General features: G+C 40.1%; 1 protein-coding gene across 5 annotated transcripts; it reads left to right on the forward strand.

Annotated features, from left to right (window-relative positions):
* The first annotated feature begins 46088 nt into the window (after positions 1-46088).
* Positions 46089-118747, forward strand: fbxo38 (F-box protein 38). 5 transcript variants are annotated; one of them, XM_043703760.2, is made up of 22 exons: positions 46089-46172; positions 48904-49072; positions 54974-55107; positions 58328-58491; positions 59908-60073; positions 60197-60334; positions 60535-60672; positions 61659-61752; positions 74933-75063; positions 75305-75475; positions 81218-81360; positions 82027-82216; positions 84516-84629; positions 90550-90732; positions 91721-92485; positions 100866-100966; positions 102451-102553; positions 107984-108150; positions 110630-110775; positions 111100-111203; positions 113137-113250; positions 118076-118747. In XM_043703760.2, the coding sequence occupies exons 2-22, from the start codon at positions 48945-48947 to the stop codon at positions 118252-118254; spliced, it is 3573 nt and encodes a 1190-aa protein (XP_043559695.1). In that variant the 5' UTR covers positions 46089-46172; positions 48904-48944; the 3' UTR covers positions 118255-118747. The 5 variants fall into 5 exon arrangements, with proteins under 5 accessions (XP_043559695.1, XP_043559697.1, XP_043559699.1 ...); XM_043703762.2 differs by having other exon boundaries at positions 113143-113250; XM_043703764.2 differs by having other exon boundaries at positions 90550-90687.
* The last annotated feature ends 3149 nt before the right edge of the window (positions 118748-121896 follow it).

The following is a 121896-nucleotide window of genomic DNA, read 5'->3' on the forward strand; positions in this document are numbered from 1 at the left end:
GGCAAAAAGGGGACATCAGATAGCTTTGCCAAATAGGGTTAAGGGGAATCCAAAGGGATTTTATAAATACACTAGGGACAAAAGAGTAACTAGGGAGAGATTAGGACCCCTCAAAGATTAGCAAGGCAGACTAAGTGTGAAGCCGCAGGAGACGGGGGAGATACTAAACGAGTATTTTGTATTAGTGTTTACTATGGAGAAGGACATGGAAGATATAGAATGTGGGGAAATAGATGGTGACATTTTGAAAAATGTCCAAATTACAGAGGAGTAGGAACTGGATATTTTGAAATGCATAAAAGATTAGATTACTTACAGTGTGGAAACAGGCCCTTCGGCCCAACAAGTCCACAGCGACCCGCCGAAGTGCAACCCACCCATACCCCTACATTTACCCCTTACCTAACACTATAGGCAATTTAGCATGGCCAATTCACCTGACCCGAACATCTTTGGACTGTGGGAGGAAACCGGAGCACCCGGAGGAAACCCACACAGACACGGGGAGAACGTGCAATCTCCACACAGTTAGTCGCCTGAGGCGGGAATTGAACCCAGGTCTCTGGTGCTGTGAGGCAGCAGTGCTAACCACTGTGCCGCCCAAAAGTAGATAAATCCCCAGGATCTGATCAGGTGTATCTTAGAACTCTGTGGGAAGCTAGGGAAGTGATTACTGGGCCACTTGCTGAGATATCTGTATCATGGATAGTCATAGGTGAGGTGCTGGAAGACTGGGGGTTGGCTAATGTAGTGCCATGATTTAAGAAAGGTGGTAAGGAAAAGCCAGGGAATTATAGACCAGTGAGCTTGACATCGATGTTAGGCAAATTGTTGGAGGAATCCTGACAGACAGGATTTACATATATATTTGGAAAGACAAGGATTGATTAGGGATAGTCAACATGGCTTTATGCGTGGGAAATCATGTCTCATGAACTTGATTTTTTTGAAGATGTAACAAAGAGGATTGATGAGGGCAGAGCAGTGGATATGATCTAAATGGATGACAGTAAGGCATTCGACAAGGTTCTTCATGGAAGACTAGTTAGCGAGATTAGATCTCATGGAGTAGAGGGAGAACTAGCCATTTGAATACAGAACTGAGTCAAAGGTAGAAGACAGAGGGTGGTGGTGGTGGAGGGTTGCTTTTCAGACTGGAGACTTGTGACCAGTGGAGTGGCACAAGGATCGGTGCTGGGTCCACTGCTTTTCATTATTTATATAAATGATTTGGATGTGAACATGGGAGATATAGTTAGTAAGTTTGCAGATGACACCAAAATTGGAGGTGTAATGGACAGTGAAGAACATTACCTCAGAGTACAATGGGATCTTGATCAGATCGGCCAATGGGCTGAGGTGTGGTAGATAGAGTTTAATTTAGATAAATGTGAGGTGCTGCATTTTGGAAAAGCAAATCAGAGCAGGACTTATACATTTAATGGTAAGGACCTGGGGAGTGTTACTGAACAATGGAGTGCAGGTTCATAGTTCCTTGAAAGTCAAGTCACAGGTAGATAGGATAGTGAAGAAGACGTTTGATATGCTTTCCTTTATTGGACAGAACATTGAGTATAGGAGTTGGGAAGTCATGTTGCGGCTGTACAGGATGTTGGTTAGACCATTTTTGGAATATTGCATATAATTCTAGTCTCCTTCCTGTCAGAAGGATGTTGTGAAATTTAAAAGGGTTCAGAAAATATTTACACCATGTTTCCAACGTTGGAGGATTTGAGCTATAAGGAGAGTCTGAATAGGCTGAGGCAGTGTTCCCTGGAGAGTCAGAGCCATTATAGAGGTTTATAAAATCATGAGGGGCATGGATAGCAAAAATAGACAAGGTCTTTTCCCTGGGATGGGAGAGTCCAGAACTGGAGGGCAAAAGTATAGTGTGAGAGGGAAAGATATAAAAGGGACCTACGGAGCAATGTTTTCACACAGAGGGTAGTGTGTGTATGGAATGAGCTGCCAGAGGTAGTGGTGGAAGTTAGTACAATTACAATATTTAAATGGCAACTGGATGGGTATATGAGTAGGAAGGTTTTAGCAGGATATGGGCCAAGCGCTGGCAAATGGGCCTAAATTAGGCTTGGATATCTGGTCGGCATGGGCGAGTTAGATCGTGGGGTCTGTTTCCATCCTGTACTTTCTATGACTCTAAAAAGTCCAAGAGTGTTATCAAATAACTTACTGAGAGACCTTTATTAAAATTTGTAACTGAAAACAATTATTTGCTATTTAGCATGTTTAGTTCAGTGTTGTGTAATCAGTTTGTATAAAGTATACAATACATAGTAGAGATTTCTGTACAAACACATACTTTTTGCTTTCAAATGATTCATATTCATATCCTTTAAAGTGAAAGAATTAAATCACTCACTTGATCTCAAAACACATCATCATTCATTTGAGTATGTGTTGCCATCTGTTCCACAGACAGGAGGATAATTCATCGGACATATTGGCAAAGTGCATCTACCACAGGCAGGCTACAAGAGATGGAGAGTTGCACAACTCAATGCTAAGATTCAAATACTGTAAAATCCTTTTCTCAGTATCAAACATCAAATAATGAACTTACTTATTCATTTTCTTCATTAATGCTTCGGGCATATCTGAAATAGACAAAACATACAGAATGTAGTTACATAAATACGTGCTCAACTTAATGGCATTTTGCATTAAAAACAAAACCAACTAATATTCTGGAGAAATAGAACTGAAAGTAAATGAACTAACCAATATGTATTTCTAATGCACTAAAATGTGCTAAGATTAAAAATTTCATTTTGTCAGATGTTTTAAATTGCAAGATGAACAGAAACCGTTACCAAAGAACCTGCATCACCTAAACGGCTGAAGTAGGTAATAGCTTAATAAAACATCACATAAATAAACAAATGTTAAAAGCAAATAGTACTATGCACAATACATAAGTGATTGTTGAAGATGTTTGCATATAAAGTACATTGTTAACAGAAAACCGGAGTGCAGTAAAAGAATTGCCAATTGACTGAATTCTGAAATAAATTGCAAGAGTGAATCTTGACTTTTTTTAACAGAATTGTTTTTAGGTGTTGTATTTGTCTCCTCATTGAGTATTAACATTGCACATAATGATCTATTTATCAAAATATTTATAAGCTTTTTACTTATTTTAAAGTTGATGGTGAAACATTCAGGTGCAAACTTTATTTACCAGCAAAAGTAACAACATGACTCATGGAGTTGCTTAAAATGTTGTGTATCCACCTTGTGGATTTGGAATTCATTATGTAAGCTGTATCAGCGATAGGTAAAGTCACCATAATTCCAGAGGACCATAGGCTGCTCTCTCATTATAGACAAACAACTGGTGGTGAGTTTAACTTGAGGATCACCAAGCCTAAAGAAAAGGACAATGTTGAGATGATAACATCTTCATAGTAGGCTCAGTTGGTAAAGTAACTGCACTCTGTATTGCAAATCAGCCATTCAATAACCTGATTAACTGTTGAAAAACTATCCAATGGAACCATAAATTCCTGGAGTATGCAAATGAGCCTTCCTGAGTAGTCCACACTTTGAAAATGAGCATCTGAGCCCTCTTAGGAGAATTAGTGTGTCTCACCATTTAATATTCTGCTACCCTATCTCTTTCCCTAATTTCTGTGTGCTTGTGTACAGGGACACCATTTTGGAGACCCTCCTCTTGCCTAGTCTAGATTATACTTGGCATCAATATTTGTGCTGGTTATAGTGAGAGGAAGATGAATCACAGTATTTCTCCAGGACACTGACACAGGAACTTCTAAAGTTTCAGTACCTGACATGAAAGAAAGATGCAATGGCCAGCTTCCATTGTAAGGGGACAACAGGAAGGATGTACTTGGTGGTGAAAGTGTGTGCAACATGACATTCACAGTGTGGAGGGTGGGATAGGATCATTAAGATGGAAAGAACGTGAGGTGGGAAATGACTGTGCAGAATGTCAACTGTCAATCACTATGGCAATTTACTTCTCCCTTCTGTCAAAAATCCAATTTTTATCCTGCCTCTTGCTAATTTATTCTATACCTGATATGACTTTGAGCTCATCCATGCAAATTAATAATTCCTGTCAGTAGTTAATTTTACAGTCTTTCAATCTGATTTGTTACAGATGTGGCTGTTTCCTTTGTTCACTCAGGTCTCAGATGCCCTGCGTCCTTTACCTGCTGCTTCTTATACTTACAAAAAATTTGCCATGCAATAAAAAATAAAAAGCTCGATGTTCATGACTAAGTCTAAGGAATGACTGCTTCCCTTAGATGCCATATTACAGTACATTCTGGATCATTTAAAAGGGTTGTATACAGTGCACAGTTCCTATATGTATCACACATATTTAATATCTCCTTTAATTCAGAATAAACACGATTACGAAACATTGTTAGTATATAAAAGAAATGTAGCCCACTGAAGGAAAAGTTCCCACTTCAAGCACAATTTATCCCTCCTGTATGTAATCAACTGTTAAAGTAAAGAAAATGACTTTTTTAAAGAAAATTGGACAGAGCCGATTACTTACCATATTGGGATATAATCATTAGTGCCCTATTCAGCCAAAAATACATTCAGGCAGCTTTTAAAACATGCCTACTAATAAAATTTAGGCCAGAAGATTAAAAAAATACATGTGTGGCCTCCTCCAAAGCCAAAATAAAATGGAGTACTTAGCAGTACATCCAAATGATAATTAAAGCATCACGAGGGTATGAACAGTAGATCATGGGCAGGAGCAGTTTTCTTGCAGTAACCCAGCTGTTCCAATGACCAGAGTTCTGGAGAAGCACAGACTGGAGTTGCTTATTGAGAACATGTGGAATCCTCAGTACAGCACTCCAGGGAAATTGTCTGGGAATTTGATGGGCAATTCCCCTGCAACTGGGACCTTCCAAGAGAAAATTATTTTAAAACTAATGAAAATAATCATGGAAATCATGGAAATTTGTACTTAAATTAAGGTGATCTTTTGAGCAGGTTCTGCTGACAGGTTCTGGTGGTCCAGTTCGAGAAAATAAGTGCAAGTGAGTGGAAATGCAACCCAATATATTTTCAAGATTTAATTTCTTATACATAACCCATCCAGAAAATAAGCATCTTTACTGCCACTTGGAATGATAACAGTCATGCTTCATTTGTCGTAAATTGTTTCTGACTAAATTTATTTTACTCTGCAAATGTAAACCAATTTCAGCAAACAAATCATTTATTTTGTGATCAAACCACATGGCCGTATATTTTGCTAAATCATTATGTTGTTTGCTGCAGGATACTAGGAACATCTTTTAATAGAGAATTGGTACTTTATACAAATGATTTGCTTTCGTGTTCCACATTTCTTAGTTTCCAAGTGTTGAGTAATCATCTGTGCAGAACCGGTGCTTTTTGAACCATTCAGACTCTGTGATTGATTGCTGTATGAGAACTGATAAACATAAATCTTCTTGTCAGTGCAATCATTTGAGGTCAGAACATGTTGATGAAGAATTCAGCAACTAATTTATCTATCACTAAAATAAAATGGGGACTGTTGTTGAAACCAGTAATAAATGACATGGCTTCAGCAATGATCACTGGAGGTAACCTTGCTGTTTTTCTAGATGTTTTAGTATCTAGAATGCCATGACCACAGCATAGTAGCTACATGGTGACTCAAAGGGCAACATGGTGGTTCAGTAATTAGCACTGCTGCCTCACAGTGCCAGGGACCCGGGTTCAATTTCACCCTCGGGTGACTGCATGGAGTTAGCATGTTCTCCCAGTGTCTGCCTGGATTTCTTCCTGGTGCTCAAATTTCTTCCCACAGTCCAAAGATGTGTAGGCAGATTGGCTATGGGTAATGCACGATTACAGGGATAGGGTAGGGAATGGGTCTGAGTGAGATGCTCTTTGGAGGATCAGTGCAGACATGATGGGCTAAATGGTCTGCTTCTGCACTATAAGGTTTCTATGATTTTATATCTCTCTCAGTGCCCCATCTCCACTTCCACCTATTTATTCACTTCTCCCCACACCTCCATCCACCAGTCCTTATTTTGTCTTCAACTCAAATACTAGTTTTCCTAACTACTGACAGTTCTGATGAAGAGTCACCAGACTTGAAACATTAACTTTATTTGCTTCCCACAGATGCTGCCTGATCTACTCAGTTTCTCCAGCAATTCCTTTTTTTTGTTTCAGATTTCCAGTATCCACAGTTCTTTGTTTTATTGTACCTTTTTTGATAACACTGATATGCTTTAGAAACAGCAGTCAGCTCTGAAACCCCTTAATCCTGTTGCACCATGTACAGCTGACCTGTACCACCTCTGCTTTCCTAAAAGACCAGAAATAAGTTTTTTGCTGCAGAAAATACATTCTATAACATATAATTCTGTTCAGTTAAGTGTAAATCTGAAAGTATCTGCCATACTTACCTGGTCTGGCAGTTTTGTGACTCCAAACCCACAGCAATGTGGTTGACTCTCAACTGCCCACTGGGATAGGCAATAAGTGCTGACCTAATCAACAATGTCCTCATCTCATGAATGAATTAAAAATGAGGCACTGCACATGATCTATCAATGTTATTGGAGAAACTGCAACAAGATCACCTACAGATGAACAAAGCTGGAATCAACATTGATGAGAAGGCCAAAACTAACATATATGACAACGTGGAAAGGAATTGAGCACTAGGTGGTGCCTTTTCCTTTGCTGATGACAGGGAATATACTGACTAAGGCTATCAGCAGCAAATGGTGATGATGAGAGAATGGAGTGGACATGAGAGCTTGAGCAGTTCAGTAGTCTCTCTCTGGAGCCAAGGCCATCTTGGCAGACAGAGAACTGACGGAGAAATGGATTTCCCCAACTAAATATGAACTACAGGTTTAATTCAATGTAAATACTCTTTTCTTTCTTTTACCCTAATTTTCCTTCATGCTTTTAAAGACCTGATTATGGTAGAATGTCCCTGCTTCATAATCTTCAGACCTTCTTTGTGCTTAAATCTCACATTACCTTATCAGTACAGAAGGTAGATGTGGCCATACTTACTAATGATAGACTTTTCCCTTACTTGTTGAAAATAAGGGGGATTAAAAAGCTTTACCAAAAAAGTTAATACTATGTGTGCTGGGCTGGGCTCCCATGGTAGCTGTCAATCTACCCATGGATGCTGGCAAACAGTTGTGTACATAGTTGTGCTCCTGCAGCCTCTGGGCAATGAGGGCCTTTGCACCCCATATACCTGCCTGCCACTCCTATGCCCCCCCTATGCTGCTGCAATGAGGTTTTCACCAGTTAATACTCCCAAAATTTTGAAAGCTAACATTGTCACTACGTTGCCAACATCTGAGTGGGTGGGAGGTGCAGGTGGCAGTCTCGCTGGTGCTTCCTCTGAGGCCTTGGTACTCTCGTACCCAGTGGCGTCTGGTGGACGTGGCCTTCTCTACACAGAGATGGTGAACTGGTCCTGCAAGACAAAAAAGAGACAAGGGAAGATGTTGTGTGCGGTAGTGAGAATGGCAGAGCATGTGCCTTGATGGGGGATGGGTGTATTTCACAGAGATAGAGTGAGCCACTTACCCTAGCAGAGCAGTAAAGGTCATTGAACTTCCTGCACCACTGCTATCCCTCTATACCACTGAGGCAGCACTGGTTACCTTGGATTAGGCTGCCAATGTCTGGTGTTTGTGACCTGTTCTGCCTGTCCTCAGGGAAGAGGTTGCTATCCCGTCTAGCAGGATATCCAGTCCCTGTCAAGAATCACGATGCCATCTTCTCTTTCTCCGACAACTTTTGCAATGTGTACATTACTGAATACAGCAGATTTGGAATGCCAGAGGTTGTCTAGATGATATAGCAGCCTTTTTGATATGATATGGAAGCCAGAGATAGAACATAGAACATTACAGTGCAGTACAGAACCTTCAGCCCTCGATGTTGCGCTGCCCTGTGAAACCAATCTGAAGATTATCTAATCTACACTATTCCAGTCTCCTCCACGGCTATTTAAATGCCTGTAAATTTGGAGAGTCTACAACTGTTGCAGGCAGTGTGTTCCATGCCCCTACTACTCTCTGAGTAAAGAAATTACCTCTGACATCTGTCCTATATATCACCCCTCAATTTGAAGCTATGCCCCCTCGTGCTAGCCATTGCCATCCAAGGAAAAAGGCTCTCACTGTCCAATCTATCTAACCCTCTGATTATCTTATGTGTCTCAACTAAGTCACCTCTCAACCTTCCCTCTAATGAAAACAGCCTCAAGTCCCTCAACCATTCCTCGTAAGACCTTCCCTCCATACCAGGCAACATTCTAGTAAATCTCCTCTGAACCCTTTCCAAAGCTTCCACATCCTTCCTATAATGCAGTGACCAGAACTGCATGCAATACTCCAAGTGCTGCCACACCAGAGTTTTGTACAGCTGCATTATGACCTCATGGTTCTGAAACTCGATCCCTCTACCAATAAAAGCTTACACACCATATGCCTTCTTAACAGCCCTATCAACCTGGGTGGCAACTTTGAGGGATCTATGTACATGGACATCAGCATCTCTCTGCTCATCTACACTACAAGAATCTTTCCATTCGCCTAGTACTCTGTGTTCCTGTTACTCCTTCCAAAGGAGTATCTTCTCTGACTCCACGCACAACTTCCCACTACTCTCCTTGATTGGCCCTAATCTTACTCAAGTCATTCTTTTATCCCTTATGTACCTATAGAAAGCTTTAGGGTTTTCCCTGATCCTATCCGCAACAACATCTCATGTCCCCTTTTCGCTCGTCTTAGCTCTCTCTTTAGGTCTTTCCTGGCTACCTTGTAACTCTTAATTGCCCTAACTGAGTCTTCACATCTCATCCTAATATAAGCCTTCTTCTTCCTCTTGACAAGAGATTCAACTTCCTTAGTAAACCATGGCTCCTGCGCTCGACAACTTCCTCCTTGTCTGACAGGTACATACTTATCAAGGACACACAGTAGCTGTTCCTTGAATAAGTCTCACATTTGTATTGTGCCCATCGCCTGCAGTTTGCTTCCCACCTTATGCATCCTAAATCTTATCTAATCGCATCGTAATTTCCTTTCCCCCGGCTGTAGCTCTTGCCCTCTGGTGTATACCTATCCCTTTCCATCGCTAAAGTAAACATAATTGAATTGTGGTCACTATAACCAAAGTGCTCACCTACCTCCAAATCTAACATCTAGCCCAATACTGGATTCATTACCCAGTACCAAATCTAACATGTTGGCCTGTCTACATGTGTCAGAAAACCTTCCTGCACACAATGGACAAAAACTGACCATCTAAAGTACTCGACCTATAGTATCCCCAGTCAATATTTGGGAAGTTGAAGTCCTCCATAACAACTTTCCTGTCACTCTCGGTCCTATTGAGAATCATCTTTGGTATTCTTTTCTCTAAATCTCTGGAACTATTCAGAGACCTATAGAAAACTCTCCTTTCCTGTTTCTAATCTTTGCCCATACTACTTCAGTTGATGAGTCCTCGGAAGTCCTTTCTGCAGCCATAATACTGTCCTTGACTAACAATGTCACACCCCCATCTTATCATTTTCTCTGTTCTTATTAAAACATCTACATCCCGGAACATGCAACGACTATTCCTGTCCCCGCTCTACACATGTCTCTGAAATGGCCACAATATCGAAATCCCAGGTACCAGATATTGGCCTTCGGTGAATATCCAGTGAGTGGTGATTTGTTCCAGGAATGGCATAAGGTAAGATGGGGATGGAATCAGATGTGAGAGATGCTATAAGAGTGGGTATACAGCTAATGAGGCGTGTTTATTCAATTATGGTAAGAAATCGTTTTTGGCCTTGTTGTAAGAATCCAACGAAAGACTCAATACAACTCACCTGTAGCCAAATAGGCTAAGATTTAGCCCAAACATCTTTTTATAGAGTTCAGTGTCAAATGTTATTTACCAAGTTTCAAACACCTTGGGTTGTTTCATTAAGGTAATGACATAAATTTTTAAGGTGCTATTTGTCGACTGCCCCTGGTCGCCAAGCACGAAAATTAATTTTAAAAATCTGATACATAATCCTATTAAGTCATGGTGGCCTGATACCTATGAAACTCAGTCCTGTACATTATTTAAACTCAGCTTCTGTTGGATGCTGTATCTTGTGGGTTTAAACTGAGCAACCAGCTTAAGATAAATCTGTGGCAAGCTTCCTCCCTTGTTTAATGCTTTGTATGTTTCTCCTGGTGAGTGGATGAAAGATTTTATCCATATAAATTTTTTTCATGTTGTTGGAGCTGCAAGTGGAGAGAGTATTCCCATTACATTCCTGACTTGTGCCTTGTAGAAGATGGAAAGGCTTTGGAAAGCCAGGAGATGAGAAAACAAGGCAAATCTTTCCATTCTTGGGAGCTTAAAAAGAAAGAAATTTTCAAATGTGAAATGAAACAATGTTCTTGCTGACTGGAATGTAATACTGAATTAAACAAATTGTTTTCTCTAGTATTCCTTCAGCCTCACGTGATCTAGAATTTTTGCTGAGAGCACAACGGCCATTTTGCAGCTGCCACATGCTTCCAAACTGGCGATTTGATGCAACTTAAGAATCCATCTTAATTACAAATCTAATTGCTAATAATATATGATGACCTTGCTCGTCTAAATCATTGCTAACGATATACAACAAAAACCTCTTAACATCGATATATAAGAATCAAGCTAATTCGTCATCAAGAACCAAGAGAGACAGGAAGGAAATAGATCAGATAATGATGTCCAGATACTTTAACTATAAACTAATTTAAAGTCATTGTTATGTCTTTACAAAAACAAATTTTATTTATGAACCATAATCTATAAATTAAGTATTATAGATTGCATTCATCAAATTGTAATTATTACTCTTAAAATTATGCTAATATGTTAAGATTTTAACATTATATGTGATTATAGCTATTTCTTCTGCAGACTTTAGAAGAAAAACATGGAATGCACATTCTTAAACATGGCACATCGGATTAAGAGAGTGAATTCCAATGGGGCTTCACCCTTGCTTCCAAAAGTGCCTCACGCTCCCAGAAAAAATGACAAACCTTCTTTACTCTGATTTTCCCATGATTTCTACAGTTCTTTGAGCAGAGTTATGGTGGAAGAACAGATCTCCCACATAAATTCAGCCCAAGAATACCAAATGTTAATTTGCTGTTTACCTTTTTCTCAGATATATTTGTAGTATTTTATTCTGTTGATGACTAAAGCCTGAATCTTCCATTGTCTCGAGTGATGAAGTCTGAACTTAAGTGTTTTGCACATTGGGCTCCTCGCAGAGATTCTGATGTGTGCATGTGCACTATAAGGCTCTGGAAGTTTAAATTTCCAACAGGTTCACTTCTGCTGTCAAGGATACTCATGAGAGTCTCCAACACTGACCTCAGTATCAAAGATTTGGGCCAACCACAGAGGACTGACCTCCATACTTACCCAATAAAGATATATCCTGGCCATACCTGGTTTAAATCAGAGATTAACTCAGCTGAGCTTTGTAATGAAACAAAAGATAATACAAAAGATACTAACTTGGGATATGAATGCATGTGGCTATAAGCCTAGTTACAAAGACTAAGGAGTTTCTCAAATGAGGAAAATGCAGGAGAGAGGTTTACTGCTTCAGGGAAGAAATTACAAATTTACAGTCTGGTCAGCTGATGGCAGAGCAATTAAAATCAGGGATGTTTGTGTCACCAGAATTAGTGAAATGCAGCAAACACAAGGGGTTGTGATGCTGGATGAGATTACAGAAATAGGGAGTTTTAAATTCTAATGACCTGAGACATCAAACTGCGTTATCTCCACAGATGCTGCTAGGCTTGCTGAGTTTCTACAACAATTTCTGTTTTTGTTTCAGATTTCTAGCATCATATTAGGGAGGGAGAGTCATAAAGGGTTTTGACAACAAAACAGCATAGATCAATGAGCGCAGGTGTGATGGTGTGTGTTAGGACATAGGCCGAGAGTTTTGGAGGAACAAAAGGTATGAATGAGGGTTTTGTCAAAAGCTGAGCTAGGACAAGGACAGAGTCAAGTGATGTTACATAGATAAAAGTTGGCGGTCTTTGTTGTGGCATGGACATGAGTGGGAAATCATCTCAGAGTCAAATACAGGCCTCAAGTTGCAAATAATCTTGTTCAGCCTCAGACTAAAGTCAAGAATTGGGATAAAACAATAGCCGGGGGAAAATGTTTGTGGCAGGAATTGAAAGTAGTGGCTTAGTGCTTCCACTATTTGGCTGGAGGAAGTTCCCTGACAACCAATAGTGAATGAATAGGAATCAGTCTGACAAGAAAAAACTGGAGAAACTCAGTAGTTCTGGCAATATCCATGGAGTTAACATTTCACATGCCTCTGTGGAGAATGAGTTTCTCCAACACTTTCAGACCTCCAGCATTCATAGTACTTTGACTTTGAATCAGTCTGACAATTTGAAGACTGTAGGTGAGTTTGGAGAGATTGAGATACAGTGGACTTGAGTGTCATCAATGTGCATGTGTAAACTAATTTTTTTTCAGATAAGGGGCATTATATAGATAAGTAATCAGACATTGGTACACAACAATAGAAGATAAAAACATAAAATGTCTCTTTTCACTTCAAGAGAAGGAAGCAATAATTGAATCATGCTAAAACAGATATTAACAGCATTTATCAGTTAAGCTCTTAAATCATTGGCAAGAACTTGATCAATATATGTTGCCCTAAGATCACTGTAGACAAATATATATTAGAACATTGCTCTTAAAGGCTTCACAAAACAGATAATTTTAAAACTGATATAGGAAGGAATTGCAAAGCTAAGATGGGAGATTTCCTTTAGAGTTTAGAAATTTAAAAAATTTACTTATTTATATTTTGAACTGACAGGCTAAAGAGCTATATAACATCAGTGTTCACAGAGGCTGCATAAAACAGCAAGATGCTTTAATGCCCAATTATAGTTACTTTAATTCTCTAAAGATGTGATGTGCTATTGCAAATATACAATTAGTTTTAAAGTATCATGTGGATTGTTATTGGAATTCCAGGTTGAGGTAATTGTTTTTGTCTCAGTGAGATCATATTCAGAGATGACAACATAAATAAAAAATACCAATTAATCCTAATAAAACTGCATATCTAGTCAAAGGGAAAGAAATATTTGTACTGAATGTTAACAAAATTACCAGTTTTAAAGAACAGAATGAAATGTACAATTCTCTGCTGCATGAAGCTTGCCAAGAACAAAAATCAATTACCTCAAGTTACAAACCATCTGGATGCACGTTGAACACAGTCATAGTGCTGAGAAGTAGTGTTTGTTAATTGTAATGACACTAAACTGCCCCTTTGTCACGGTTTGTCATAAAAACAAATTTGTGTTTTTAATTTAAGCAAAAGAGCTTTGATTTTGCTTTGAAAGACTGGGAAAGAATCAGGTCATTGAAATATTTCAAGTGGGAGAGTGAAACCAGTGAGAGCTTAAACCAGCTCCAATCTACCTCGTACTACGCCTCTGAATCACCTTTGGCTTCTTCTCCCTCATCAAGCATATTTAAATATAAATCCACTTATTTTTTGCCTGACTTTGCATTTGCTAAAATTCTGTTCATCTCCATCACCTTAATTGACATGAAAGATCATTCATACTGGGGAGAATCCCGTTGTGGCACTGGCGGTCTCGCCTCCAGACTGAAGAGTCAGCAAAGGTCAAGCAATACCTCTTTCCCAGTAAAGCCAGTCAGGCAGAAGCGAGGCCAGCAGCAGACACTCCCCTTGGAATCAAGCTCTGGCAACTCTTGAGCTCAGTAGCATCAACAGGGAGGCTGTGACCAATACTGGAAGGACAGTTACCAGAGTCTCAAAATCACAGAGCAACCTGGGTCAAAGGGATGTAACGGGGTTCAAGGGTGATAGGTATGGGTGGTGGGGTTGGGGTGGAGTCATGGGCACAATGGGAAATCTAGAGGGTAGCAAAGGCAGGGGGTGGACTCCCACTGAGTGCTTTTTATCAAGAGTCTGTCCCCCTCCCAATGGGAGATGACAGGCTGATTGAATAGTTTTAGCTGCTGTGCATGTTACATGTTGAGTGGTACTCCAGGATTTATCCAAGTGGAAGCAAGATGAGGCCTTTAAGTAATCATTAATTGATCATTAAAACACCACAATTGGCAGTGGAGAAGGAAAGTCGATCCTAGTCCTCCTGTTTGGATCATAATTCTGGCAGAGGCAGGAAGGCAGTCAGGTTTAGGTACACCACCATCTTGCTTAACTGTACGGTCTTTCTGCCCTCAAGCAATCATGACAGTAAAAGGTTCCACTCTATAACCCTATGCTTTGAGAGATTGTTAAGAGGGCAAAATAAATGCTAATTATTGTTGTTGACTCTCCACAAAGACTAATTGACCAGCTGAATATTTTTCAGCATTTTCAGTTGTCATTTTTCATCTTAGCTGAATTGTATTTCCAAAGGATGCAATGTTGAAGGTGTAGGTCACACTTGCAAAGGTTCAAATTATACACATTTCTGAGAAACTCAAATGGAGGTAACAACTTGGCATTTGCTTCTGTTACCATATCATTGCCCTTTCAAAGCTGGGAAGGACAAAACCGATGATCCCGTGGATGTTGTAAATCTGAAATAAAACAGGAAGTTGCAGAGAAACTCAGCAAATCTGGCAGTGTCTGAGGAAAGAGAAAACCAGTTAACGTTTCAAATCCAAAATGATTGCACTTCAAACCTGGTGCACTAAATGAGGATGCTCCAGAAGTACATTGTTGATGATTAACGAGTAGGATCAGAATATTTTACCTATGTTTTAATGTATAGAGAGGTAGAACATCTCTAGAAAGGTGGTTATGTGGGCTGCAAGATCAGTCACTTTGGCTCAAACTGCAACACTTGACCTGAGCTCCCAACTCATCACAATCCCAACTACTTCCTCTAACCAAAAACAAAATAAAAAACAGCAGATGCTATAAATTAGAAACAAGAATAGAAATTGCTCAGCTGGTCTCCAGGTTTTCAGAACTGAAGAAATGTGACTGGACCTGAAACATTAACTCTGCTTTCTCTGCTGCCAGACCTGGTGAGGTTTTCCAGCAATTCCTTTTCTTGTTTCTACATCCTCTAACCATGCCAATCCCAAAACCACACCCTACCCAGAATTGAAACTTCAATCAATCCTAAACTCTTGTCCACTTTCCAGCCACCCTACCGCCTCACCCACCTGGCATCCAACTTCTGTCACCTCACAAGGTTGATGGTTCCAGAATCCTATTTACAGGCACCTGGATAGGCTTTCATTCCTTGCAGCCTTAGAGGATCAGTCAGGTTCTCTGAGTGCACTACACTGCAGCAAAACTTTCTGATCTTCCCTGACAGGATGCCGTCTGCTGCCCCTTGCTATTCAGGAGTATGTCATCTCTGAGACAATCAGTGGTCTCCAGGTTTCTCGATACCTAATTGCTGATTCTCCTCAGCGTTTCTGGGAAACGTGAGATGTCCCATTTCCAGCATGGCAACAGGAGACCCTCCTGCCTGGCTGAGGTTGCAGCCCAGTTTAACAACCCAATTACCTTCAACCTGCCATTCATCATCCTCAGTATGCATTCCATCATGACTAAGCTCCTCATAATTACACTCGAGTCTCAGAGCTTTGCAAATAAGCTTTCTAGCATGGCCCTTGCTTCCCCCCTCAACCAACGAGCATCTATGGTCTTATGACATTGAAGTTCCCTGCATGATTTAGCATTCTTCCTCTGTCACCTAAGAAAGAGTCAGAGGACTACCAACTTCCTCTTTCCCTTGGACAGCCCTGTCTACACTGTTGTCTTTAGCTTGCTGCTGATCAATTGCAGTCATGGCCCATCATGAACAACTCTCCAGAAAAAAGCAGCGTTAGTCACTCCAACTCTGGCAAGCTGAATAACTTGCCTGCTGTGTGCCACTTAGGTGCAGTTGTGAATTTGAAGACACATATTTCTTGCTTGCAGAGCACGTAGTATGAAAGGTGCACTTAATTCTGACAAGATTGTCGTTTAATGAACAAATGCATACATGCGAAAGGGCTTCTCACTACTTCCCATGAAGCCTTCCTTGTCATACAGTCATAGTATAGAACCAGGCCATTTAGCCCATCGAGTCCACACCAATCCTTGAAAGAGCATCCCACCCAGACCTACTCCAACCCTGAATTTCCCATGGCTAATTCACGTAAATGCTCATCCGTGGACACCATGGACAATTTAGCATAACAAATCCACCCAACCTGCACATCTTTGGACTGTGGGAGGAGATCAGAGCACCCGGAGAAAACCCATGCAGACAGAGGGAGAATGTGCAAACTCCACACAGTGACCCAAGAGTGGAATCAAACCTAGGTCCCTGGCACTGTGAGGCAGAAGTACCAATCACTGAGCCACCATGCCACCCCATCAAACCTCCAAATAATTGATCCATAGTTGCACACTGCCATTGAGAAGCTGATTTTAAGCTTCCTTCACAATTAAGTTCCTCCAGGGGATAGCACCCAATAGTCGACCCAATAAATTTTTGTAATATTGATTGAGGGGTAAGTATTGACCACTACACCAGAGATAACCCCTTAGTTATTTTTTTGAAATAGCACCACACACACTTGAAGTGTAAACAGGGTCTCAGATTAACATCTCACTGACAGTTCAGCACTCCCAGGAATGTTAGCTTTGATTTTTCTGTTCAAATTCTGGAGTGAGAATTGAACCTACAACTTTCCAGTTCAAAGGTGAATACTGCCAGTGGAGCCACATGCCTAAAGTATGCTGTTCCATATGTATACCCCTTAGCTAAGATCAATGCACAGCTTGCATCTTCAGTTAGTCATCTCTGTCATATTTTAATCAAATTGATATCACATGGTCAATTATTTTGGGGGTAGGAAATACACTTCAGTCTAAAAATGCAGCACAAAGTTCTGTTGTGCAAATGTCTGTTGCTTTTTAAATTAATTTTAATCCTTGTCATGTTTTTCTGCCATTTTAAAATCTATCTTTGGTTTGCTTATTATATGAATAACATTACAATTAAATGAAATAAATACTGTCACAACCATATCTTGTAGCACAATGCATTAAAATAAACACTCACCTGCGCCCAAACAGCTTACACATAGTTGCATAATGATGAAAAACAATCAATATGGTGGAAACTAAAGCTGTGAGGTTGGATGACTCTCCGAAATAAGGATTTACTATCCTTATTCCTTGTGACAGCATAGATGACAATATCTGTTCTTGTTTAAATAACTGCCTTGCTTTTCTGCCTTGTTGCAGCTTTCAATAATTGCATCTCAGGCTCAAACAATAATGGAAGACTTTCAACTGCCATTCAGATGCTGAAGTGGGAAAATAGTTGATTATCTATTGAAGCACTGCATGAAGACTTCCTCAATAAGATCTGACAGTCCTCAGTGGAGTTTGAATGTGAAACATTTAGCTAGTTCAAATACTGGCTGAGTTGTTCAATAGATCACTACTGAGATTATGATGCAATATTAATGGAATATTTCCTTAAATAGAGACAGTTGATACATGATCTACTATTTCCCTTCTGAGATTTGGTCACTGCAACATCTAGTGGCAAAATCAAGTACTGCAGAACATGTAATAGCACATCAGGAGTACATCCACTCTCTAAACATTAAAAATTTATAAGTTAGCACTTGTCGCAATGCAGTTCGTAAGAAAACACTATTTTGATTCCCCAATTAATTGTGTTTTTTCTACTTTGAAGAGCTGTATTTTAAAATGGAAAATGGCAACTATGGATTTTCAGCTTGAGTTAATTTACTTCAGTGAGCAAAACTAGTTATAAAGGGAATGAAAAAGTCTACATTTTAAGTTTTTTTATATAACACGGTCATTTATCAACTCACCTTATCTTCTGGTATTTAGTTTTTCTAAGTAAATGTTCAGTCTCTACAATCCTTTGATTGGCAGTTTGAGAGAATTAGAATTAGATTACCTACAGTGTGGAAACAGGCCCTTCGGCCCAACAAGTCCACACCGATCCACCAAAGCGTAACCCACCCAGACCCATTCCCCTACATTTACCCGAACATAAATCAGGAATATTGAGCAGGCTATAATAAAAACCACTCTGTTTATTCGATGATTCCAGAAATAATTTCAGCTAAAAGTATTCTATTGTAGTGAAACCTCAGTAAGGGGAGGATTTTCATGAAGTTTTATTTGCAGGTGTTTGGTATTAAATACAAATGATTGCCACATTTAAAAAAGTCAAATGATATTGTGATTTAACATTTCAATCTGTTGATCTGCTGACACACATACATAAGCCGTTCAATGTATTGTCATAGGGATACATGCTAATTAAACAGATTTGCACCTGTAAATTGATAATCTGCATTAAAAAAACTAATAAAAAGTTTGCAACCAGTGAAGAGTGACGAGACCACATTTAAGATATTTTGCAGCCATTTATGCAGTCTGTCTTTAACACAATACATTGCAAAAAATTTGGAGAGGCGATTAGTCAACTTTCAATATAAGAGGTAATTTAACATTGATGAGAGAGTGATTGAATTGAATTAATTAACGCATTAATTGAATCATGTTGAAATACATTTACCATTCCTTTTATTTCTTGCGTTTCAATTTTGCTAATATGTGGTATTCCACAAAACTCCATTTGAAACTCCAAACATAGCAACCTAGATGCATCCAATCTGGTCCAAATGTCTTATACCCAGCCTTTCCAGTATCTAATGTTCTGTCCAGCTGAGGAGAGATAAATTGCTTCTCCTCTTTTCAACCTCCACAGTTGGCCCCATCAAAAGAATATCAAGTTATTTTTAAGGCCATATCTGTTTTTCCAAAAAAAGTGTAATTAACTAATTTTATTTGCACATTAAGAAGCCAATCACAAAGTTTTGAGTGGAAAGAAATATGATGAAGACTTAAAGTCAAGCGTATAGCCTCTGTGAAATCAAATGGGTTCTCACACTGATACAGTGTTAAAAGAGAATACTGTCCACTGTGAAGGAAAAGGGGGTTTAAGGTCCCTTAAGGCCCCTTAACCTGAGACTATGGCTGTTTAATTAATGTCTTTGGCTATCAGCAGTTGTGAAGATTGAGAACTGAAAGGATAACTGCAATGTCCTAAATTTTCTTTTTAATCTGTATCATCCCTCAGCATTTTTTTTCCTTGTGGAGCAATGGATAGGCAGTTCTCAGCCTGTGTTCAATGTTGTATCCTTTGCTTCAGTTCACGCTCTGCAAACAGCTTAATCTTGAAATACCAGTTTTTTTGTGTATTCCATGTCTGAAATAGGTGAGGCTCTATCAGATGTTTCATCATTTAAGCAAACGATTTGGATGAGAATATAAGAGGCATGATTGTAAGTTTGCAGATGACACCAGAATTGGTGATATATTGGAGAGCGAAGAAGACTGTCCAAGAGTAAAATAGGATCTTGATCAACTGTGCCAGCTGAGGAATGGCAGATGGAGTTTAATGTAGATAAATGTGAGTAAGTAAATGTGAGTAAATTTTGGTAAGACAAACCAGGGCAGGACTTACACAGTTAATATTAGGGCCCTGGGATGCATTGTCAAACAGAGACCTAGCAGTGCAGGTACATTGTTCCTTGAAAGTGATGTCACAGGTAGACAGAGTGATGAAAAAGGCATTTGGCATGCTTTGCCTTCGTCTGTCAGAGCACTGAGTACAAGAGTTGGAACGTCATGTTTTGGCTGTACAGGACGTTGGAAAGGCCACATTTGGAGTGCTGCACACAATTCTGATCGCCCTGCTACGGGGAGGATGTTATTAAAATGGAAAGGGTATTGAAAAGATTTACAAAACTGTTACCAAGACTAGACAGTTTAAGTTATAAGGAGTGGCTGGTACTTCTTACCCTGGATCATAGGAGGCGGAGGGATGACCTTATAGAGGTTTATAAAATTATGAGAGGCAGAGATAAGGTGAATAGCCAAAGTCCTTTATCCAGGGTAGGGGAGTCCCCAGAGTAGGAAACTTGGTCAGCATGAACAAGTTAGGCCAAAGATTCTGGGTCTGTGCTGGATGATTATCTCTAATATATGAACACTTTCATGTAGGTGTAAATCAAAATGGGAATTGAGATCCTCTTTGTGCCTCCAATGGGCAGCTTGCTGGTTAGTTTTACTGCCTCTGGATAAAATATTAATTTTATTTCGCCAACTTTTGCCTAATCACTTTGCTTTCCTGAAACTTGGTCACCTGTGTGGTCCAGTGATGACTGTTAACTGATTTATGTCAAAATCGGTTGTCTCTCTTTTAATCCATTTGGGTCCATGGAAGTTCCTGGCATTAGATCAGATGATGGAATTCAAAAATCAATAATACATATTTTATATCATTGTGACACAGCTCCTGATCTATTTTAATCACGCTGTAGTCGAGAGTGCGATGCTGGAAAAGCACAGCAAGTCAGGCAGCATCTGAGGAGCAGGAGAGTTGACGTTGCGGGCATAAGCCTTTCCTAGGATGCTGCCCGACCTGCTGTGCTTTTCCAGCACCACACTCTCGACGCTGATCTCCAGCATCTGCAGTCCTCACTTTCTTCTTCTTCTTGATCACACTGTATCCTGACAATCGTTTTGTTTACAATAGCTTTGGTAAAGTCCTCATCCTTGTTTAAAGGTATTACAAAGTGTTCATTTAATCCCTCAGTGTTGCCTCTGCCTCCAACAGAAGGTTTCCATTTCGATCTCTACTTGGCTTTACAACTCCTTCAACAACTCTTTGACATTATTTAATTTGATTTATTAATGTCACATGTGCTGAGGTACAGTGAAAAGTGTTGTGTTACGTGCTATATACAGGCAGGTTATACTATACGAGTGCATCAGAGTAACAGAACAGATGCAGGATATAGTGTTACAGCTGTGGAGAAAGTGCAGAGATCATTAACATTTAAAAGGTCCAATCAAAAGTCTGATAACAGCGGGGAAGAAGCTGTTCCTGAATCTGTTCATCTGTGTATTCAAACTTGCATATCTTCTGCCCAACAGAAAAGAGGTGGAAGAGAGTATTACCAGGATGGGAGGGGGCTTTGATTATGTTGTCGCTTTCCTGAGGCAGCAGGAAGTACAGACTAAGTCAATGGGTGGAAGGCTGGTTTGCGTGATGTATTGGGCTGTGTTTATAACTCTAGTTTCTTACGGACTTGGGAAGAGCAGTTGACATACCACGCTGTGACGTATGCTGATAGGATGTTTTCTATGATGCATCTATAAAAATTTGTAAGAGTTTTTATGGACATGTCGAACCGCAGGAGGCAGAGGCTATTTACTTATTATAAAGCTCAAGAATGACTAAGAATTTTCTCCCAAAACTATGAGATATATCAACAAAATCAACAAATATCACATCAATGAAAGCCTGCTGATAATTTAACTGATTTCAGATGAAAGTTCATTGAGGGTAGTGACAATGTCATGTATTTTTCTTATTTTTGGGGGAGGTTCAGCAGACAATAAACTTGATTTTTTTTTACTTCAGAAAACCTTGCAATTTGCTCCTTACCGTTTCCAGTGAAGACAAACAGTAAACTATATTTTAATTGGGGAGAGGTGTAGCAATGTGCTGAGAAGGACAGAAATCTTTGTTAAAACCAACTGGGGAGGTGGACAAAAAGGGGCCCAATTCACCCATCTTCAGCAGTTCATAACAACAAACAACAAAACTCAGAATTCTCAAGTTCATGATGGCAATAATCAGCCAGACTCCCCTTTCTGATTACTATTCAGAGATGGATGGGGTATATTAATGTTAAACACAGAAATGTTCATGTTGGTGGTGGTTCTATCCCTTCCCGAAATAGACCACATTCCTAACCTGCAATCTTCTTCCTGACCTCTCCGCCCCCAACCCCACTCCAGCCTATCACCCTCACCTTAACCTCCTTCCACCTATCACATTTCCAACGCTCCTCCCCCAAGTCCCTCCTCCCTACCTTTTATCTTAGCCTGCTTGGCACACTTTCCTCATTCCTGAAGAAGGGCTCATGCCTGAAACGTCGATTCTTCTGCTCCTTGGATGCTGCCTGATCTGCTGCGCTTTTCCAGCAACACATTTTCAGCTCTGATCTCCAGCATCTACAGTCCTCACTTTCTCCTGTATAAATATGGGGAGCTAGTAATAATTAGGATGTGAGATTTATGGAGTGAATGTAGTTAATTGAAATCAAACTGTCACTAAAAGTGGACTGGAGTTGTAGTAGAGGATGATTAAGTCAAGGTGAATATAATGGGACATAATTACCATCTTGTTCTTTGAAAATTTGTCATATAATCAGTAGAACAATGAAATTAAGATATGGAATTAGCTTAATTATTTACCAAAAACAAAATAAGGTATAGTATTAGCACATTGTTACAATACACAGGGCAAACCCCTCTGCTAATTAAAACTAACACCCCAGAAAAGTTTGCCTCAATCTGCTAAAAGTGTGATTGTGTGAAAGAAAACCCCGAGTTCCACTGTTTAAAGAAAAAATAACAATTTTTTTCTAACTCTAACAGTGAACACTAAATAATCTGATCCCAACTCTATTAAAATGCTGCTTCAATAACAGAATTATTGAACATTAATTCAACTTAATCTCTCAAAGTCGACACAATCACTTATGTTGGCTTCTTTCTATTCATCCCTCCAATTGTATTATCTTCTTAATTTTTTCTGCAAGTGTGGTTGTATACAATTTCTTGGTACCCTTATTGATGATGCCTTCTGAGAGATTTCTTTTGAGAGCAAGATGTTTATTTCTTCAGGTGGCAGATGACTCTCCATAATTTTCAAAATGCCCTTCCTTTTTAAATCCCCAACTTCGTACCCTCTCATTGCTCCGATGTTGTCAATACAATTAATTCAAATTTTTGGTATCCTGGACATAATATAAATTAATTGGTCAAATTCAAACCTGGTTGCCTTAACATCAAAACACAACCTCAAGGTGATTATTACATATTATCAATTCTCAGCACTCTCTGCGCCTGTCAGCTAATTACAACACATGTGCTATCCCAATCTCTCAGCTTAGAAAAAGCAAGTCTGCCTTAAAATGACCATACACTCTCTCAACATTGTAACAACTTTTACTACCATTCAGAAGCAAGATAAGAAGCAAAGTGTTTTTGGAACTGGAGGCTGATGATTTGAACATGGATGATGGTTGTTAAGATTGTGAACCGCATGAATAAAATTTATCAAAAAGGTGCTTATGAGATATGGTCAGAATTTGACAAATCTAGAAAGACTGCAGACAGTACTAATGAAGAGTACATAATGGAATTCAGGAGGTTCTTTGCAGAACTGCAGAAATTTCACTTGGAAATTCCCCAATCTAACATTTATGTTAAGACTGTGCCAAGGTATCAAGTATGGACCGACTGCTAGATTTGGGAATTAAAGTTGTAGATAAACATACATAACAGGAACAAATGTCAGAAGTACTAAAAAAAATTCTAGAAATGTATTCTGTTCTGTGGGGTTCTGGTTTTAGATTACCTACAGTGTGGAAACAGGCCCTTCAGCCCAACCAGTACACACCAGCATTCCAAAGAGTAACCCACCCAGACCCATTTCCCTCTGATTAATGCACCTAACACTATTGGCAATTTAGCATGGCCAATTCACCTTTGTGCAGTGTGGGAGGAAACCGGAGCACCCAGAGGAAACCCACACAGAGAAAACGTACAGACTCCACACAGACAATCACCCAAGGCTAGAATCAAACCAAGGACCCTAGTGCTGTGAGGCAGCAGTGCTAACCACTGAGCTACCGTGCCACTCAATCAGTTATTAGCTGATTTTTAAGTGGTTCAAATCACTCCAAGCTCTCTGGTTCTGGACACCACACATATTTAGGGAATGTGAAATGATGAGGCAGTAGACAGGAGTTTCAGGCCAAAAGAATCTCTGTGCTTATTTAAAATACAAAAAGTAAGTATAATACCAGAAAAATAGGTAAATGCAATAAACAAGGAAATTGTCACAATCAATTATACAGAGAAAACAGTACTATTAAATATGCTATTAGCTAGACTAATACTCTTAGAACCTTATTCTACTGAAGTATAGGAAACAACAGTGTTTAATTTCAGAGTCTTTAATCAGACTTCCTATCCTGTCACCACCCGCTTTCCCCTCTCTGCTGGCTAGGTCAGAACGTTAGAGTCTTGGGAGTTTATGCTCACCACACAAAATGTGGCTTTGAAGTGCACCTGGCTGTTGAGGTTCTTGCTGTCAATTCTCTTGGTTCAGGATAGAACCTTGTCTGGAAGCTCTTGTTTGGATAGCTCTCGGATTGTTTCTCTTGGGTCTTGCATCGGAAGCTGCTTGTTGGGGTGGAAGCCTGTGGCGAAGTTGTTCATATAGAAGCTTCTTTTGACAAAGGCACTTGGAGATTGGGACCAGCAGTTATACTGACTCTGAACCCTATTGTCTCCCTTCAAATCTGTAGTTTTCTTTAAGCTTTAGATGTTCTGTTCTGAAGTTAGTTGGCTTTCCAGTGGTTACAGTATGTGTGAATAGGTTTTGATCAAGGTTGAATGTCAAGTATCTCTGTAGGCCCCACACTTTCCTACCTGTCCACCTTCCTTTCCACCTATCCACTCCACCCTCCGCTCTAACCATCACCTTCCCACCTTCATCTATCTATCGCATTCCCAGCTACCTTCTCCCTTGCCTCACCCCCTCCCATTTATCTCTCAGCCCCTTTGCCCCCCACCACAGTATTTTCAATATTGAAAGATTGTCCATAGTTCTGTCCAGTATTTTAGTTGTTGGAGATTTTTGCTTGATCCTACATTCCCAACTACATTCACAGCACATGGGGGCAATCAGTGATGCGGCAGAAAATGGAGGACACAATATTAATAAATTGGTGAGGCTGCCTTGATACAGATTGCAAGCAACTGTACAAAAAGAGAACTGAAATGAGTTGAAATACTTACAGAAGTGCAGTTGATAATTTTTGAGAAGTGAAGAGAATTTTGGATTTACAATAAGAGAATGAACCCAAGAAACAAGAAGATAAATGGTGGACAGTGGAGAATCATGGCTGTGAGAGCTGCTCTTGGTTTTGAGGGTTTTTTCAGCACTCAGCTAGATTTACTCACTTCCTTGGGACAGTAATTGCTGTTTTTAGTTTACAAGTTGTTGCATTGTTTTTGGAACTTTATATATAAAAAAACAAAGATACCTTACAAGGAGGTAAGGAAAGAGAGTTTCAAGAGAGCGACCATCTAGCAAAGTCAGAGTCTGAGAAATTGCATATCACTCAGAGATTGGCTTTTATGAAGCAGCGAATAAGTGTACAGGTCTTTCTGCTATAACGCGCATTTCGTTAATATGAATTCGCTGTAATGCAATTGACAAATTGTGGTACAGTTTTTAAAGTGCAAACTTTTTAAAGTGTGTTGTAATCATGCTGTAACATGATTACACCACCAGCACTTTAAGCGGTGTTTCTAGCTTAGATTGCCTATAGTATGGAAACAGGCCTTTTGGCCCAACAAGTCCACACCAACCCTCCGCAGAGTAACCCACCCAGACCCATTCCCCTACAGTTACCCCTGACTAACGCATCTAACATTATGAGCAATTTAGCATGGCCAATTCACCTGACCTACACATCTTTTGGATTGTGGGAGGAAACCCACACAATCACAGGGAGAATGTACAAACTCCACACAGACAGTTGCCCAAGGTGGTAATCGAGCCCAGGTCCCTGGTGCTATGAGGCAGCAGTGCTAACCACTGAGCCCCAACGTGCAATTTTTCTATGACATGGGATTGCACAAGAATGCAATCATCACTTTATAGAAGATTAGATTAGATTAGATTCCCTACAGTGTGGAAACAGGCCCTTCGGCCCAACAAGTCCACACCGACCCTCCAAAGAGTAACCCACCCAGTCCCATTTCCCTCTGACTAACGCACCTAACACTATGGACAATTTAGTATGGCCAATACACCTTACCTGCACATCTTTGGACTGTGGGAGGAAACCCATGCAGACACAGGGAGAACGTGCAAACTCCACACAGTCACCCGAGGCTGGAATCGAACCCAGGTCCCTGGTGCTGTGAGGCTGCAATGCTAACCATTGCGTCACCATGAACTGACTGTAGATTCAAAGCTGTCAGGATGAGACATTAAACAAGGGCTCTGGAAATCAGGTTTCACGAAAACAACAAACAAGCATTTAAGTTTCATTGCTGATTTAGGAGGTCTGAATAAACAATCAGTGCCTGAAGCTACAGAAGAGAACAACCTTTGATTTTTTTTTAACCTGGTCAGCTCAGTGTTTGATTTTAAAACTTATAAGATTTCTAAATCTTAATCTGTTTTGTTTTTGTAAATCCATAATAGTGAGTAAGGTGAGGGCATTTTTTAATTTTATACTGTGATCTGTCTCTTGAATGTCTTTTAATATTAAGGATAGGTATTAAGTTATCCCAGAGCAGTGTTTTGGAGCAGTAAGACTGTGCTAATGCTGCTTTTTGAACAAAGTGTGTTATGTTTGTTTTTGGTTGGAAGTATTTGATTGAGAATCCTGTAGGATCACATGGATCGGCAGTTAGAGGCAATGTAGAGTGTACAAGAGCAAGGGGGTGTGAAACCAGTTTCAGGAAGGTGGAGACACTGCAGAGACAGTCAGGTAGATGGTTGACCACTAGGAATGGTAGGAGAGGTAGCCAGGTAATGCAGGAGTCTCCTGTGGCTATCCCCATCTCAAACAGGTAGGCCGTTTTGGATAATGTAGCGGGAATGACCTCTCAGGAGAGTGTAATACTGACAGCTAGGTTTCTGGTACCATGACTAATTCTACTGTAATGAGAGGTATGTCAGGTTCCAAGGCGGCTTTCGAGTCTGGGGCACAGATAGTGTTTCTCTGGTCATCAGCGAGACAGCAGGCTGGTATGTTGCCTTCGTGGTGCCAGTTTCAAGGATGTCTTGGAGAGGATGCAAAATATTCTGAAAGGGGAGAGTGACCAGCATGTTGGTACCAATGGCTTAGGTAGGCAATGGAATGAGATTCTGCAGACAGAATATAGGAGACTAGGCAGGACATTAAAAAGTAGGTCCTCAAGGGTGGTAACATCTGGACTACTACTGGTGCCAAATGCTAATGAGAGTAGGAGGATAAGGCTGTGTTGCTGAGGAGCTGGTGCAGAGAGGAAGGATTCACATATTTGGACCATTGGGATCTCTTTGAGGTAGAAATGCCTTCTATAAGAGTTCCACCTGAATTGGAAGGAGACTAATATCCTTGTGGGGAAATTTGGTAGTGCTACTTGGGAGAATTTAAACTAGTAAGGGGGTGCTGCGGGGGGAACCAAAGCGATAGTGAGTAAAGAGAAAAGGCTGAGGCTGATACAGTATGTAAGGGGAGCAAGTTAAATAGTCAAGGCAGGCAAGAGCAAGGTAGAGAATGAGTTAAAACTGATAAATTAAACTGCATTTACTTCAGTGCAAGAAGCCTGACAGCTTATGGCATAGCTGGGACATGGGACTGGAATATCATAGCTATTACAGAAACATGGCTCACAGATGGACAGGACGGGCAGCTTAATCTTCTGGGGCATAGATCCTCTAGGAAGGATCGAAAGGGAAGTGAGAGAGAAGGGGGAGTAGCAGTTTTGGTTAGGGAGAATAGTACAGCTGTATTTAAGGAGGATATTCCTGGGAGATCATCATGTGGTTGGAACTCAAAAATAAGAAAGGAATCATCACCTAGTTGAGATTATATTACAGCCTCCCTCCAGTAGTCAGCGGGAACTTGAGAAGCAGATATGTAAGGAGATTGCAGAAAGCTGCAAGAAAAATAGGGTTGTAATGGTAAAGGATTTTGGAGTCGATAAACTGTGGAGCTGGAAATAGCATAGCAGGTCAAGTAGCATCAGAAGAGCAGGAGAATCGATATTTCGGGCACGATCCTTTCCAGTCCTGATGAAAGATCCTGTCAGAAATGTCAACTCTTCCAATGCTGCTTGACAAGTGTTTTTTCCAGCACCACATTTTATCGACTCTGACTTTCCAGCATGTGCAGTCCTCACTATCACCATGGTAGAGGATTTTAACTTTTCAGACATAGACTGGAGCTATGATAGTTTAAGGGCTTGGATGAGGAGAAATTTTTAAGTCTGTACAAGAAAACTTTCTCATTCAATATGTGTACGTATCTACTAGAGAAGGAGCATTACTTGATCTTCTGTTGGGAAATAAGGCAGGGTAAGTGAATGAGGTACAAGTGGGAGAGCATTTTGGCATAAGTGATGACAATTCTATTAGTTTCAAAATAGTTGTGGAAAAGAATAGAACCGATCAAAAAGTTAAATTTCTAAATTGGAGTAAGGCCAATTTTGATGGTATTAAATGGGAACTTAGACAGAAAAGTTGATGGGAGCGGGGTTATTTGCAGGAATAGGAACTGTCAGGAAGTGGGAGGCATTTAAGAAGGAGAGAACAAGAGTTCAAAGATAGTATGTTCCTGTTAGTGTGAAGGGCAAGACTGGTAGGTGTAGGGAATGCTGGGTGACTGGAGAAATTGAGATTTTGGTCAAGAAAAAGGAGGCATATATCAGGTATAGACGGTTGAGATTGAGTGAATCCTTAGGGTGTAAAGGCAGTACGTTTAAGTACACTTAAGAGAGAAATCAGGAGGGCAAAAAGGGAACATGAAATAGCTTTGGCAAGTAGAGTTAAGGACAATTCAAACTGATCCTACAAGTGCATTAAAGGCAACAGACTAAGTAGGGAGAGAATAGGGCCCCTTAAAGGCCATCTACGTGTGGAACCACAGGAGATGGGTGAGATACTGAATGAATATTTTGCGTCAGTGTTTACTGTGGAGAATTACATGGAAGCTAAGAAACTTAGGGAAATAAATAGTGATGTCTTGAAAAGAGTTCATATTCCAGAAGAGGATGTGCTGGAGGTCTTAAATGTAGATATATCCCCAGGACCTGATGAGGTGTTTCCCAGACCTTCATACAAATCTTTGGAAGAGATTGCTGGGACCTTGCTGAGACATTTGTGTCATCGATAGTCATGGGTGAGGTGCTGGAGGAATGGAAGTTAACTAATGCGGTGCCATTATTTAAGAAGGGTTGTAAGGAAAAGCTAGAGCACTGTAGACCTCTGAGCTTAATGTCAGTGGTGAGTAAGTTGTTGGAGGGGATTCTGAGGGACAGGGGTTACTTGCATTTAGAAAGGCAAGGACTGATTAGGGATGGTTAGCATGGCATTGTGCATGGGAAGTCATGTCTCATAAACTTGATTGAAATTTGAAAGAGATTACAAAGAAGATTGATGAAGGCAGAGCGGTAGACATATGGATTTCAGCAAAATGCTTGACAAGGGTATGATGGCAGACTGTTTAGTAAGAGTAGGTTACATGGAATCAAGGGGGACCTAGCCAGTTGGTTAGCTTGAAGGTAGGAGACAGAGGTTGGAGGTGGAGGGTTGTTTTTTGGTCTGGAGGCCCATGACCAGTGGGGTGCCACAAGGATCAGTGCTGGTCCACTGCTATTTGTAATTTATATAAACGATTTGGCTGAGAAGCTGTAGGTGAAAGCTGTAGGAAGCATGTTTGGTAAGTTTGCAGATGACAGTAAAATAGACGGTGCAGTCGTCAGTGAAGATGATTATCTCAAAATACAATGGGAACTTGATCAGGTGGGTCAATGAGTGGCAGATGGAGTTTAATTTAAATAAATGTGAGGTATTGTATTTTGGTAACACAAACCAGGGCAGAACTTATATAATTAATGGTAAAGACCTGGGAAGCATTGCCAAACTCCATGAAAGTTGAGTCACGCATAGACAGAGTGCTGAAGGAGGCATTTGGCATGCTTGCCTTCATTGGTAATAATATTGAGTATAGGAGTTAGGATATGACATTAAGGTTGTAAATGACATTGGTTAGACTGCTTTTGGAATAGGCTGCATGCAATTCTGGTCTCCCTTGTATAGGAAGGATGTCGTGAAACTTGAGAAGTTGCAGAAAAGATTGACAAGGATGTTGCCAGGACTTGAGGATTTGAACCGTAGGGAGATGCTGAATAGGCTGGGGACTTTTTTCCCTGGAGTGTCAGAGGCTGAGGGGGACATTATAGAGGTTTCTAAAATCACGAGGAGCATGGATAGGGTGATGGGCAAGGTATTTTCCCTTGGGTGGGGGAGTCTAAAACTCAAGGCCATAGATTAGATTACCACAGTGTGGAAACAGGCCATTTGGCCCAACAAGTCCACACCAACCCTCCGAAGAGTAACCTACACCGACCCATTCCCCTACCCTATAATTTACACCTGACTAATGGACCTAACACTATGGGCAATTTAGCATGGCCAATTCATCTAATCTGCACATCTTTGGACTGTGGGAGGAATCCCACGCAGGCATGGGGAGAAGGTTCAAACTCCACACAAACAGTGGCCCAAGGTGGGAATCAAATCCAGGTCCCTGGCGCTGTGAGGCAGCAGTGTTAACCACTGAACCACCGTGTCATAGGTTTAAGGTGAAAGCTTTAAAAAGAACCTGAGGGTTAACTTTTCCACGCAGACAGTGGTGCATGTATGTAACAAGCTGCCAGAGGAAGTGGTGGAGGCAGGTACAATTACAACACTTAAAAGGCATCTAGATGGGTACTTGAATAGGAAAGTTTTAGAGGGATATGGCCAAACACTGGCAAATGGGGCTCGGTCAGATTGGGATGTCTAGTCAGCGCGAATGAGTTGGACTGAAGGACCAAGCCTCATTCCTGAAGAAGGGCTTATGCCCGAAACGTCGATTCTCCTGCTCCTCGGATGCTGCCTGGCCTGCTGCGCCTTTCCAGCACCACACCTTTCAACTCTGGTCTCCAGCATCTGCAGTCCTCACTTTCTCCTCCCTGAAGGGCCTACTTCCATGCTGTATGACTCTGTCTCTATATGCTCAAGGTATAGTCAATCAATGTTTCAGGCATGATTCAGTGTATCATTAAGCCAGTATCTTAAAATATTTTAAACTAAACATGAAATGCAAGATTTGGAGAAAAAGGTTTGAGACAGAAATTAAAGAGAGAGCATTGTATTGGTCATAAGAAGTATCAGTCCAGTGATGAACATGCTGGTGGCAGAGTCTTTCAATTGTGCATTAGATAGTGGATGCACATTTACAGTATGTGGAATAGACTAACACCTGAAATCCTATCTAGACATTGTGAGCAATAGCAATCAGAACAAAGCTCGGTCAGTTTCCAAATTGAGGATGATAAGCATTAGAATCTTTGAAAAGAGTGATTATTCCTTGTAAAGTAGCCAGAATCAATCATTTTATTAAGTCAGAAGTCACGCTATACCAAGTTATAATCAACCAGGTTGGAGACACTGAATACTGCAAAGGCTACGGGCTTGACAACATTCCAGCAATTATACTGAAGACTTGTGTACCAGAACTTGCCACTGCCCTAGCCAAGCTCTTCCAGTAAAATTACAACACTGGTATCTGCTTGACAATGTGGAAAATTGCCCATGTATGTCCTGCACATAAAAAGCAGGACAAATCCAACCCGGGCAATTTCCGTCCCGTCAGTCTACTGTTGATCATCAGTAAAGTGATGGAAGTTGTCATCAACAGTGCTATCAAACAGCACCTCCTCAGCAGTAACCTGCTCAGTGACACCCAGTTTAGGTTCTGCCAGGGCCACTCAGCTCCGGATCTCATCACAGCCTTGGACCAAACATAGACAAGAGAACTGAATTCCAGAGGTGAGGTGAGAGTGACAGTCCTTGACATCAAGGCTGCATTTGAATGAGAAGGCATTCTGGCAAAACTGGAAGCAATGGATTTCAGGGTGCAAAATCTCCAGTGGTTGGAATCATACCTCACAGATAGGAAGATGATTGTGGTTTGTTGGAGATCAGTCATCTCAGCTCCAGGACATCTCTGTATGAGTTCCTCAGAGTAAAGTCCTTGGTTCAACCATCTTCAGCTGTTTCATCAATGATCTTCTCTCTATTATAAGGTCAGAAGTGGGGATGTTCGCCGATGATTGCACAACATTCAGCATCATTCACGACACCTCAGATATTGAAGCAGTCCAAGTTCAAATGCAACAAGATCTGGACAATATCCAAGCTTGGGCTGACAAATGGCAAGTAATATGCGCTTATGCCCGAAACGTCGATTCTCCTTCTCCTTTGATGCTGCCTGACCTGCTGCGCTTTTCCAGCAACATATTTTTAAGCTCCACACACATGCCTGGTTATGACCATCTACAATATGAGACAATTTAACCACTGCCTCTTGACATTCAATGGTGTTACCATCACTGAATCCCCCACTATCAACATTCTGGGAGTTATCATTGACCAGAAACTTAACTGGACTCACCACATAAACACAGTGGCTACAAGAACAGGTCAGAAGCTAGTGGTGAGTAACTCATCTCCTGACTCCTCAAAGCCTGTCCACCATCCACAAGTCACAATGTGTGATGGAATACTCTCCACTTGACTGGATGAGTGCAGCCCCAACAACACTCAAGAAGTTTGACACCATCCAAGACAAAGCAGCCAACTTGATTGGCAGAACATCCAAAAGCATCCACGCCCTCCACCGCTGACGCTCAGTATCAGCAGTGTGTACCAACTGCAGAAGTTCGCCAAACATCTTTGGAGAGCACCTTCCAAACCCACAACCACTTCCATCGAGAAGGACCAGAGCAGCACATAAATGGGAACACCATGACCTTCAAATTCCCCTTCAAGTCACGCACCATCCTGACTAAGAAATATATCGGCGTTCCTTCACTGTTGCTGGGTCAAAATCATGGAATTCCCTCTCTAATGGTATTGTGGATCGATCGACAGCAGGTGGACTACAGCAGTTCAAGAAGGCAGCTCACCACCATCTTCCCAAGGGCAACTAGGGATAGACAATAAATGCTGGCCCAGCCAGCAATGCCCACATCCCACAAAATGAATAATTTTTTTTAAAACACAGGTTTATTTGAAATCACACAAGCTTTCAGAGCGCAGCCCCTTTGTCAGCTGCACCTGACGAAAGGCCAGTGCTCTGAAACCTTGTATGATTTCAAATAAAGCTGTTGGATTATCGCCTGGTGTTGTGTGACTTCTGATTTTGACCACCCCGGTCCAACGCTGGCACCTCCACATCAAGGCAATCATTTTATTAGCACAGATGTAATGTCCAGAGAAATACTATTGTTCGTAAATAGGCCATTAATCAAGAAAGCACAGATTAGACTGGAAAATGACAAAGCTATTTTATAGGGAAAATCTGTGAAGTTTCCATGTACATAATTGGGACACTATTGTATTGCTTTAATGGAACATAATCTCTCCACTAAAGAAATTATTGACATCAGGGGTAGAAATTCAGAATACAAAAAGCCAAGTGTATTAAAGTTACATCGGCAATTTGCTTATTCATCTTCAAAAATGTTCAAATTTTAATAAAGGAAACAGGAATCAGGGATGGGAAGTATGATAAGTAATAGGCATGAGATTTGTTAGAAATATTGAAGGAGTCAAACAGGGCTTATAGTAAGTCTGCCCTTTGCAATGAATTATTGGCTACGCAATTAAAGGTACAGAATAATTACTTTCTGGTTAGCTCAGTCAGCTTGTTCGTAATGCTAAGTGACACCAAAAGTGTGGGTTCAGTTCCTGGATGAGCTGAGGTTACCATGAAGGACTCTCCTCAACCTCTCCCTTCAACTGAGGCATGTATCCCTTCAGTTAAACTATCACCAGTTACCTATCTCTAAATGAGACAGCAGCAGCTCTTTCATTTAATGTCATCTGAAGGGATGAACAGAACAAGGGAATGGGTAATGGATACATTCACAAAGAGTTAATTGGTTTTAAATTGATTGCACAAATATGGGGAGCTAATAACCAATGAATATGAGTTTTATCGAGTGTGTTTAACTGAAATAAAGCTCTTACATAAAAGTATGCACTTGAATTCTGTTGACATCCAGCTATCCTTTGGAGTGTAATAGTTGCTAATGATGAATTGAGAGAAAAGTATGCAAATATGAAAATAATATTATGAATACAGCAGCAGAAAGGCCTTTTAGCATTGGGGTATATGAAAGGAATCATGAAGTAATAGACAAATGCTTCATAAAATGTTGGCAGATCAACAAACACTGGTTTCTTGTCTTCATTAGTGTGGGCTCTACATGCCAAGAATTTGTTGCAGATGCTTGGAGGATATTCATCCATATCGGTTGTATTTGGTAGGAGTTCCATCAGTAATATGATCAATCCCCAGCTTGGAAGGAAAAACAATTAGTTCTAATTTTTTTAGAGCATTTGAATACAAGGTTATCAGGCAGAAAGGCTTTCATTAAAGCCAAAAACTCAAAGAATCTCGTGAGCGTTAAGATATAATGTAAGGCAATTGGAAGCAAGTGTTGATCAGAGAGATATGGTTTACTACAAGAGAGAAATGGACTTAAAAAATGGAGAGCAATCAAAAAGTTATTAGTTAAGATAGAAAATAATTATTGTGCAATGTGCAACCAGACTGTTCAGGTATTCTTCGAGGTTGCTTGGTATGGAATACAAATTTGCAGCTTCTGAAGGAGTTATAGAAAATAATGAGCCAGGCAAGTCTCATACTGAAATGTTACACAGCTATAAGAATCAAACTAATACAACTGACATCAAAATAAAACAAAGAACTGCAGATGCTGACTCATCAGAATGGATAAAGTTCTCGTGAAAAGTCACTGGTCACACAACGTTAATTCTGATTCCTTTCCACAGATGCTGCCAGACTTGCTGAGTTATTACAACTATGTCTGTTTTTGTAACAACAGTACCACCCTTGATTAAAAAGTTGGTTTGGATCTGACAGCACAGAGTGCAATCAATTCAAGGGAGATAGGTTCAAATGGGTGAGGGGAACAGAGAAATTAAGGCAATCGTTGTCATATTGACAGCTCTTAATGAACAAGTGGATTGCAGGCAAAAGGCCAGATGGAAGAGTCCAAATGGAAGGAGATTGTTGGATGTGGATGAAGGGGTTTGTGGGATGGGAAAGAAATGGATATAGAAGTAAAGATGACAGAAGGAAAGTTCAATGCCATGGCATGCCCAAAACACATTGAGGTGGGATATGGAGGTAAAAGACCATGAGTTTTGCTGGGTACAGAACTTGCAGTATCATCAATGGTAGGTCAATAGTAAACACTGGACAAGATATGGGGTTAGGTGAAGGGATGGAGGCAGGCGGAAGGTAAAGGGAGGAAGGTTGCAGAGGGACAAGAGAAACACTGAGTTGATTAAGCTTGTACGCTTTAATGCCTGAAAGGAATGGAAAACGTTTCGCATTAAAACATTGAACGAGCCAGAGAATGAAGTGGAGATGAGGAGGGGGCAGGGCAGTTCTGAGTCAGCGTGAGGTGGAGCTGATGGAGGGAGAAGTCAAGAGTGTGCACATGGTGATGCATAGCACTGAGTGTGGATCTCAGAATGTGGCACAAAGGGCTTCCTAAAGAGCATTATACCTCACGGACCAGTTTTTTAATTAGCATACTAAGTGAGATTTATTGAAAGGAACAATCTATGGTGAATTTCTGCTGTGCATCTAGTAGATGGTACAGACAGCTAATACTCTGCATAGGTGGAGAGATTGAATGTTTGTGAATGTGCCAATCAAGTGGGCTGCTTTCTCCTGGATGCTATTGGAGCCGCATTCATTCAGGCAAGTGAAGCAGTCATACTTTTGACTTTTGCCAAGATTTGGGGAATTAGGTGAATTACTTGCTCCAGAATTCTAGGCCTCAGACTATATTGTATTGATTAAATATATTGACTAGTCGGCTTTGTCAGCTACGTGGAATAGTCTTACTTCCGCAGTCACACCGGCACCACTCCCCACCTTTTCCTCCACTACATTGATGACTGCATCGGCACCACCTTGTGCTCCCACGAGGAGGTTGAACTTCACCAACACATTCCACCCCGACCTTAAATTCACCTGGACCATCTCAGACACCGCCCTACCCTTTCTGGACCTCTGTATCCATCAGCAGTGACCTACTCAACACTGACATTTTCTACAAACTCACCATCTCCCACAGCTACCTGGATTACACCTCCTTCCACTCTACCTCCTGCAAAAATGCTATCCCAATTCCTCCGCCTCCGTCACATCTGCTCCCAGGAGGACCAATCCCACCACAGGACACACCAGATGGCTCCTTCTTTAAAGACAACATATCCCCTCCCACGTGGTTGATGATGCTCTCCAGTACCATCCACATCCTGCACCTCTGCCTTCGAATCCCACCCCTCCAACCGCAACAAGTACAGAATACCCCCGGTCCTCACCTTCCACCCCACAAACCTCCGCATACATCACATCATCCTCCGCCATTTCCACCACCTACAAACAGACCTCACCATCAGATATATATTTCCCTCCCCTTTCCGCTTTCTGTAAAGACCATTCCCTCCACAACTACCTCGTCAGATGCATGCCCTCCCCAACAACCCACCCTCCCCTCCCGGCACCTTCCCCTCCCGGCACCTTCCCCTGTCACCACAGGAATTGCAATATCTGCGCCCTCATCTCCCCACTCACCGCTGTCCACAGCCCCAAAGGGGCCTTCCACATCCATCAAAGTTTCACCTTCACTTCCACACATGTCATTTACGGTATCCGTTGCTCCCAACACAGTCTCCTTGGGGAGACAGGACACCTACTCACAGAGTGCTTCAGAGAACATCTCCGGGATACCCGCACCAACCAACCCCACTGCCCTGTGGACGAACGCTTAAACTCCCCCTCCCACTCTGACAAGGACATGCTGGTCATGGGCCTCCTCCAACACCACTCCCTAATCAAATGACACCTGGAGGAAGAACGCCTCATCTTCCACCTTGGGAGCCTACAACCCCATGGCATCAATGTGGATTTCATCAGTTTCCTCATTTCCTCTCCCCCAACTTATCCCAGTTCCAACCTTCCAGCTCAGCACCATTCTCATGACCTGTCCTATCTGTCCATCTTCCTTCCCACCTCTCTGCTCCACCCTCCCCTCCGACCTATCACCATTACCCTCACCTCCATCTCCTTATCACACTCTCAGCTACCTTCCCCCCAGCTCCACCCCCATTCCATTTATCTCTCCAACCTCCCCCCTCCAAGGCTCCCAGCCTCATTCCTGATGAAGGGCTTTTGCCCGAAATGTCGATTTTCCTGCACCTCGGATGCTGCCTGACCTGCTGTGCTTTTCCAGCACCACACTCTAGTCTAATACAATTTCTAGATAATTATAATCTCAAGGATATTGATATTTGGGGCCAGCAATGCTAATGCCATTGAATTCTAAGGGAGAGTTTAGAGGGATATGAGCTAAGCGCCGGCAGGTGGGACTAGTTTAGTTTGGGATTATGGTCAGTGTGAACTGGTTGGACCAAAGGGTCTGTTTCCATGCTGGGTGACTCTATAAAGGGATTAATTGCAGGTTAAGCTGTGTTTAAAACAGTCAGCTAACCCCAAATGTAACAAAGAAGAAGGAAGCTACTTCTAATAAGAAGGCAAGCTAAAATTTGAGGACACTAGAAGTATAATCAATGTTGGGATGAAAGAATATAATAAATCATCAATAATGTTACATTACACACTTGAAAGAGAGAAAATTGTGTAAGAATCAAACACCACAACAATTCATGATTTGGAGACGCCAGTGTTGGACTGGGGTGTACAAAGTTAAAAATCACAAAACACCAGGTTATAGTTCAACAGGTTTATTTGGAAGCATTAGCTTTCGGAGCCCTGCTCCTTCGGCAGGTGGTTGTGGAGAATAAGATTGGAAGACACAGAATTTGTAGCAAACCTTTACAGTGTGATTTAACAATTGGTGTCATGTCGTCCCAGATAATGTATTGAAGATGCGAGCTTCCCTGTGTGCCACAATGGTCAGACTGATTCTAAAATGAAAAAATGGATTTACAGAAACTTACATGGATTCATGCAGTTTTTGAACAAAGTAAAATGTAATTCTGCAAGTACAAATTCATCCCACAAACTTACATGTATGTGTGCATGTGTATGTGTGTGTAGGGAAGGGTGGGTTATGAGTATCTGTGAAAGAGTGTGTGTATGTGTGTGAGTGTGAGTGTAAAGGAGTATAAGTCTGTGAGAGGGTGTGTGTGGGAGTGTATGTGTGAGCGCATGAGAAAGAATCTGCCTGTGTGTGTATGTGTGTGTGTAGGAGTCTGTGTGTCTGTCTGTCTGTGTGTGTGTGTGTATATAGTGCAATGGGGTCACCTGTAGTGTGACACGAACCCAAGATCCCGGTTGAGGCCATCCCCATGGGTACCGAACTTGGCTATCAGCATCCTCTTGGCCACTTTTCGTTGTTGCCTGTCCCGAAGTCCACCTTGGAGGACTTGCAGTGTCTACCATGACAGGTTGAGGTTTGGTGGTTGTTTAAAGGTGAGAAGTGGAGGTGTGGGGAACGTCTTAGCAAGGTGCTCATCCTCGGTGATAGTGTGTTGCAGGCTGCAAAGAATATGGCGTAGTTTTTCGGCTCCTGGGAAGTACTGGACAACAAAGGGTACCCTGTCGGTTGCAGCACCTGTCTGTCTCCTGAGGAGATCATTATGGTTCCTCGCTGTAGCATGTCAGAATTGGCGGTCGATGAGTTGAGCATCGTACCCCATTCTTATGAGGGCATCCCTGAGTACTTTCAAGTGCCTGTCACGTTCCTCCTCATCTGAACAGATCCTGTGTATGCATAGGGCTTGTCCAAAGGGGGTGGCTGCTTTACTATGTTTTGGGTGGAAGCTGCAGAAGTGCAGCATCATGTGGTTATCCATGGGTTTGTGGTAGAGTGAGGTGCTGAGGTGTCTATCCTTGATGCAGATGCATGTGTCCAAGAATGAGACTGATAGTAGAGAGTAGTCCGTGGTGAATTTGATGATGGGAAGAAGCTTGTTGATATCACTGTGTAGTTTTTTCATTGACTCCTCTCCATGGGTCCAGAGGAAGAAAATGTCAACAATGTACCTGGTGTATAGAGTTGGTTGGAGGCCCTGTGTAGAGAAGAAGTCTTGTTTGAACCTGTGCATGAAGATGTTGGCATATTTGGGTGCAGATTTGGTCCCCATGACTATTCCATGCGTCTGGATGAAGAACTGGTTGTCAAAGGTGAAGACGTTGTAATCGAGGACAAAGCAGATGAGTTGTAGTATGGTGCTCTGATATTGGCAGTTGTTGGTGTTGAGTACTGAGGCTGTTGTCGCGATGCCATCATTGTGGGGAATGCTGCTGTAGAGTGCTGAAATGTCCACTGTGATGAGGAATGTTCCCAGTTTGATTAGTCCGTGAGTGCTGAGGTTCTGTAAGAAATCTGTAGTGTCGCAACAGAAGCTGGGGTCCCTCGTACAATGGGTTTCAACATGCCTTCGACATAGCCAAAGAGGTTCTCACACAGAGTCCCATTGCCTGATACGATGGGAGATCCTGGTGTATTGGCTTTGTGTATCTTTGGAAGGCAGTATACGTTGCCTACGCGAGAAGTACGTGGGATGAGTGTGCTTAGGGAAGTCTAAAGAACTGGATCCAAAGTCCTGATCAATGTGTTTAGATCACGGGTGTGCTCTTTGGTCGAATCGGCTGGTGGTTGCCTGTAGTGTTCATGGTTGTTCAGTTGTTGATACACTTCTTTGCAGTAGTACGTTCTATTCTGAATGACGATGGCTCCTCTTTTATCTGCTGGTTTGATGACAATGTTGTGATTCGTTTTGAGAGCATGGATGGCATTGCATTGTGATAGGTAATGTTCTGCTCTATCTTGTGGGTGCGGCTGATGAGTCTGACATTTATATATTTCCTGATAGTTTGAGCATACATGTCAAGCTCAGGGCAACAGCCCTCAGGTGGGGTCCAAGTTGACTCCCTCTTTGGTCGCTACTCTACGGATCCCTGTGATGACTGTTCAGGTTCGTCCGTGTGCTTATTGGGCATTTTGAAAGAATTCCTGGAGTCTCATTCATCTGATGAATTTCTCAGTGTCTGCTGCAAGCACCAGGGGGTCCATTATAGTGGTGGGCACCCCACACGTGCGGACATGCACATGTAAGTTTGTGGGGTGAATTTGTACTTGCAGAATTACATTTTACTTTGCTCAAAAACTGCATGAATCAATGTAAGATTCTGTAATTCCATTTTTTAGATTAAAATCAGTCTGACCATAGTGGCACAAATAGCATCACACAGGGAAGCTCACACCTTCAATACGTTATCTGGGCTGACACCAATTGTTAAAGTTCACTTGAGAGTGTAACTTTTAAAAAAATGTTTGCGATTTACATATGAAAGAACTGAAACCAACATGGTCATCCTAAAAGATGAGAGACTTAACAAACAATCCAGGTCTTTTCCAATCTATCATTTCATTACATCAAACTGTAAACATTTGCTACAAATTCTGTGTCTTACAATCTTATTCTCGACAACACCTGATAAAGAAGCAGCGCTCTGAAAGCTAGTGCTTCTAAATAAACCTGTTGGACTATAACCTGGTGTTGTGTGATTTTTAACTCAGAACAAGTCAGTGGAAGAACTTTGAAGAACAGCAATGCAAAAGGATCGAACCCTGGACACTTCCAGAATCATACACATTTGGTTGGAATAAATTGAGTTGTTGGGCTTAACTTGCTTTCTTGAGGGGTTTTATTTTGGTTGCTACATGCAATAAAGTTTAAATTATTGTTTCAGTACTAAATTGAGAATTTCTTAATAATGACCAAATTAAAGGCAATTTGTGGTAATTTACCCTCAACAGTATGAGGGTCAGCTTTCCCAAGGTCCTATACTCCCTGTGGGAGTCTGTGCCCCACAACCTGAGCCGCCTCAGGGGTTGCACCTTTGGCTATTACCTGATTAATGTTGGAACCTAATGTTTGTCCCCTTTAGGGACATAAAACGGCAGGCTATCCATTGATTGTTGCTGCACACCATCACCTCTTTTCCCTTAGCCACCATCCGCACACGCCTTGGCATGCCCATTTGCCACCAAGTGGTGGGGATCCCCAGTGGAGGGCTCTCTAAGCAGGAATCCTCCCCCTTTCTCTCAGGGAACTCAGATAGAGGGTGCTGCACATGGCAGTCTCCTGTAACCGCGGATTGTGGTGGTTCACGAACTCCCAGCCCAACTGCTTGTTCTATGGTGCTGCGGAGTCTGTGGACCATGTATATATGGGGTTTGGGCGTTTGCACTTCATTTTTAGTTTTCTGAATGACCTTCTCCTCAGCCCCACACTCCTGATCTTTGGGCACCTGGATTTCCTTGTGGGTCTGCTCCTGGGTTTGGCCAGGTTGGCCAGAAACAGGTCCAAGCATTGGGCTGTGGAGGGGGTCGTTAAGGCCAATTGCCTGCCCCACTTCTGCAATTATGTTCGGCCCGGTTGTCCCTGGAGAAGGAGCACACCGTGTCTACCAACACCTCGAAGTTTTCAGGGAGAGGTGGCCACCGCGGAGTGTGGAGTGTTTTATTTCCCCCTCTAACTCTATTTCGATTTAATCCTTTCCCTCCCTTTCACTTTTGTTTTGATCACTCAGCACTGCCCTTTGTTGAGGAGGCCACTGCTTGTCACTAGCCACTCGGGTGTTTTCCTTTCTTTCTGGTGGCAGAATATAAATAATAATTTATGCACTCATTTTTCTTCACTGTGTCCTACTCCTACACACACATGATATGCGTTCTGGGGAAAATAAGCACTACCGCTGTTAGGCAGTGGTGTGGGGGAAAGAGAAAAAAGCAAAAGACAACTGTTTATGTCAATACGCCCCACCAGAGCTGGCGCAATACTAGACCTAACCCTGGGGAATAAAGCCAGGCAGGTGTTCAAGGTGACAATGGGGGAGCAACTTAGCGAAAGCAACCACAATATTGAATGTTTTAATTTTGTTACGGAAAAAAGACATTTTTCAAAAAAGTATTTTGGATTTGTGTCACATAGATTCTATTAAAATAAGGAAAGATCTGGCCAAAATGGACTGGGAACAGCTACTTGAGGGTTTGAGGCATTCAAACAGGTACTTTTTAAAATTGACTTGTGGGACGTGCGTGTCACTGGCTGGCCTGCAATTATTGCCCACCTCTAGTTGCCCTTGAGAAGATGGTGGTGAGCTGCCTTCTTGAACCATTGAAGTCCATGTGCTGTAGGGTGACCTATGATGTTCTTACAGAGGTATTTTGATCCAGCAACTGTGAATGAATAGTGATATATTTCTAAGTCAGGATGTGGCTTAGAGGGGAACTTGCAGGTGATGGCTTCCTTTGTCCTTCTAGATGGAAGTGGTCATGGATTTGGGAGGTCATGTCTAAGGATCTTTGGAGAATTTCTCCACTGCTTCTTATAGTACACACTGCAGCTACTGAGTATTAATGGTGGAGAGAGTGATGTTTGTGGATATGGTGCCAATCAAATGGGCTGCTTTTGCCTGGATGGTGTCAAGCATCTTGACTTGTTGAAGCTGCACCCATCCACCCACTGGACAGTACTCCATCACAATCCAGACTTGTGCCATGTAGACGGTGGTCAGACTTTGGAGAGTCAGGAGCTGAGTTACTTGTTCATAGCATTCCTAGCTTTTGTCCTACTCTTATAGCCAGTGTTTATGTGGTGAGTCCAGTTGAGTTTCTGGTCAATGGCAACCCCAAGGATGTTGATAGTGGAGGATTTAACACCATTGGTGATGGTTTAACATCATTGAACATCAAGGAATGGTAATTAGGTTGTATCTTATTAAGAGATGACCATTGCAAATTAATGTTATTTGCCATTTGTTGGCCCAAGCCTGGATATTGCCAGGTCAGATTGCATTTGAACATGGGACTGCTTATTTATCTGAGGATAGTGCTGAATACTGTGCAATCATTGGTGAGCATCTGTATTTTTGATTTTACGATGGAAGGACGGTCATTGATGAGCAGCCATTGATGGTTGGACCTGGGATACTAACTTGAGCAACTCCAGCAGAGATGTACTGGAGCTCAGATGATTAAACTCCAACAATGGTCATCTTTCTATGTGCCAGGTATGACTCCAACCAGCATGGAGTTTGCCCCTGATACCCACTGATTGCAGTTTTGCTAGGGGTCCTTGAGGCCATATTCTGTTGAAAGCTATCTTGATGTCAAGGTCTATCTCTTTCATCTCACCTCTATGTGGAACTCAACTGTTTTTCCATGTTTGAACCAGTGCTGTAATGAGGTCAAGAGCTGAGTGGCCTGGCAGAACCCAAACTGGGTATCACTACGCAGATTATTGCTGAGCAGGTGATGCTTGATAGCACTGTAGATAACACCTTTCATCACTTTACTAATGATCGAGAGCAGACCTATAGCATGGTAATTGGCTGAGTTGGATTTGTCCTGCTTTTGTATACAGGACATACCTATGTAATTATCCACATTGTCAGGTAGATGCCAGTGTTGTAACTGTCCTGGAACAGCTTGGCTAGGGGAACAGCAAGTCCTGGAGCACAATTCTTTGGTACCAGTGCCAGAATGTTGTCAGGGCCATAGCTTTTGCAGTATTCAGTGTCTTGAACCTTTTCCTGGTATCACATAGAGTAAATCGAGTTGGTATCTGTGATGCTGGTGACCACTGGAGGAAGCTGAGATGGATTATCCAATTGGTACTTCTAGCTGAAGATTACTGTGAATGCTTCAGCCTTATCGTTTGCACTGACATGTTGGGCTCTTTCATTCCTCCCACTGACTTTTCCTTCTCGCCACCAACCAGATTCATTCCTCCCATCGATCAACCAGGTCATACCCTCCACCTGTCTTCAAGTATCCCCACCTCACCACCCTGCCTCCCCCCACCTCATTTGTCTGTAGCTCCCCTTACACCGACCCCCAGTGCTAAAGAGTTACACCCAAAACATTAACTTCTCTACCTCCTGATACTGCCTGGCATGCTGTGTTCTTCCAGCCTCCTGCTTCTCTATGCTGTTTGGAATACAAGGAGTGCTGTTTGCTAGCTTCACCAGGCTGACACCTCGTTTGTAGGTATACATGCTGCTCCTGCCATGCCTCTTACACTCTCCAGTAAATCAGAGTTGATCCCCTGGCTTTATGGCATGTTATGTGGGGGATATGCTGAACAATGAGGTTGCAGATTGTGCTGGAGTACAGTTCTGCTGCTATCAATAGTCCCCAACATCTCATGAGTGTACAGTCTTCAGTTCCTAATTCTGTTCAAAGTCTGTCCCATTTAGCATGGTGTTAATAACACACTACATGATGGAGGGTATTCTCAATGTGAAGGTGGGACTTTGTCTCCACTAGGACTGTGCGGTGGTCAGTCTTACCGATATTATCATGGACAGATGCATTTATAGCTGGCAGAAAGGATAAGGTCAAGCACGTTTTTCCTTTTTGTTGGTTCCTTCGACATCTGCTGCAGACCCAATCTAGCAGCCATACCCTTTAGGATCCATCCAGCTTGATCAGAGATCCTGCTGTCAAGGCACTCATGGTGGCAGACATTGAAATCTCCCCATCCAGAGTATATTTTGTGCCCCAGTTCTTCCTCCAAATGTTGTTCAACATGTTAATAAGATTATAAGGTGGCAAGGACAGGGAGAATAGAAAGCAGCCATATTCCCCTTAGTTGAGGAGTCAATAACAAGGGTGCATAATTTTAAAGTGAAAGATGGGGGTTTAGTGGAGTTTTGAGGAAAACAAGTTCACCCAGAGGGTGGTGCGTGTCTGGAATGTACTGATGAGGGTGGTTCAGTAGAAACCTCACAACCTTTAAACAGTACTTGGATGAGCCCTTGAAGTTGGGACAAGATTTTCTTTACTCATTCATGGAATAAATGTGTTGCTAGCTAGGCCATCATCCATAGTTGCCCAGGGACAGTTCAGACTGAACCACTTTGCTAGGGTCTAGAGTCACATGTAGGTAATTTCCTTCCCTAAAGGACATTAGCTAACTAGATGGGTTTTTTTCTGACAATCTCATGGTCATCATTAGACTCTTAATTCCAGATTTTTATTGAATTCAAACTCCACCATCTGCCATGGTGGGTTTTGAACCTGGTTCCAGCAAAAAAATACAGGCCATTGACCATAGACGCTAGTGTATTTTTGGCATTTTATACTTGATGGGCTGAAGGGCCTCTTCTGTACCCTATGATTCTGTGACCACCACGATCTAAATCCCACATAATCAGGAATGTTGCTGGTCACAAGCAAAATAGAAAACAAGTTAACAAAAGATATCAAGAAATAAAAAGGAATACAAAGTAGGGGAATGGGTGGGGAGTGCAATGTCTTGAATGGCCCTGCCTGTCCTTACTTTGATAAGGGCCCAATCAAGCCTACCCATGTGACTGCCTCCCCTACTTGCATTTCCCCTCCTTGCCGTGAGACCCCTCTACCTTGGCACTAACTTCTCGGTGATCCCAGTCCTGGTCACAGCTGCAAGCTTGTGGTGTGATGTTCACAGGAGACAACACACCAGGAGTGTCTACATTCACCTGTCAAGAAGGCCACCAAGTACCACATTGACAACAATAATAATGGAGCTAGGCAAAAGTGAGGACTGCAGATGCTGGAAACCAGAGTTTAGATAAGAGTGCTACTGGAAAAGCACAGCTGGTCAGGCAGTATCCAAGGAGCAGGAAAATCCCGAGCAATTTCTGTGAAGAGCAGAAGCGGACTAGGCCGGCAGCCACGCAAGCGGAATGGGGACACGGCCGGCTAGCAGACAGGCGCAGTGAGGACGATGCCGGCAGTCACAGGAGGGACGGCTTCCTTTGGGGTGGGGAGAATGACGACGCCGGCAAGAATGCATGCGCAATGGGAGGGGGGGGGGGGGGGGACTGGCGGACAGGCGCAGATGATGATGCCGGCAAGTACGCAAGCGCAGTAAGGACGGGACGGCTAGCGGACAGGCGCAATTGGGATGATGTCGGCAGGCACGCAGGCGCAGTGGAGAAGGGGCCGGTGCGGGGTCTTGTGGGTCAGCTGGCGGATGTTGATGTCGCCGGGCTTGAGATCCCGGTCTAGTGGCGGTGTGACTGCGGCGCAGGTGAGCGACGGGAGGAAGGGGAAGAGTATCCAACCTGGTTACGCTGTGGCATTCCCCGACAGTGAGGTGTCTGAGGAACTCTAGCTTCATTTATTGCCCTCTGTCGCTGGGCCTTACGAGGCCCGGCCTCTCCCGCAGCTCGATCGGTCTTCCGGGGGCAGGGAAACCGTCTCCAGAACAGCTTCTGGGGTTTGAGAATCAGAATAACCGCACACACTGGTCCCCTCCTCCAGGAATGAACACCCGGGCCAGTTTTTATTTTGCGTGTGTTTTGTTTTGTTGTTGGAAGATTCTCAGCCATTTGTTTTCAAGGAATCTTATTATGTGATCTAACAATATAGTCGCGTCTGGAGGGTTTTCAATTAATATTTTTCCTGTTCCGTATAAAAATATCAAAAGAACATTTCCTGCACTTTTGAACACAATTTCTTTCGTGTCATCCTACAGCCACCATTTCGGGTCTCCATTTGAAATTATTCTATTATGGAATGATCTGAATGCAAGTCAACATTTTGAATTATGCTGGGTTTGACTAGAGATATGACATAATAGATTCTTGACTGCCTTAGAGTTCGCATTTGGTTTGATTGAATATACTGATTCCTTGGTTGCAATGTGAATTAACTCTGAGACAAGTCCCCAATCCATATTGTTGGAACAATTCCTTGTGTAGGAAGAGGAAATTTGAAGTGATTGGCTTCTGTGTGGATGTGATACTAAAATGAACTTGTCAACTTATATTAAAAAGGTAATTTTAAAAATTGCAGTCTTTGCTCTTCTGGTAGCTTTCATAGTGTAACTTGTTCACCTTATTTTCATTTCTCACTTAATTTCCAAGTGATCTGGTATACTGTTATTTCTAGGGAATTTCCTGGTGTGGAAATGCTGGTGTTGCAATGGGGTGGAGAAAATCAGAATCTCTCACCACCAGATTATTGTCCAACAGGTTTATTTAAAATCACAAAATTTTGGAGTGTTGCAGCTGTATCACCGATGAAAAAGCAGTGCTTTGATAGCTTATATTTTGAATAAACCTGTTGGAGGATAACCTGGTGTCATGTGACTTCTGAATTTCTTGGTGCCTTTATTCTGTTGTCTGAAATTTGCCTGTCGCTCAAAGTGACAACAATGTGCTGTAAGTCACCCAGTCTTGGTTTTTGGCGACAGAACAGGTGGTCAGAATAACATGAACAAGTCTTCCTAGCCACCAGTTTTCACATATCTGTTGTATTTATTCTAAGCTCCACTCCCGAGCAATCTCTGGTGTCCCACCCCACAATCAACTACTATAGAAGCTGCCACCGTTCATGTTTATATGACCAGCTCAAGTTTCAAATATCATGTCAAAGTGTATTAAAAATAATCTGTTATATTTGAGGGAAAAACTCAGCAGGTCACATGCATGGAGAGAAACAGTTAATGTTTTGAGTCCAATGACCTCTTCAGAATTCTTAAACTTTTTTTGTTGTAGACATCAGAAATTACTCCCATATTAACTAATTCAGTTGTCGAACATAACCATCCATTCTGCTCAACAGCCTTAAACTTAAAAGAAAATGCTGGACTAACTGCCAACCAAAATACTTGGGCAGATTTTGTTAACTGGAAGAGAATGCTTCCAGCCAGCGGACAGAATAGTTTTATCACGCATAATGTAGACTGAGAGATTTATAGGTATTTTAATATCATTGATTTTTAATTTGAATTTTGAATTAGTGACATACAACTTCCTCTGTGTGTCTCAAGGGTTTAATGATAAACTTCTGAGTATTTCTGTAGCCATGATTACTTATTTTAAAACCGTATGGTTGAGAAGTAACCTCTAGGACTAATGATGTTTTTGTTTACAGTTTGGAGAGTTTACGATTGACCAAGGCGAACAATTGGTGCCTCGAGGTTTCAGTTAGAAGCTTCTGGACTTGCTTAAGCTTAAACCAAACCCAAAGTTTAAGGAAAAGAGTTTATCTTTTTTAGTTTGGGGCAGTTCTGCAAAATTTTGATGAAGATCGATTTGTGAAGCAATGTTCCAGAGAAAGGGAGAAAATAGTAAAAATAAATTATCTTTAGAGCAAGGAGTTTAGTAGTAGTCGCTGATCAGAAGTGTTTGGTTAGTACCTGAAGAGATTATTTGAGCTAAGAATGTTTAGGCTCATGTGTATGACAGCTCTGGGAAAAGAAGGTTTTCCAGATTGGGACATGCAGGCACAGTTAAATTCAACGTATTGAGTTGTTAGAGAAAGTGTTTTTCTTTGGTGTGATTATTGTGCAAGGGGTGTCGTGAGGGTACTGATAGAACCATAAAGCAGTGTTTTTTGGGCCATTGATGTGATTATAATTTGTCTGTTTCAAAATCTTTAAATTTGTGTTATATGTAAATAGATTTGATCTACACTATTTTACCTTCACTTCTGGTGCTTAATAAACTTCTGTTTTATTGTTAAAACCAAATCTCTAACATTGTGCTTATGTTTCAGTAAACCTTGTTAAACAAAAACACAATGTGAATAAACCGGACTTCAGTCTGGGATCTGACTTATCCAGTAATAATATTAGCTGGGATCATAATACATGCATAATGAAATTTGGGTTCAGGTTCGAAACTCGTCAAACTGACAACTAACATTGTACTATCTAATTATCTAATGACAAATTGAATGTAGAAATATTAGAATTCTTGGAGAAGCTAGTTGATTATTAATGAAAATGTAATTTGATATATTTGAACTGCCAGTAACTTTACAAAGGCGTGCACTTCTGAAGCAAGTGCTGAAGATGGGACCTCGACGGAAAAGCATCAAGAAGTGCTCAAGTGTGAATGAAGGAGGGGAAGCTGTAAAGGAAGATGAGCAGAGGGACTACATGAATCAGTTTTCACATGAAGTTTTATGTCATATATTCAGGTTTGTATATTTTAAATTATTCCTAAACGTATCACTGTAGTGAAACCAATTCATATGTGTTTGACTTTATGTCTTTCTTTGTTTTATTTGCACGCAATATCAATGGAATTTTTTTTTTGAAAAGCTGAGAAGAAATCCTATAGCTTCCACAAATACTTCCTTGATTTATTAAGTATGCCTTATAATGCAGAGCACTGAAGGGGATTGGAGAAGGAATGGAAGGAAAGCAGAATCTGCATTGTGCCTATGAAAATGTACTTACCATTGGCACAAAAATGAGTGGGAAGGAAAATGCTGAAGATGACGCACAGATTCTGCAGAGTGGTATAGACCAGTTAAGTGAGTGAGCAAACCTTTGGAGTGTAATGTGGGATGTTGAGGTTATGTGCTTTGTTAGGAAGAATACATGAGTCAAACATTACTTAAATGGAGAAAGACTGCAAAAAACTCAGCAAATAATAGGGAAGGCAAATGGAAAATTGAACTTTATTTCAAAGGGACTAGAATAGAGTCATAGAGATGTACAGCTTAGAAACTGGCCCTTCGGTCCAACTCGTCCATGCCGAACACATATCCTAAATTAATTTAGACACATTTGCCAGCATTTGGGCCATATCCCTCTAAACCCTTCCTATTCACATACCCACCCAGATGCCTTTTAAATGTTGTAATTGTACTAGCCTCCATGATCTCTTCTGGCAGTTCGCTCTATACAAGCAATGTCCTCTGCTTGAAAAAGCTGCCCCTTGGAACCCTTTTAAATCTTTTCCCTCTCACCCTAAATCTAGTTTTGGACTCCCCTCCTTTGGAGAAAAAAGTCTATTCACCCTGTTCATGCCCCTTAAGATTTTATAAACTTCTTTAATCATCCCTCAGCCTTCAATGCTCCAGGGAAAATAGCCCCAGCCTTTTCAGCCTCTCCCTGTCATTCAAACCCTTCAACCTTGGCAATATTCTTAAATCTTTTCTAAACCCTTTCAAGTTTCACAATATTTTTCAATTTTCAATAATTTTGGGAGATCAACATTAAAAAGTGTTGTATAAATAGGGAATTCTTGCAAAGGGTATACAAACAAATTTGGAGCATAGAAGATGGGAATAGGAGGAGGCCATTTGAGCCTGCTATGCCATTCATCACAATCATGGCTGATCATCCAACTCAATAGCCTAATCCTGCTTTCTCCCCATAAACTTTGATCCTGTTCGCCTCAATTGCTATATCTAGCTGCCCCTTGAATGCATTCAATGGTTGGCATCAACTGTGGTAATGAATTCCACAGGCTCACCACTCTTTAGGTGAAGAAATAACTCCTCATCTCCATCCTAAATGGTCCAGCCCAAATCCTCAGACTGTGACCCCTGGTTCTGGCCGCACTCACCATCAGGAGCGTCCTCCATTTACCCTGTCTAGCTCTGTTAGAATTTTATAAATGTCTGTGAGATAACCCTTCACTTGTTTGAACTCCAGCAAAACTAATCTTAACCTAGTCTGTCCTCATATGTCAGGCCCTGGAATCAGCCTGGTGAACATTTCAGAGCACTCTGTCAAGAGCAAGATCATCCTTCCTCAGAAAAGGAGACCACAACTGCTTTCAATATTCTAGGTGTAGCCTTACCAAGGACCTCATCCTTGCTCCTGAAACCTCCTGCAATGAAGGCCAACATACCATTGACCTTCTTGACTGCCTGCTGCACCTGCATGCTTACCTTCAACGACTGATGCACAAGGAGATCCAGGTCCCACTGCACACTCCCCTCTCTGAATTTATAACCATTCAAGTAGTATTCTGCTTTCTTGTTTTTGCTTCCAAACTGAATAACCTCAGACTTATCCAAATTATACTGCATCTGCCATTGATTTGCCCACTCACCCATTCTGTCCAGATCATGTTGAAGGACCTCTGTATCCTCATCACAGTTCAGCCTCCCACCCAACTTGATAGCATCTGCAAACTTTGACATGTTACATTTTGTTCCTTCATCCAAATCATTAATATATATTGTGAATAGCTGGGGTCCGAACACCGATCCCTGTGCCGCCCCACTAGATACTGCCTGCCAATTTGAAAAGGCCCCATTAATTCATACTATTTGTTTCCTCTCTGCCAACCAGTTTTCTATCCATCTCAGTACACTTCCCCTAATCCCATGCTTTTCACCTTACACAATAATCTCTTATGGGGGACTGTGTCAAGCACTTTCTGAAAGTTCAAATGCTTGAATACAAGGCTCTGGTTGGACAACAGCTGGAAAACTGCAAACAGTTTTCAGCTTTTTTTTTTCACAGTGAAGGGGAGGGTAGGGACTAGATCAAAATAGAAGCTCTGGTTTTTTTTGTTTTTTTTTGTTACTTTTTTTCTTTTTAACCCCCACACTACCACCTGAGTGTGGTAGTGCTTATTTTAGTTTTGAGCTTTATATCTCAGGAAACGTATCCTGTCATTGGAACCAGTCCAGAGAAGGTTCATTAGGTTGACCATTGGTAAGGAGAGACCTTCTCATGGGGAGAGGTTGAGTAGGTTTGACCTACACATTGAAAATTAGAAGAATGAGAAATGTATGTTTCAGTAAGGACACGATTCTTGGGGAACTTGACAGGAGAGCGGCTGAGACGTTGTTTCCCATTGTGAGAGGGTCTCGGACCAGAAAGGGTATTCTCCGAGAAAGTGATGCCCCTAAGAGTAGAGTCTTAGAGTAGGGAATTGCTGTGCAATTCATTACCTCAGCAGGCTATAGAGACTGGGTTGTTAAGTTTACTTGAGGCCGAGGACAAATTTTTAATTCGAAAGAGAATTCCTAGTTGTGGATTATTAGATTAGCCATCATTTCACTGAATGCAGGAACAGACTCAACAGGCTACTTCTGCTCTTATGCCTTATGGTCTGAAGGTATAGTATACACAGCAGATTGAGTTTTACTCCAGTGTGTGAATTGCGTTCTGTTTCTGTCTCTCTTGTTTTATTAAATGTAGGCATGTATTAAGTAAAATATGTTTTCAAATGAAGTGCCCAGCATTCCATCATTGTCGCTTCTGCTCTATTATTTATGCAACAGTAAACCAAAACCATGGAATTAGCTTTCTCATATGCTAATGACATGAGCTCACAATGCACCTCTTGATAATGTAGCTGTCTCAGCGACCAATGACCTGTCTGACATTAAGACCTGAATGTGATCAAGTTAATTGCAGCTAGACAAATATTTAAGATAGTGGAACATGTTGTGTGGGAAAAACCAGCAAAGATACGATTTCCTCTTTGCTGCAAATTCCAGAATTTCATAGTCTTTAATTTGACTAATATTAAGCTATGCTGGAAATGTGTTGCTGGAAAAGTGCAGCAGGTCAGGCAGCATCCAGGGAACAGGAGAATCGACGTTTCGGGCATAAGCCCTTCTTCAGGAATGAGGAAAGTTTGTCCAGCAGGCTAAGATAAAAGGTAGGGAGGAGGGACTTGGGGGAGGGGCGTCGGAAATGTGATAGGTGGAAAGAGGTCAAGGTGAGGGTGATAGGTCAGACTGGGGTGGGGGCGGAGAGGTCGGGAAGAAGATCTCAGGTTAGGAAGGCGGTGCTGAATTTGATGGATTTGACTGAGACAGGGTGGGGGGAGGGGAAATGAGGAAACTGGTGAAATCCGAGTTCATCCCTTGTGGTTGGAGGGTTCCTAGCCGGAAGATGAGGCGTTCTTCCTCCAACCGTCGTTTTGTTGTGGTCTGACAATGGAGGAGTCCAAAGATCTGCATATCCTTGTTGGAGTGGGAGGGGGAATTGAAATGTTGAGCTACAGGGTGGTTGGGTTGGTTGGTCCGGGTGTCCAAGGATATATTTCCCTCCCCTCCCCTATCAGCATTCCGTACAAGGATATATTTCCCTCCCCTCCCCTATCAGCATTCCGTAAAGACCACTCCCTCCGTGACTCCCTCGTCAGATCCACACCCCCCACCAACCCAACCTCCACTCCCGGCACCTTCACCTGCAACCGCAGGAGGTGCAAGACTTGCGCCCACACCTCCCCCCTCACCTCCCTCCAAGGCCCCAAAGGAAACTTCCATATCCGCCACAGGTTCACCTCCACACATATCATCTATTGCATCCTCTGCACCCGATGTGGCCTCCTGTATATTGGGGAGACAGGCCGGCTACTTGCGGAGCGTTTCAGAGAACACCTCTGGGACACCCGGACCAACCAACCCAACCACCCTGTAGCTCAACATTTCAATTCCCCCTCCCACTCCACCAAGGATATGCAGGTCTTTGGACTCCTCCATCGTCAGACCACAACAAAACGACGGTTGGAGGAAGAACGCCTCATCTTCCGGCTAGGAACCCTCCAACCACAAGGGATGAACTCGGATTTCACCAGTTTCCTAATTTCCCCTCCCCCCACCCTGTCTCAGTCAAATCCATCAAATTCAGCACCGCCTTCCTAACCTGAGATCTTCTTCCCGACCTCTCCGCCCCCACCCCAGTCTGACCTATCACCCTCACCTTGACCTCTTTCCACCTATCACATTTCCGATGCCCCTCCCCCCAAGTCCCTCCTCCCTACCTTTTATCTTAGCCTGCTGGACAAACCTTCCTCATTCCTGAAGAAGGGCTTATGCCCGAAACGTCGATTCTCCTGTTCCCTGGATGCTGCCTGACCTGCTGCGCTTTTCCAGCAACACATTTCCAGCTCTGATCTCCAGCATCTGCAGACCTCACTTTCTCCTCTAATATTAAGCTATGTCCTGTCAGCACTGCTGTGTTTCCCCAACCAGAATTTCACTTTTCAAGTGGACTACTTTAGTGTTCTTGTCAGCTTCCCATTCCATTCAGTTATAAACTGGCAGTGCTCATCAGCTTCCCCTTATCAATATTCTTAATTAGCACCATTAACATCCTGTCTTCTCCCAAAAAGCTCCTTCTAAAATGTCTCCTTACTATAGCTTATTCTTGCCTCCAGTTCTGTGTCCTTCTACATATTGTATATCTTCCAACATTTTTCTTCACCTTTTTTATAATAAAAGATGTAGTCTTCCTTTGTTTTCAAAAGCTAAGACCTTGATCTTCAGTTTTGCTTTCAAGATCAGAGATCTTCTTCACTCCCTCCTGGGCTTGGTTTCTACACAGCTAACTTCCTCTAAAGCATTCTGAGCTTATGTAATCTTTACTTAAGAAAGTTGTTCACTGACCAATAGTTTGGTTACTTACTCATTTGCCTTATCATTGAAATTGCTTATTTGGCTTCAATCTTTCTACCTTCTCATCTTCCAATCACATTTGTTCTCCCAATATTCAAAGTCATTTGTCAATACTCCCTCTAGCTTACAAATGCTCATTATAATAGTAATGCAATCATAGAATCCCTACAGGCTATTCAGCCCATCAAGTCCACACTGACTCTATGAAGAGCATCCCCCCCCCCAAATAACCCTGCATTTCCCCTGACCAACCACCTAACCTACATATTGCTGGACACTATGGACAATTTAGCATGGTCACTACACATCTTTGGAATGTGGGAGCAAATCAGAGCACCTGGAGGAACCCCATGCAACAATTGCAACATTTAAGAGGCATTTAGATGGCTATTTGAATAGGAAGGGTTTGGAGGGATATGGCCAGGTGCTAGCAGGTGGGACTAGATTGGGTTGGGATATCTGGTCGGCATGGACGGGTTGGACCGAAGGGTCTGTTTCCATACTGTACATCTCTATGACTCTCTGTGGAGAATGTACAAATTCCACACAGTCACCTGAGACTGGAATTGAACCCAGATCCCTGGTGCAGTGAGGCAGCAGTGTTTACCACTGAGCTATTGTGCTGTCCCTAGAATCCATAATCTGATTTTTCTCAGAAACTGTGTTATTGATATTAACCATATAAACATTACTTTCTGTGTCCAAATATCTTGTTTGCAGGTATCTTCCCCTACAGGATATCATGTGTATGGAATGTTTGTCCCGAAAGCTGAAGGAGGCAGTTACTGTATATATGCGAGTAGTGAAGGTGGTTGACCTATGTGCTGGCTGCTGGTGGGAGTACATGCCATCAGGTTAGTAAAGTAGAAAGATGAGTGTCATATATTTTGCAGTAATAGTGTCACTACATATGCTCTGAATGTTCAAGTGTGCTTTACTTTTGTAATCAGGTAGGAGGCCTGTGACCTGTGGAGTGCCACAAGGATCGTTGCTGAGTCCACTACTTTTCATCATTTATATAAATGATTTGGATGTGATCATAAGAGGTATAGTTAGTAAGTTTGCTGATGACACTAAAATTGGAGGTGTAGTGCACAGTGAAGAAGGTTACTTCAGATTACAATGGGATCTTGATCAGATGGGCCACTGGGCTGAGAAGTTGCAGATGGAGTTTAATTTAGATAAATGTGAGGTGCTGCATTTTGGGAAAGCAAATCTGAACAGGACTTATACACTTAATGGTAAGGTCCTGGGGAGTGTTGCTGAACGAAGAGACCTTGGAGTACAGGTTCATAGCTCCTTGAAAGTGGAGTCGCAGGTAGATAGGAGAGTGAAGAAGGCGTTTGGTATGCTTTCTTTTATTGGTCAAAGTATTGAGTACAGGAGTTGGGAGGTCATGATGCGGCTGTACAGGATATTGGTTAGGCCACTGTTAGCATATTGCGTACAATTCTGGTCTCCTTCCTATCGGAAAGATGTTGTGAAACTTGAAAAGGTTCACAAAAAATCTACAAGGATGTTGCCAGGGTTGGAGGATTTGAGCTATAGGGAGAGATTGAATAGGCTAGGGCTGTTTTCCCTGGAGCGTCAGAGGCTGAGAGGTGACCTTATCAAGGTTTATAAAATCATGAGGGGCATGGATAGGATAAATAGGCAGTCTTTTCCCTGGGGTGGGGGAGTCCAGAACGCGAAGGCGAAGGTTTTGGGTGAAAGGGGAAAGATATAAAAGAGACTTCAGGGGTAACTGTTTCCCGCAGAGAGTGGTACGTGTATGGAATGAGCTGCCAGAGGAAGTGGTGGAGGCTGGTACAATTGCAATGTTTAAAAGGCATTTTGATGGGTATATGAATCTGGTCGGCATGGACGAGTTGGACCGAAGGGTCTGTTTCTGTGCTGTACATCTCTGACTCTAAGTAAAAATATACATCAGACATTAAGAAAGAAGATCTATTAAACGTCAGCTTCTCCTTTAAAGTTGTTTCAGTAGTTAAGAATTTAAAATTCAGATTTCAACTTTGTGTATAAACAATATGTGCTAATTAAATGCTCGCTGCTGCAATGGTTGACCTAGTTTCAAATTTCTGTTTCAAGGCAAGTATCTGGATGGTGTTTTAATGGTGTTAGTCATATGGTACAAAAAGACCATTTAGTCTATTGCACATTCCCCATTGGGTGTGGATAGATAGCACTGGAGTATTTTACCTGACCAAGACATCATGAAGATATAGTTCAATTCTGTAAAATGTGCCTTGGAAATCAGGTAATAGAAAAACCGGCACTTTTGATACCCATACAAGTATTGGAGCATAATTAATTGAGTGTTAGTAGATTGTGTAGGAGGATCATTACTATAATCAAAGGAAGAATGTTGGTGCACCTTCACAGTTATAAACACAGATTTCCAGAAGATATTTCTTGGAGGACAGTTACATGTTTCTCCCTTGGATGATAGTGCTGTAATGTTCGACAATGATCTCTGATATGGATCAGCCAACACCAGACTCCCCTCCCAAGTCTTTTAATAAGATAACCTAAGCCCTAATTTTTATATATTCTTACAACCCAGTTAAAAGGAAGCAAAAAGAAGAATGGCATAATTTTACTGTATTGAAATACTTCACAAGATGATTTATTATTTAACCACTAGTCACCAACTGTTTCAATATAGGCAGCATCCCATCAACACATCCTTGACAAAGACAAATCAGCAACTTGGTTATTATTCTGATGTACTGTCTCTCTAGTCCAGGAGAAAGAAGGCCAAAAGAAACGATCTGCCATTTTAATTTAAGAGGAAGCCTTTCTAAGTCTTCACTCGAGCAGCAGCGAACTCTGTCTTTCGGCTCAAGCAAAAGCCACCAACTAACTGAAAATGAAACCAAAATGCTGTTGGGTCTGGTATGAGCCTGACCCCGCCCACTCATTCTTTTGTCTTGCTTTTAAAAAAAACACATAGAACTCAAAGCTGTTTACCTTCTACCTGTCAGAAGACATTTCGGCATTACTGTGAAAGCACCCCTCTGCTTGAGAAACAGCACGGTATCTTAAAGGCACAGTATAGTCACATCTCCAGAAGGAAATTCTTATTGCTGCAAAGTAAAAGTTAATTCAGAGAAAGCACTAATTTTAAGAAATTATTGTTTTGCACTGTTTTATTTGAAACAAAGGATGAAAGTACTGAATCTGAAGCCATAATCAATGAATATGGAATACAGAACCTGTCCTTTTAAGAAAAGGACAACAAGGTCTTCAGTTAGAAGAAAATGAAATAACTATTTAATGTCTTATAATGGAAGCATATATACCATCCAGTTTAAATGTACTGCGAAAGTAGTAATTTTGTCCAATATGCAGGAGAACCCTTAAGTAAAAGCATAGTACTGTCAATGCTGAAGATCTGAAATAAAATTAATGCTGCCAAAACTCAGGTCTAGCAGCATCTATGGAGAGAGAAATAAAGTGAGTGTTTCATGTCAAAAGACTCTTCTTTAGAACTCAGGAGAACAAGCAGGCAAGTACTGCAAATAAAAGACCATAATTATCATTGAACTTTCTTAACAGAGTCCAAAGTAATCTTATGCCCAGATCGCTCACTGTGCTGTGGAAATAGTAATATTGCCTGTTCATGAGGAAACAAAGAATATCCAGGTAGCCGTTGGTACAAGTAGAAGAATATCAAATACCTATTGAGCTTCCTACTACAAATTCTTCTTTAGAATCCAGTAGGATGGATGGGTGAACCCACAAATGGATGAGCCAGCAGACACAGCCATGCATCATATCTGATTCAAACTAAAAGAATTACACACACATTAATTTTCTTAACAACAAAGTTTCTATTTATTGTATCCAAACTGATTTTCTTAGCAATTCTGTATCTTAATCAGTAGCACACACTAATATTCAAGTGCGAGGTATCTTAATGCATAGTGAAGACATTTCTTAATTAGATGCACAGTATAGATTGCGGTGTTCTTGAGAAAATTGTTTATCATTAAAGAATACTTGAAGAGTATTCTAGCTTATGTTTGTGTGCTGGATAAATATAATTTTTTTGTGTGTGTTTAATACCAGGTTTCATTGATGCCAGTTTTTTAACACTATTGAAAAAAATGCCTGACTTGGAACAGCTGTATGGATTGCATCCCCGACACTTGGAACGACGGCGAGTCAGAGGGCATGTTGCATTCAGCATTCCTGGTGTACTTGAAGCTTTGCAAGCCTGCCCAAATCTATTGGCAAGTGAAATAAACATTCAACATGCTACTTAAAGATTAATTGTATTTCATGTAGAAAAGTGTTTTTTTTTTAGCATGGTGTACCAAGGACAAACATTGGGTTTAGTGATAAATAGATATTTATAATTTGTTTAGAATAGAGGTAAATGGTTTACAGTTGATGTTGCATTAATTCTAAATTAGTGGCACGTCCCTAAATACAATATAACCGGAACTCTTGTAGACATTTTTAATCAACCTCTCAGAGATGCTGTGAGACCTGAAACCCCTCTGTGCTCTCAGAGCAGGTGGGACCTGAAACCACGCCTTTTGATTGAGAGGTAGGAACCCTACCACTGCACCACAAGAGCCCAAACCTTATTAAGCGAGTTTAAAAAAAAAACCCAAAAGTATTTTATGATCTAGTAATCACATGTACTACTTTCTTTTAGTGAGAATGTTTAATGCAATAAAAAAAAATCCAAACACAACACCCAATATTATGTGTGCTATTGCACCTACATCCAATGAAATTAGTAGCATTCTCGATGCATCTAGTTGTCTTATATACATTTAATGGAGCAGTAGTGTTTAGCTTATGGAAGATGAAACATTTTTAAACCTAGACTATGTTGGCAGTTGTTTTAGTATTGGAAGTAATATTACAAGTTCTTGAATCAAGATTATATGCTATTTCCAGATTTCATTATTCAGAAATAAAAATAGCTGGAAATATTCAGGTCAAGTAATATCTGATGAAAGGTCATCAACCTGAAAAATTAATCCCATTTCAATTTCCTTAGATACTGCTTGATCTATGGAGCATTTTCAGCATGTGTTAAATTTCAAATTTCTAGCATCTGCTTTGTTTTACACACATTATTACTCAAACAATACAATTGTAGCTGGTTTACATTTTAATTTTGATTCCAGGAGCCAACTTTTAATTTATGCTGATTGCTTTGGTCTGCTGTTGTGTAAAGATAACTAAAGCTGCCAAAATTCAGATGCAAGCTGAAAACTAATATGATGAGGCTTTATCATTTAGTTTACTACTATTGTCAAGACAAATATTTTGAATAAACCACATCTACATTTCAAGAATATATCTTAATAGTTGATTTTATATTTCAATATTAAGTAGTAAGGTGTAGTAAGTTAATTGTTAGGTTCAAAATAATCCCTGCTAGATTAGTTATAACAAAAAAAATTAGAAGAAGCTCAGATTCTCCACTGCAAAAGTTCCTGAATGAACTTCCCAGAAATTTGGTGAGAAATTGCATTAATTTAAGTCAGTTCAACTGTATAATCTAGTTTCAAGAATTTTATATTTATATTTCGGGACTATGCAAATCTGTAAATTTAGTGAGCTCTCTGGCTGTTAAGTAAAATATGAAATTCTTGTTTCCTCAGTACCTTTATCATTTTTTTTGGTAGGGTGTAGAAACTTCCCATTTAGAATTAGTAGAAGCCATCTGGAATTACATGCCACAGGTCCAGATCTTGGGAAAGTTTCGAAATCGTAATGGTGCTTTCCCAATCCCTCCAGAAAACAAACTAACAATTCCAGTAGGAGTCAAGATACAAACACTCCATCTGGTTGGTAAGCAGAGTTTTATGCATTTGGTTTGCAGTGGAGAAAAAAGGGATTTTAGTTTCAAAATCTCTTGGCTGAAATGTTCCTGTTATTTTGAATTGATTTAGTTTAAATTTCTTTTTCTTTTAGGAGTGAATGTTCCTGAAATTCCTTGTGTCCCAATGTTGAGACACCTGTATTTGCAATGGGTTCGACTAACCAAACCTCAGCCTTTTAAAGACTTTCTGTGTGTCAGTTTACGCACTTTTGTAATGCGGAATTGTGCAGGTACAAAAGAAGAGTATTTTCAACATAGATGCTGTTAAGCAAATAAATTGGCTATTTCTTTAAGCCATTTTTCATGTTCATAAAATGCACTATACTTGCACTTTTTTGAAAACCACAAGTAGTCAGAAATAGAGCATGATTTGTGCTTACAATATGAGGAAAATTTTTAACAAATACATTTGATATGTTGCATTTTGTAGGTCCCACCAATTCCTTAAAGTATGTTCCACTTGTGACTGGGTTAGCTTCAGCCAGGAACTTGGAGCATTTGGAACTAGTTCGTGTACCTTTTCTTGGAGGATTGATTCAACATGTAGTTGAAGACAGCTCCAGATCAGGTATGTGACTTTTCATTATGCTTGAGAATAGGTTAATATGACAAGTTTTGATTTAGTGGCTGCATTTTTTTTCAATAAAAGGAAGTTATTGTATGTTGCCAGTCATTTCAAACCAAATTTTTACACTGATCTTCTTTTTGAATGTGACAAGTTTGTAATAGTTGCCTGTCAATAACAGCTTTGAAGGAAAGTCTAGCACCGAACTTTCAAGTCTGTACAAAATTCATGGTTGACCTATTTTTATTTGACAGTGCCTTTTTGAATTTTGTAAATCAATAAACTAAAATCCAGGAGGTCAGGCAAACGTTTGTGGAATATAAAACAAGGGCAATTTTATTAGATTGAATAGTTAGAAAATCTTGAGTTTCAAGTTTGTAACTTGAAGAACTGTACTGATATTCTATAGAAACATTTGGCATGAATTACTTCAGGAGTAGTGCAGAATAGGTGACTGCCCATTATTACATCCTTTCCATTTTTTCTTTGTTTGCATGGAATGTATTTTTTAAAAAGTTGATCTGTTGTTCATCTTTCTTTTGCATCTTTGACGTTGTATTCCATTTTTCTTAAAATAAATCCTTTGAAATTTAACACTAGTCGCAATCTTTTATTTTTATCCAAGTTAGTAAGACTACTATAAATATACAATATTAATGTTAGATTATCTTCGTTCTCCATTTACATAATAAATTCACTTTTGCATTAAATGAAGTCTCACATGATGCTCTACAGCTCTTGAAGATTGAAGTGAGGTTTTGTGGAGACGTAAGCTAGTCCAGTACATAAAAGCAACTACTCAGCAGGATCTGTTGTCCATTTATCCAGGTGCACAGATGGAATTTGACTGAGAGTGAACTAAGAACTAAAATGATCTAGGGTCGAAAGGTTAGAAAGACCTGATCAAAAAAAAAATATAAATAGCTGAGCAGATACTTATGCTTATGTTGAATTGGGCCTTTTTTTTAAAAAAAATTTTCTTAATATAGGTGGTTTCAGAAATCTACATACTATTGTATTTGGAGCATGCAAAAATGCACTAGAAGTGGACCTTGGCTACCTCATTATCACTGCTGCTCGTAGGTGAGTTTATGCAATGTATGTCATAAATGCCTTGTAGGTGTATTAAATGAATTAGTTTGAATAAGATGCACCTATGGAAGACAGTGCCAGAGAGTACAACACCATAACAAATTTATCTCTAATTCGAATTTAAAGGTTAGCAAATACGTCTTGGATTCAATGAGAGCGAAGAATATTCGTGATTGGTAGTGGGAAATATGATTTGTGTAGGTTCAGTTCCCAACAATTTATTTCTGTTTCAGTGCTGTTCTGATGTTTTATGTATAATTTTTGTTACATGCTTTTAACCTCAAAGTAACTGTTTAGTTAACATATTATTCTAGCAAGTTGAAAGATTTGTGGAGTTGCATAGGATTCTCTTTGTATTGTTTAATTTCCTTCAGAAAATTGTAGCGAATATGTGAAAGAAAGAAAGAAGTGTTAGTTCTCTTTGTGAAAGAACAGAACAGGATATGTCCTTGGATAGTAAACAGACAAAGAAAAATGAAAGCTGAATGCCTACGTCAAGTAGCAGCTTACAAAAACAGAGATTGGAAAGACTTTTAAGTATTAGGGGGTAAGAAGTTTCTGTACATTTAATGTTCGTAATAAAAACAGTTGGGAAGCAAAGATGAGATTGAGCCTTGTTTTCTGTTAAATTAGTTTTAAGCATGACTTGATACATTCCAGGAATTAGGTAATGCTAACTCAACATGATATCATTACAGATTATGGTAATAGAATAAAATTGTTTAGTTAATTGTTTAGGCTTCACCAAACCACTGGAATTTTGTCTCATCTTAAGTTTTCTTCTCTTGTCCCCCTTTAATACCACCGTCAATTAATTATCTAGTTAACCCATTACGTTACCATTGCTACTTGGAGTAATTCACTTACATTATAATGATCTTTTACAAGAAAAGAAAATTGGAACATTTTACCCAAAATATCTACGAGTACTGATCCTGAAGTTATCATCCCATATTATTGATTTTTCATTGAGTCGAAAAATTATTACGATTAGTCTCTGAACACTCCATTATTGAATAAGCAGAAATTTTCTTGAGTTAAATATTGGGAAACCAAAGTCATTTATGTTTTGAAAATCCCACCGCAAACTTTGTTTCTTAGCCATTGACTACATCCCTTCCTTTGTCCTCTAAATTTCCAAAGTGTTTTAAATATTAATGCCCTATTGATCCCATGCTATGGCATTTCAAATATTCCTCTAAATGCTACTTAGTTATTGTGATAGTTCTGGATGTGAGTTTGCTCGCTGAGCTGGAAGGTACGCTTTAAGACATTTTGTCACCATACTAGGTAACTTAATCTGTGAGGCTCTGGTGATGCGCTGGTGTAACGTCCCGCTTTCTATTTATATTTTGGATTGGTGATGTCATTTCTGTTCTTTTTCTCAGAGGATCGTAGATGGGGGTCCAACTCGATGTATTTGTTGATAGAGTTCCATGCTTCTAGGAATTTTCATGTATGTCTCTATTTGGCTTGTCCTAGGATTGATGTATTTTCGCAGTCAGTGGTGTCCTTTATTATATGTATGTAAGGATACTAGTGATAGTGAGTCATATATCTTTTTGTGGCTCGTTGATGTTCATGTATCCTGGTGGCTAGTTTTCTGCCTGTTTGCGCAATGTAGTGCTTAATACAGTCCTTGCAAGGTATTTTGTAAATGATGTTCATTTTGCTTGTTGTCTGTATAGGGTCTTTTTAAGTTCAATGGCTACTGTTTTAGTGTGTTGGTTGGTTTGTGGGCTACCATGGTGCCAAGAGGTCTGAGTAGTCTGGCAATCATTTCAGAGATGTCTTTGATGTAGGGTAAAATGGCGTTTTGTCCGCTTATTTGATTTTGTTGCTGAGAAATCGGCAGATGGTGTTTATTGGGTACCCGTTCTTCTTGAATACACTGTATAGGTGATTTTCTTCTGCTCTTAGTTCCTCTGTGCTGCAGTGTGTGGTGGCTCATTGAAGTAATGTCCTAATGCAGCTTTGTTTGAGGATGTTTGGATGACTGCTTCTGTAGTTCAGCATTTGGTCCGTATGTGTTGTTTTCCCATAGACGCTGGTTTGAAGTTCCCCGTTGATTGTTCGCTACCGTGACATCTAGGAATGGCAGTTTGTTGTTGTTTTCATCCTCTTGTGAATTTTATGCCAGCAAGGATGTTATTGATAGTCTTGAAGATTTCCTCTAATTTGTTACTTTTAGTAATGACAAAGGTGTCATCCACATAGGGGATCCAAAGTTTGGGTTGGTTGGTTGGCAGAGCTATTTGTTACTGCTTCTGCTAGGAACCCTGATATCGGTGATCTCATGGGTATTCTGTTGTTTTGCCTTTAGATATTGTTATTGAAAGTGAAGTGGGTGGTGAGGCTTGACGATGTTGTCTTTATTGAAGTTAGCAGTGTCTGGTGTTTGTGTTTTTGGTTCTTCTAATGGTGTAGTCAATGTTTCTTTTGGCCAGGTTGATGTTGATGGGTGTGAACAGGGCTGTTTTTGTCAAAGGAGACCATTATTTCATCATCTTCTATCTTGGTGTCTTTGGCTTTTAGGAATTCTTGGGTGGAGTGAATGGAGTGATGTGAGTCCTCTACTAAGTGTTTTCGTCTTTTGTGGAGTTTCTTGGCTAGTCTGTACATAGGTGTTCCAGGTAGTGAGACTGAGTCTGGCGGGGGGGTCCTGGTTTGTGAAATTTGGGTAGTCTGTAGAAGAATTGTGTGTTGGATCAGTCTGATTTCATTTGTTGTAAGTCTGTCTTGTTTAATTCTCCTGATTTCTTAAGTGTTTTTGTGTAAGGCTGTGATTTGGTTCTCTAGTTATGGGGTTGGGTCTATCACCACTTGTTAAGTGTCAGTATCTGCAAACAGTGCATTCGCTTTCTCGCAGTAATCTGTTTTGTTTAAAATGCCTGTCAAGCGTCCATTTGTCTGCAGGTAGCATTACTTTTTTGAGTCCTTCTAGTGCTTTCCTTGTGTGTTATATGTTTCCTTCCTTTTTCTTGCTTAATGTTGGTGCATCTGTCTGTCTCGTGGTTTGCTGAGTTTACTCTGAGAGTTTGTTGGCTTCCAATGTTCATTCTGATGCTGATAAGAAATCTTTTTGTCCACATTGCTGAAGTTGTAATTTTAATCTTCTTACTAAGACAGCTTTTTCAGTGTCTATTAGGGGTTTTTTTATCCAGACTTCTGTGTTGTTTTCTTGTGAGTTTGTCTAGTTTTTTCTGCAGGTTTAGTTTTTTCATTTTCTGTTTGTCACTGTCTAATACCTATGGCTCGTTGTACTGGCGTGAAATTTCCTGGTTGTAGTTACAGAGGACTCAACCAACCAGAAACCCTAGCCACTCTCCCCTACATCAAATACATCTCTGAAATGACTGCCAGACTACCCAGATCCCTTGGCAACATGGTAGTCCACAAGCCCACCAACACACTAAAACAGCAGCTAATGAACTTAAAAGACCCTATACAAACAGCAAGCAAAATGAATTTCATTTACGAAATACCTTGCAAGGAGTGTATTAAATACTACATTGGACAAACAGGCAGAATACTAGCCACCAGGATACATGAACATCAACAAGCCACAAAAAGACACTACCTATTATCACTAGTATCCTTACATACAGATGAAGAAGGATGCGAGTTTGACTGGGAAAACACATGCATCCTAGGACAAGCCAAACAGACACGCATGAGAATTCCTAGAAGTAAGGCGTTTCATTTGGAACTCTATCAAACAAACACATCGATTTGGACCCCATCTACCATCCTCTGAGAAAAAGAACTGGAAATTACATCACCAACCCTAAGAAACCTAAACACATAAATAGAAAGTGGGACATGACACCAGCGCTTCAACGGAGACTCACTGATGTTACCCAGTATGGTAACGAAACGTCTGAAACTGAACCTTCCAACTCAGTGAGCAAACTCACATACAGAACCTCAACCTGAGCTACAAATCTTTTCAAAACTCGCTAATATTGTGATTGTTCCTGCCTCTGCCACCTTTCAGACAGTGTTCCAGATTCTCACCGTTAATGAATTATATAGTCACTTGCAGGGAGGAGCATCCAGAGAAGGCAACATTCATACAGCCTTCTTGACCAGTCTTGCATGTGACATCATGTCAGAAGCTTTACTGAAGTCTATGTAGATTACATCAACTGTACCAACCTTAATAAAAAAAGTACACACCAAGCCACTTCTTTGTAAAAACTCAATCAAACTGTCAGACATGACTTTCCCCTGATGAAGCCAGGCTGACTATCCTTGATTAATTCTTGCCTGTCCAAGTGAAGGTTGATTTGTTCCTCAGAGTGATACCACATTAGCTGTCTTTTCCTCCATTTGACACCTCTGCTGTGGCCAGGAAGGATTTGAAAACATCTCCTTACTTGCTTCCCACGGCAGTTAGCAATATACCTAATCTGGGCCTGGACATGTATCCAATTTTAAGTCTTCGAAAATTGCTAGTATTACCTCTTCTTTGATTGTGATTTGTTCAAGTATATCTTAAGTCCTCTTCCCTGATATCTATACCTGATCACCTTTGGCAGATAGGATTAATTTAGAATGGCATAATGGTTGTCACAGACATGGTGGGCCAAAAGGCCTGTTCCTGCACTTTACTGTTCTATTTGCTATAGTTAAGGCAAACTACTCATTTTAAAACCTTACCTACATTTTCCAGTTCCCTGCACAGTTTGGCACTTTGCTCTCCAATGGACCCTGCTTAACTTCTCACCCCTAATATACTTATAGCATGCCTTTTAGATTTTCTTTTATTTTATCCACTAAAATCTTCATGCTCCCATGCATCTTGACCATTGGTACCCACCAAAACTTCCCAGTTCACTTTGGCTGTATAACGTAGCTTGCTAACTCTCCATGGATGCTGTCTGACCGCTGTGATCCTTATCATTTGTTGTTTTCAGTGCTGATTCTAGCATCTGCAGTTATTTACTCCCTCACATTAAAATTAGCCTGCCTCCCACTCACTTTTATTCCTGGTCCATCTTTGTCTTTTTTCCATGACTATCTTTATTCTTATTGTGTTATGATCACTGTTACTGAAATGTTCCCTCAATGATACTTCTACTTGCCTAGCTTTGTTCTCTAAAATCAGATCTAACACAGATCGGACTTTGTACACGTTGGCTTGAAAAGCTTTCCTGGATATTTTTAAGAGCTCCCCCCACACCCCCAAACCTTTCATTCTTTGTCCATCCCAGTTAATAGTGGAGAAGTTGAAATCCCTTCTCACATCATTTACTTCTGTCTGGAATTTGCCTACATGTTTGCCCTTGCATTTCTCTCTGACTGTTTGGTGGTCTACAGTACACTCCAACGTTGTGATTGAGTCCTTTTTTTTAAAGTGGTACCTGTGTCTGTCTCAATAAGGGGGAGGCCATGTTGAGAAGGAATTTCATCACTTAACCAGAATACTTGGGAGAGTCAATTATTGAGTATGTTCAAGACTGATTATGATTTCTAATGTTCTTTAAGGGATATGGGAATAGTGTGGGAAAATAATTTTGAAATTACTCAGCCTTGATCTCAATGGTTGGAGCAGGCTCAAAGGGCTGGATGGCGCATTCCTACTTCTGTTTCATGTCATTGTAAAGATAATGTCTTGTCTTTTCTGTGTTTTTGATTGTGGACTGAAATGAGAAAAGAACTGTTTTTAAATAACCAGGATTGCTGGAGGTTTGCTGTATATTTTGGATGCAAGTAGCCTGATGCTGACTGTGAAAATTTTGCACTACTGCTGCTTTTAGTAGTAGTTTGAAGTGTAATTTGCAGATGAACTGGAGCTGGTACATGTCGCTGATTGGCCTGTGGACTAATAACCAATTATTGATGGCAAAGGCTTTCTGCCTGTCTGCAGCAATGTAATTGGTTCTCAGATAACTGAGTAGCTTGAGGCTGTGAACCAGATGCAGAAAAAACTTCTATTATCTCGAGTTTATTTTTTTTCTCCAGCAGTTGCTGTAAGATTGGATTTTTAATTAATAAGTCTTTCATGAATGAGACTGCCACGGTGTGCTGTTGTAAACCAGTGAAAGCAATTAGAAGGGGAAGGCTGCGAAGCACCATTCTGGTCAGCACAAGAAATACCTCAGCAGATCCTATGAACAGAGACAACTGAACTGTTTTCTCAGTTTTCCCTCTCAATACACCCTCCTTATTCTTGTGCATGTATGTATAAGGAGTTTATAAGGTGTTTAGTGTTTTAACTAATAGCTATATGATAGTTCAGTTGTTTCACAATAGGTAGAATTTTATTACTTGTAATAACTAGTAATTTTTAAGTTCTTACCTAAAAAGGAAATAAGATATGGTCTTGGTTTTGCCTCCTGTAAGAATTAAATCAAAGTATTTAGTGATCTGGATGAAGGCAAAGTATTTAGATAGGAGTGAAGGCTTTTCCCTTTTTGTTAAGAGTTCCAAGATGAAATTTGCAAGAAAGGTGATGGTTGGTATGGAGGGGAGATTGGGTAGTTGAGGGGAGGTGGAAAGAGAAGGGCATTGAGTTGGGGTTATAGCTGTCTTTGTATGATCAGTGTGAAACGTTCCTCATCATTAGCACATGGATTGTGGCATTGACTTCAGATTCTGGACGTCACTGCCATGCATGGATCAGAGAGGCCTGTGCAGCCAGAAAGAAAATGAGAGGGAATTCTAATTGGGGATCAGTTTTGTAGCTAGCCAATAGTTAAAGCAAATTTTAGTCCCATTGATATTTCCTAGGTAACTAATTGGAAATTAGAACCCACCAGTCTCTGAATCTAACTGAATTGTGAACTCTTTGGAAGTTTCCACACGCTGGAAAATTGTCCTTCAGATGTTTAAATTTCATGGGTAATTGCAGTATAATCATTGCATTGGAACTTCCAAGAGATCCCTGAATCTTTTGAGGTCTGATCTGACCTCCAGCTATTTGAAGATTTGGGTATACCCTTTAAATGTCTGTGAGGCATGGTTAAGCTTCATTAGGCTTCAGAGCAAAGATTGTCATTTTGGGAAGAACACTTCATGAAATAATTGTATAAAAGATTACCTTAATTTCATTTGGCGATCCTCTGATCAGTGCTTGCTCCAAGGCGTGCTTTATATGATCTGGCTTCAAAACCTAACTTGTATAAGGTTCTTGAAGAAGGAGACTGTCTGCTTTCTTGGGAAAAATGTTCCTGCGACCATAATAGTTTCCCTCTTTTCATGGAAGCAATGGAATAATTCGTACTAGTGTAGAATAGAGGATTTGATGAAATTATGAAATTTCAAAATGCCCTGATGCTGTGTACATTGCAACAATGCAATGAAAAGATTAAAAACAGGCAGAGGATGAGGTCACCTTTTTAATGGATCTTTAAAGTAGGAAGCAAAATTGAAACAGTAATGATAGACAAACATGTCCCAAGAATGTCTAATGAACAAACTTAAAAGTACCATCAGTAAACATCGCAAAACAGAATAGTCAGGACCTCAGAACTAATCAATAACAGAATAAAGATAGTGATAATTCTGAAAATATTGTACTGCTCACAGGAAATTTAATGCTTTGATGAATCGGTTGTTTGTGGACTCTTTTGTCTGGTGCTGCACTTGATCTTTGACAGTACATGGAATACATTGTTTTTTATTCCTCCATGGAATGTGGGCATCACTGGCTAGGCCAGCATTTATTGCCCATCCTCAAGTTGTCCTTGTGGTGGTGAACTGTCATCTTGAACCACTATAATCCATTTGGTGTAGGCAAACCCACAATGATTGGTTAAATTTGTTACCTTGATGTATTAAGTGTTAAGATTGACGTGACATTTTTAAGAAAAAGTATTCCTTAGTTTTTGGCAATGTCAACATATTGAGGCCACTAAAGTGTTGTATTTCCATGTAAGTTAGCTGGAGTAAGTAAGTACTGATGTAGTTTCTTTCTAATGTTATACCTTGCCTTTGAATAAATCCTTGATTGAAAAAGACACAAATTAAACTGAGATCATAAGGCAACTGATTTAGAAAGGCAGTTGTTTTGCAGTTTACCTAATCAGGGTATCTCCTTAACAAAACCTCAGTTTCTTTTCATTGGCTCAGTGGTTAGCAATGCTGCCTCATAGTGCCAGGGACCTGGGTTCGATTCCAGCCTCGGGTGACTGTGCAAGTTCCACAAAGACATTCTCTCCGTGTCTGTTTGGGTTTCCTCCGAATGCTCCGGTTTCCTCCCATAGTCCACAGATGTTCAAAATAGGTGATTTGGCCAAACTAAATTGCCCATAGTGTCCAGGGATGTGCAGGTTAGTTGCATTAGCCAGGGGAAATGTAGAGTAATAGGGTAGGGGAATGGGTCTGTGTGGGATAATCTTAGGAGGGTTGGTGTGGACTTGTAGGGCTAAAATGGCCTGTTTCCACACTGTAGGGATCCTAAACAAAAGTAGTAATGACATAAGGTAATAAGAACAAGAAAGGAAAAAGCCATCATATTAAAATTGTGTAGGAATTTCCTTGCCCTACTTGGCAAACAGCAAGCAAAGTAGCAGGTTAGTGACAAGTACACCAAGCTGTCGAGCTGTTGTGCGAATAGGGGATGAAAAGAAGGAAGTGACTACATTCTCTACAATCTTTCTATAATGATAGATCTCAAGGACGAGATAATTATTAGGGAGAAAGTCATGGAAAAACAGAGTGCAGATCTAGGCGACCCAGTGAGGAGTTTTGAAGCAGAATTTGCAATGATTTGAGAGCCATGTGAAATATGTATGTCATGAATATTCTTTTCAGGAATAGACTCACTATGATTGATAAAATAGTGAAAACTCCTCTAAGCCGTAATCTACAAGTTGACAACTTCCTTAGTATAGCCAATTCATGCAAAGAATTCACTCCAAATGTTTGAATGATATAGCCCCCATCAGTTAGTCTATACAAAACCCAAATTGCCTCCTGGACTGTGTGGTAGCCTTTCAGTTTTAAAAGGTATCATTTTCTGATTAGTAACACCCTTTCTGAATGTTTGAATGTTTACTGTGCAGAGAGATAGGTTTTCATCAAAGCTGAGGTATGTGATAATACTGAGAGCTTTGAGACATCGTATAAGCTTGACTGAAACAGAATGTAATTAGTGAGATTTGGTGTATTACAAAATGTTCATCGGAAGTGGAAAAGCCCCTGGATGAGGTAGTGGATCATTATAGTAAAACTGTACTTGTTAAATATTGCGATCAAATTGTTCAACTTTGTTCATCATGATTAAGTGGAATTAATTCTGTGCAGCTGACAAGTGAACAAAGTCACCTGTACCTGCTGAATGGCTATTTAGTGTAAGATGAGTGATTTATGATGCACAGGGCCAAGCTATCACATCCACAGGCCAGTTACCCAATGGAGTCGAGTTCGTGGCAATGTGCAACAATTGTGGAACCTGCAGGAAAAAGTGCTGACAAGTTTACACATTGATTGCTCAACTTGATGGCTCAAAACTGAGGTCCATAAACAACCAGAATAAGTTGAGAGTGCAGAGTAAGATAATGTACTGTGTGTGTAGAAAGTGGGTATGGAAGTGCTTTTTGCATCAGAAAACCATCATGTACCAGAGAAGAAACTCCAATAAAGTTTTACCATCTAGACTTTACACACACAATTAGACTTGAATGTGAAAAGAATCGTGGAAATGGTGCTTAAGGTTAATGTGAAGTTAGCTGCTGAAAGTTTTTTGAAGGGCGACTGGATTGTGCCTCATTTCATAGTTGCATAGATCAGATAACATAAAGGCTGTGTTTCTCCTGAGTAATATTTTTCAGAGAGCTATTTCTGCAACCACCCAAAGAAGCAAATGGAAAGCTATCACAAATGTCCAAGAATTAAACAATGATTCCAGTGCATTTTTTTATTATTGGAGAGATCGGTTTTGCTGAAAACGGGTGGTTTTGAACTAAAGGTGTTTCTTATTTTCTTGGTATTCTGTCAAATGTTTTTGGCAAACTTTTAGATCTCTTCACGATGCATGATTTCTGGAAGTACTGCTGAATGAGAAATGTTATTGTTAGTTTAATTTAAAATTAGGTATCATGCTCATAATTTATTTAAATATGTTGGTTTAGATGATTGACAGAGGAGATTAGATTAGATTATATTACAGTGTGGAAACAGGCCCTTCGGCCCAACAAGTCCACACCGACCCACCGAAGCGTAACCCACCCATACCCCTACATTTACCCCTTACCTAACACTACGGGCAATTTAGCATGGCCAGTTCACCTGACCTGCACATCTTTGGACTGTGGGAGGAAACCGGAGCACCCGGAGGAAACCCACGCAGACACAGGGAGAATGTGCAAACTCCACACAGTGAGTCGCCTGAGGCGGGAATTGAACCCCGGTCTCTGGCGCTGTGAGGCAGCAGTGCTAACCACTGTGCCACCGTGCCGCCCACTGGGATAACTTTAAATGGATATTCTGATTTACTGTTACTTCCATTCTGATTGATCATACTATTGTGTCAAAGATGAGAACTCAAAGAAAAAGTAGAAATCTAAAGCTATCAGATTTGAACGTGGTTTCCCATAGTAGAGATTGGGAGCCCAATTGGGTTTGCAGGCTGAAATTTTGAAGTTGGAGGCTCCAAGGCAACCATGCACCCCTGAACTCACACCGGTTGCAACCGTTCTGGAACCTTGAAGTGGGGTCATGGCAAAAAATGATTTGGCATGGAGTAGGCCAAATGCCCCATTACCCTCCCTATGACTTATAAGTATCTTGTCTAGCGTTGAAGAAATCTGGTACAAACTTGAACCAGGACCTAATCAAAAGATAAAAAAAACAAAACTGCGAAACGAAAGCATATGTTTTTGGAAAAGCTGAACAGGTCTGGCAACATCCGTGAAGAGAAATCAAAGTTAACGTTTCTGGTCTGATACCCTTCCTCAGAACTGATAGTAGGTAGGAAAATGTCAGTTTACGTGCAGGAGATAGGGGGATAAGGAGTAAACATTAGGGAGGGATAGAGCCCAAAGGGAGAGAAGAACAGTTGAACAGGCAAAGGAGTCAATAATCTAGCGAGGAGGGTGAACAGCTGTTAATGGAGATTATTAGATGCTAACAATAATGTGGAGATGCTGGTGTTGGGAAAGTTTAAAAATCACACACCAGCTTATAGTCAAACCGGTTTTTTTGGAAGTACAGAGGAACCTTGATTATCTGAAGGACATCGGTCGCAAGTATTTCATTCGGTTAATCGGAGTGCTGCTCCCTCATCAGGTAGCTAGTAGCTACCTGACAAAGGAGCAGTGGTTCGAAAGCTTGCACTTCCAAATAAACCTGTTAGACCATAACCTGGCATTGAGTGGTTTTTAACTTGGCTAGCAATAGGTGGTGTGTAATGACAGATTATGTGATAACAAGACCTGGTGTGTATAGCGTGGAGCTAGGACAAGGGGGAGTTGAGGCCCTAAAATTTATTGAATTTGATAAGAGTCCAGAGGGCTGCAGGATCACCAAATGGAAAATGAGGTGTTGGTCTTTCACTGTGCGCTGGCTTCGCTGGAACACTGCAGCAAACATGAGGCACAAATGTTTTCCAGGGAACAAGGTGATATGTTAAAGTGGCAAGCTCTCGGGGTTTATTTTGTGGGCGGAACCTGGATGTTCTGCGAAGTGGTCACCCAGTCTCTGCTTTGTTTTCCTAATGTAGAGGAAACCACATTGTGGGTAGCAAATGCAGTAGATTAGATTGGGAGAAGTGCAGGTAAAGTGCTGCTTCACCTGCAAGGTATATTTGGGACCTTGGATACTGAGGAGGGAGGAGGTAAATGGAATATAGTCAGGCCTACTTGCCTAATCAAAGGATACTGGTTGCTTTTGTCCTCTGTCTATATTTATAAATGCAAGGAACCTACTTTTTTTAGAATCTTTAATTTGGCCTGCCATGTTTTAAAGGCTTGCGAACATAGGTCCCAGGTGTCTGTATCCTCCACCTTGTCTTTAAATTTTCACAAGTTTAAATTGTCTCATTCTTGCCATCAACTTAATCACTTCACACATTTCATCTGTCACATTGGTCTTCCTGACACATGTCTATGTACCACCATTTGTTACATCAAGTTTTGTTTCATCAAACTTTTAAAGTTTTATATCCTGTATGCTCAAGTATACTTCATAAATATCAGAAAAGGCAGTGGACTTGCACAAACTACCCAGGAGACAGCACAACACATTTTCCGAAAAACAATTTGTTTGCTTTCTGTTCTTGAGTTAATTTTGTTTCATGCAGCAACTGCTCCTTTAATCTCAAGGCTACATCTATTATGTACTACTTTATTATAGTGGTTCTCAAATTATCCGTCTGTACCCTCAAGTGTAGGCTCATGGCTGGTCCAAAATGTCAGTCACTCACAATGAAGTGCTGTTGCTGAGGCCATATAGGGAACCAGGCAAGAACCCCAATTCTCTCTACTGCGGTAGAGGCATACTTTGACAGGCTCCCCCTGTGCATGGCAAGACTTGTAATAAGTGCAAGCAACAACACTGCAGTTTTATAAATAATGTTATTGTTTTATTAAATTAATATGAATGCACAATAATTGTTTCTCAGAATTGTTTTCTAATTTTATTATATTTTTAGAATGTTTCAAGTAAGTGCGCTTCTAATGAGGTTTTACCCAGTGGAGAGTAAAGGCAGGTGAGATAGGATTTGTAGGGTCTTTTGCTGAAGTGCTTCATTGGCAACTTGGTTTTGAGAGCTGCTGTTTTAGTAAATATTTTTGATGGTATTGTGCACAATTTAAATCTCTCTGAGGCCTTTCAACATTTTGAACATTTGAGAATATTTCCAAAATGAATGAAAGAGCTTAAATGCTCATTTTGTAGCTTTGTACATCAGTAAAAACAATGAGGTTTTTGTTTAATATGCAAGATTGCATATTTAAGGGAATTACAATGAGGACTGGCATAATCAAGACTCCCCAAATATTGTATATATGCAGCAACATGAAAGGAAAATGATGGCAGTAGGAAGAGTGTATAATTTTATCTAAGGACAGGAAGACAAATAAGCTGCACAGTATGGCAATGTTTGCGACCTTTGTCCTTTTGAAAATCTGGTAGATTCTTATTTGTAGAAATGGGAGTATGCAAGTATATTTTTAAGAAGTCAGTAACCTGACAATTTTGAGCTGTTCTGTTCTACTTGCTTTAGGTTACATGAAGTTCGTATTCAACCTTCGCTAACCAAAGATGGTGTTTTCTCAGCACTAAAAATGGCAGAGCTGGAATTTTCCCAGTTTGAAACCCTGCACCTTGGATATGTTGATGAATTTCTATTGCAATGTAAGAATCTGAAATTATCTACTTTTTAAAACTGGCACTTCATTGGTGTGATTCAGAACAGAGCTATTCACCAATGGTAAATAATTCAGTTAAATTGACTATCTTGCCAATGGTTCTTTTATGGGTTTTCGGTTTAACATAATAAACATGGATATTAAACACATGGAAGTAAAAAAAGAATTGTCTGTGTTCCAACTATGCTAGTTTACGATTTACTAATGCATATTTTCTCTATTTTCAGGTAAGATGACAAATGCTGAATTAGTGAAGCATGGTTTGGCAGATGTGGTTGAGAATCCTGGTATCATTACAGACATTGGAATGAAAGCCGTAAATGAAGTATTTCCTTGTATCAAATACCTAGTTATTTATAACTGTCCCCATTTGCACAATGCACATAACTGGATAACAGGTACAGGTGCTTTTTTGTCTTTAGTTAAGTGTTAAATAGAAATATTTGTTTTTGTATATGTTACTTAGGCTGCAATAGTTTGAACTCATGGAAGATTATGCAGTAGAACTTGCAAGAGGTGATCAGTGATATGGAATAGAGTTGTTACTCAGTTCAGTCATTTCAATGCATGTTTATTGCTAAATTTAAGATAGTTCCCAAATAATATTCATATTTATTTGAAGCTGTTTGCAAAATTATGATTTTAAAATTGAATGATGATGAATTCCATGAAGAAAGGCTTTCATTCCTGTTATACCCCCTTGTGTTTCAAATATTACAGCTTTTTTTAAAAAAAAAAAGCAAGTTGTGCATTTATTTTGAAGTGTGGTGACTAACGTTGGCAAACATTTCATGATCATAACAAAGAAATATGGTTTCCTTCCTCAGCATTTTGAAAAACAGCAAATCATAGTTATTTATTGCATAATCTCTGTACACAGATCAAAATTCAAACTGTAGTGCCAGTAATGCAAGAATGTGAGTTGAAGTTCATTGTAGATGTGCATGACGTCAGTTAAGTTTATTTGTGGATTTAAATCAGGTGCTCAACCTTGAGATCCTTAAGTATTTGTAGGGGATTCCAAACATGGTCAATAATAGCTTTTCTTTCATCTGTCATCCCCTGACCAATCTTTACCAACTTATCACTTCAGGATTAGATAGAACCAATTTTTGTTTGGGCTGCTTGGCTGGCCACTTCTTTATCCCTGTTGCTACTTCTCCAGCCTCATTCTTCAGTAATCCAAAGTTCACACCTGCCTTTCTCTCAGCTTTTTATTTATGTAATAAAAATCCTTAATATTACTAGCTATCTTACCCTGCGATGTCATTGAGCACCCCCCCCCCCCCCCCCCCCCCCCCCCATTGTTTTTTTTAGTTATTATCTGCTGATTTGTAAAGGCTTCCCAATCTTCTGGCTTCCTACTGATCTTCACATTATACATCACCAAATCCAGAATAGCTTGTTCCCTCATGGGTTTTGCTACAAGCTACTCCAAAAAAAATCTCATAGACATTCCACAAATTTCTTTTCTTGAGATTTGCAACCAGCCTGATTTTCCCAGTCCAGCTTAATGTTGAAGTCCCTTGTAATTATTGCAATAGTGCATTTCTTGCATGCCTTCTGATCTGCTGATTTATTCCCCACATCCTGACTACTGGGGTATGGTGGTAAATGCTTCTGCTAATTAAATCAAACACAGAAAAGTTCACCTTTCTTCTTAATCTGTTAAAGTGTGAGTGACAGAGAGCCTTCACTACCAAAATTCCACTATTAAAGAAAAAATATCAATTTTATTCTTTAACTCTTAAAGTGAACATTAACCAACAACTATTTACAAATCTACGCCTCCTTTTCTCTGAAAGGTTTGTTATCTACTTCCCACTCTAATACTGTACTGATCCAATAAAAGCCCCAATTAAAATCACAGCAACTTAATTTTCAGACAGTGGCTTTTGTCTCCAGTGTCTGCCTTCCTCTGTTTGTAGATCTCCCTGCGTCGTCTTCGGTCTTCTGCTGCAAAGATGTTTCAAATGGTAAAGGTACCTTTGATAAAGTGTGTTTTTCAGGCAATCTCTCAATGACAGTTCGTGCTGTCTCTCTGGCTAACTCTCGAAATGCCAGCTTATTTATATCCCAAACATCAGATTGTCTCATTGGTTCGATGTCAAAACAGTAAAATTCAAATTTGATTCGGTTTTTTAGTATCTTAGAGCATAATTTAAACTGGTTAAATTCAAATAGTAGTCAAAACATCTGAGGTATCAAGTTTACAATCAAATGTTACATTAGATTAGATTACTTAGTGTGGAAACAGGCCCTTCGGCCCAACAAGTCCACACAGACCCGCTGAAGTGCAACCCACCCATACCCCTACATTTACCCCTTACCTAACACTACGGGCAATTTAGCATGGTTAATTCACCTGACCCACACATCTTTGGACTGTGGGAGGAAACCGGAGCACCCGGAGGAAACCCACGCAGACATGGGGAGAATGTGCAAACTCCACACAGTCAGTCGCCTGAGGCGGGAATTGAACCCAGGTCTCTGGCGCTGTGAGGCAGCAGTGCTAACCACCGTGCCGCCCGCATATTTTCTATTTTCAATTTTCCATATACTCTGAGACTGCTAGTCAGTCACATGGCAGTTGCCTGCAAACTCTCACTGCCAAAACAGCCTTCACACTCGCTCAAAGGTACAGTGCACACCTTCAACTTCATAAGAGGCCTGTATATAACTATTTTTTGTTTTACCTTTGTGGTTTCTCAACTCTACCCTCAGGTTCTACACCTTCTGTTTCTCTCCCACTGCATGTTATCAATTTAGTTTCATTTCTTATTAATAAGACAGCCCCAACCCATCTCTCTGTTCTTTTGATAGGGCGCATATCCTTTGATTACTTAGTTCCCAGCTTTGGTCCCCTTGCGGCCATGTATCTGTGATACCTACAACAAAATACCTGCCAATTTCAATCTGCACAACAATCTCGTCTTGTTTCGTATATTGCGTGCATTAAAATACAACATCCTCAGTCCTATGTGGACTGCCCTGCTTCTCATCGTCGTCCCCTTATCTGCTGTGCCTGAAGTTAGATTCCTGACCCTTTCCGTGCACTCTACCTCCTACATTTGTAACTAGATCATTAATGTACATTTTTTAAAAAATGCAAGGGTCCCAGCACTGAACGCTGACATGCCAGTGGACGCAGGCTTTCAGTCACACAAATGACCTTTGACCATCACTTTGTTTTCCTTGTTGCCACTAAGCCAATTTTTAAAAATTCATTCACTGGATGAGGGTGTCAGTGACTAGGTCAACATTTATTGCCCATTCCTAATTGCCCAGGAGGCAGTTAAAGCTCGACAGCATTGCTGTGCATTGGAGTCACATGTTGGTTAAACTAGGCAAAAGTGAGGACTGCAGATGCTGAAAATCAATCTAGATTAAAGTGGTGCTGGAAAAGCACAGCCAGTCAGGCAGCATCCGAGGAGCAGGAAAATCAACATTTCGGCCAAAGCCCTTCATCAGGACTGAAGGCAGGGAGCCTCCCGTGGCCATCTCTTTAGTCTGAAGGAAGTGGGAGGATTCAAAAGAGAAATTGTTCAGGGTGAGGACCAGTTCAACGAAACGAATGAGTGTCGGTGGAAGGGTACTATTGGGGACATCGGGAGAGGAAGAAACTGAGGCCTGGAGGCCCTGGTCATGGCGGATGGAGGTGTAGAGGGATTGGAAGTCCATGGTGAAGATGAGGCGTTGGGGGCTAGGGAAGCAGAAGTCTTGGAGGAGGTAGAAGCGTGTGGGTGGTGTCCCGAACGTATGTGGGGAGTTTCTGGAGTAGGGGGGATAGGACAGTATCGAGGCAAGTCGAGATGAGTTAAGTGGGGCAGGAGCATGCTGAGACAATGGGTCGGCCAGGGTGGTCAGGCTTGTAGATCTTGGAAAGGAGGTAGAATCGGGCGGTGCAGGGTTCCCAGACTGAGGTTGGAAACTGTGGGTGGGAGATCTCCTCGTGAGGTGACGAGGTTGTGTGCTTTCCACATCCATCAAAGTTTCACCTGCACGTCAACCAATATCATTTATTGTATCCAGTGCGGCCTCCTCTACATTGGGGAGACTGGATGCCTTCTCGCAGAGCGCTTTAGGGAACATCTCCGAGACACCCGCACAATCAACCTCACCATCCCGTGGCCCAACATTTCAACTCCCCCTCCCATTCAGCCGAGGACATGCAGGTCCTGGGCCGCCTCCACCGCCACTCCCTCACCACCCGACGCCTGGAGGAAGAACGCCTCATCTTCCGCCTCGGAACACTTCAACCCCAGGGCATCAATGTGGACTTCACCAGTTTCCTCATTTCCCCTCCCCCCACCTTGCCCTAGTTCCAATTTTCCAGCTCAGCACCATCCCCATGACCGGTCCTACCTGCCAATCTCCCTTCCCATCTATCCATTCCACCCTCCTCTCTGACTTATCACCTTCATCCCCACCCCCATCCACCTATTGTACTCTTTGCAACCTTCTCCCCTGCCCCTCCCCCTCCCATTTATCTCTCCACCCTGGAGGCTCCCTGTCTTCAGCCCTGATGAAGGGCTTTTGCCCAAAACGTCGATTTTCCTGCTCCTCGGATGCTGCTTGACTTGCTGTGCTTTTCCAGCACCACTCTAATCTAGACTCTGTTGGCTAAATTAGTTCAGGATGTCAGTTTCCTTCCCGAAAGGACATTAGTGAACCAGATGGATTTTTCTTGACAATCGACAACGGATTCATGGTTATCATTAAACTGTTACTTACAGGTTTTCTTAATTAATTCAAATTCAGTCATCTGTTGTGATGGGACTTATCCCTGGGTCTCTGGGTTAACAGTCCAATGATAATAGCACTAGGTTGTCACCCCTCTATTTTGGATCCAGTTTGTCAAATTGCCTTGAATTCCGTGGGCTTCTACCTTTTCAGCAAATTTTCCATTCAAGTCCTTGTCAAAAGCCTAACTGAAGTCCATGCAGATTGCATTAACTGCACTACCCTCCTTTACATGACTGGTTACCTCACATCTTTTAGGTGTGATCTTCCCCTAACAAACCCATGTTGACTATAATTGAATCCTTACCTGTCCAAGTGAAGAATAATTCTGCCCCTCAGAAATTTCCCCAATACTTTCCTATCACAGATGTTGGACTCACTGCTCTGTAGTCGCCTGGTGTTTCCCTATCACACTCCTTTACATGAAGGTACGCCATTAACTGTCCTCCTATGTCCAGATTATTTGAAAATTAATTTCAGAGCTCCTGCAATCTTCTCCCTTCCCTCTGACAACAGCCTGGGGTACATCTTATCAGGGCCTGGGGATTTATCACTTTCAGGCCTGCTAAAACCGCTAATACCCTCTCGCTCTTGCACGCACTCTCTTTCTTTTGCACTCTTGCTGTCTGACTCTAGCTTTGCTAATTCATTGAACTATATCTCAGCATGCCTACGTTATCCTTTTCTACAGTGAATACTCATTTAAAACCTCAGCAATGTCTTGGCTCTACACACATTGCCATTTGCCCGATAATGGACCTTCCTCTTTCCTTGGTTGTCTCTTGGCCCTAATACACTTAGATTTTCATTAATTTCCCACCAATTTTTTTACATCGGTTCTTCGCTTTTCTGATTTATTTTTCAGGAACTTCCTGCAGTTTCTGTAGTTCTGTAGAGCATCTGTTGCTCCAGCATCACCCCCACAGCCCAGTCCCCACCCAAACCTTTCTTGTAGGACTTTTTAACCTGCTGGGACAGGAGGGAAGTACATTTGCATTTGAACCAATGGTGTCAAAAGTAGTGAATTTCATCAACTTGTATTTGACGAGGCGTAGTGGACATTATTAATAAATGAACAGCTTGACAAGATGCTTTTACAACTTCTCTGACAGAACAGCTCATCATTCACTGCAGCGCTCTCATATCCATGCTTTCTCAATGCTGTACTGCCACATTACTGCATTGTAAATTGCAAACAATGTTTTAATCCTATCACATAAAACAATGTTTTCAATAACTTTTCAGTGCAGAAGAGGGTATTTGAATTATAGCAAGTTCATGGAGTTTTCAGAATTCATTGTGAGGGGAAGCTCAAAGCAAATTGAGACGCCTGATTTTAAATTAGGAGAATGAATATATTCTAAATATAATGTGATCTTATTCATATACTTTTATAGACCATTCACGATGGAGTCGCTTGGTGGATCTTACACTTGTTCGTTGTCACGCAATCAAGCTAGAGTCATTCAGTCAGTTTGTAGAAATGCTGCCAAGCTTGGAGTTCATTTCATTGGACCAGATGTTCCGGGAGCCTCCAAAGGTGTGATTTGGACTTTGCAAAAACAAACAAATTTTGACAATACCTACAAATTTCTGGCATTATTATTTACAACCTTGATGCCCTTTTTTGGATTGAAACTCCTCTCTGATGCAGTGCTTGGGTGTCTTAACATTTAAGAAACATTATGTGCTAACACATTAAGAAATTGAGGCATAGATTTTCCACAGTTTTATGTTCTGAATAACCAATAATTTCACAAGTCCTCAGCCATGCTTTTTGGTGGAATATCTTGAGGAAGAATGATTCACCCAAGCAGATTTTTGCAGGGTGGGGATAGAAAAGAGAAAAGTAATAATTGCATTAAGCTCCAAGGTGTCATTATTCACTTTCATTATGAGATATCTGAGGTGATGGATTTTTTATTTCATCGGAAGAAATGAGAAAGAAAGGATTTTGCCAATAAATTGAATAATTTGAACTTCATTAAAATCCTTTCTTCTGATGTGGGGACTGCTTTTCAATCTTTTGAGTTGCATTTTGTGGTAGCTACAATGTGTGCTAGGTGAAAAATGTTTGATTTGCAATGAATTATAATCAGTGAAACCTACTACTGACAGATGTTACTGTGGCGCTTTTGTAAACTACAATGATGCAACGTTAAAATATTGATAGTAAAATCAATGTAATGCTTATCTATCACATCAGGGCTGTGCTCGTGTAGGGTTGAGTGCTGGCACAGGAATTGGTGTTTCTTCTGCTCTTGTTAGCAATCAGAATTCCAACAATGATAATGATAATAATCAAAATAATCACGGCAATATCAATAATAACAATAACGAGGAGAATGATGCCCGACAAGAGAGAGCAGTTCCTGACTTACCAAACCCAGTGAATGGTAAGTTTTTAATGTCTTTAAAGATATTCAGAGTTCTCTATTTATAATACCTGTGGTGTTCACTCTTTAATCAACAGTCTTATTGTATGTTAGCTTCATGTTGTGAAATTTACTTTCATTTAAAGAAGTTAGTTAGCACCTAACAAACTGTCAACTTTCTACACAAAGTCCAAACTGCCAGTCATTTGTTATGGAGTTTCCCACTACAAAAAAATTGAGAAACTAAATGAAGAGCTATGAGAATTGTTTAGACAAAGGAGCACACTGGTAATATGTTTGACGATATTCTTAAAGTCGGCAAGGACCAAATGAGATACTGGAAGTCTTTATTGCATTGCAGATAGTTACTGTACTGAGTTATAGTTTGAAATGTTTTTCTCTGTCTTTTTTCATCTTGCCAAATTCTGAAAATTAGTCAGTTAGTGACCCCTTCTTCCAGGCCTCTTTGCCTGGCCTATAAAGTTTGTCTGCTGTTGGCACAGTTTTTCTTCCATTTGTATAATTTAGATTACCAATACATGTAAAAGAAGTTTTGAATTGTAGGTAAATGAGGAATTGCCTTATTTGAGTATTGCAATGGGGAAAAGAAGCCTATTTTTTTCAAAGCTTTTCATCTTGCATTCAGCAGGACTATTTTCAGGGTATACCAAAGTAAAGGGGAAGTGATATTTATACTATGAGAGAAGCGTGCTTAATCGGTTGGCACATTGTTTCTGATTAGTAGGTGTGTTGCCATGAAGACTGAACCTGTACCAGAGCAGTTTGGCATTGCTGCCTCAGTTCCATGGACTAGAGTTTGAGTCCAGCCTTGGACAACTATCTGTGTGGATGTTATCTGTATGTCTGTGTTGGCTTTCTCCCCTCCGGGTGCACCAGTATCCTTCGAATTCAGAAATTGCGTTAGGTGATCAACCATGCTAAGAAGTGCCCCGTAGTGTCCAGGGATGTTCAGGTTAGGTAGGTTAGCTGTGGTATAAACACAATGCTAGGGATGGGTCTGGATGGGGTGGTCTTCTAATGGTCATTGCAGACTTGAACCGAATGACCCCTTTCTGCATTACAGGGTTCTATGATTCTAAAATGCTGATTGACAGTTAACTGACAAACTTTGTTAAACTTTTTAGCAAGGTAGGTTGACTGGTCAAGGCATTGACTTGAGGAATGAACCAGACAATAGCTGTCACCAATTTTGTTACATTGAAATGGGCACTGTGCACTTCACCTATCTGTCTGGAAAGGCCCTGTGTATTAATATACATTGAGTTCACTACAACTGAGTGCACCACACTTCAAGCCGAATGATCATAATTTGGTTATTCTTTTTCACCCAAACAGGAGTCTGTAGGAAATAATGTCAAGTTGCAGAAGTATATCTAATGTTGGATCCTGTGTTGTGAGATGTGCAAGAACAGTATAGTTGGGTATGGTTAGTACCTTGCTTGCTGTGACCTGCCAAACCATCTGTTTGAAATGCCTACCTATTTAGCATCACACTGGCAATGAAATTCATATACTGCATGTGTGATAGGCAGAATGCCTTTATGATTTGATGGCTACATCCTGTTAATGGCAAATATCATAGTATTGTTACTGCATAGAAGCAGCATCAAGCTAGCTTCGCATTTTTCTGAAACCTCTGGGGTGCCTTATCCCTCCAAGGTAGTCTGATGTAAGTTGAGTACTTTTCAGGACCAAAAGAGATGACCATAGGCCTAACCCATTTGTGATGCCATGTGATACACAGTGAAGAATGATCTGATCAGCATAGCCATTATCCTACACCTTATTTCAGCATTGTGCTTACATGGTGAGCAAATTACTTTTCTCTGTTCCTATTTACAAGATTGTAGTAAGGTCAGTCTTCTGCCGCATGGAATTGTAGGAAACCTAGCGTGCATGTTGATTTGTGAAAGTAGGTTTTTAATGGGTTGGTGTGTTCTTCATGAGAATACTTCTACCAGTGAGCCAACCAATCTTTTCTCATACAGTATGAATGTTGGTTTCTCTTAACGTTGTTACTGTGAGTTGTCCTGATGAGTGCAAGGCAAACTCTTTGACAAAATGCCTGTCTTCATTAGTATTCAGGTTCTGTACAACAAAACAAAAATATTGTTGTTTTGGGGGTGACGTATTAGCGACATCAGACAAGGCTTAATGTTAACTATGATGTAAATAAACTGCTGTTTTATTTTCACTGAAATTTTCAAATAGTGCAGTGGAGTTTTATTCATGATTCTTGTTCATTCCATGATTTTATTTTTAGATGTCTTAATCATTTGTAGGTATTTTGCTGTTTCAGATCAAGGACTCCAGGAGGCTGTCCAAGAAAGTAGACCAAGTGGAGCTGAATGTAACTCTGACCAGAATAGTGGGCATTCTGTGACACCCATGGATATAGATGAAGAACAAGCAGGTAAAGTGTGCTGTAATAATGTTGGATTTATTGATAAAAGCCTTATCTTATTACTATATTGAGTTGTATCATTGGGATTACATTGTCGATCTTGGCTTGTATGATCTTAAGGTTCCATAAGGCAGAAGTTTATATTTTCGAGGAAGCACAGTAATACCAGTTTCTGGTTATCCTTTGCTTACTTGAAGGTTATTTATTTAAACCTTAGCTTCATTAAGAATAGAAGAGAATAAATGAACTGACAGTCAGTGGATTAGTTACTTTGTTTCGTGTGATTTTTGTTTTGGTTGTTCTTGTGATGTAGGCATCACTAATAAAATGGACATTTTATTGTCCATCAGTTGTCGTTGAGAAAATAATGGTGATGGGGATGATGCAGTCTTTGTAATGAAGATGTTTCCATAATGATGCTAGTTGGGGAGTTCCAAGATTTTGATCATGACTGAAGAAATATATGTCCAAGTAACAGTCTAACGTGATATTGATCCTCATGCACCTGCCTTGTCTGTTAAATAGTATTCATAGGTATGGGTTTGTTATTTTAAAAATTCGTAGTGAGTTCCTGTAGTTCCTTGCTCTACCATGGTGGAGAAAATCCTTAACTTAATAACTTACATAATTTCTTGGAAAGTTAATTGTTTATTTTCATGGTGATCCAGTTAAAACAGGTATATATTTTGTTCTTGAATGGTGATGTACTACTAGTGTTGTTGGAACTGTACCCACTTATATTTTGTGCCATCTGTTGACTGAACGTGTATAAAATTTAACATAAACAGATTTCAGATAGTGAAGATGTTTTGGGATTCCTAACTGCCATTACTGAGGATCCATGGTAAACTTATATTAAAAGTATAACTGCTGGGGTAAGCTTACTGCAGAAAAAAAGTAATTTCCCAAGATAGAAGGGTTCAAAGAATAGAGATTAGAGTTTGTGGTATGTTTGAAACAATATGATCTGCATGCTTATTGCCAGGTTTAGCAGGTGGATTCTGCTGTGGAGTTACTCAAATTGATTGGAAGTGAGGTCATTTGCAAAAAAAACAGAATATTAAAGGGAGAGGCAGTTTGACACTGGGCTGAAAAATGCATTGGTTCGATTTCTGTTGGCTAGTTAAAATAATTCTGAAAACATAAATAAGCCAATCTACCAGTGTAAAATAGTTTAGTTTGTTACTTTGAGAGGAAGTGAAACAGAATGATGAAAATAAATTACCCTTCAATGATGTGTTTTTAAAAAAAGGATTGTTGTTATTCAGGCAGAATTAAAACTCTTGTTTGTATTCAAAATAAAACAGAAAGACTGTTGCTGATATCCTACCAAATGCTCTTTCCTGTATTCAAAGGGTAATCAATCTTATTGCTCTTTGCCAACCTAGTTTCCATGACAACCAACCCTCTTAATTTAAATTCCACAAACAAATTGAGTCGCAGAAGTACACAGCATGAAAACCGACCCTTCGGTCCAACTTGTTCACTATGTAAATCTAGTCCCATTTGCCAGCATTTGGCTCCTATCCTTCTAATTCCTTCCTATTCGCATACCCATCCAGGTGTCTTTGAAATGTTGGAATCGTGCCAGCCTCCACCACTTCCTCTGGCAACTCATTCCATACATGCACACCTGCATGAAAAGGTTGCCCCTTGGATCACTTTTTGTATCTTTATCGTCTCACCCTAAACCTATGCCCTCTAGTTTTGGGTTCCCCTACCCCAGGGAAAAGACCTTGCCTATTTATCCTATCCATGCACCTCATGATTTTATAAACCTCTATAAGGTCACCCCTCTGCCTCCGACACACCAGGGAAAATAACCCCAGTCTAGTCAGCCTTTCCTTATAGCTCAAACTCTCCAACGCTGGCAACATCCTCCAAACTTCTTCTGAGCCTTTCTTATTTCACAAAATCCTTCCTATTGTACACAATACTCCAAAAGAAGCCAACCAATATCCCATACTGCTGCAACATGACCTCTCAATGCACTGACCAATAAAGGCAAGCATACAAATGCCATCTTCACTATCCTATCTATCTCCGACTCCACTTTCCAGGAACAATGAATCTGCACTCCCAGGTCTCTTTGTTCAGCAACAGTCCCCAGCACCTAACCATTAAGTGTATAAGTCACACCCTGATTTGCCGTTCCGAAATGCAGCACCTCACATTTATCTCAACTAAACTCCATCTGCCACCCATTGGCCCATGTGATCAAGATCCTGTTGTACTCAAAGATAACCTTTTTCGCTGTCTTCTATACCTCAGATTTTAGTGTCATCTGAAAACTTACTAATGATACCTCCTACGTTCATATCCAAATCATTTGAATAAATGTCAAAGCTTGAAAGATATCTATTGGAAGCTTAAAAATGGATGGACCATTCAATATCAGCATGGGCGCTGGAGAAGACAAAGACACATTTCTATCCAATCAACCCTACAAAATCATCCTCACCTAATACTTTGGAGCTTGTTTCAAAATTAGGAAAGTTGTCTCTCAAGCTAGTCAAGTAGCAACCAGATATAGTCTCACTCAGAAAATTGTGTCTGATAGGAAATGTGCCTGTCACCTCCATTACCAGCATCTTCCCACCAGCAAGACAGACTCACCATTGGTAGTACAGTGTACATTAATGATCTGGATTTGTTGTGTGGAGAACAATTTTAAAGTTTGCAAATTGCTTGAAACTTGGAAGAATTGTAAATTGTGAGGAGGACTGTGTTGAACTCCAAATGAACATTTTCAGGTAGGTGTGGCCAGAGAGATTCAATGCAGAGTGATGAGATGGTGCATTTTGGTAGGAAGAACATTGGAAGACAATGTAAAATAGGGGTTACAATTTTAAAAGGGATGGAGGAGAATATTGCATCCAGCTATGGGTGCCACGTTATTGAAAAGATGTGAATACATTGGAGAAAGTGCAGAAACAATTTAAAAGAGTGGTGCCAGGAATGAGAAACTTCATTAATGAGGATATATTGAAGCAGTTGTGACTGCTGTCCTTAGACAAGTATTCGACAAGGTTCCCCTTGGGAGACTGTTTAGCAAGGTTAGATTTCGTGGAATACAGGGAGAACCAGCCATGTGGATACAGAACTGGCTCAAAGGTAGAAGAAAGGTGGTGGTGGAGGGTTGTTTTTCAGACTGGAGGCCTGTGACCAGTGGAGTACCATAAGGATCTGTGCTGGGTCCACTACTTTTCATCATTTATATAAACGATTTGGATATGGACATAGGAGGTATAGTTAGTAAGTTTGCAGATGACACCAAAATTGGATGTGTAGTGGACAGTGAAGGTTACCTCAGATTACAATGGGATCTTGATCAGATGGGCCAATGGGCTGAGGAGTGGCAGGTAGAGTTTAATTCATATAAATGTGAGGTGCTGCATTTTGGGAAAGCAAATCTTAGCAGGACTTATACATTTAATGCTAAGGTACTAGGGAGTGTTGCTGAACAAAGAGACCTTGGAGTGCAGGTTTATAGCACTTTGAAAGTAAAGTCGCAAATAGATAGGATAGTGAAGAAGGCGTTTGGTATGCTTTCTTTTATTGGTCAGAGCGCTGAGTATAGGAGTTGGGAGGTTATTTGCGGCTGTATAGGAAGCTGGTTAGGCCACTTTTGGACTATTGCATGCATTCTGGTCTCTTTCCTATCAGAAAGATTTTGTGAAACTTGAAAGGGTTCAGAAAAGATTTACAAGGATGTTGCCAGGATTGGAGGATTTGAGCTATAGGGAGAGGCTGAAACGGCTGGGGTTGTTTTCCCTGGAGCATCGAAGGCTGAGGGGGTGACCTCATAGAGGGTTATAAAACCATGAGAGGCATGGATAGGATAAATAAACAAAGTATTTTCTCTGGGGTGGGGGAGAATCCAGAGCTAGAGGGCATAGGTTTAGGGTGAGCGGGGAAAGAAAAAAAGGGGCCTAACAGGCAACATTTGCACACAGAAGGTGGTGCGTGTATGGAATGAGCTGTCAGAGAAAATGGTGGAGGCTGGTACAATTGCAACATTTATAAGACATCTGGATGGGTATCTGAATAGGAAGGGTTTAGAGGGATATGGGCCAAGTGCTGGCAAATGGGACTAGATTAGGTTGGGATATCTGGTTGACATAGACGAGTTGGACTGAAGGGTCTGTTTCCATTCTGTACATCTCTATGACTATGACTCGAAGAGAGGCACCAATAGGGTGAATGCACTCGGTCTTTTTCCCAGGATTCGGGAATCGAGGACTAGAGCACATCAATTTAAGGTTAGATGGGAAAGAATAAAAGGAAACCTGAGGGGCAACCTGCGGTGGTATGCATATGAATGAGCTGCCAGCAGAATTGTTTGAGGTGGGTACATTAATGATATTTACAAGGCATTTGAGCAAATACATGGATGGTAAAGGATTAGAAGGATGTGGGCCAAGTGCAGGGAAATGAGTTTAGTGTAGACATGGTCGACATGGACCAGTTTCGGCTAAAGGACCTATCTCCATGCTGTAGCACTGTAACTCTATAAGTTGCTTAGGCCTGATGCACTTCCTTCATTGATGTCCTGGAGTTGCAATGATTGACCTTATTTCTTCACCAGCAGAGATTTTTTTTTTGTTCCCCAATACCTGTTGACTCAAATTTTGCTTAGGCTCCTCAGTGCAACTGAAACTCTGATTTGTTGCAGAAACTCACTAAGATTCCTTTGGTAGCAGTTTTCAAAGCTGTAACCTCTAATTAGCTAAAGGTCAAGTTGCCATTGTTATGATGGACCATAAGACTGGTGTCCTGTTTGAGAGAGACAACTTATCGTGAGTTTAACCTGAGGGTTACCACTCCTCTGGTAAGGGACAAAGTTGAGAAGCTAGGACCTCTATGATAACCTCATAGGATTTGAACCTACATTGTAATCATCACTCTGCATCACAAACCAGCCATCCAACCAACTGAGCTAACGAACTTAAAAGTACAATGGCAGCAGATGGATGTGAATGCCACCAACTGCAAGTTCCCTGCCAATTTGAACATCATTTTAACTTGAAAGGTAATTGTTCTATCATCATTGAAACATTGAAAATAAGAGTAGGCCATTTTGGCTCTTTGAGCCTGCTCTGCCATTTAATACGATCGGTCAACTTGGTATCCTGTTCCTGCTTTCACCCTATGCCCTTTCAGCTTTCAGCCCTAAGAACTATATCTAACTCCTCTTGAAAGCATTCAGTGTTTTAGCCTCCTCTGCTTTCTGTGGCAGGGAATTCCAGTTGATTAATAAAAATCCAGGAAGTCTCCTGAACAACACTGAGCATGTCCTCACTGGACTGCAGCAGTTCATAAAGCAGGCTGACCACTGCTTTTTCAGAAAATTATGACCAACAAATGCTAGTTCTACAATTAATGTTATCACCATATATTAAGTAAAGGAGATGTGTATGTGATTTATGTTTTTGTGCATTTTAATTTTAGCTCCTGGTCCAGCAATGCCTACATTCTAATTGTAATTTCCATTTTTAAATAAGTGCAGCTGACTCTTGTCCACTTGCTCCCTCCCTCCCTTCCCCTTTACGTCTACATTCCCTCCCACCCCAATTTCTGCCCGACAACTCCAGTTTATTTTACTCTAATTGTTTCACTGCTATCGCCCCATTCTAAAACTTTGATTCTCTCTGCCCTTCAAGACAAACTTTTCAATCACCCTTTATAACATGTGTCCAATGTCACATTTTGTTTGATAATGCTGGAGATGATTTTGGCTATATAAAACTATATTATCAATGCAAGTTAGTACTTACAATATTTTATTTCTATGAAGCACTTTGAGAGATGAAGTTAAGGTGCTATGTAAGTGAGAACTGTATTGTTAACACAGGAATTAAACTAAATATTTTGAAATTGGTCTATATTTGTGAACTTCTGTTGTGAGCAGTGTATGCCATTTGTTTAGGACCAAGTGGACTTCAACCAACTGTGAAAGTAAATCCAGTGATGGTGCATGATTCAGATAGTGAAGACGAGGATGAATATAGCATGGATACTTCTGGAACTCTGAATGGGAATGATACTGGGGATATTTATTCAGATGGTGAGGATAAAAAGAAAGCTACACCTATGCTTTGTGAAAGTTCTGGTGAGTCCTGGGGTTGATACACAGTGCAATAAGCATATGCTAATTTTTTATTATCATTTCCAAATTACTTGATTTTAAACATCAAGATGTCATTTGAAAATTGATAGAAAAGTTGAAGGGAGCAACTGTGAAGTAAGTAAACTTAATTTATTTCATATCGCAAACTAAAAATTAATGGTGAAAGCTGTTTGGTAAGTCTCTTGTGGCACAGTGGTAGTATCCCTACCCCTGGACCAGGAGGCCTGGGTTCAAGTCCCACCTGATCTAGAGGTGTGTAATAAAATCCCTGAACAGGTTGATCAGAAAAATAATAAATCTGATCTGAATGGATGTTCTGTCTAGTGAGAAACACGTACGTAACCATTCACTTGTTATGCATCTGAATAGAAAAAACTTGAATTAAAAAGATTACTGGTCTGAAGTCAAAATCTGCTTAGCTTTAAATGTCTAATACTGCATAGGTCAGTAAAATACATCTCAATTTCATAGAAACCTGCTGTTACCATTTGGCATATGTTCGTATTGTTCTACTTCAAAATCCAGCTTTTCATTTACCTAATTATCTGATAATGATCACTTACAAAACATTTCTAGTAATAGTCTTTGATTAGCTTAAAAGGGCATTCCACCAAATTAGAAAGATCTTTTTAAATGATACGAGAGCCTAACAAGCTGGAGCCTAACAACCAGCTGGAGTTCAATTTACCCACTTTTCTTCACTGTGAACCTTCGGTATTTGGTCCCACATTTATTTTTCCAAAATGCATTTGGAGATTTATTTCAATTTCAGGGTAAGTCTCTTTAATTGATTTTAAAAATGATTTGCCCTTTCACTCATTTGGATGGATATTGGCTGGTTTTGCTCTGTCCATGTCAATTTTACTAACATAAATATCTGTATATACAAGATTTGGAATAAGTTTGACAAGATGTTTATATGATTCATTTTGTTTCTTAATGCTAGACTAATGCTTGTTTTATTTGACAGGTATTTGTGGTAAAGGCAAGGCTCCATTACGGAAGAAGAGCCCAATTAATCAACCAGGTCTACTAGCACCATTGCACGCAGAGGAAAGCAGTTGTGAGAAAGGTTGTCAGGTGACCAGTGAACAGATAAAGGCTGATATGAAAGCAGCAAGTGATATCCCAGAAAGGAACAGGAACAAAGATGTTCCTTCTGGAACAGGAACCTGTTCTGCTCCTTCAAGAACAACCAACTCGAGCACTGTTGAAACTCCTCCGTACATAGAACCTAATAGAACATCTACTGTAAATGGAGGATGCAGGCATTGCAGTCCAACATATTCATCCCAATCTGGTAGTGGGATTCATGCCTGTTCGTGTACTTCAAATACAGTTGGAGATTCCTCTGGCAGTAATGAGAGAAGCTCGAGGAGTAGTTCAGTTCATACTGGCTGCGTATGCAATACATCTCAGGTAAATGAAAGCAGGACAGGTGAATGCTCTGAACTGGATAAACCTTCCACAAGCAGGTCATCTGAAAACTGTGATTTAAATGGACATTGCAACACAAATTCAACTATATCAGAGTTTTCACAAAGGACATCTTCCACTTGTGCACAAGGACAAGTAAATGTTGATAATGGGAGGACTTGCATTGATGATGCCAGAAATGCAGAGAATTCTAATCATCCTACGTGCTTTAAAGGGGCCCAGCATGAAGGCTATCCACGCAGACCAGTGACAAGAGCGAGTAGTAAATATAGCCAGGTTCCATTGATCACAGAGCCAGGTAAACAGCATGTGTGATTGTAAATATTTTGCAGTACGTAGCGTGAACAATACCTGCAGTAGTGTATGGTATTAAATGTAAGGGAATGTAGATAAAGAAGGCATTGTTCTCCACTACACAGACTGTGTGGTTAGCCCACTTGTTCACTGATTTTCACCACCATTGTACCCATGTGTCTGGTTTAGATTTTGATCTTGTGTGCACAACTCCTAACTTTATTGTTTTGATTTTGTCACTCCTAATCCTGCTTTTGCAATTTAGTTTTGAAATTATTTTTGGACCCACTCTTCAGTCTTGTTTTATTTGTCTTGCATCTGATTTTCTCTTTCAAGATTAAAAATTTAGTTTTATCTCAGTGAGACTTCGAAGCACTTCTCTGAGGCAACATTTGTGCTGAATAGTTTTTTCTTTTCTGATGACTGGAACTGAGCTCAAAGTCTGATCAGTGCAATAATATGTAGGCATCAATTCTACAGTTTATCGTTTCATTAATAGGAATCAGCATTCATTCATCTACATTTGTTGTTGCTGTGCAATAATTAAATGTTTTAAGTCTTCTGTCAGTTTCAGACAATGGATGACTTTCACTAGTAGCTTAGCTATTCCAATATTTATAAATTGCGTATTTTCCCTAGTGTCCAGTTATGTACACTTGTAATTTTGAACAGCCATATTGGAATTTATCATGTTGATTTATTAATAATCGGGATCACTTTATCATCTGCAAACTTGACCAATTTACATTGGGTTTCTGAACTCAAGTTCTTCTAAAGTAGAAGCCACAACATAGGAGGTATAAGTTTGCAGATGACTCCAAAATTGGAAGTGTAGTGGACAGTGAAGAAGGTGACCTCAGATCACAACGGGATCTTGATCAAATGGGCCAATAGGCTGAGGAGTGGCAGATGGTGTTTAATTTAGATAAATGTGAGGTGCTGCATTTTGGAAAAGCAAATCCGAGCAGGACTTCTACACAATGGTAAGGTCCGAGGGAGTGTTGCTGAACAAAGAGACCTTGGAGGACAGGTTCATAGTTCCTTGAAAGTGGAGTCGCAGGTAAATAGGATGGTGAAGAAGGCATTTGGTATGTTTTCCTTTATTGGTCAGAGCATTGAGATTAGGAGTTTGAAGGTCTTGTTGCAGCTGTACAGGACATTGGTTAGGCTACTTTTGGAATATTGAGCGCTATTCTGGTCTCCTTTTTATCGGAAGCATGTTGTGAAACATGAAAGGGTTCCAAAACAATTTACAAGGATGTTGCCAGGGTTAGAAGATTTAAGCTGTTGGGAGACATTGAACAGGCTGGGGCTGTTTTCCCTGGAGCATCGGAGGCTGAGGGGTGACCTCATTGAGGTTTATAAAATCATGAGGGACATGGATAGGTAAACAGGCAAGATCTTTTCCCTGGGGTGAGGGAGTCCAGAACTCGAAGGCATAGGTTCAGGGTGAGAGGGGAAAGATATAAAAGGGTCCTAAGGAGCAACCTTTTTACACAGAAGGTGGTACGTGTATGGAATGAGCTGCCAGAGGAAGTGGTGGAGGCTGGTTCAATTGCAAGACATTTAAAAGGCATCTGGATGGATATATGAATAGGTATGGCTTAGAGGGATAAGACCAAGTGCTGGCATATGGGATTAGATTAGTTTAGAATATCTGGTTGGCATGGACGAGTTGGACTGAAGGGACAGTTTTTGTACTGTACATCTCTATGTTGCCCAAATATTGACTACTGGGGCATCTCAATCAGCTTGATTTTATCTGCTCCATCTTCTAAAGTACTTGTTCTAATTAGTTATGAAATGCTATTTTTCAGTAAGTTTCTAATCCCTTTCAAAGCTTTACCCTGTATTCCCACCATTTGTTGATGTCAGTTTAGAGGTTTGTGGAACACTTGAGGCTGTCTAGTCATGTAGCCATAGTTGTCTTGTTTAAAGGAAGTGAAAAAATCATTTTAGGGTGGCTAAGATTCAAGTTAATTGTTTACTAATTACAATTATACTGATTTTTAAGATTTATTATGAATCCATTTAATTGGGATGCTACTGAAGTAAGAATAATTAATCTATACTAAAAACAAACATATTGGAAATACTCAACAGGTCTGGCACCATCACTAGACAGAGAACAATTGACTTTTTTCAGTTTTTAAAACAAAGGGCAGCACGATGGCTCAGTGGTTAGCACTGCTGCCACACAGCACCAGGGACCCAAGTTCGATTCCTACCTCAGGCGACTGTCTGTGCATTTGCACATTCTTCCTGTGTCTGCGTGGGTTTCCTCTGAGTGCTCCGGTTTCCTCCCACAATCCAAAGATGTGCAGGTCAGGTGAATTGGCTATGTTAAATTGCCCATAGCGTTAGGTGCATTAGTCTGGGGTAAATATGGGCCTGGGTGGGTTACTCTTCAGAGAGTTGGTGTGGACTTGTTGGGCCGAAGGGCCTGTTTCCATACTTTAGGGAATCTAATCTAATCAAAGGAAAACCAATGGATGTAGTATATTTAGATTTTTAGCAGACTTTTAATGCCCCCCACAGGAAGATAGTAAGAAAAATTAAAGTGTATGGGATAAGAAATAATGTACTGACATTGATTAATTAGACAGACAGGATCAGCACTTAGATCCCAGCTCCTCATAATAGATAGCCAAGGCTTGGAGTTGGGGACCACATAGAATATTTCCAATTTTGTAAGTGATGCAAAACTAAGTGAGAATGTGTGTTGAGGAAGATGTAAACCAGCTTCAATGATTTGTATCAGCTTACTGAATGAACAAGAACCTGGCAGATATGATATAATGTGGAAAATTTGAGATTATCCCCTTTGGTAGGAGGAACAGGTGAGTACAGTATTTCTTAAGTGGTAACAGGTTGGAAAGTTTAGATGTGCAAAGGGTCCCAGATGGCTTTGTTGATAAGTTACTGTAGCAACCTATTAGGAAGGCTAATGAAATGTTAAATGTTTTTTTGAAAACTAATTTGTGTACAGGAGTAGCAAAGCCTGTCTTCAATTGTTGAGGACTTGGTCAGACCTCATCTGGAGTACTGTATGCAGTTTTGATCTCTTTATATTAGGCAAATATTATTTCCATGAAGGAAATGCAATGAAGGATCACCAGGCTTGTTCCCAGGATAGCAGTACACTCCGATGAAGAGAGTTTCAAAGAATGAGAGGTGATGCATTTGAAACCAAGAAAATACTTAAAAGCATAGGCAGGATAGATACAGGTAAATGTTTCCCTGGTTTGAGGGGATGGGGCTGATGATCTAGGTCTAGAGCCAGGGGGCACAATTTAAAAATAAGTAAGATGTCACTTACATCTGAAAGGAGGATAATTTTTCCCTTTACTGGATGTTAGTGAGCTTTTGAAATTCTCCATCAAAGGAGGCGAGAGAAGTTTAGTGTCTCAGTATGCTTAAGCTAATGATTGAACTTTCTAATTCCTAGTAGTGTATGGAGTTATGGAGATGGGTGGGTAAAAAATGTATGTTTGATTCTCCATGATCCTTTGAATGATGAGACAGGCTCATTGTGCTGAATGGCCTGTGCCTGTTCCTATGTTCCTTAATTCTACTTTTTTCAAGCCCAGCTGATTGTGGCTTCTCTTGTATATACATTGAAATATAAATTGAAAATAATCATCCAAATTATTCAGTATCTGTGGTCAGCGATCATCATTAAGTTCTTGCCTTGATTTTCCTCTTAAAATGCTGTTTTCCCAGTTCTTTATTCCTCTGACCATAGTTAACATCTTAGTATGAACCTTATTTCCTTGCAAGTGTAAAAATAAATAGTGTGGTCTTCTATGTATTCAAAAACTTAAAACTGAAGGGAGGTGATGGCATCGTGGTAATATTACTGGACCCCAGATTGATATTCTAAGGACATGAATTCAAATGGTGGGATTTGAATTTAATAAAATCTGCTGTAGAGGCAACTGAAGATGAGTAACAAATGCTAGCCTAGACAATGAGGCCCACAACGCATGAACAAATGAGGAAAAAGTTTATTTTGAAAATACGTTCACTCAGCAAGCAAGTATGACAATCTTTTTTCATATAATATTATCAATAAATGACTTAAGTGGTCAAATATACTTGAAGTGGCTGAGATATTGAAAAAAAATCCTACATTGCATTGGTTGTGTCCAGTGAAGCAGGCAAGACTGAGCCTCAGTAATTCTCTCATTCATAAAACAACATGTCTGTTAAGACTCGAGTATTGCATAATATTTTCAAACTTCAAACAGGCTTGAGTTTACAATTTAATTGAAAATGAAAGCCAATCTTGTTTTTATTTTCTTGTTTATTTCACTTCTGATTAGTTTGTTAATGCTCTGCCTGTTTATGCTGATAAATAGATTTGTGTTTATGCTCCCCTTTACTCAGATGGTAGTGAATCTTTGCAGCTCTCTGCCTAAGAGGACTTAGAGGCTCAATTATTAAGTATGTTCAAAACTCAGATCAATATATTTTTAAATTTTGAAAACATCAAGTAAGTTTTCAGGAAAACAATGCTGATGCAGGTCAACTATGATGTTGAATGGTAGAGTACGTTTGAAGGACTGAAAAGGCGTACCCTTCTATTATGTTCTTATCGTTAAACAAATGGCTGTAAAGGTGTTCTCTGACTTCTAGTTTCTAGTTATCAGAGGCTGTACTCCACACCCTCAACCCTTCCCAACCCCATGAAAATCCAATTTGCTTCTGACAACTGATAAATTGTGTTGTTGTTATAAGCAATTTTCACTTTAATTGCCACACTCATTCAGTAATTCTCTGCTGCTGCTCCAAGTAATTGATTCAGTCTAAATGTTATCAGAATGAATTTCTATAATTACAACTTGTAGCATTTTAGATTCTCTTAAAATCCAACTTCTTGCTAAAGATGATCTCTTGACTCGAAGCCTTAAATTTCATTGATCTTCGATAATGTTGTTCAGATAATCAAGAGTACTAATAATACTCTTTAGAATAAAAAGTTTTGAATAAAAGGTAGCATATTAACTTCTAATCTAATTAAGCTTGGCTAATTACATTTAGTTGCAGTTTCCTCAGTTGTAACTCAGGCCAAAGGAATATCCTCTACAAATACATCATAATCTGGTCTTGTTTGTTTATCCCATCATCTGAACTGTAATAACAAAAAATTAATAATATTGTTCCCATTTCATGGTCTTACCGTCTGAAATTAAATATTTCACAGTTTTAGTTTTGTTTCTAATAATGTTGTCATTTGCAGAGTTGTGCAAGTTTGGATTAAAATGTTTTTAAAGAATTTGTTTTAGCCAAGAGGTATTTCATATTTCAAGGGAAAATGTAGAAAATGTTCACCTCATCACTAGTGACTTGTAAAATTTAAAAGCTTTGGTAATATAAAAATAACTGTTCAAATAGTAAATGCAGTAATTGCTGAGTTAGGTGGTTTCTTAAGACCCTGGGTTTTCTGTGGAAGTATTAAATGTTCCCATCTTTAGTATTTTATGTGTTAGCCCAAAGGGAGTTCTATTGAAAACTGTCTTCAGATGCCCTTAAGTGATAAATAAATAGATAGACAGACTCACACACACAGATCAACATTTTGCTTTCAGTTTGTTTGAGCATCAGTAGATTTCATTGTTACTAGCAGTTCTTGTATTTTTCAGTCTGTGTCAATTTCTTTTCATGGACAACAAACAGTACACGGATTAAGGGGCCTGATGTTTTCCTGTATAATTGTGACAGGATGTGGAAATCTTAATAGTTGATTGGCGTTTATTTTTCTGTGCTGCATTCTATTCATCAAAACATTAGTGGGAGTGCGGGGGGGGGGGGGGAAGTCATTAGAGGTTCTCTCATTGTTAATTGACAATGCTGGTAGTTCTCTTGAAAAATTCACTTGCAATGTAAGGTTTAGATGTTGTGGTTTTGAGGCCCACACTAGCAGCTTGTATCAAATTGTCAGTCATAGCGTGAGTTTTATTTATTTTCAGCTTGTTATTTTCAGTCCACATCATCTTTGGTGGAAGGGATGATAAATATTCCTCATGGTAATTCAGTAGCATCAGTGCTGGAGTCAGGTTCTATGAATTAAGAGTATCTCTCAAATAATTATGATTTGAGTACCCACATTTCTGCAAAAATGTGGATGCTGTTTTTATTCCAGGTAATGTGGAAATCGTTGGCTTGGCCAGCATTTATTGACCACCCCTAGATGCCATGTAGTGTAGGTACATTCTCTGATATGCAGCAGAGAAATATACAGCATGGAAACAGACCCTTCGATCTAACTCATCCATGCCAACCAGATAACCTAAATAAATCTAGTCCCATTTGGCCCATATCCCTCTAAACCCTTCCTAATCCAACTAGAGGCCTTTTAAAAGTTGTAATTGTACCAGCAACCAGCACTTCCCCTGGCAGCTCATTCCATACACGCACCTCCCTCTGCATGGAGAAAGTTGCCCCTTAGATCCCTTTTAAGTCTTCCCCTCTCACCTTCAACCTATGCCCTCTAGATTTAGACTCCCCTACTGCAGGCAAATGATCTTGTCTATTTACCGTATCCATGCCCTTCATAATTTTTTTAAACCTCTATAAGGTCACCCCTCAGCCTCTGACACTCTGGGGAAAAAGCCCCAGTCTATTCAGCCTCTCCCTATAGCTCAAACTCTCCAACCCTGGCAACATCTTTGTAGATCCTTTCTAAACCCTTTAAAGTTTCACAATATCCTTCGTAAAGGAGAGAGACCAGAATTGCACACAGTATTCCAGCATTGACCTGATCAATATGCTGTACAGGCACAACATGGCTTCCTAACTCCTGTACTCAATGCACTGATCAATAAAGGGAAAAATGCCAAATGCTGCCTTCACTATCTTATCTATCTGCGACTCCACTTTCAATGAACTATGAACCTGCACTCCAACGTCTCTTTGTTCAGCAACCCTGCCCAGGATCTTACCATTAAGTGTATAAGTCCTGCTCTGATTTGCATTTCCAAAATGCAGAACCTCACATTTATCTAAGTTAAACTCCATCTGCCACTCCAACGGCCCATCTGACCAAGACCCCACTACTCTGAGGTAAACTTCCTTGCTGTCCACTACACCTTCAATTTTGGTGTCATCTGCAAACTTACTAATTATACCTCCTATGTTCACCTCCAAATCGTTTATATAAATGACGCAAAGCAGTGAACCCAACACCAACTCTTGTGGCTCACCACTAGTCACAGGCCTGTAGTCTGAAAAACAACCCTCCACCACCAACTATGACTTCTACCTTCGAGCAAGGTCTGTATCCAAATGGCTAGTTCTCCCCACATTCCATGTGATCTAATCTTGCTAACCAGTCTATCACCAGGAACCTTGTTGACCGCCTTACTATCATCCATACAGTTCACATTCACCACTCTGCTCTCATCAATCCTCTTCATTGCTTCTCAAAAAACTCAATCAAGTTAGTGAGACATGATTTCCCATGCACAAAGACATTTTGACTATCCCTTATCAGTCCTTACCTATCCAAAAACATGTAGATCCTGTCCTTCCGGATTCCCTCAACAGCTTGTCCACCACCGATGTCAGGCTCACCAGTCTACAGTCCCCGGCTTTTCCTTACCACCTTTCTTAAATAGTGGAACTATGTTAGCCAACCTCTAGTACCTCACCTGTGACCATTGATGATACAAATATCTCAGCAAGGGGCCCAGCAATTTCTTCCCTAGCTCCTCAGCGTCCTGGGGTACACCTAATCAGATCCAGGGGATTTATTCAATTTATGCATTTTAAGACATCCAGCACTACCTGCTCTGTAATATGGACATTTTTGAAGATGTCGCTATCTATTTCCCCACATTCTCGATCTTCCAAATCCTTTTCCACAGTGAACACATGCAAATACTCATTTAGTTTCTTCCCCCATCTCCTGTGGTTCCACACATAAGTGGCCTTGCTGATCTTTAAGGGGACCTATTCTCTTCCTAGTTACCCTTTTATCCTTGCGTATTTGTAGAATCCCTTTGGATTATTCTTAACCCTATTTGCCAAAGCTATCTCACGTCCCCTTTTTGCATTCCTGATTTCCCTCTTAAATATACTCTTGTCAAGGCCTATAGCATTTATAGTATCCATGGTTCAAACACATTAAAAACCAGTGCATTATTGAAGAAAATGGAGACCTGTTTGCTTTAAAGTAGGAAATCTCTGGAAGAGCATTTCTTCTTATAATGTTGAAATTTTAATTGCCAGTATATTGATTAAGTGATAAGTTGGATTGTACAACGCTAGCTAAAACTGTTTTGATACTTCCCCAAAATGCTATGTCATGTTGTTTTTATCCAGATTTTATTTAATTTATAAATAATTAATTTGTTTCCTTCTATAAATTCATTCTTTCCCAGATATTTCCAAACCCAAGCCCAGGCAATCTGTCAAGCGGAAACGAACTGCAGATAAATCCACAAGTACTAGTGATCCTGTCATTGAAGATGACCATGTCCAGGTGAAGCATGAGATTTCTAGGGCAATTTCTTTCTTTCAACATTGCTATTAACACAGTGGGGAAAAATTAACACGTGAAAGATCATACACTGCAAGTTACTTTCATTTTGGTTCAATAAATCACTTTCATTGACATAAATTTTGACTGTAGTTAGAAAATGAATTCCTGTGTTTTTTCAATAGTTTTTTTCTGTTTATGCAGTCTTCACAGCTCATTTGCATGCATTGTCTCCTTGCTGAATTTCAGGGCGTGCCCTCTGACATTATAGCTATATGGCCCTTTTTAATCATAGAACATGATAGCCCTCACCAGTTTCCATCCTGTTTCAACCAGATGTGTTGAATTATAATGAGAAATAAGAGCCAGTTTTTTTTCTTTTCCCTTTTCGATCTTTTACCAAAGCAATAAGGGCATTTTTAATATCCATGCTATTGCTTTAGAAGAATTTGGCTGATTCATCAGAGGTCTGAAATCCTACTACATCAGCTAACTCAGCTTTTCCTGCTGCTGGACAAATTTATAAGTTGCTCAAAATTGACATTTTTATTTGTAGTCTATGTCATGACTGTGATATAGTGCTATGACTGTGATCGTAGGGCTGCACTTCCTGTTTCTAGTCCAACTACACAATCAGTTCAACATTAAATTTTACTGTTATACTCAGGTACCCTTATGGACATTTATACTGAATCAAATCTCAAGAATGTAAATAAAAAGACCCATAAATCAGTTTTCTTTTATTAAACAATAAAGTCAGTGTTTGTTTTAAAAATATTGGCCAAGACATAAAGCTGAGCAGTATTTCAAATTGTGTTAAAGTACAATTATTTACCCTTCTAAATAGCCTCGTGTGCACATCCACTAGGTAATGGAAAAAATTAGGACTTTCCTTCAAAAATTAGCCTTTGAAGAGAACATTCACCATGATCAATAATGGTTAGTTCTTTAAGAACAAGCGAATATTGTATTAAAGGTGTATTTCATCCAGCATCCTATAGATGGGTGTCATGAAACATGGATCCTCAAACAGAGAATTCAAAAACGTCAGTTATTTTTCCAGGAGAATGGTTAGATCAGTGCTTCACTTATCACACAACTCAAATAAGTGTTTTCTCAGAAAGTCAAGAGGATGAGCTGGGTAACTTTTGTGTCTCAGCAAGCTGTGCTTCACCTGAACTCTGAATAATATATGGAATTAAATGTATAAACTGATATGCGGTACCCAGTAAACAAAGTCCAGCAGTTAACTCAAGCCATGTGATCTCTTAGTGTTTTTTAAATATCCTAATGCCCTTTTAAGCAATACCTTTTTTAAAAAGAAACTCAAGTTCAATTGTGCCTGCTGTCCACAATCCATTAACATGAATCCTTAAAACAAAACTAATCACTAAGCTTCTTCCTAATATTAACCTTCACAGTAATAGCTTTAGAGAATAATATTCTGATATTTCCTTCCTAAATAATTAGCCTGAACTGTGTTCCAGGTTCTTAATCTGAAGTCCAAAAATTTGGTTGGGATTACGCTTGCTAATTGTGGAATTACTGATTTGGTACTCAGAGATTGTCCGAAAATGATGTTTATCCATGGTGAGTTGGTGAATTATTTTTGGCAGATTCGTTATATCAACACATTGGAAAAGTTTGTATATCATATATGCACAAAATGTGTCTTTTACATAGTGAAAATCTTGACTTGAGTATTATTCAGAGGACAGAAGTGGAAGGTAACTCAAAGCATGGTAGCTAGGAAACTGTCGGTTTATATGCAGTAGATATGGTAAGGGTAAGGATTTACCAACAGGTGGGGATAGAGTTCAAAGAGAGAGAAGAACAGTTAGACACACAGGAATGGATAACGATCTGGCTAGGAGGGTGAATAGCTATTAATGGAGACTGTTAGTGGCTAACAATAGGTAGTGTGTAATGACAGACTATATGATGACAAACCAGTGTGTGGGGTAGGGGGCTAGGACATGAAAGAGATCAGGCCCTAAAGTTGTGGAACTTGATATTGAGTCCAGAGGGCTGCAGGAGCCCCAAGTGGAAAATGAGGTGATATTCATCCAGCTTGCACTGAGCTTCGCTGGAGCACTGCAGCAAACCTGAGACAGAGATGTTGCCCAGGGAATAGGGTGGTGTGTTAAAGTGACAGGCAACTGGAAGCTCAGGGCTTTTTTTGCGGGCAGAAGTAGATGTTCTATGAAGTGGTCACTGAGTCTACACTTCATTTCTCCAATGTAGAGGAGACCACATTGTGAGTCGCGAATGCAATATATTAGGTTTAGAGAAGTGTAGGTAAAGTGCTGCTTCATCTGGAACCTGGGACACTCTGATCCACTGTTTCACTCGCTTGCAGAGATTTTAAACTCGGGTTCATAATTTAGGTTTGGGTTTAAACTTAAATTTGGGTCTTTACAGTACATACAACAGTCCTGAACTTAGTTATACTAATCTTAGCTGAAAACAAAACATGCTGGAACATACAGCGGGTCAGGCAGCATCCATGGAGAGAGAGCAAGCTAACGTTTCGAGACTAGATGACACTATCATAGCTATACTAACCTTAGTACTGTTGTGCTGCTAAAGACTATTTAAAGTACGTGACATAAAGGCAGTAATTTTATTTAAGATGCATCTTACAGAGGCCAGATCTCGCCATGAGGCTAAGAGAGGGCAAGGTCATGTGACATTGCATTACTTCCTGTGATTATGTTAGTACAATCAGAGCAAAAATGGATCAATATTCAACTTTCAACATTTGACTTTGTAAGAGACTTCCATGACCTTAAATAGTTTAAAAATATAAAAACGTTGCTGATCTTGGGGATTGGTTAGCTCATGTGGCTGGATGGCTGGTTTGCCATTCAGCCTGATTCCAGTAGTATGGGTTGAATTCTAAGGTCACTGGAATCCCTACTCTCTCAACTCTCCTCTTAACTGAGGTATGTCAGCTTTCCAGTTAAATGCATGGCAATGCTTTCTAGTGACAGAGCAACTAATAGACCTTTGAAAATAATAGTCCTTTGGTGACTTGCAGTTCTTCACTACTAACCTAAAATGGCTACTGTGATCGCCTGGCAAATCCAGACAACCCATGTGGAATATGCAAAAACTGACAGCATTGGACTTAATATTATAATCGAGAAGCACTGAAAGTTGATGAGATATCAAGAGATTTGCAACTTTTGTTTTACTCATACTTGCATAATAATTTTATATATTGATAATGCAAGGATATCTAAGGAATATTCAATTTGGAAAAGCCAGTGGGGCTCAACTGGAGATGTTCAAATGAATGAGATAGCAATAGTTTGCTTTGAATAGCAATAGATAAACAAAAAGTAAAACATACTGCAGGGTATAGATAGCTCCTCTCTTCCACTTTTCTATCCAATTTCCTACTCCTTCTCTGCCCCCCCTCACCTCCCCATCTAAGTAAATGAGTGTTAGTGAAAAGTACATGTTTTCTTGCTCATTGAATCCTATGGATTCTGAACTATCTCATTAAATGTTTGGTACTACATTTAGATTATTTACAGTAACCTGGCTGGCTGCACAATGGCATCAGTTCCCCCAGAGAGACTTGTTTAACATATACTGGATGTTGGATTGTCTTTTGACCGGGCACACAGCCCAGTGAAACCTGCAAAGTACAAACTCACTACTCTTCATGTAGGGACTTGTCAACAAAAGTCTAACATAGGCATAGTGTTACAACTAGATGAGGGGGAGAACTGGCTTGGTTCTTAGTTGCAACAAAACATTTTATTTCATTTTTTTAATCGTGTGCTTCAGTTAATGCATCATTAATTGAGTCAAAATGAAAGAATTACAAGATTTCCTTGAATGAAATAGAGCAATTTTATTAGTGCCCTGAAAAAAATCATGAAAATGTGACATCAAGCATAGATAATAAGCTTAAAAACAAGACGTTGTCCACTACAGATAAGAAAGTGAAGGAAATTGTAGTTTAAAGTCATTGACTTATGAGACTGACCTACCACTGTAAAGGTAGTCAGACATTATTTTGCCTTCGAGTATTATGAATGTTCCATTGCAATGTCAGTATGAAATAAGATACAAAAATTCATATGGCTACACATGCATTCACGACGGCATGGTGGCTCAGTGGTTAGCACTGCTGCCTCACAGCACCAGAGTCCCAGGTTCGATTTCAGCCTTTGGCAACTGTCTGTGTGGAGTTTGCACGTTCTCCCTGTGTCTGTGTGGGTTTGCTCCGGTTTCCTCCCACAGTCCAAAGATGTGCAGGTTAGGTGAATTGGCCATGCTCAATTGCCCATAGTCTTAGGTGCATTAGTCAGAGGGAAATGGGTCTGGGTGGGTTACTCTCCGGAGGATCAGTATGGACTTGTTGGGCCGAAGGGCCTGTTTCCACACTGTAGGGAATTTAATCTAATCATTCACTTTGTCCTAACCTGGATTGAAAACCTCTTTGGGGCTCGCAATCTGACTAGCTTACAGTGCTGTGCCACAATTTCACATACTCCTTGTTTGCCCATTTCTATAATCTAAATTTAGGCCTTTTCACAAATTAATTTTCTAGAAAGTTGATGCCTGAGGTTAGCTGCCTGCAGGATATCTGAACTTACATCCTGCATCTCATTTAACTTCTTCGACCTGAGTGGATTTGCTCAGGTTTGAAACTTGTTTCTGTCCCTTTGGATCTCCCAGTGTGTTTCATGCACTGATACCCCTTGGTAAAGCCACCAGGGGCATATGTTCTCTTTCCTTTTCCCTTTCATGAATGGGTTTTCTGTAATCTGTTCCAGTTTTTTTTGGAACACCATTGTCATCAAGTGGAAGTTCAACTTCTGCTGTACTCCTCTGTGGCTCCTCAACTAAGTTAGGGTTCCTATTCACTTTCTTGTGATCTGTTTGAGAATTTCATTGATTCCCTGTAATTTTCCCATAAAAATATCTGTGATCTATATCTCTTGCTCTGGGCTATCACCTTTTTGAATCCTTCCTGACTTTCCTTTGTGGCTATTATGCTTTTTTTTAGAGCTCCTTTAACCCTCCGAAATCTGTTCTATTTCTGACACTTCTGATTGGACTTCATTCCTGTATAAAACAAGTGACTGCCCCTCTAAACCTAGGCTTTTGCAGTTCATCTAGGGCATCGGGACCATATGTATAAAATTCTAACAGACTACTAACTAGATGAATGGAGGATGTAGTTGGGGAGTTGAGAGACTAGATCATGGCCTCAGGATACAGAGTAGGCCATTAAGGACAGAATGAGGAAACATTTAACCCAGGACGGTCAATCCATAGATTTTGCTACCACGAAAGGCTGTGGAGACCAGCTCACTGAGTATATTCAAGAACGAGATTAATACATTTTTAGATATTAAAGGGTATTAGATGATACGGGGAGAAAGCAGGGTTATCTCATTGAGATTGAGAATCAGTCATGATCATGCTGAATGGCTGAGCAGGCTTGAAGTACCTATTGTAATCCTAATTTCTATGTTTAAGCAAATATCATTCTAGCATCATGCCTGACTGAGCCTTTCCCATTGCAGGATAAGTCCATCAATTTGGTGGCACAATGGGAGAGAGAACTGTCAAGGAGAGTAGCATTCTAAGTCCTTGATGTTGGTGTAGGTCCCATTGCATCATATAATGGCAAGGAAACCTACTACTGATGACCATCTACTGCCCTTCCAAACAGATGAATCAGTACTGTGCCATGTTGTACTCTTGTTTGAGGAGCTGGGGAGAAGGGGACGGTTGTTCAGTATCCATCACTGAGTGACTCCATGGCACCACTGTCTACAGTCAACATCCGCATCTATCCATGAATGGCCACTGCCCAGTCCTTGTGAAGACAATGTCCCATCTTCACTCCTGTATGCCATCTATCATGTGGGGCACGATTACTGTATGAAAGACTGCCAATTCTGGTGTTTTCTTGAGTGAAAGAGTAGAATTTCATTTCCTGCTACCCCCAAGAAATAACAAAACAGATCAAATGCGCACACAAGCACATACGCATGTTCATAAGTGCATGTTAAGAAGTGCAAAGCGGAGGAGAGAAGATGGATTCATGTCAGACAGGAAAGTGAAGGCATATGCAGTTATGGGTCTTAGGAGATCCTTGAGTTATGCAAATTAAATGACCCAACTCCATCTGTTTAGCTGTTACCCTATTCCTTTAGCAGTGAAGTTTGCAGATACTATTCTCTGAAAAGTCATATTCTTCCAAGTTGCTTTTTAACCAATGCTGATTTCTGTGATTGAGGGGAGCAGACAGAGAAAATCTTCGAGCATCATCCTCGTTATCTGTCCTCATTATTTCTCCTTTGCACTTGATCAGAGGATGGTTGAGATGTGTTCCTTTGCAAATTGTAGGGTCTTTGGCTTTTTCATTTCAAGCTAGATTGTTGTAAGCAACTTTTCATCTGTCAATATGTGCAGATGCCAACTTCTTGATGCTTCTGTCAGTTTCAGAACCTTTTGTCTAAAAATGGTAATTTCAAAGCAACTGGTTTTGTATATATCCCATGTGGGCTATATCACTATTAAAATGTACTTTTTAAAACCACTTTCATCCATGAAAGTCTCGATTACAGTCAAATGCTAAAAGTTGAAGATTGATTGTCCATTTTCACTATAGGCATAAAAGTACTTTTGCCCACTAGTGGTGCTTGTACTTTCCATTATATAATACCTTGCACATGAATTCCTTCCCAGCTTCCTTTGCCTCTGTAGTTCCTTTTCATCTTTAAGGTCATCCTTAAACAATGTCATTCATTATTTTAAATACCTCCTCCTTTAGACCTTTTTAACATGAAATGCCAGCTAATAAATATTAAAACTGATGAAAATAAAAGCTTCAAAAATTATTGTTATTTCAGTACACTGAATTAAGCTGTGTTTTTGAATTCACTTTCATGGTATTTGGCCTGAATATTAATTTTAATCTATTTCATAAAATCTTTAGACAGCAAGCATGATTTAATAAGTAAATGTTGGTGTACGTTCATTTTTAAGCTACTCGATGTCGGGTACTAAAGCACCTAAAGGTTGAGAATACACCAATTGTAAACCGCTTTGACTATGTGCAGTGTCGGAAGCTCAATATTGAACAAGTGCTTGACCAGATTTTACAAATGCCTCCTGAACGGAACCGTATCATTTATCTGCGACCAATGCAACAGGTGAGTGAATGTAGTTATTTTAAATACAATTGACTTTTATTTGTAATGTCTATTAAAAAGTTATCTTTAATTTCTATTGTCATTTTCAATAGATCAGAGACACTTTAATTGATTTGTATATGTCCCATTAAAACAACATGTACCAGATTTTCATGGAAGAATAAATTGTTTGATTCTTGATAGTGATATGCCGTGTTTGCCAAGCCATTACTTCTCTGGTAATGTTTCAAACAGTTAATTTCTGAAGTGTGAGCTCTTTCAATTAGTGATATTTGAATCTGTCTATAGATGTGCTTTACACCTTTGTCAATTATAATTTGCCTTACATATTGGGATTGGTGATATGTGGGAACTGAAAAGAATTTCCAGCATTACTTTCTTTGCCCCGCTTTCAGCTGAGAAGCATTGTCATTGGAGCTACAACATTGAGATATTATACCTGTGTCATGCCTTTAGATGAACTGTTCATTTAGTCCCAGTTCCTGCTCTTTGAGCATTGATATGTTCATTTTTGCTTTTCAAAGTAGCAGTTATGAAGCTGTTAAATAATTTGAATTATTTAATTTTTTTTAAATAAACTTCTGGTGGTCAACATTGGCTATAAACTTAATTGGTCCGAACATATAGATTGTAGGTACAGGAACAGCATTTTGTGGTGTCTGGTTGATGTCCCACCTGGTTCAAGTGTGGAGTGTGCCAAAATGCTTTGGATTTTCAAAGTTTGGATGAAGATTTGTAGCTCGGGTGCTCGTTGTTGTGGTTCTGTTCGCCGAGCTGGAAATTTTTGTTGCAAACGTTTCGTCTCCTGTCTAGGTGACATCCTCAGTGCTTGGGAGCCTCCTGTGAAGCGCTTCTGTGGTGTTTCCTCCGGCATTTATATTGGCCTGTCCCTGCCGCTTCCGGTTGTCAGTTTCAGCTGTCCGCTGTAGTGGCCAGTATACTGGGTCCAGGTCGATGTGTTTGTTGATGGAGTTTGTGGATGAGTGCCATGCTTCGAGGAATTCCCTGGCTGTTCTTTGTTTGGCTTGCCCTATAATGGTAGTGTTGTCCCAGTCGAATTCATGTTGCTTGTCGTCTGCGTGTGTGGCTACTAAGAATAGCTGGTTGTGGCGTTTCGTGGTTGGTTGATGTTCATGGATGCGGATCGTTAGCTGTCTTCATGTTTGTCCTATATAGTGTTTTGTGCAGTCCTTGCATGGGATTTTGTACACTACATTAGTTTTGCTCATGTTGGGTATCGGGTCCTTGGTTCTGGTGAGTTGTTGTCTGAGGGTGGCTGTTGGTTTGTGTGCTGTTATAAATCCTAGTGGTCGCAGTAGTCTGGCTGTCAGTTCTGAAATGCTCCTGATGTATGGTAGTGTGGCTAGTCCTTTGGGTTGCGGCATGTCCTCGTTCCGTTGTCTTTCTCTTAGGCATCTGTTGATGAAATTGCGCGGGTATCCGTTTTTGCCGAATACCTTGTACAGGTGTTCCTCTTTCTCTTTTTGCAGTTCTGGTGTGCTGCAGTGTGTTGTGGCCCTTTTGAATAGTGTCTTGATGCAACTTCGTTTGTGTGTGTGTTGGGGTGGTTGCTTTCATAGTTCAGGACTTGGTCCGTGGGTGCTTTGGATTTGCTTATGGGAGTGAAATTCTAACATCACTTGAACCTTGATACCAGAACTAACCATCCACTTGATTGGCACTCTATCCACCACTTTAAACTTTCACCAGTCCATGGCAAGGATACTGTGTTCACTGTGTATGCCATCCAGAGATGCACTTACAGCAACTTATTGATACTACTTCAGCATGCTTCCTTGATCTGCGATCTGCCAGTTGGAAGGCTGAGCATAGGCGTATAGAAAGACCTCTCCAAGTTGTACACCATTCTGTGTTGGAAAGATGTTGTCATTCTTTCATCATTGATGCCTTAGAACTTTTATTAACAGCAGTTTTAGACTAGTATCACCAGATGGATTTCTGTAGATTAAATGGGTGGCTAACCATCCCCTGTTAAGAGTATTTACAGATTGGCAATAACTGCCAATTAAACTCACATATTGTGAATAAGTAAATTAAAGCAAAATATAAATGCTCTGGAAGTCTGACACAAAATTAGAATACTATTGAAGATACTGAATAGGTCAGGCGCATCATTTGACACTGCTAAGTGTTTCCATTCATTTAGATCTTTAGTGATGAATTCTCCAGTGAAGTGAAAATAATTCTGCTAATAAATCAAGTATTTTTATTGTTTTATTAATTTATGAAAATGTAAATTTTCTCAACAGCAGATGTCATTCTTTCCCTTTATCAGGATCCCTTAAGTAGGTTGTGTTCGAGATATTCTAAAACTTAGTGGAACATATACAAATGACCAGAATTCGTGTTTTTAAAATTAAACATACCTGTTTCATAAGGGAGAATGAAGACTGTAATTGCATTTTTTAAATTTGGAAGTTGTTTTAAAGAATTTCAATTTCTTTTCATTTTGTTGCAGATTGATACTTTAAAATTGGAGCGGATGATATTTAGTGGACCTTATCCCTATCACATCTGTATTATTCATGAGTTTAGCAATCCTCCAAATGTGCGAAACAAGGTTCGCATTCGTAGCTGGATGGACATAATAGCAAATATTAATCAGTAAGTGTTTTAAGTTGTAAAATGTTGAAATTACCTTAATAAAATCATAGAATTTACAATTAAAAATAGTAATATTATTACTCGTAATTTCTGGATGAATTATCAAGTACAGACTGATTTAAACAGAAATCTAATGAGTCAAAGAAATTGAGTAGAGGATGGATAAGCAGTATAGAAATTGTTAACTGTAATATTATGATTTTGGATGAGTGCCAAATTTAGTAAATTTATTAGATAATCAAGTAGTAAATTTGTTGGGTAAATTATACTTGCATATACTAAAGTTGCTGATCTTAATTGATTTTTTTGATTTTCTTCTTAAAGAGAATTGATCAAGTATGAGTTCTTCCCTGAAGCTACTCGCACTGAAGAAGATGTGAAAAAATATCTCAAGTACCCTTGGGGGAGGGATATTTATAGTTTGGAAGGTTGGTGCCAGTATATGATTTAGCAGTTATCAAACTAAAGTTTTCAGACTTTGGGTAGCTACAACATCACCAGCGCAACTAGTTTTTAGACATATACCTTAAAAGTATTAAGCTCAGGTACCAAGGTCTTCATTTTACCATTGAGCTTTAATCAGCAGACTGGTAGTGATGAGCAGGTTGCTATCTTCAAAGGAAAACATCAAACATCAAGTGACTGCTGTTTATCCCATCTCACATTCTCAGTGGTAGCTTTATCTTTATTTGCTTTTTTTCTGATGGTCTCTAATTTAGCAGTCACTTCTGCCAACTTCCTTACCTGCTTATTGCTGATCCTCATTGTGTATTAGTTCTTTTCTCTAGTGCACCAAGCAGTGTTTTGGAAAACATACCCCAAAGGACATGATCTTATGCCTTAATAGTAATATCTCTGACTGACTGAAAGTCCAGTTTAATGCAGTGCAGAGTTAGAGAAAGAGTTATCTATACTGTAGGGATGCTAATTGAGAGGAAAACCAAGGTTTTGGACAAGCATTAACACTCCAAAATCCTGCTAGAAGTGTTTGCCTGAAGCTAGCTGTTCTGTGCAGAGTTTGCCCTTTGTTCTGACTCCTGAGTACTTGGCTTTTTGTATTGGACAAAGTAATTGGTTCTCAGAACATCCCTGATATCTGTCCTTAAATTTGCACTTTTCAGCAATAACGTTTTTTTTTCATTTGGGATGTGTGGCTAGTTGGTCCAGCATTTACTACTACTGCAAGTGTAAGCATACACCCAGTGCTGTTAGGACAAGGGTTCCGAGGTTTTGACCTAACAACAGTGAAGTCTTGGCAATTTGGATTCCAAGTCAGATATGAGAAGCTATGCGTGGAACCTGCATGTTGTTCCTATGCCTTCATCCTTATAAAGGTCACAGTGTAGGTAGATATTGTTGAAGGAGTCTTGGTGAGTTGCCGCATTGCATCTAGCAGATGATAAACACTGTTGTCGCTGCATTAGTGGTGAATGTTGGAAGTGGTGTTAAAGCTGCATTTATCTAGGCAATGTTCTAAGACACCTGATTTGTGTCTTGTAGATGTTCAACAGGCTTTAGGGAGTTGGGAGGTGAGCTACTCCAAGTTCCCTGTTTTTTTAGTCAGTGTACTAAACTAGCTATTGAGTCGAGATCAGAGTGGTGCTGGAAAAGCATGGCGGGGGGGTGGAGGGCAAACTAGCTATTGAACTAACTGAACCAACTATTTACATTGTTCAGTTCAGTCCAGTCGTTGGACATTGGTAACTCCTAAGATATTGATAATGAGAGATTCGGTTATGGTGATACCACTGAATATCTCAATGATGGTTAGATTAAATGTGATTCTTTACTTGAAAGATGATGAGAATGCTGAACTCAGTGTTCAATGCAAAGCACATATATGTTAAGGGAAAACTAGATACATACATGAGGGCAAAAGAAATACACTTCTTGATGAGAAAAAGTGAAGTACAAAGAAAAAAAGGCTGAGATAGTAAATAAATACCAGCATAGACATGCCTTGCTTTTCCTCTGCTTTAATTGTTTTACTTTGGAATTTTGTTGTAATAATGCATTTTTCAAGTTCCTTCGTTGCTCTGAATTGGTATTAGCAAATTTATTTTTGTGGAATACAACATTCATTCCGACAGTTAACATTACATCTATGAGCGAGATTATGGTTTATGGTCATTCTCCCAAATTCCTTCCATCCCAGCCACTGAAGTATTGAGGTTCATTGTACTATTATTAAAATTTATGTTATGCACATATCAAGGCCAATATGTATTATTGTGCATGTAGGCTTAGGAATTAGTATTTTATTTATTCGGTGAGTTTTTTTAATGTCTTCCACTTGAGCAGGGGAGAAAAATATAACTTTCTCAATTGTTAGATGTTCTACTCAGGATTTTCTTTTGATAGGAACAGTAGATGGAGCTCCCTACTTCATGATCACTGACTTTCCTTGGCTTCGTTCACTACGCACTGCAGAACCGAACAGCTATGCAAGATATGACTTTGAAGATGATGAGAGAAGTAAGTACTCTTTCAGTCACTAGGTATCTAGGCCATGGTTTTCAAACCAGGGTTTAAGCTTTTTGAAGGTGCATGGAATGATTTTTGGTTTCTTCATTGCGGATCTGCATATATTTTTTTCAACCCAGTATTTGTTATCCCTCTTTTGCTGGTTCATTGTGACACTTCATGTGATGCATTGAAGTTTAAGAACAGAAAAAGTTCAGCAGTAACATTGCGCCACAACCAAAACCACAAATTTGGGATGCTGATGCCAATTGTGACATCCATAATGCCATCTTGACTATGCTAGGGTAATTTAGGACAGATTATGAATTGAAATTGGAAATTATCCAGTCCTTAGAAGCAGAACTCAGAAAGTTGAATCTGTGGAACTCAGTACCACAGAAAATGGTTGATGCCAAAACATTGTATTTTCAAGAAAGGGATAGATTTACCTCTTTTAGCTAAAGGAATCAAGGGATATGAGGGTAGGGCAGGATTAGGATCATTGAACCCAATGATCAACCATGACCATATTGAAAGTGGAGCAGGCTCATGGGGTCAGTTGGCTGACTGCTGCTCCTGTCTTCTACATTCTACATTTCTGTGCAACTCAAAAAGGCATGCTATCTGTTGAAGCTCATCTGCCTAATACCTCAAAAAACTGAGCTTACAATCCAATCGTGTCCTGTTAAGTATGTATTTCCAATATGCTTGCTGCTTTTGACATGAAGTTATTTTGAAATCTTTACTTTTTTTCACCAGCTCATCTTAATAGCACACAGTCTTATTATCCTTAATTTAATATTCAGGCTTTATCATATACGTTTCTGTGGAATTAAGCTTTATTTAACATTTGTGTGAAAGGAGGAGGGCACAAGGAGCAAATGTTTATTTTGAACAGTAATGTCTTCATGGGGGAGGAATGATTAAAAGATAAAGAATAATAAAAAACTTGTAGTTAGATTTCCTTTCATTATATGTCTTGAGGGCAAGTTTTCAAAATACGCCCACTTATATGGAGTTAAAATTGGGCCCATGTGATCAGAACAGCATCACTGCAGTGAAGTGGGCAAGAGCCAATGTTCTTCCTCATTTCACGATCCAAGCCGTATTTGTGCTATTATGACCAGATGAAGAGTAGTTGTAGCTCCACTCTTTTTTTTAAATTTATCCCTGCTTTCGGTTAGTCTTTATGCTTCATTCTTGCGAAGGTAAAATAATTAAATCAGAAAGTCAGTTTCAAGCCTTTCCTGAGTGGAGTTTTATTTTACCCTCTCGAATAAAAAGTGACAACATTAACATTCAATTAATGAGCTTACAAAGAAAGTTAAGTGGGGTACAAAGCTGAATATCTGGTAGCAGGAAGTCAGTTGCAATTTAGTTATATTTTCTAAGAGTCTTTCAGTTGTGCTCACGAAAAGACCTGAATCCAAATGTTTAGATGTTTTGTTTTCCTCCATAATGGTGAAATTGTATATGTCCTGGAGTTTTCAGTGAATCGTCGTTGTTTGTTCCAATTTATTTTTCTTCAGATAGAATCCTTAAATTCAGAAACTATGAGAGAAAGAGAGAGAGAGAGAACTTCCAATATCCTTGATCTTCTCAGCCTATGTTGTTTTGTCTCTGCTTTGTTGTTCAATTAAAGTATGGTTCCTTTGTATATTCCAACACTAGCTCCATTATCTTTTTCAAATTGAACCCTCCACAGGTGTCTGTTTTTATTTTCTTTAATATGTGAAGTTACCATCTAGATGTAAATAAAGCAAGAGATGTGAATTTCCTAACCCTAACCCTGACTGCATTTCAGGACCTCATGATTAAAATTGTAATTCCATTTGTATATTCTTTGTGGGATTTCTGGGCTTGTCAGGTGATGACTGTAGCCATTTTAAGCAAGCAATATCTATTTTAAAATGATTTATGATCCATGAAAGCCTTGTGTATTGAAATCAAATGATGGATGTTGAATATTGCCGTCAGTCGCAATAGTAGACATCTTTATTTGTGGCAAATTAATTGTTATTTTTCTAGATGATGTACTTTTAAAAACCTCTGTAATTCATTTGAACTAAATTGAATATTCTTAAACCCTGCAATATGTTCCAGGGTTCAGATGCTACAGGCAGGGAAGAAAGGGAAGCAAGAGAGGAGGGAGAACAGTGTTTTTAATTAGAAGATAATGCTGTACTTAGGGTAATCCTGGGCGATTGTCCAGAGAAACTATATGGGTAGAACTTAGAAATAAGAATGGGGTGATCACTTTGGGATTACACAAGCCCTCCCCCGCCACAGTAATCAGTAAATATATAGAGTGATCTCAAATGTGTAAGAATAACAGGACTTTAATAGTGGGGGATTTCAACTTTCCAAACATAGACTGGGATGGAAAGTGACATGCTAGAGATCACAGCAGGGTGGTCTGTGTTGAAGACTTGGGTGGAGAGGAATTTGTTAAATGTGTTCAAGAAAATTTTCTTTATCAATATGTGGATTTATCTACTAGAGAAGGAACAAATCTTGACTTCTGTTTGGGAAATAATGCAGAGCAAATGACTGCAGTATTACTGGGGGAACACTTTGGGACCAGTGATTATAATTTTATTAGTTTTAAAATAGTTGTGGAAAAGGATGGGCCTTGTATAAAAGTTAAAGTTCTAAATTGGAGTAAAGCCAATTTTGACAGGAACTTTCATGAGTTAATTCGGGTAGACTACTTGCAGGTAAAAAGATGACTGGCAAATGGGAGGCTTTCAAAAGTGAAACAACAAGAGTTCTGGTTGGTATGTTTCTTTTAGAGTGAAGGGCACAGCTGATAGAAGTAGGGAGCAATGGATGAATAGAAATATTGAGGCTCTGGTCAAGAATAAGGAAGAGGCATATGTAAAGTACAGATAAATGTTGGTCAATTGAATCTTTTAAAGAGTATAAGGAAAGTGAGGCATTCTGAAGAGGGAAATCAGGAATGCAAAAGGGAATATAAGATAACCCTTTCTGCCAAAGCTAAGGATAATCCAAGGAGATTCTACAAGTATATTAGGGGCAAAAGTCCAATTTGGGAGAGAATGGGGCCCCTTAAAGATCAACAAGTTTGTCTGTGTGGAACCACATGACATGGGAGAGATACTAAACGTTTATATAGCTTCAGCTTTTACTGTGAAGAAAGACGTGGAAGGTAGGGAACTTATAAGTAAATATTGATGTCTTGAAACAGTTCACATTATAGAAAAGAAGGTGCTGGAGGTCTTAAAAAGCACAAAGGTGGACTAATCTCCAGGACCTGATAAAGTGTATCCCAGGAAGTTGTGGGAATCTAGGGCAGTCATTGTGGAGTGCATAGCAGAGATATTTCTATCAACTGTAGCCACAGATGAAGTGCTGGAAGACTGGAAAGTAGCAAATGTTGTGCCATTATTCAAGAAAACGTGGGAATTATAGACCAATGAGTCTGACATCCATGGTGGTTAGGAGAAAGTGAGGACTGCAGATGCTGGAGAGAGATCCCAGCATGGTGGTTACATTGTTGGAGTGATTCTGAAAGACAGGATTACATGTATTTGGAAAACCAAGGGCTGATTAGGGGTAGTTGGCATGGCTTTGTGCATGGGAAATAGTGTCTGTCAAACTTAATGGCGTTTTTTTGAGGATGTGACCAAGAAAATAGATCAGGGCAGTATGTTAGACATTGTCTATGTGGGTTTTGGTAACTCCTTTGACACGGTTCCACGTGGTAGACTGGTTAGCAAAGTTAGATCGCATGGGATTCAGAGAAAGCTTGCTAGTTGGAGATACAATTGGCTTGATGGTAGGAGACAGGGTGGTGGTGGAGGGTTGTTTTTTTAAACCGGAGGCCTCTGAGCAGTGACGTTCTGTAGGGTTAGTGCTGAGTCATTTGTATAAACTATTTGGATGAGAATATAGGAAGCATAATTAGTAAGTTTATGGATGACACTAACAGTGGTGGTATTGTGGACAGTGATGAAGGTTATCTAAGATTACAAAGGGATCTTGATTAATTGGGTCAATAGGCAGAGGAGTGGCAGATGGAGTTTAATTTAGATAAATGTGAAGTGTTGCATTTTGGACAAACGAATAAGGGCAGGTCTTGACAGTAAATGGTAGAGCCCCAGACATTCTTGTAGAACATAGAGAACTTGGTACATAGCTCCTTGAACATTGCTTCAGAGGTAGACAGAGTGGTAAAAAGGCATTTGGAATGCTTACCTTTACTGCTCAGACCGTTGTACTTAAGAGTTGGTATGTCATGTTGAGGTTTTACAGGCCTTTGGTGAGACCATGTTTGGCATTCTGTTGCCCTGCCATACGAAGGCTATTATTAAATTGGCGAGGGTGCAGAAAAACGTTGCAAGGATGTTACTGTGATTGGAGGGTTTGAGTTAAGGAGAGGATAATAAGCAGGGATATTTTACCACTGGAGCATAGGAGGCTGAGTGGTGGCATTATAGAAGTTATTAAAATCATGAGGGGTATAGACAAGGTGAATAGCAAAGGTATTTTCCCCAGGGTTGGGGAGTTCAAAACTAGAAGGTATAGGTTTAAGGTGAGAGGAGAAAGATTGAAAAGGGACCCGAGGGGCAACTTTTTCACATAGTGGTTTGCACATAGAGTGAACTGCCAGACAAAGTGGTAGGTGTAGGTAGAGTTACAACATTTGGATATTTACATGAAATAAAGGTTTAGAAGAATATGGGTCAAGTGCAGGAAAAATGGGGCTAATTTAGTTTGGAATACTTGGTTGGTATGGGCAAGTTAGGCCAAAGGGTCTGTTTCCATGCTGTGTGACACTGATTCTGTACGTAATCGTCCGTTTTCTTTCCCCCAGCTACAATCTATGCTCCACGGAGAAAAGGGCAGTTGTCAGCTGACATTTGCATGGAAACAATTGGTGAGGAAATCTCTGAGAGAAGACAGATGAAGAGTGGTGTGTTTCAGCGAGTTGTAGCTATTTTCATACATTACTGTGATGTCAGTGGAGAGCCTGTTCATGATGATTATATCTGACTATGCCTTTCTTGCTCATGACTGTCCAAAGGCCAGAGACTACAGCCTGCAAGATTTGATTTATCAGCACTGTGTAGCTGAATTATACCCCAAATACTTTTGGAACAAATTATATAATTGTGTATAAAATATTTGTGTACAAATGATTTCTGTATAGAAATGCTCTTAAAATTAATTGGCTTCCGGAAGCAGTATCATTTCATATGTTTATACAATTTAATTCACTCAAATGTTATTGAAAGGGAAATAAATAGGTTTTAAGAAGAGGCTATTTATATCCCCAATTATATAGTTACTAAGATGAACATTTTCTGATATTTTGTTACAATATTGTTAGGTAGAAAAATATGTATTAAAAATCAAGGCCATGTTCTTTGGCAGACTACAAAGCTTAATAAAAGACATGACTTAGTTCTTTGAATATTCTTTGGTACTAATGTGCCTTTTTTTTGAGTTACATTTTGTAAATGAAGACTTGAAGAAAAAACACAAACTTTGTCTTGTCTTATTTTTTATATACACGTATCTAATTTGAACATTATATTGATCCATCATTGTGAGGCAATTAACCAAGAAAGGAATCATGAACCAGTAACAGAAAATAGTATTTCATTACACAATGGCATGCATTTTGTTATGCACAGCTTCCAAGGAACGAAGTGGCAGGGAAATTGCGTTATAATAAAGTATTTAAGTATGAAAAGCATTTTCTGAAAACTTATTTCTCTGGACCTTCTCCCCAATATGTTTTTCCAAATTCTGCTTTAATTTCTTACCAATTTTTGTAGAATACATGCAAAAAGGCATTATTTCACGTTGTGTTTTATATTATTTGACACTGTATCTGTAAGTAACTGATTTTTTCTTATTTAATGAAATGCACTCAGTTTGATTTCAGTTTGACCTTTTTCACCTTGGGTCCTTGTCACCTTTAAACTGTCACTTTTCCTGACTAGTGATTCAGCTTTTATTGAATATTTGAAGGAGCAGTTTAATAGTTTCAGATCCAACTTGGAATAATCATTAGCTGACAGGAAGGTTGAGGTAAGTCAAATCCCTTGGGACTGACTGTTTATCGCTGTTTTATGCAACCAGACTAGTACAGTGGATGTCAGTTTTGAATACAAAATATACAAGCACAAAACTTTTTTCTGTTCAGACGTGTTACATTTATTTCTGTTAACTCATTTTCAGTTCATGCAAGTTTAATGTAGTTTGTGCTCTGATTGAGCCTCTACGTATTTGCCACAATATGTGTTTTTAAATTTGTTTCAAAGTTTAACAAATTACAAGTTAGAACTGATTGTCAACAGCTTATATTTTTGACATGATTGAGCATGATAAGTAATAGCACGTAAAGCAGTTGATCCTGTGTGTAATTTGCCAATCTCCTCTCAGTACCTTCCAAACTCGAACTTAATTGTGGCAAACTTGCTGCTGCAGAATTAAGTTTTGCACCGCACAGTTTTTGTTTGAGTCCAGTATAATTGCAGGCTTGGGGTGATGTTGACAAGAGGATATATGTTCTTTCAAGGACTTTGTGATCATTAGCATTAAAATTTTCATTCTTGTTTTCGAATTCCTTGTCTGCTTTCTCTATTTTGGTAACCTCCAGACTAGTGTACAGTATTTTGATACTTTCCTGGTTAACCACACCATTTTTTTGTTCATTCTTTGGATATGAATGTACAGGCAAGGCCAGCATTTATTACCCATTGCATGATACTTGAGAAGGTGCTGGTGAACCACTGCCTCATAACTTTTCCCTTCATATTGTGTTTATATGTCCACAGTGTTGTTGATGTTCCAGGTTTTTGACCTCGTGACAGTGAAGAAACAGATATCTTTCTAAGTCAGGATGATTATCTGCAAGGGACTTGAAGGCAGTGGTGATCCTTTACATGTACTTTTTTTTTATTCTGGATGGCAGAAGTCACAGATTTGGTAGGTGCTGTTGAAGAAGCCCTAGAGAGTTGCTGCAGGATATTTCATAATGTTCCTGCATTGTATGGAGTGAATGAGTAATGTGATGGATCAGACATTGATTAGGTAAACAACTTTTGTCCTGGATGTGGTTAAATTTTTTGGAGTATTGGAACTGCACTCATCCAGCTGAGTGGAGAAGTCCTGATTTATCTCCCCACCCCCACTTCCTCTCATTTATCTCTCCACCCTGCAGGCACTCTGCCTCTATTCCTGATGAAGGGCTTTTGCCCGAAACGTCAATTTTACTGCTCCTCGGATGCTGCCTGAACTCCTGTGCTTTTCCAGCACCACTATAATCTGGAATCTAAGTCCTGATTTATGCCTTTCTGGACAAATTTTGAGAAGCCAGGAAATGAGACACTTACCACTGAATTCTCAGCCTCTGACCTTAATTATCTGTGGTGGTAACACTGGAAATGATCACCGAAATTAGCAAGCATTCTCACTTTAGTCAAGCTTACTGAGTTACATTGCCTCAATTTTAAGTCTTATTCTTGTGTTCAAATCCTTCCATGGCTTCACCTCTCCCTATCTCTAATCTACTTCTCTCTTCATGTCAGATGTCTGCACTCTAAATTCTGACCTTTTGATTTTAATTGCTCCTGGTCTATCTACTTTCCTCCATAAACCTTGTTTCCACATTGTCTCATTTTAAGGCTCTAGCTAAAGCCTACCACTTTGGCCAAGTGGCCATTTATCCTTATGTGACTGAGCATTGTATTTTGTTTGCTTTCACTCCTGTAAAATTACTACACTAAAGGTACTATATACAGGGGTAAATGGAAGTAGTTATACAAGAGCCCTGCCTTATGTAAGATTATTGTCCTCTCGTTTTGATTTGCTATTGCTCCAGTACTGAAAAGTTCTCCAACTCTTCAGTTGGTTTGAAGTCCTATATTCATGGTTTTACGGGTTAGTTTACGATCTTAAAGGGATCTCATCAACGAGATGGTGAGAGCACATTGCATGTGTATCCTCATCACTGGAATTTCCTTTGTTACATGAGAACTCACCTAAGGACTCTTCTAGTCTTTTAAAACTAATTGGAAATAAAGATATGCAAAAGAGCTATGCATCAGTGTTCTGGGAGCAGCTGACAGGGGACTAAAAGTTACCTCCAGAAACAAAACATTGTAAACAACCATGAAACACTGGGTTGACAAGCAGGGAGATGAGGTGTTAGTGTTATTGTCTTTACAGAATGAGCTGTTGAGTATATGGTTCAGTGCTCCATATAGGCAAGTCTAAAGGATTGATAAAGTAAATTATCTGATTGACACTCTAGATCACCAGAAGAATTTACTTTCATATCGATATGTTGAAATATCATTCGTGGGAAGGTAAGCAAGTGCAGGTATGTCAGATAGCAAATGGTGGTGATGAGATAGAGGGATACCAACACAATTCTAAACTGGAACATCTACTATTTGCTTACCTAATGCTGGCTTTTAGGAAAGTTATACACCATAGTTTCATACTTAGAAACAAAGGAATGAAAATGCCTAAACTGCCCTTAATGGGCTTTGCTTATAAGTTAATCAATTGGAAAACATGAGTGATGTACTGATAGTGGTTAATAGATTAAAAATATCACAAGTAATTTGGTGATGGGGGGGAATGTTCAGTTGTCTGTAAGAGCACTTCTGGATATAAGAA

This window comes from Chiloscyllium plagiosum, unplaced genomic scaffold (genome assembly GCF_037043375.1).
Source record: "Chiloscyllium plagiosum isolate Xiang-an unplaced genomic scaffold, Cpla_swu_hap1 HiC_scaffold_16, whole genome shotgun sequence".
NCBI lineage: Eukaryota > Metazoa > Chordata > Chondrichthyes > Orectolobiformes > Hemiscylliidae > Chiloscyllium > Chiloscyllium plagiosum.

What these genes read in the sequence shown, in the direction of transcription:
- fbxo38 (XM_043703760.2), top strand. Translation starts at nt 48,945, where the DNA reads ATGGGACCTCGACGGAAAAGCATCAAGAAGTGCTCAAGTGTGAATGAA. An exon ending in TTGAAGATGACCATGTCCAG is followed by an intron (nt 100,967 to 102,450) that starts GTGAAGCATGAG and finishes ACTGTGTTCCAG; the next exon opens with GTTCTTAATCTGAAGTCCAA. An exon ending in ATCTGCGACCAATGCAACAG is followed by an intron (nt 108,151 to 110,629) that starts GTGAGTGAATGT and finishes ATTTTGTTGCAG; the next exon opens with ATTGATACTTTAAAATTGGA.